The 144,179-nt window shown below is 37.7% G+C and overlaps 3 protein-coding genes across 4 annotated transcripts; 2 read left to right on the forward strand and 1 right to left on the reverse strand.

Annotated features, from left to right (window-relative positions):
• The first annotated feature begins 14,826 nt into the window (after positions 1–14,826).
• CCDC39 (coiled-coil domain 39 molecular ruler complex subunit) lies at positions 14,827–66,245 on the forward strand. The gene is made up of 20 exons (XM_005892525.2): positions 14,827–15,038; positions 23,189–23,308; positions 24,949–25,095; positions 27,041–27,199; positions 28,050–28,142; positions 28,239–28,367; positions 30,879–31,070; positions 34,115–34,218; positions 34,539–34,671; positions 37,431–37,625; positions 38,454–38,618; positions 41,792–41,929; positions 45,573–45,781; positions 49,813–49,936; positions 59,525–59,684; positions 60,129–60,235; positions 61,417–61,557; positions 61,696–61,875; positions 62,015–62,100; positions 66,010–66,245. The coding sequence occupies exons 1-20, from the start codon at positions 14,949–14,951 to the stop codon at positions 66,161–66,163; spliced, it is 2,826 nt and encodes a 941-aa protein (XP_005892587.2). The 5' UTR covers positions 14,827–14,948; the 3' UTR covers positions 66,164–66,245.
• Positions 66,246–68,811: 2,566 nt separating this feature from the next.
• On the reverse strand, positions 68,812–78,540 carry TTC14 (tetratricopeptide repeat domain 14). 2 transcript variants are annotated; one of them, XM_005892524.3, is made up of 12 exons: positions 78,224–78,539; positions 77,638–77,762; positions 77,339–77,538; positions 76,337–76,421; positions 76,109–76,238; positions 75,625–75,780; positions 75,146–75,217; positions 74,616–74,735; positions 74,389–74,511; positions 72,140–72,257; positions 71,132–71,241; positions 68,812–70,332 (listed from the first exon to the last, which is right to left on the reverse strand). In XM_005892524.3, the coding sequence occupies exons 1-12, from the start codon at positions 78,382–78,384 to the stop codon at positions 69,417–69,419; spliced, it is 2,316 nt and encodes a 771-aa protein (XP_005892586.1). In that variant the 5' UTR covers positions 78,385–78,539; the 3' UTR covers positions 68,812–69,416. The 2 variants fall into 2 exon arrangements, 1 of the variants encoding a protein (XP_005892586.1); XR_314828.3 differs by having other exon boundaries at positions 70,195–71,241; positions 71,678–72,257; positions 78,224–78,540.
• LOC138984707 (uncharacterized) lies at positions 78,383–115,250 on the forward strand. Its single transcript, XM_070359853.1, has 6 exons — positions 78,383–78,447; positions 78,503–78,658; positions 78,767–78,844; positions 81,425–81,471; positions 109,401–109,927; positions 114,498–115,250. Exons 1-5 carry the CDS (start codon positions 78,383–78,385, stop codon positions 109,805–109,807), a joined length of 753 nt encoding a protein of 250 aa, XP_070215954.1. The 3' UTR covers positions 109,808–109,927; positions 114,498–115,250.
• The last annotated feature ends 28,929 nt before the right edge of the window (positions 115,251–144,179 follow it).

Here is a 144,179-nt window from a genome sequence, read left to right on the forward strand (position 1 = left end):
AATCCATTTGTTGATTCAGCAAGTATTAATCAAGGGATTACTATATTCAGTAACAATGATAAAAACATTGAAAAAATTGAACAATAATTTTAGTAATATTGTATAATATTTGGCTGAGGTAAGTGCTCCTTTGTAAAAACTTACATCCATTTGCTTCATTAACTGAGCAGCCAGTCATCCAATAGAGCCTTGTAAAATGTATAAGTTTACAAAATGTTACAGATACTGGTTAAGATATTCAATACTAGAAACACATATCATATAGGGAGGGAAATTGTGGAACAGGACAATTAAAAGTCCCCTCTGACCTTCTTCCAATGAGATCGTTATCTCATTATTCAAGTCATTTTCTATTTCATTAAAAAAAGGCATTTCTTCAGGAGGGAGTGAGTACCTAAACCATATAGTAGCAGTGTAAAAGCACTGCATGCTGCTGAGGTGCACGTTGTAGCCAGAGGCAGTCTTAGAATTTTCTTCTAATCCTGAGGTTACATAAATGTTCTGAATCTAGTCATGTGCAGCTATATTAAGAACAAATTGCAAAAATGAAAATCTGACAAAATGAAGATGTTTACCATGTTTCTGGATATGAAGACAATAAAAGTTTAATTTCTTCTTAAATTTTCATCTATATTCAAGGAATTTCAATGAAAATTCCCAGGGTTCTTCAACTTTTTTTGAGCTTGATAACTTAATTGCAAGGAAGTGTTTGAAAACAAGAGTAGTTGTGATGGTGGTGATAGATGATGTGTTTGGCCCTGCCATAGGAAGAAGTTTTCTACTCAAAACAGTTTGGTACTTTTGTACATATAGATAAATAAATCAATAAAATACCAGACATCCAGAAATATGTAAATTGTGTATTTGAGAATTTAGTATACAAAAAAGGACACATTTCAAACCACAGAACATAGACTATTTAACAAACGGTGTTGGGAAAATTCCTACTTGTTTTGGAAAAGAACTATGAATCTACTTTGTCTCATACACAAACATAAATTTTATGTGCATTAAAATTTTAATATCGAATATACGATTTTAAAAGTAATTACATAAGTGTGGAGATTCCTTAAAAAATTGGAAATAGAACTGCCTTATGATCCAGCAATCCCACTGCTGGGCATACACACTGAGGAAACCAGAATTGAAAGAGACACGTGTACCCCAATGTTCATCACAGCACTGTTTATTATAGCCAGGACATGGAAGCAACCTAGATGTCCATCAGCAGATGAATGGATAAGAAAGCTGTGGTACATATACACAATGGAGTATTACTCAGCCATTAAAAAGAATACATTTGAATCAGTTCTAATGAGGTGGATGAAACTGGAGCCTATTATACAGAGTGAAGTAAGCCAGAAAGAAAAACACCAATATAGTATACTAACGCATATATATGGAATTTAGAAAGATGCTAACAATAACCCTGTATACGAGACAGCAAAAGAGACAATGATGTATAGAACAGTCTTTTGGACTCTGTGGGAGAGGGAGAGGGTGGGATGATTTGGGAGAATGGCATTGAAACATGTATAATATCATATATGAAACGAGTCGCCAGTCCAGGTTCGATGCACGATACTGGATGCTTGGGGCTGGTACACTGGGATGACCCAGAGGGATGGTATGGGGAGGGAGGAGGGGGGAGGGTTCAGGATGGGGAGCACATACATACCTGTGGTGGATTCATTTTGATATATGGCAAAACCAATACAATATTGTAAAGTTAAAAAATAAAATAAAATAAATTTAAAAAAAAGTAATTACATAATTATAAAACTATTTGGGAACTTGGGGTTAGCAGATACAAACTATTTTATATAGAATGGATAAACAACAAGGTCTCATTGTATAGCACACGGAACTATATTCAATATTATATGGTAAACCATAATGGAAAAGAATATATAGAATGTAAAAAGGAAATTTTCCAAGTGACCTGAACTCATCAGATTACATTTTAGTAAATAAATAATGCCACCAAAAAAAAAAAAAAATATATATAGAAAAAAAGAATGTATATGTGTGTATAACCGAGTCACTTTGCTGTACAACAGAAATTAACACAACATTGTAAATTAACTATATTTCAATTAAAAACAATTCTTAGGAAGCTGAAAAAAAGTACTAGAAAAATATATAGATAATTTATATATAAATAATTTAATGTATAATCAATAATACATTTTAATGACTAAATACTAAATTTTAATATTAATATAATTTAATATTAAGTATATTAAATTTTAACATGAGTTGGACTATAAAGAAGCTGAGTGCTGAAGAATTGATGCTTTTGAACTGTGGTGTTGGAGAAGACTCTTGAGAGTCCCTTGGACAGCAAGGAGATCCAACCAGTCAATCCTAAAGAAAATAAGTTCTGAATATTCATTGGAAGGACTGATGCTGAAGCTGAAACTCCAATACTTTGGCCACCTGATGGGAAGAACTGACTCCTTGGAAAAGACCCTGACGCTGGGAAAGATTAAAGGCAGGAGGAGAAGGGGATGACAGAGGATAAGATTGTTGGATGGCATCACTGACTCAATGGACAGGAGTTTGAGTAAACTCTGAGAGTTGATGATGGACAAGGAGGCCTGGCATGCTGCAGTCCTTGGGGTTGCAAAGAGCTGGACGCGAATGAGTGACTGAACTGAACTGACTGAAACATTTAATAAATAAAATTACATATTATGTATAATGTATATATATAATATATTAAAATAGATCATCTCTATAGTCCTCTGGGAAAGGATTTCCTTAGTGAGATGCAAAATAAATGTTATCAGGCAAAGGACTGACAGATTTAACTATGTAAAAACTTAAAACTCCTCTTTTCATTTATATATTTATTCTCTTAGAAGATTTTTATTAAGCATGTTCAGGTATTCTTCCAGTTTCTGAATATAGGGTTAACAAAATGCATATGGTTCCTACTGTCTTATATATTATAGTCTAGTGGCAATGATAGAAAACAAATAAGTTAACAAGGAAATAAAAACATAAGTACTCATTGTGGTGAATGTCAGATTTTAATTACTAAATGTGAAGATTTTACTATAAGAGAAAGTAACTGATAAGAGCTATACTCAGTTGAATGGACAAGGAAGACCCCTCTAAGAAGGTTATTTATAACTAAAGACTGTAGAGCTCTGAAGAATACTCTAAAACTAGACATTATGGAAGGAAAATATTCCAGGTGGGAGGATCAGCATCTATGAAGACTCAAAGGCTATGAGACTCCTTGGCGTTTCTGAAGCTCTGAGGAAATAACTTAAAAAAATTAAAGGTGGCTAAAACATGGTGAATAAGGGCACAGAAGCCAAGAGAAGAAGTTGGAAAAAAAAATCAGCTGAGATAAGATTTTGTAGACCAGGTTAAGAAGTTTGGGTTTAATTGCAACTAAACCAGCAACCCACCGAAGAGTTTTAACTTGGGAGAAATCTGAGTTAATTTTTTAGAATGTCCTTAAAATGGTACAACTATTTTGGAAAAGGTATGGCATGTTTTATAAAACTAACCATGCACCTATCCTAAGGTCAGCAATTGTACTCCTTGGTTTTTATCCAAGGAAATAAAAACTTTTGTCCTTGAAAAGGCTTGTACTAAGATAAGTTCAAAGTGTTAGTCTCTCAGTCGTGTCTGACTCTTTGCAATCTCATGGACTGTAGCCTGCCAGGCTCTTCTGTCCGTGGAATTCTCCAGGCAAGAATACTGGAGTAGGTTGCTATTCCCTTCTCCAGGCGATCTTTCCAACCCAGGAATCAAACCTGGATCTCCTGCATTGCAGGTAGTTTCTTTACTCTCTGAGCCACCAGGGAACACATTAACAATTCTGAAAAAAATTTAAATGTACTTTGGAGTTGAACAAATAAGTAAATGTATGACGCATAGTGGGAGCAAGCTTTCTCGCTAATAGAAGGGAAGTTTCAAATAAATTAGAAGGAAGGCAAGAATGGACTTGTGGTACTGGATTGGAGTCAGAGACATCAGTATGTACCAGTGTTTAGCTTATACAGATACATAGACACAAAGACAATTACAGATATGCATGAATTCCTGGGTTAGCAAACATTAATATAATATCTAATTTGGTCTGCTGAGAGGGCCCAGAAGCAATGACAACCCAGCAACAGCAAACAGGCCCAGAGCCTAGATCTCGATTTCTACATACCATTCTCCAATAAAAAGAATCAGAGCTCTTTGGAGAAATGCTAGTTCTTGGGTTGTGGAAGGGAAAACACAAGATAAACCTAGAGTATTTTGCAGGCCAGAAAGGAGATACTCAAAAAACAAAAAGATGAAAGGATATCAAAGAAATAGGGGCCAATGTTCCCTGGAACAAATTGAGTAACAAAATAGCATAGTTTGAATTATAATCCAAAGTGTAAAATGAGTCCATGGTAATATAAATAATTGAATAAGTAAAGGAAGAGATGATCTCACTTACAGAAGGACTTCAAATAATATATGTAGATACTCTCTCTTTGGGATATAGAGTGTAATCTCTCTTCTTGAAGGCAGACTGAGCTCAGTGAATTATTCAGAGTATGGGAGGTGAAATAGTAGCTTTACAGTGAAGAAACCTGGAAAATGCTATTTAAACAAAAGGATGACAGTTAATCAGTAATGCCATGATAAATAACATCATGAGCCCTCTGATATGATGTAATGAAAAGTGTATTTCATCTCTGTGGTTTTCTGCCCCAAGCTCATAGCTCCAGGCTATTCAGGAGAGAGCCAAGAGATAAACCATTAGGAGACATTTCGAGACATTCTATAAAATATGTAACCAGTACTTCTCAATACTGTCTAGCTTATAGAAAGCAGATGAAAACTAAAAACTTGTTACAAACCAGGGGAAACTAAGGAGATATGACAATAAAATTCAGTGTGGCATGCTAGATTATATCTTTGAATCAGAAAAAGAACATTAATGGAAAGACTAGAAAATCTGGAGTTTACATCACTGCAGATGGTGACTGCAGCCATGAAATTAAAAGACGCTTACTCCTTGGAAGGAACGTTATGACCAACCTAGATAGCATATTCAAAAGCAGAGACATTACTTTGCCAACAAAGGCCTGTCTAGTAAAGGCTAAGGTTTTTCCAGTAGCCATGTATGGATGTGAGAGTTTGACTGTGAAGAAAGCTGAGCGCCAAAGAATTGATGCTTTTGAACTGTGGTGTTGGAGAAGACTCTTGAGAGTCCCTTGGACTGCAAGGAGATCCAACCAGTCCATTTTAAAGGAGATCAGTCCTGGGTGTTCTTTGGAAGGAATGATGCTAAAGCTGAAACTCCAGTACTTTGGCCACCTCATGCAAAGAGTTGACTCATTGGAAAAGAATCTGATGCTGGGAGGGATTGGGGGAAGGAGGAAAAGGGGATAACAGAGGATGAGATAGCTGGATGGCATCACTGACTCGATGGACGTGAGTTTGAGTGAACTCCAGGAGATGGTGAAGGACAGGGAGGCCTGGTGTGCTGCGATCATGGGGTTGCAGAGAGTCGGACAACTGAGTGACTGAACTGAACTGAACTGAACTGAATACACTTTTCACTTCTTTTTGGCTTCTTACTTTTGTCAGACATACCATGGTAATATGTGATGATAATGTTAGAGGAAACTGAAACTGTATGAAGGATATATGGGTATATTATCTTTGCAACTTTTCTGTTAATCAAAGTTACTGTGAAGTAAAAAGCTTATTAAATGGATAATCAACAAGGACCTACTGTATAACACAGGGAACTCTGTGCAATATTATGGAAAAACCTAAATGGGAAACGAATTTGAAAAATAATGGATATATGTATATGCATAACTGTATCACTTGTACACCTGAAACCATCACAACATTGCTAATCAACTATCAGTTCAGTTCAGTCGCTCAGTCATGTCCGAATCTTTGCGACCCCATGAACCGCAGCACGCCAGGCCTCCCTGTCCATCACCAACTCCCGGAGTTTACCCAAACTCATGTTCATCGAGTCAGTGATGCCATCCAGCTATCTCATCCTGTGTCTTCCCCTTCTCCTTCTGCCCTCAATCCCTCAGCATCAGGGTCTTTTACAATGAGTCAACTCTTTGCATGAGGTGGCCAAAATACTGGAGTTTCAGCTTCAGCATCAGTCCTTCCAATGAACACCCAGGACTGATCTCCTTTAGGATGGAGTGATTGGATCTCCTTGCAGTCGAAGGGACTCTCAAGAGTCTTCTCCAACACCACAGTTCAAAAGCATCAATTCTTCAGTGCTCAGCTTTCTTCACAGTCCAACTCTCACATCCATACATGACCACAGGAAAAACCATAGCCTTGACTAGACGGACCTTTGTTGGCAAAGTAATGTCTCTGTTTTTCAATATGCTATCTAGGTTGGTCATAACTTTCCTTCCAAGGAGTAAGCGTCTTTTAATTTCATGGCTGCAATCACCATCTGCAGTGATTTTGGAGTCCCAAAAAATAAAGTCTGACACTGTTTCCATTGTTTCCCCATCTATTTCCCATGAAGTGATGGGACCAGATGCCATGATCTTCGTTTTCTGAATGTTGAGCTTTAAGCCAACTTTTTCATTGTCTTCTTTCAAGAGGCTCTTTAGTTCTTCACTTTCTGCCATAAGGGTGATGTCATCTGCATATCTGCGGTTATTGATATTTCTCCCAGCAATCTTGATTCCAACTTGTGCTTATTCCAGACCAGTGTTTCTCATGATGTACTCTGCATATAAGTTAAATAAGCAGGGTGGCAATATACAGCCTTGACATACTCCTTTTCCTATTTGGAACCAGTCTGTTGGTCCATGTCCAATTCTAACTGCTGCTTCCTGACCTGCATACAGGTTTCTCAAGAGGCAGGTCAGGTGGTCTGGTATTCCCATGTCTTTCAGAATTTTCCACAGTTTATTGTGATCCACACAGTCAAAGGCTTTGGCATAGTCAATGAAGCAGAAATAGATGTTTTTCTGGAACTCTCTTGCTTTTTATGATCCAGCGGATGTTGGCAATTGGATCTCTGGTTCCTCTGCGTTTTCTAAAACCAGCTTGAACATCTGGAAGTTCACGGTTCACATATTGCTGAAGCCTGGTTTGGAGAATTTTGAGCATGACTTTTACTAGCGTGTGAGATGAGTGCAATTGTGTGGTAGTTTGCCTATTCTTTGGGATTGCCTTTCTTTGCGATTGGAATGAAAATTGACCTTTTCCAGTCCTGTGGCCACTGCTGAGTTTTCCAAATTTGCTGGCATATTGAGTTCAGCACTTTCACAGCATCATATTTCAACTGGAATTCCATCACCTCCACTAGCTTTGTTCGTAGTGATGCTTTCTAAGGCCCACTTGACTTCACATTCCAGGATGTCTGGCTCTAGGTCAGTGATCACACCATCGTGATTATCTTGGTTGTGAAGATCTTTTTTGTACAGTTCTTCTGTGTATTCTTGCCACCTCTTCTTAATATCTTCTGCTTCTGTTAGGTCTATACCATTTCTGTCCTTTATTGTGCCCATCTTTGCATGAAATGTTCCCTTGATATCTCTAATTTTCTTTCTAATCAACTATATCCAGTATAAAATAAAATAGTTAAAAAAAATAAAAATTGTATTAAAAAAGAAGAATGTTTATAATAGAGCTATTCATAGTTTCCCCAAACTTAAAACAGTCCAGGTGTTCATCATTACGAGAACAGATAAACAGAGTGTGTTATATTTATTATAAGGGAATATTATTCAGCAATAAAAAGAAATGAACCATTGATACTGCAATATGGATGAATATAAAAAACATGAAGCTGAGTGAATAAAAAGGCTAACATCAAAAAGTACAGATTTTTATCCATCTGGGTGCAATCAGGAGAGCGAAAAGTCACACAGTGATTTTATAGAGAAGGCTCAATAAGAGAATTATTAACTGTAACAGAGGATGGAGTAACAAGAGGCTGGCTGTTAAGAAGTAAGTAAAACTGTAAAGAATGTAGAAACAGCAGATATAAGAACAGTTACTCTCATTAAACCTGAGATAGTGAGCCCCGGGAGGAACCTTCTCACCCAGCCCTGCCAGCTAAATGAATGGCAAAGTCATTGTGCTGGTTGAACTTGTTGGAAATCTGTTCTCTTTGGGGCCAGGGAAATCTATTAAAGGGGTGATGTCTCACTGGGAGCACTCTGTTGCCAGTTTCTCAAGTTGGGGTGGGGGTGGATGCTAAGGAGAGCTGCTACTGTGCACAGCAGGAGCTGGGACTTGGAGAAGCTATAAGCACTGCAGGAACCTGATGCTGGAAAAACTGCTTGAGATGCAGGATCTGGCTGCTGAAGAAACTGTGTATGCTTGCAGGAACCTGCCAGGTGAGCACACTGAAACCAGGGAGAAAGAAAAGGCTTTTCCCCTCCTGCAGTGTCTCTCCTGTGCCCTTAATTGATAAAGCTTGATGGTGTGCCAACTGCCAAAAGAGAAAAATTTAAGGGCCAATATCTGTTTTCACAGAGCAGCAAAATGGGTGAATTTGAAGCTGAGAGGCAACAAATTGTCAATATGGTAAATATGGCATGATATAGTCTCAATGTTGTTCTATTTATTTGAAGTTTTAAAAGAGAGGAAACTAATTTATGATAGAGAAAATACTAGAACAGTAAGTTACCTCTGGGAGGTTAGAGGAGGGTAAGAGCAGAGACTGAGTGGATAAGCAAGAAGAAACTTTTTGGAGTAGTGGTGATGTTCCACTTCTTGAGCAGAGTCTAGGTTAACCTGGTATATGCATTTGTAAAACTCAAGATTTGTGTATTTGTATATACATTTACCTATAGAGGGAAGAATGTCAACAAAAGTCGACATATGCATAGTGAAGCATTTAGTAGAGAAGTGTATTGATTACTGCAATTTACTTTGAAATGCACCAATAAATAACATGGATTGATAAATGGGTAGTCAGATATGTGATAACACGAATAGTCAAACATTCATGGTAGGACCTAGGAAACATCTAGATCCGGGGGATAATGGTGCTCACTGTAAAATTATTTCAGATTTTCTGTATGGAAAGTACTTCAGAATTAGATGCTGGAAGTAAAAGATTACCTTAGCTGTTGAGGGAGAATGAATTTCAGGGGAACAAGAGTAGAAGTGGGCAGATTGTTGAGGATGCAATTACAGTGGTGCAGTAAGAGATGATGATAGTCTAAATTGGAATGGTGGCAGTGGAGATGGGGGAGAAGTCATAAAAGCCAAAAGAAGAAGATGTTTTAATAGGGAAGGAATAGCCAAGCTGAATGTAGCCCAGAAAGCAGAAGAAGTTAATGATGAATATAGCCATTGGAATATGAAGGATATTGATGGCAACACGAGCAGTGTCTGAGCAAAATACACTAAAAACAAATTTTTAAAAAACAAAAAAGATTAGGTGAAAAAAATATTCTTCTTAGACATAGACACAAAAATGCACAAAGAAACTACCAATATCATGAAAAACACTGCCATAATTCAATAAGAGAAGACAACCTAATGGGAAAAAATGGGCAAAAGATATGCTATAGAAATTCTTTGCAGAAGAAATGTGATGTTCAGTCACACTCATAATTATTGATTTGTCAATAAACAATGAGATAATACATTTTTCTCCTTAGGTTGTAAAATATTTGATACTTCATAACATCCAGAGTATGCAAGAATACTGTCATACTTACTCTATGGGTATCCAAGACATTTTGAAAGAAATCTAGTGTTATCTATAAAAATAAAATCACTTATACCTGTTTCCCATTAATTTTACTTGTAAGAAAATGTCATGCATACATACATAAGTGTGTAAAGTTATATCTTATTCACCAAATAAAACACTAACTGAAATTGCATTCCAATTTTGGAGATATTAAAATATGAAAATAATTATACTCTATAATTGACGGCCTATTTTAAAAACATTAATTATAGCATTGTTTATAGAGTTAAAATTGATTGATAGTACTGAATTTTAAGCTGCCATTAAAAGACCAAAGATGTAATGTACTGATGTGAAAGCATGGCCACTGTTGTTAAATGAAAAAACGAATTTGCAAAAGAATGTTTTTTGTTTTATTTCTACAAGAAAAAATTTATATATATAGCTTCATTTATATATATATCTATAGCTTCATTTTAAAAAATGCCAGTAGGATAAATGCCAAAATGTGGCAACCTTTTGAGAGTGAGATTGGCATCAGATCAGATCAGATCAGTTGCTCAGTCATGTCCGACTCTTTGCGACCCCATGAATTGCAGCACGCCAGGCCTCCCTGTCCATCACCAACTCCCGGAGTTCACTCAGACTCACGTCCATCGAGTCAGTGATGCCATCCAGCCATCTCATCCTCTGTCATCCCCTTCTCCTCCTGCCCCCAATCCCTCCCAGCATCAGAGTCTTTTCCAATGAGTCAACTCTTCGCATGAGGTGGCCAAAGTACTGGAGTTTCAGCTTTAGCATCATTCCTTCCAAAGAAATCCCAGGGCTGATCTCCTTCAGAATGGACTGGTTGGATCTCCTTGCAGTCCAAGGGACTCTCAAGAGTCTTCTCCAACACCACAGTTCAAAAGCATCAATTCTTCGGCGCTCAGCCTTCTTCACAGTCCAACTCTCACATCCATACATGACCACAGGAAAAACCATAGCCTTGACTAGATGAACCTTTGTTGGCAAAGTAATGTCTTTGCTTTTGAATATGCTATCTAGGTTGGTCATAACTTTCCTTCCAAGGAGTAAGCGTTTTTTAATTTCATGGCTGCAGTCACCATCTGTAGTGATTTTGGAGCCCAGAAAAATAAAGTCTGACACTGTTTCCACTGTTTCCCCATCTATTTCCCATGAAGTAATGGGACTGGATGCCATACTTCATACTTATATGTATTTTTATTTTTAAAACAAAGATCACATTATTTTTGCAAAACCAAATATCTCTTAATATTTTAGCCTGAACAACCTAATTTGAATGAAGTTATCTACTTGGGAATGAAATAGTAAAAAGGTAACATCTACTTTAGCATTTGGGAATTAAATTGATTATTTCATGGTCAGTGACAAGGCTTGTAAAACTTTGGGTTTTGTTTCTAAATCTAGATCCAAATGAATACAGTTATAATCTGGAAACTGTAGAATTTATAAACGTGGGAATTGGATGATAGAAATACTGTGGCGATGAAGGGGAGAAGCAGGGATATTATTTAAAGGTGGAAAGGTAGAATTTGGAGGATGCATGGATATTTTGTCCAAAATTCAACATGGATACAATCATCATCCTGAAATTCAGAAAACAGAAGCCTTGAGTTATGGGAAATGGGACTATTTGCAGGGATTTGGCTGCCAAAGTTCTTATGTCAATGGGCCTAGAGGAGTACCCAGCAAAGACAGCTGGAATCATGCATTTGGCAGCTACAGCTGACACTGAGAAGGGTGGATCAACAGATTGGCACAGGCCAAGGCAGCTGCCTCAGTATTCACATTTTAAAATAATTGTTAAAAAAGACACTGCTATAACAATTTTCAAGTATAAATAATTATGCCATCTTAATATATGCTAGATACTAACATTTTCGTTAGCATGGATGATTAAGCTACTGTGAAATGAAAGATGATCTCTATAAGCTATAAGTTATTTAAGCTGTAAAAGTCCATTATTTCATATAGGTCAAAATTCCCTCTATAAGTTGTTTTCTCGCAACCACCTTGGAAACTTAGGCATTGTAGAAATAGAGATTAAAATACCTTACTAACTCTTGTCTTTGAAGTCACTATTTCTAAGCCCGAATGATTAAATACATGGAAAACCATGTGAGCACAAAGAGAGAAAGCTACAAAAGAGGATTTCAAAAATATAGTGACAAACCAAGGGAAAAAACATTTTCAAGACATTTGAGGAAATAGGAATGTGAAAAGCTATTGATCACGAAGATATTTTGATACTGTTAATTTTGTTAGATACAATAATGATACTGGGTTTATGTTATAAAACATTAATAAGCTAAATGTTGGTGATGTATACTTAAGCAGTTACGGGTGAACTGTTAGATTTGTGTCTTATTTTAAAATGCTTCAGCAAAAGATATAGATGAAACTAATATGGCAAAAAAAAAAAGTGTTAAGGTGACGAGTCAGTTCAGTTCAGTTCAGTCGCTCAGTCGTGTCCGACTCTTTGTGACTCCATGAACCGCAGCACACCAGGCCTTCCTGTCTATCACCAACTCCTGGAGTCCACCCAAACCCATGTCCATTGAGTCGGTGATGCCATCCAACCATCTCATCCTCTGTCGTCCCCTTCTCCTCCTGCCATCAATCTTTCCCAGAATCAGGGTCTTTTCAAAAGAGTCAGCTCTTTGCATCAGGTGGCCAAAGTATTGGAGTTTCAGCTTCAACATCAGACCTACCAATGAACACCCAGGACTGATCTTCTTTAGGATGGATTGGTTGGATCTTCTTGCAGTCCAAGGTACTCTCAAGGGTCTTCTCCAACACAACAGTTCAAAAGCATCAATTCTTTGGCACTCAGCTTTGTTTATAGTCCAACTCTCACATCCATACATGACCACTGGAAAAACCATAGCCTTGACTAGATGGACCTTTGTTGACAAAGTAATGTCTCTGCTTTTTAATATGCTAAGTTGGTCATAACTTTCCTTCCAAGGAGTAAGAGTCTTTTAATTTCATGGCTGCAATCACCATCTGCAGTGATTTTGGAGCCCAGAAAAATAAAATCAGCCACTGTCTCCACTGTTATTTGCCATGAAGTGATGGGACTGGATGCCATCATCTTAGTTTTCTGAATGTTGAGCTTTAAGCCAACTTTTTCATTCTCCTCTTTCACTTTCATCAAGAGGCTCTTTAGTTCCCCTTCACTAGTTCCTTATGGCAGTTCCACTTTCTGCCATAAGGGTGGTATCATCTGCATATCTGAGGTTATTGATATCTCTCCTAGCAATCTTGACTCCGGCTTGTGCTTCTTCCAGCTCAGCGTTTCTCATGATGTACTCTGCATAGAAGTTAAATGAGCAGGGTGACAATATACAGCCTTGATGTATTCCTTTTCCTATTTGGAACCAGTCTGTTGTTCCATGTCCAGTTCTAACTGTTGCTTCCTGACCTGCATATAGGTTTCTCAAGAGGCAGGTCAGGTGGTCTGGTATTCCCATCTCTTTCAGAATTTTCCACAGTTTATTGTGATCCAAACAATCAAAGGCTTTGGCATAGTCAATAAAGCAGAAATAGATGTTTTTCTGGAACTCTCTTGCTTTTTCGATGATCCAGCGGATGTTGGCAATTTGATCTCTGGTTTCTGAGTATATGAGGATATACATTTAAACTTCATAAAAGTTTAACTATGAACAGCTAAAATAAAACTCAGAAAAGGGGAAAAAAGCAACAGATAGTGAACTATTGGATTAGCAAAATTAATTGATCCTCAGGATGCCATGGTAGGGGTTTCCCTGGTGGCTTTCGGTAAAGAATCTGCCTGCAATGCAGGAGACCTGGCTTCAGTCCCTGGGTTGGGAATATCCCCTGGAGAAGGGACCGGCTACCCATTCCAGTATTCTGGCCTAGAGAATGCCGTGGACAGAGGAGCCTGACAGGCTATAGTCCATTGGGTAGCAAAGAGTTGGACACAACTGAGCGACTTTCACTTTCACATGCAGTGGTAGAGAGTATCCCAGCCAAAGAACACCCCTCATTGCAGAAAGCATAGTTTGAGACCTGTATCTTAGTTTAGGTTCTGTCTGGTTCCGTCCAGTTACCCCTTCACTTCAGGGAGCTTCAGTTTATTATCTAGGAACTGAAGGGATTAAATTAGTTTACTGTTTTGTCCTTTCCAGTTCTGAGAAGCTCTACAACACAGGGCATAAACTCAAACACCTATCGGTGCCAAGTAGGTAATCCAAATGAGTTAATTGACGTGTTGGCCATTCTAGATCTCCTTTTTTGAGATTAGGAAACAATACAAGTTTTTGTGCGGAATTAAAGATTTTACACATGTTAACAAATGAAAATGTAAAGAAAATAAAGGTGTAGGAACTCTGCGCTGCAAGTCAGCCACCTCTGCGCAGCTCACGTCTGCGGTTAGCTAAGATTGTAAGCTGGAAGACCAGAAGTTAAAACAGACGAGGATCAAAACATCCAGCAATGTTTCCAGGGAGTTAATTCTGCTTCAAAATCCCTGTCTACTTCAGTCTACCGAGATTTCACCTACGAATGAAACTTAAACGCCACTTTAACATTCTTTTCGTCAGCTTTCATCTGCCGCCTGGCGCAGTGCGGATCCGTGCTTTGCGGCCCCCGGGAGACCGCAGGCGCCGGAGTTTACAGCCCCCGGGACTCGAGCCGCACGTTGAAGGACTGTTATGCCGGCACCTGGCAACCCCACGGAAACTTTGCGGCTACTGCTGCTGCTAAGTCGCTTCAGTCGTGTCCGACTCTGTGCGACCCCATAGACGGCAGCCCAACAGGCTCCCCCTGTTCATGGGATTCCCCAGGCAAAACACTGGAGTGGGTTGCCATTTCCTTCTCCAACGCATGAAAGTGAAAAGTGAAAGTGAAGTCGCTCAGTCGTGTCCAACTCTTAGCGACCCCATGGACTGCGGCCCACCGGGCTCCTCCGTCCATGGGATTTTCCAGGCAAGAGTGCTGAAGTGGGGTGCCATTGCCTTCTCCGAAGGAACCTCTGGAAGAGTAAATTGATTCTCTTCCCTGGGTGCTCAAGAAGAAAAAGTTGCCCTGGATTCAGGGACAGTGTTCTCGACCGGAAGTTTTGCCTCAGGACATGAGCGCTTCCGGTTTGGTAACTAAGGGCGCGAAACGGTTGCTAGAGCTCGGGTAGCAACTTCTCCGGAGCTTTGCGAGTTCCTGGGGTTGCCTCAGGTGCCGCTCACGGGTGAAATGAGAAGGTGGCTCTTTCTTCTGCACTTTTTCTGAGGTCCCCTATCTATTTGTCATCATGAGTAGTGAATTCCTGGCGGAGCTGCGCTGGGAGGATGGGTTCGCTATCCCGGTGGCGAACGAGGAGAACAAGACACTGGAAGAGCAGGTAAGGATCAGGTGAAGAAGGCGAGGTGGGCGGGCGAGGGGAGAGGGGGCCTTTGGGGGAACTTTTCTGGTTGGCAGAAATACCCAAACTCTTTTATTTCTCTCGTTCCTTCCCTAATGCCATCTTTTCTCGGTTTACCTCTTCGGTACCATCTCTTTCTTTGCTCATCTGCTAGCCCTTTTCGGTTCTTGCTAAGCGTTGATATCAATCAATCCATTGAAATGATAATTGGTATACACGACTATAAAGTTTGAATCTTTGCTCCCTCCTCTTCCACTTCTTGCATTCATTTGCAACCTCCTGAGTAGTAGAGGAAAAAAGCACCGGCTTTTTCCTGCCTCAGAATTAAGCGCGGTTTGCAAAGTGACTTCTGAGATTTGCGTAGCAACAGTTATTTGCGGATGTTTGCAAACAAAACACGTATGGTTAACTTTTCTTTTTGAGTTTCTTCCTATGATATTTGAAGTGATTCGAGGAGATGTTTTCAAGAGGGATGTTCTAGTAAGTATGTACAGTGTGCAGTTTACAGCTTTTCAAAGTGAGGATTAAGTTGTCACAGAACGGTATAAAAATATTTTACGTTACAAGGGCGCATTTGGGGGATTCCCTGGTTGCTCAGCGGTAAAGAATTCGCCTGCCAATGGAGGAGAGGCTGTTCCATCCCTGGGTCCAGAAGATCCCATGGAGAAGCAATAGCAACCCACTCCAGTATTCTTGCCTGAGAAATCCTTCCGTGGACAGAGAAGCCTGGTGGGTGTAGTTCATGGGGGTTGCAAAGAGTTGGACAGGACTTGGTGACTAAACAACAACAAAGGAGTATTTTAACCAGCTTGCAACCAAAGCGTGGTAGTTGTTAAAAATAAAAACTGTAACCAAATCAGGAAACTTTTAAAGACCTTGAGCAGTCAGTCTAAAGTTCTATCACATGGCAATGTGTTGTGTGAAAGAGTCCAAGAAGAACCTATGATGCTTACACTGCTTTAGAGAATGGAAGACGAGGTCTTATCTCCTCTGAAAAATGAAAATGAAAATCCTCCGTTCTGCTTCTTGAAAATATATTTTTAAAAATATTCTTACTTATTTACTTATATCTAACTAGATGGTTTCAGATTTTGCTTTTTAAGTGAAGAACTACATTAGGAAATATAAGAGATCTAGCACTGAATACTGAGGAATAATAATGTTAATAAGTATCCAGTCCTGGGTTCAGATCCTGTATATCAGCATTGAGTCAGTTTCTTCTTATGTAAACTGGAGATAAGTAAAATAATCATTTCACAGGTTGTTATACTGCTCTAAGGACATTAATATAGGTTAAGTTCCATTAAAATGTTCTTTTTGGGTATTATTGCCATAATATGTCTTACAGGATTTTAAATATTTATTACTTGAATTAGCTATTTTTAAAAATATTAAAGAACAATTAAAGAATAATGAGGACCACAATCACGTCACCTAATAAACTCTGATATTAAAAAAGCAACTCTTGAAAGTTTAAAATATTCAAACAGAAGAAAAGGGTATAAAATAAAAAATACAAGATATTCTCTCCCCAGAATACTCACTGTTGACCATAGATGTGACTATCATGGCTTAAACAAATATCCTAGACATCATGATCTACAGGTATATAGACAAAAAAGACAGGAGTATTATAAAAATAAGATCCTATGTGCTATTTTTAGCATAGAAATTTAATTTTACTTGTGTTTAAGAGGAGAAAATGAAAGAAATTGTTGACTATCAGTGAGTGTTACTTGGTTATAAGAGATAGTGGTTGCAAAAAAATTTCTGTAACATTAAGAAAAACTAAATTAAAAAAATGAAATGGTTAAATTAAGTGTTTCTAAAAATTTCTTTGCTTCATTTGTAGACAGTATGAGTTGACTCCCTGATCTTTCATTTTGCATCTTTGAAATGAAGAGATTAGCCCTCCTACCCTTTCTGCTACCTTCTTTTCTCCATTAAAAATAGTGGTTTTATTATTTTTATATATCAAGGTTTATTTTATTTGCATTGTATTCAATGCTCTTAATTTACTACAAGTGTTTAGTCTTAATTTTATATTTAATATGATTTAATGGTCTTTGATACAGCTACTTTACTAAGTTTATCTTATTTTGAAGTTTTCACTTTTGATTCATCTTTTGACTGGTTGGATACTGTTCATGTGTGATTGTTTCAAAAAGGGCCCACAGTCTGTGCTTTGCCTGTCTGGTTCCTTGCACTGCCTGCTTTAACTTTATATTCCTTAAATCATAGTATCAGATCATCAGGATACTCTCTCTCTGCCTTACTACTTCCTCCTGGAATCCTGTGTTTCCCAAAGTGGACTGTTTTTCCAAAAGCCTATTTCCCAGCTGTTAACTTGTGAATTCACTTTATTCCTTTACTTGGTTGATGGTCTATTTCCTACATCATATATCTTCATTTGTTCTTGAGTCATTCCCTTATTTTGATGAACTACTTTCTTGTGTCTCCCTAAGAAGTGTCTATGTGAGGTAAACACTCTGAATCTGAAAATATTTTTATTTATCTTCACATTTGATGGTAATATGGCTGGATAGAAAATCCTAGATTAAAAATAAAATTTCCACAGAATTTATCAAGAATTTTGCCCTATTGTCTTTCAAGCAGTGTTGATGGTGAATAATCTTACATTAAAATGATTTTCAGGTATTATTTTTTTAAATTCATTTCCATTTCTTTGTAGGTTACTTTTTCATTTTCTGGAAGCTTTTAGAGTTTTGTTTCATCTTTACATAGCAGTTTTAATTTTGGCAACTATATCATCATATTTTTAATTTTCAGGTTATGTGCTTGTTGCTTTTTTGTGTCACATGGTCTTGTTTCAGGAGTATATTATCAATTACAATCTAAGTGTGTATGTATGTGTGTGTCTTTAGTTCTTGTCTTTTTTGTCCTGAATTATCTGTTTTCTTTGGAATCTTTTTATCCTGATGTCCCATACATTATGTAAGTTTTCAATAAGTAGTTGGTGATCCTTGCATATCCTTTTATATTTAAGAAAGTGGCAGTAAAATGTTGTTTGGGAGCTCTATGGGGAAGGAATTATCAAGTTGTGGAGAATTAATCATTATGCTTTAATTTGAAAAGCAGATTCTTTTGTTTTGGGTTAATTATGCAATGATAAAAGTCATAATTGACAAAGAAAAGTGATAAAGTACCAAACAACACAACAGCCAAATACATAATAGTAAAAGCTATTATAAATGCTAGTAGACCTTGACAAAAATATGCAGTGAGGTACTTCAATATCTGGACTTCCCAGGTGGCGCAGCGGTAAAGAATCTGCCTGCCAGTGCAGGAGACACAAGAAACCCAGATTTGATCCCTGGGTTGGGAAGATCTCCGGAGTAGAAAATAAAAACATGTTCCAGTATTCTTGCTGGAAAAATTCCGTGGACAAAGGAACCTGGTGTGCTACAGTCTGTGTGGTCACAAAGAGTGGGACATGACTGAGTGACTGAGCGTGCGCGCACACACACACACACACACACACACACACACACAATAGACAAAAATAAAGATATACAATATATGAATAACACAACAAAAGTAAAAACAAAGAGAACATACATCCTTTAAGTATAATATGTTCATAAAACATTTACAAAGGTACATTATGTTACTAGACCAGAGCAAAAACCTAAAAATGAATGATTAACCTTAAATACAGTATGCTAAGTGAAATAAGCTGGACACATAAGGACAAATACGTGATATGGTTTGGTAAGATATGATTACCAAAGGTATGATTCCACCTATATGAGGTAACCTAGAGTAGTCAAATTCATAGACATAAATTAGAATGGTGATTTCCAGGGGCTGGAGGTAAAAAGGATGTGGGATTAGTATTTAATGGATACAGAATTTCAGTTTGGAAGGATGAAAAGTTTTTGGAAATGGATGGTAGTGATGGTTGTACAATGTGTGGATATACGTAATGCCATTGTACTTAATATACACTGAAAAATGTTTAAAATGGTAAATTTTATGCTATAAGTATTTACAACAATTAAAAATTAATGATAAAAATTTTATAAGTCACATTTTCTGATCATAAGCCAACAGAATTAATAATAAACAGTTTAAAAGATTACTCTCCATTATTACGGACTAAATGTTTGTGTTCCTCTCTCAGTAATTCATATGCTGAAGCCCTAACTCCCAATGTGATAGTCTTTAGAGGTGGGGTCTTTGGGAGGCAATTAGGTTTGGATGTGGTCTAGATGGGGTGGGGACTGGGATTAGTGTTCTTATAAAAAGAGGAAGGAGATCTGGAAAAGGTTGATCCTCATGCCAGTCACCAGAAGGGTAGTATCAAAGAATCTGCTAACCATCGGACAATTGCACTCATCTCCCATGCTAGTAAGGTCATGCTTAAAATCTTACATGCTGGGCTTCAGCATTATGCAAACCAAGAACTTCCAGATGTCCAAGTTGGGTTTAGAAAAGGAAGAGGAACTAGAAATCAAATTGCCAACATTTGCTGGATTATAGAGAAAGCAAGGGAATTTCAGAAAAACATCTAACTCTATTTCATCGACCATGCTAAAGCCTTTGACTGTATGGATCATGACAAACTGTGGAAAGCTCTTAGAGAGATGGGAATACCAGACCATCTTACCTACCACTTTAGGAACCTGTATGTGGGTCAAGAAGCAACAGTTAGCACCCTGTATGGAACAAGTGATTGGTTCAAGATTGAGAAAGAAGTACGACAGGGCTGTCTGCTGTCACCTGTTTATTTAACCTATACGCTGAGCATATCATGAGAAATGCTGGGCTGGGTGAATTATAAACTGAAATCAAGATAAGCAGGACCTCAACAACCTCAGATATGTGCTGATGGCAGAAAGCAAAGAGGAACTAAAGAGCCTCTTGATGAGGGTGAAGGAGGAGAGTGATAAGCTGGCTTAAGACTAAATATTAAAAAAACTAAGATCATGGCATCCGGCCCCATTACTGCGTGGCAAATAGAGAGGGAAAATGTGGAAGTAGTGATAGATTTCCTCTTGTTGGGCTCCAAAATCACTGCAGACAGTGACTGCAGCCATGAAATCAGAAGACGTTTGTTTTTTGGCAGGAAAGCAATGACAAACCTAGACGGTGTGTTGAAAAACAGACATTACTCTGCCGACAAAGGTCTGTATAGTCTAGGCTATGGTCTTTCCAGTGGTCACATACGGTTGTGAAAACTGAACTATAAAGAAGGCAGAATGCCAAAGAATTGATACCTTCAAACTGTGGTACTGGAGAAAACTCTTATATGTCCCTTGGACTGCAAGGAGATCAAACCAGTCAATCTTAAGGGAGATCAACCCTGAATATTCACTGGAAGGACTGTTGCTGAAGCTGAAGCTCCAGTATTTTGGTCATCTCATGTGAATGGACAACTCATAGGAAAAGTCCCTGTTGCTGGGAAAGATTGAGGGCAGAAGGAGAAGAGGGTATTAGCGTGAAATGCCAGGATGGCATCACTGATACAATGAATATGATTTTGGGCAAACTCCGAGAGATGATGAGGGACAGGGAAGCCTGGTGTGCTGCGGTTCATGGGGTTGCAAATAGATGGACATGACTGGATGACTGAACAATCAGAAGAGTAAGAGAGACCGTGGTCTTTAGAGGTAGGGCCTTTGGGAGTTCTAGATGGGCGGGGAGGGCTCCAATACTTTGGTCACCGGATGCAAAGAGCCAATTCATTGGAAAAGACCCTGATGCCCTGATACTGGGAAAGATTGAGGGCAGGAGAAGGGGACAACAGAGGTTGAGATGGTTGGATGGCATCATCAACTCAATGGATTTGAGTTTGAGCAAACTCTGGGAGATCGTGAAGGACAGGGAAGCCTGACATGCTGCAGTCCATGGGGTTGCAAAGAGTTGGACATAACTGAGCCACTGAACAATGACAACAAGATATAGGGGAGAGGGGATTGCACTGGGATTAGCGCTCTTGTAAGAAGAGAAAGAGAGACCAGGGCTCTTTCTGTCATGTGAGGGCACAGTGAGAAGGCAGTCATTTGCAAGTCAGGAAGAAAAATTTCAGTGAAACCAAATTGACTGGTGCTTTGATTTTGGACCTCCTAGCCTCCATAATCGTGAGAAATAAAATTCCATTGTTTTAGCCACCCAGTCTATGATTTTTTGTTATGGCAGTCTGAGCTGACTAAGATAGACGTCTTAAATGCTTAGGCAAGTTTCTCAGAAATATATTCTGAATTGTTGTTGTTGTTCAGTCACCCAGTCATGTCCAAATCTTTGTCCGCCCTTAGATTGTAGCACGCCAGGCTTCCCTGCCCCTCAGCATCTGGATAGCTTTATTTAAAGAGAAATTGAAAGTGAAAAAAATCACCTTTTAGAAAACAGTAAAAGGAAACTACTTTGTACCCACATCCATGTGTTCTCATTCATGTCCAGCTCTTTGGACCTCATGGACTGTAGCCCACCAGGCTCCTCTGTCCATGGAATGAAAAACAGCAAAAATCTTAGAGAAAACTTGTAGTTTTAAATTCCTTTATATTTAAATCAGTGTCTTAGCTTGGGTTGCTATACTGAAACAACATAGACTCAATAAAAAACAGACATTTATTTCTCAAAATTTTGAGGGCTAGAAGTCAATATCAGGGTGCCATATTAGGTGAATATATTGGGCGAGAGCCCTCTTTCTGGCCTGTAGATGGCTGCCTTCTGGCTGTGTTCTTACATGGCTAAGATAGAGTGAGTTCTGGTCTTTCTTCCTCTTCAGTTCAGTTCTGTATCTCAGTCGTGTCCAACTCTTTGTGACCCCATGAATCACAGCAGCCAGGCCTCCCTGTCCATCACCAACAACCAGAGTTTACTCAAATTCATGTCCATCGAGTCGGTGATGCCATCCAGCCATCTCATCCTCTGTCGTCCCCTTCTCCTCCTGCCCCCAATCCCTCCCAGCATCAGAGTCTTTTCCAATGAGTCAACTCTTCACATGAGGTGGCCAAAGTATTGGAGTTTCAGCTTTAGCATCATTCCTTCCAATGAACACCCAGGGCTGATCTCCTTCAGAATGGACTGGTTGGATCTCCTTGCAGTCCAAGGGACTCTCAAGAGTCTTCTCCAGTACCACAGTTCAAAAGCATCAATTCTTTGGCACTCAGCTTTCTTCACAGTCCAACTCTAACATCCATACATGACCACTGGAAAAATCATAGCCTTGACTAGATGGACCTTTGTTGGCAAAGTAATGTCTCTGCTTTTGAATATGCTATCTAGGTTGGTCATAACTTTCCTTCCAAGGAGTAAGTGTCTTTTAATATCATGGCTGCAATCACCATCTGCAGTGATTTTGGAGCTCCAAAAAATAAAGTCTGACACTGTTTCCACTGTTTCCCCATCTATTTCCCATGAAGTGATGGGACCAGATGCCATGATCTTAGTTTTCTGAATGTTGAGCTTTAAGCCAACTTTTTCACTCTCCTCTTCACTTTCTGCCATAAGGGTGATGTCATCTGCATATCTGAGGTTATTGATATTTCTCCCAGCAATCTTGATTCCAACTTGTGCTTCTTCCAGCCCAGCATTTCTCATGATGTACTCTGCATAGAAGTTAAATAAGCAGGTGACAATATATAGCCTTGACATACTCCTTTTCCTATTTGGAACCAGTCTGTTGTTCCATGTCTAGTTCTAACTGTTGCTTCCTGACCTGCATATAGGTTTCTCAAGAGGCAGGTCAGGTGGTCTGGTATTCCCATGTCTTTCAGAATTTTCCACAGTTTATTGTGATCCACACAGTCAAAGGCTTTGGCATAGTCAATAAAGCAGAAATAGATGTTTTTCTGGAACTCTCTTGCTTTTTCGATGATCCACTGGATGTTGGCAATTTGATCTCTGTTTCCTCTGCCTTTTCTAAAACCAGCTGGAACATCTGGAAGTTCACGGTTCACATATTATGGTGCTAATTTTCCCACAGTTATCTCTAAATCACAACAGTATTTTATAACATTTAAAAGATCAGTAGATTTTAGAAATTCAAATGGATATTGAAAGAAGCAAAGTAAATGAAAATTTTATTTTCTTTTGATTTTATATTTTTAATATGGTAAAAACTTAGTAGGACTTTGGTTGATCATAGCATTTATTATTTACAGTTATCAAAGCTGCAAGATGAAAGGTCAAGCATGCAAGATCAGCTCCGTGACTATGAAGATCGAATTAATGCTATGACTTCTCACTTCAAAAATGTTAAGCAAGAGTTCTTGTTTACCCAGGTACAATACTGATTGAAATTCACATTGAGTGTATCATGTATAGTCATGGAACATTTCACATTGCATTTACATCTGTGATTTGATTTTAGAGATATAATAAGAAAGTTTCACATAACTAAATGATTATGAACAAAAGCTTAAACCTGAAAGTAGGTAGAAAAAAAGATTTTTAGGAACTCTACTGCCACCAAATTCAAGGAACAATTAATTCATCAGGAGATATCATCATTCAGACACTCTGATATAATATTAGGCAGCTGATTATATGAGAAGGGTGCAGTGACAGCAGTGCAGAGAAGTGATGGCCTAAGTAGAAACAGATTAATAAAACATTATAATAGAGTTTCTGTCTACTTTAAAATTCTTCAGCACAACTTCCTGGAGTGATTTTGAGAGGAGGCAAACTGTCAACACACTTCAGTAGTCCTAAGGACACCACAATATTTTAGCATAGTTTAAGGACTGAATTTTACAATAACAATCCTGAGATAATAGAAAAGTTAATTTATGTTCAGGAAGCTCAGGTGACTAGGGACAGTACAATGCATTTTAGAAATATTAGTACAAACAATAAAAATTAAAACTTAGAGTAATTAATTAAGTAAGCATCTGTTTTATGGACAGTCTATTCATGTGAAGACTCTCTTTCCCTGATGATGCCCAGAAAATCCAAAAGTTCTGTAAATCAGCATTGGAGACTTTACTAGCTTCTCGTTCAAACTTTTTTTTTTAAGTACATCTATGTTTCTATGAAGAAATATGTAATTCTTAAAACTGAACAAGTCATGTTTCTAATACCAATTTATAATTAATATAGATAAGTAACTATTTCATGAGTTTTTACAAGTCTTATTAGAAAGCTATAAATTTATTGAACTTTTAAAAACAATCCCAAGATTTTGGAATCCTGATGTGATTTAGTAATTAATAAACAGTTTAGGATAACATCTTTTCCTCAAGTTATTAAACCACTGAGTTGGGGATTTGAGAAGCAGAGATAGTCTTAAGGTGTATTTCATTATAGTCAAACTTCAAGTAGGCTAATAGAGATGAAAGACAATAAACTTCCTTCAACACTAACAGCCTTAATAATGTAAAAACAATACCACTGGTGATAATTTTGAAGTCCTAAAAGATCAGTAGGCAACAAATACAATTTTATTAAGTAAAACAACACAAAGGCATCATTGTATGTTAACATACTCTAAGGCATATTTACAACCATCACTGTTTACATAATTATTTTAAAAGTATTTCTCTTAATTGGATATGTGGTCAGTTCTTATAAGCATACCATTTCCTAAGTATTTTAATATTAATTTCTTATTTTTAAATAAATGAATTATATCTTTTAAAGTCTCAGTATATAAACTTTGGTTTTCAACAGTTTCCCTAGATCAAAATAAAACTGCTGACAACATTTTTTCCTAGCACATTCCATGAACTATCTTTCTCACAACTAGTAAGCAGCACTGCCTACACTGAATCACAAAATCTAATGTGCAAGTTTCAGAGAGTGGAATTAATAATAGGTCATCTAAGCATTTCATGGGAACTTTGTTTTTTTTTTGTCTAGTTTTAGAGTTATTTTATAATTTTAAAATGTAAAAAGTCTTTCTCTTTTGTATGTTATTCTGTAGTCTCTTTGCAAAGCCAGGGATCATGAGATTGAAAGTGAAGAACATTTTAAGATGATTGCTGAAAGAGAACTGGGACGAGTGAAGGATGAAATTCAACGACTGGAAAATGAGATAACTTCAATACGGGAAAAAAAGAATGATAAGGAAGTATGTGTTGAACTGTTACTAAAATTTTGTGCAATTGCTCCTTCTTCCTTCAGCAAATAAACGTTGATTTTTTTTTTTTTTTCTGTGTGGGAAAGACATTTAGTTTCCTGACATTTACTTATGTTGTTTTTTGGACAATGAAAGTCACATGGAGCTGTGATTTAAATCAACAGTGATAGAATATTACATTTATTTTCTCAGTGTTCGCTTACCAAATAGTCATTGAACCTTACAATATGTGAGGTACCCTGCTGTCTGCCTATTACACCATACTAGGCATAATTTATTTATAAGTGTTACATTTTAAAAATCTACATTTAAAAAGTCACTTATAATTTTGAATTTCATTTTTCAGTCAGAATTTTTACCCTTCATATTATCAACCTGTGACTCTAATATTAAAGTACTATAATCTGTTTTTCTCTTTTCCTTAGCTTTTAGTTACTTGGTTGGGAGTGCTTTCCAAATTCAATTCTTCTCTTTACTTATGCATATACTTATGGAAATGTATTTGTATATATGGAAATATATGTATATTCTTATCCGGTCCCATCACTTCATGGGAAATAGATGGGGAAACAGTGGAAACAGTGTCAGACTTTATTTTTCTGGGTTCCAAAATCACTGCAGATGGTGACTGCAGCCATGAAATTAAAAGACGCTTACTCCTTGGAAGGAAAGTTATGACCAACCTAGATAGCATATTCAAAAGCAGAGACATTACTTTGCCAACAAAGGTTCGTCTAGTCAAGGCTATGGTTTTTCCTGTGGTCATGTATGGATGTGAGAGTTGGACTGTGAAGAAGGCTGAGTGCCAAAGAATTGATGCTTTTGAACTGTGGTGTTGGAGAAGACTCTTGAGAGTCCCTTGGACTGCAAGGAGATCCAACCAGTCCATTCTGAAGGAGATCAGCCCTGGGATTTCTTTGGAAGGAATGATGCTAAAGCTGAAACTCCAGTATTTTGGCCACCTCATGCAAAGAGTTGACTCATTGGAAAAGACTCTGATGCTGGGAGGGATTGGGGGCAGGAGGAGAAGGGGACGACAGAGGATGAGATGGCTGGATGGCATCACTGACTTGATGGACATGAGTCTGAGTGAACTGTGGGAGTTGGTGATGGACAGGGAGGCCTGGCGTGTTGCGATTCATGGGGTTGCAAAGAGACACGACTGAGCGACTGATCTGATCTGATACATATATAATAAATATAATATTATACATAAATATATATATACATACAATAAGTATATACACAAATATATACATATATATGGGTATATATATACATATATGTATATATACATCTGGGTCTCCTGCATTGCAGGCATATTCTTTACCATCTGAGCCACCAGGAAATCCTATATATACACATACATACTTATTTTATCATGTTAATTTGTATTTGTTTGTATATTGATCTGTTTTCTTTTATGAATCTAAATTTGTTAAATACATTGAAAAATATTTTATCTCCTTAATTACTATATTCATTTTAATTAAATGTGCTTCCAAAATTTCTATATACTAGATCTTTTAGAGACAGCAATCTGATTGGAAATGGGGCTGAAGAGAACTTGTCTTGGGCTTGAGTTAGCATATGAGGCACATTATTTTTATTATAATTTCATATCTGCTTGGGTAGTTTTGGTAGAGTGACTAATGGGATTGCTCTAGGGGAAATACGCTAATGTCTTTTTAAGTAAACTTTAACTCAACTATTGTTCTCAATTTGATAATCACTTCCCTCTATTTTGGAACTAAAGAATTGAAATACCAGTATGATAGTTATATAATTAAATATGATATATTGTATACATCTGGAGACTGGGGACAGAGACAAGATTTCTTTCTTCCTTTTAAATATGTAATGTTATGTTTTATTTTAGTTTGTATAGTAAATAATGTTTTGTTATTTCTCCCTGTTCCCTCTCTTTGGAAATTAGAATTCCATATTTAAAACTACTCAAAAATTGGATGGTTTGAAATGTCAGATGAACTGGGACCAGCAAGCATTGGAGGCCTGGCTGGAAGAATCAGCTCATAAAGATAGTGATGCTCTCACTCTTCAGAAGTATGCTCAGCAAGATGATAATAAAATTAGGGTGAGATGTTATACATTGTAGTGTTAGATTTTCTCTAAATCTATAGTAAAGCAACCTGTAATTTAAATTGCACTTATAATTTTAAAGCAGTGCTTAAACATTTTGGGTCTAATAAAGCCAATTATCCTCTCTCTAGAAAAATGAATGTACTCCAATACTCACACAATCCTGATGCAAGTTTTATAGCTCCTCTAAAGCCCTTTGACCATTTAAGGATCTTTGGACTCCAGGTTAAGAATCCTGATTGAGAAGGTTTCTCAAATGCATTTCAGAAAATAAAGTTTTGTACTAGAACTATGTGTTAATATTTTAACTTATTTTGTGTAGTAGTTTGAATATTACAGATAATTTTTGCTGATTTGAGACTACAGTGTATATTGATTATTTAATATATTATAATATATTAAATAATATAATTATTATTATAACCACTACTTAAAAATCTACTTGTAATTAAATCTGGTGATATATTAGTATCATGAAACATTCTGTTTTCTAACAGGTTAAAACCGCATGCATTAGTTAAAATAACCTTAAATGAAAATTTATTGTTTAATCTTTTTTTCTAACTCATTTTAAAAAGTATTAAAAGTCTTTTTAGAAACAATTGGGTTTCCATTGAAGTTAGAAGATAAAGAATATATATATATTATTTTGAGTTATTTTAGATGTCAAATGAATATGTGTCATATAATATGTATATGTATCAGTTCAGTTCAGTTCAGTCGCTCAGTTGTGTCCGACTCTTTGCATATATATAATATAATATTAATGTGAGATATGCTGTCTAACAGCTTTTATGTTAGTAAAATGATAATTATGAATATTTTTGTATGTAACTACATTGTAGGCCCTGACCCTGCAATTAGAAAGACTGACTGTGGAATGTAATCAGAGAAGAAAGGTACTTGACAATGAATTTGCAGAGACTCTAAGTGTACAGGTTGGTTTAGTAAAGATTTTTATTTTTTAATTGTCAAAATGATGTTCACAAAAGCACTTAAATTCACAGAAATATTATTTGGTCTTCATTTTACAGTTAGAATTGGATAAAGCTGCCCAAGATTTTCGAAAGATTCATAATGAAAGGCAAAAACTCATTCTACAGTGGGAAAGCACAATAGAACAGATGCAGAAGAGAGATAAAGACATCGATAACTGTGCCGTGGTAAAGTGGTTGTTTGGTTCTTGCAACTTTCAGCTGTATTTATCTCTTTTTGTATTTAACTCATTCATTTCAAATTAAATCACACTATTATTTGAAAGTCACTTTTGTAGCATGATCTAATAGTTTTGGTAAATGTTTTCTAAAGCTGGTTCTATATCTATTTGGAAATGTGATTTTATGAAGGTTATTTACTTATGGTATATAATGCCAAAGACTGGATTCTAATATCTCTGAAATGTGAAACAAGAGAAAATCGACAGACAACTTTATTGCTGCAAAGCCAATGCCTTGACTCATATGTACATGGTTGTCCACGATGCCTTGGATTTAACATGTGTGCTGTTTCTGTGTGAATCAAAAGGTGTAGGGAAATGAGCCTCATGGGTAGCCAAGAAAGAAGGATGGAGAGTCAGGAAAGAAACCCTGACTGCAATAAATTGTCCCTTTTGAAACTGAGTTACCATCCAGAATGGGGTAAAAGCTCTGAAGGGGAGGAACACCATGTTGATTAAACACCTGTCTAGTGTTATCTTTTGCTCCTTTCAGAGGTAATTTAGGAGAACTTTTTGGGGAAGTCATTAAAGAGTGAAATAGTGGTGAGTGAAAATGGGAAGATTAGGGAAGTTGGGGAGGGAGAAGGAATTGATGAGGAAAGAAGGCACATGAGAAATGTGCGAACTTCCATTCTGAGTATACTCCATGGAAAGGCATTTGGCAAGCAATTCAGGTCACTGGAAGTTTGGAATTCTGATATCTGGATGTGGTTTACTTGTTACGTGTAACTTATATGAAAATGTGATTTCTGTATTTTAAATTTCTGTGAGTAATCATTTTATCAACAAAATGGCTTATGCCTCCTTAGAGGGGAGTTGGAAGAACCAATCTTAACTCTGAGTTCCTCTTATTTCTTGCTACTAATGTTGGTTTCTCTTTCTTGCTTTATACTGGTTTCAAACATCAAGTCCTGACTGCTTCCTCTGTGTAGATCACATCTAAGACTAAGATCTAAGACTGCAAATCCATAATCTGAATGCTCATACAACCCTGTAGCTAAAGTTACTCAGCCTGCTGGTTTGGTGGAATCCACAGCCTATAGCTCTCTGGTTACATCCTCAGTGATTCCTTAATCACAGGGTGACATCTTCTGGCTATATGTATTGAAAAAGACTAGGGAGGGTGCTCAGAAGTGGTTCCATAGGTAGTGGGATGCCTCTAAATGTTTAACAACTAGCTCTTGATTTGTGGTGTTTTTGATCTGTGGTATCACCTACATGAAAACTTAACTGTGAATAGATTGCCCTGTTAATGCCTATAATGTAGGAATTAAATGCAGGGAATTCTAGAATAATTATTTGACACATACAAATTTAGGAAGTTTTAACCTATCCTTTGGTTGAATGGACACTGTAGAGATATAGAATGTTACAATTATAGAATATTAATTGTTATATAGATGGGAATACTAGAGTAAACAAATCTATAATGTGTTTTAAAATGCAGTGAATTTTGGATGTATATTGATTTAATATGCTAATAGGTACAATATTACATGTACCATTTCTAAAACTTACCAACTTCAGAAACATAGCCTCCCCTGACCCAGTCTCCTGAGATTAGTCGTTTGGTGAGACTCTGTTTCAGAAAACTTGAAAGAAATATATCTTAGGGTAAATTTTCCTTCTCTCTCCAACTCATCTGACATACTGTCATCAGAATCACCTGACAAACCACATATGATCTTTTTATTCCCCAACTCTAAGATCTTTATTCCATATTGCTTAAAACTTGACTCTCCTTAACGTGGCAATGGAAAAGTTGAATTCTTCACCATTTGGCCCTAACCTCTGCCTTCCACCCTTCATCTCTGTCATCTGTATCCACTCTTTCTTAACATCCCCCCATTCCATCCTTGCCCTCCCACCCTATACTTTAACCATGTGAGAGTATTTATGCATCCCCACTTATCTTTTTAGGCCTGACTCAAATGAAGCCTCTTAGGTAATGCTTTTAATTATTTCTCTTGGGTAGATTTCATCATCTTTTTGCTCCCATGGTATATTGTCCACACCACAGTTATTACTTTGCATATTCTAGTTATTTTGTATCTCCATGACCAGCAGGAAGCCTGAGTGATGAAGATATTCCTATTGAAACAAATAACAAAAATAATATTCTCAAAAAATGAAAAAAAAAAACTGGTCTTGTTACACTGGTCTTGGAAAACTACATTGAAATGTGAAAACTATTCAATACTGTTTTATTTTTTAGATGTCACCTTTTCTTGATGAAAGACTGACATTTTTCTTATCCCTTTAGCAAAGTACAAGATGGATGAAATAAAATATAGGGTTCTTTAAAAATATGAGCTTATAGATACTAGTGGCGTACTAATATTTTATTTCATTCATTTAAATTAGTCTCTCCTTAAATTTTGGTAAAATAAGTACTATAAAAGCGGAATTCCTTTTAGTTTTAATTACACATGTATTTAACATGTATTTCAAATTCTAGGCATTAGCAAGGATAAAGCAGGAAATAAGAGAAAAAGAAAATCTGGTTAAGGAAAAAATCAAGTTTTTGGAAAATGAGATTGGGAATAACACAGAGTATGAAAAAAAAATTTCTGTTGCTGATCGTAAAGTTTTAAAATGTAGAACGGAATATCAACGTCATGAAGCTAATAGAATTCAGCTGAAGGATGAGGTATGTCAATTAAAAGGACTGGTTTGTGTGTTTATAACAACTAACTATACAGATAAGCATAAAGGCTTTCCTTTGTTAAGGACCTGCCTTCTAGTTCTTTTTGTTACATCCCTTCTTGTTGTGAAACTTGAACTTTTAGGATACACTCCAGTACTCTTGCCTGGAAAATCCCATGGATGGAGGAGCCTGGTGGGTTGCAGTCCATGGGGTCTCTAGGAGTCTAGGTCTCAGACACGACTGAGAGACTTCACTTTCACTTTTCACTTTCATACATTGGAGAAGGAAATGGCAACCCACTCCAGCGTTCTTGCCTGGAGAATCCCAGGGACAGGGGAGCCTGGTGGGCTGCTGTCTCTGGGGTCTCACAGAGTCAGACACGACTGAAGCGACTTAGCAGCAGCAGCAGCAGGGCTTCCCTGGTGGCTCAGACGGTAAAGCGTCTGCCTACAATGAGGGAGACCCGGGTTCGATCCCTGGGTCAGAAAGATCCCCTGGAGAAGGAAATGGCAACAACCCACTCCAGTATTCTTGCCTGGAAAATCCCATGGACCAAGGAGCCTGGTAGGCTACAGTCCATGGGGTTGCAAAGAATCGGACACAACTAAGTGACTTCACTTTCACTTTCTATTGAAACCTTGATTGGATACAGGCAACAGGGGGCTGTCTTCACATCATGGGTGGTATAAAGGATTCCCCTGGTGTTGTGCAGTGCTCAACTTGCCTATCACACGTGGTGTTTTGTTCTTGACTCAAGGCAAAAGACTTCTGAAAGGTCTAGGCTGGAAATCATAAGATAAAGGAAAATGGATAAATGTGAAGATGAATTATTGACATTGGTGATATTTTGAAGTGTCTTTCCAGAGACACATGTATATGGTGGTTTTACCACTCAAATTCTAGCAGAAACTACTGTTGAAGTTCAGTGTTTTACCTTGTTAAGGGAAAACATTTCAGTGTAGTAGTGGGACAATGTAGTGGTATAATGTCTTTAAACAGAGAGAGAATAAAATCTTCTGCTTTGGTCTTTTCTTCTTTTGAGCATACATGTCAACTAGATTATTCCATGGGTAGAGTTAGCAATTCCCATAGTTAGCAATAAAGGGATCTTTATGAAATTTGTGCCTTGAGGCCATATTATCTGAAGTTACTGATATTTGGGTGGGAAATTTTTGAAACATTGCAGAGCATTTCATTTTATAAGTTGTTATACTTTATATTTCTGATAAAGAAGGAAAGTTTTTTCTATCTGAAGAGAATAAGTAAGATCTTGCAAAAGCAAAAAAGTGAATTTCTTACATAAATTAAATGTCACTGCTAATACTCATTCTCCAAAATTTTAAAGCTTAAACCAGTTGGAGAAAAAAATGCAGGTATTCATTTATTTATAATTTATTTATTGAGATAGAATTCACATATCAAATACACCCTCTTAAAGCATACAATTCAGTAATTTTTAGTATTTTATAGAATTGTGAAACCATTATCACTATCTAATTTTAGAGTATTTTGGTCTTTCAAAGAGAAATCTCATACCCATTAGCAATGGCTTTCCTTCTGTCCCTGTCCTCCTCCCACCCAGGCCCTGGCAACTCCTGATCTACTTTGTCTCTGTGGATTTACCTATTTTGGACATCATACAACATGATGCATTTTGTGTCAGGGTTTTTTTTACTTACATAATGTTTTCAAGGTTCTTATAAGCTGTAACATGTAAAAGTACTTCATTTTTTCTCAAAATTTTTTTATTGTGGTGAAATACATACACAATTTACCATCTTAACTGTCTTCAGATGGACAGTTTAGTGTTAAATACATCGCTAATGTTGTACAACCATCACTATCAACCATCTTCATAACTCTTTCCTTGTAAAGCAGAAACTCTGTACCCATTGAATAATAATTTCCCATTTCCCTGTCCTCCCAGCCCCTGGAAACCACCATTCTACATTCTGTCTCTATAATTTTAGCTACTCTAAGTACCTCATATAAATGGAGTCATAAAATACTTGTCTTTTCCTGGCTGGCCTATGTCACTTATTTTTCTTAGCATAATGTCCTCAAGGGTCATCCATGTTACAGCATATGTCAAAATTTTGTTTTTTTAAGGCCGAATAGTATTCCATTGTGTGTATATACTATATTTTGCTTATCAATTCCCCTGTCAATGACCTTGGATTGCATTCTTGTTTTGGCTATAATGAATAATGCTGCTGTTAGCATGGGTGTAGAATTATCTCAGAATTGCTGGATCAAACAATAATTACATTTTTAATTTTTGGAAGAATTACCACACAGTGGTAGTACTATTTGATATTTTCACTAACAGTGCACAAGGGTTCCAATTTCTCCACATCCTCATCCACACTTTTCATTTTGAGATTTTTTTGATGGTAGCTGTATTAATGGTTGTGAAATGGTATTTCAATGTAGTTTTGATTTTTTGTTTACCTAATGATTGATGATGTTGAGCATTTTTTCATGTGTTTATTTACCTTTTGTATCTCTTCTCTGCAGAAATATCTATTCAAGGTCTTTGACCATTTTTGAGTCAGGCTTGTTTGTTGTCGTTGTTGAATTTTAGAAGTTCCCTATATATCCTGGATATTAGTCCCTTATCAGATATATAATTTGTAGTTACTTCCCCCTCATTCTTTGTGTTGCTTTTTTGTTCTGTTGATATTACTTTTGCTGTACAAAAATTTTTAGTTTAATGAAGTCAAACTTGTCTATTTTTCTTTGATTGTCTGTGCCTTTGGTGTCATATCCAAGAAATCATTGCCAAATGCAATGTTGTGAAGCTTTTGTTCTATGTGCTTTTAACTCATATATGTAGATCTCTATAATTTGTCAGTATCTTATAAGTCATTTGAAATTTATTATCAGATCAAAAAGAAAAATTGTTAAATATGTTACAGAAACATGGTTATTATGTTTGTCACTGTTATGTAGGTTAGAAACGAATGTGTTCAGAATAAAAATTCTCAGAAATGGAATTATAAGATATAGAGTAAATATATAATTTCTGTCTGTTAACTAATAAATAGCTGGATTCTTTAAAAGCCACTGTGAATAGAAGTTCCAGTGATTTAGAAGCTCTGAGGAAAAATATTTCCAAAGTAAAGATGGACATTAATGAAGAAACAGCAAGGTAAGAAAAAAGATATCTAAGAATGTTTGTAGTTTTTTAATAGTTCTAGAAAAATTATTGAATATTGGTTTTTTGGTTCAATAACTATAAAATTATAGCTACTAAGTTATTACACCTAAACAATTTTTCCTGAGTTTTTCAATACAAAGCCTTAGGAGCAATATTTGTATGACCTACTAAATATATGCTGGTATTAAAAGGTTTATGGCAAAAGAAGCTTCACATTATATGAAGAAATCTTAGGATAAACTGTTTTTTGTTTGTTTGCATTAAATATCTTTTAGACATGTTTTCTGCTTTTTCCTCATAATTCTCTATAGGTTAGGCAAAATTAAAAATCATAATCAGATTGTAAGAAAAAAATTAAAGGAGATAACTGAGAAAACTATGTCTGTAGAGGAGAAAGCTACCAACTTGGAAGACATGCTAAGGGAGGAAGAAAGAGGTGTGAAGGTAAAATTTAGTTTCAGTTTTAAAAAAATTACAGCAAATTTAGTAATAGTGAATACATTAGACTCTTGAGATCAGATGAGGAGGAGGTCATCCTGCTTTTAATAAAGCTGTGATTTCTGAGGTAATCACATTTGTAATTAGATTGTTGAGTTGTTGAACCTCTTTTTATTTTAAGCTCTTAATTCTCCATTTGCTTCACTTCCAGCATTTAACTTTGATGTCATCTCTGAAAGGTAGATCCTGTGAGATTCCATGTCCTCCCAATGCCTACTGTGTCCTTGTCCCTGTTTGCTATCCACATGTATTTTCTTAAATTGCAAATGTATCTTGAAAAATGCCCTTGTTTTACAACTGATTTCTACCTGCCTATCATTTTTTGCTTGTGATCCAATTCCCTCCCAGTGGTCTGCATTCATTACACATATTTCATCAGCATCTGCTGTCTCTTTAACCTCTCCCAGCTCGGTACCATTATTGGTAAATGGGCTTCTAAATGCTAACACCTTACTAACTTCACTGGCACCCCCTTTCTACCGAAATCTGTTCGGCACTCTGGTAGCATTAAAGCCAATTTTTGAGGAACTGGAATAGGCTAGTTTGCCATTTCCTCTTTGAAAACTCCAAATGATTTGTGTGACCTATCACCATAGGCACTGTGTAGGCACTACTTCTTGCTTTTATTCTTTTTTGTCTAATGGGGGAAAAGGAAGGGCAGCTCAAGGTGCTTGTAGAATCTCCCATTTGCAGAGGCCTGTTTCAAGTATGGTTTCATTTATATTCGGATAGAATCCAGCTTCCTTAGTGTGCTGTTGTATGTTTAAAATCCTGAGTAACAACGTCATGCAACAATCTTGATTCGAGTGGTATTTGAGTCCAAATCATACAACATTATTTAAAAAAATGTTATGACTGTTTCCCCTCAGAAAGCATGATTTTCTGTTAATACATGAAATGGGACAGTATTGGAGCTTATTAGAAATCTTAAAGACTGTGAATTTTATATGAAATAAACCTTCTGAAGAAAGAATTAAAAACTAGTGATATTTAAAAAGAAATTAGCTGAATTAATAAATAGTAAGGTTGGCCACATGTTTGAGCAGGGCTGTGTTCTTGGGGTTTTGTTTTTTTGTTTGGGAAAAATCTCAGCCCTATATGTTTTGCTGACTTATTTACCACCAAGCACTGACTTTAAAACTCAGCCAGGCAGTCATTGAGAAGGTCCTGAACCCAGTGAAAATTTTCTATTATATGAAAAGCAATGTATTTTATAAGCTTGTATATCAGATTATTAGGTTTCTTCATTTGTGAAAATTCACATGTGCCAATCACAGACTTCTTTTGTTACATATTGAGGTTCATTGGAGACCAAAGAGAAATATGCTTACCTGTGTATAAGAGGACAGAGGGAAATTATTTCAACATTCTAAAATGAGAGCTTTCAATAGATCTTGGCAGGTGAGATCTATTTGAAGCCTAGAATACATTAATGTGACACTTTGAGGTCAAGACAGACCTGCCTCTTGAGACGGGAGAAGTGAAACTGGGGTACTGGTTTCTGTTTCCTAGTGGGCTGCATAGGTAGGGAAGTCAGCTGCAGGCAAAATGTGAGTAAGGAATAGTGCCAGTAGTGTGTTGGTGCCAGTGCTTACCAGCTCACAAAAGCTGATAGTTAAATTTTCTGGAATTTTATAAGTCAGCTGCTAAATGTAGCTACTATTAAAAATCAAATTATATAGACTCACAATTAAATAAATTATATTAAAAACAAAGTAAAAAGTACTCAGCACATGTCACTTCTAAATTAGTTTTCTACACTTTACTGTTGTCTATGCTTTTAAGGTTGGAGAAGGCAGTGGCACCCCACTCCAGTAGTCTTGCCTGGAAAATCCCATGGACAGAGGAGCCTGGTAGGCTTCAGTCCATGGGGTTGCTAAGAGTCGGACAGGACTGAGTGACTTCATTTTCAATTTTCACTTTCACGCATTGGAGAAGGAAATGGCAACCTACTCCAGTGTTCTTGCCTGGAGAATCCCAGGGACGGGGGAGCCTGTTGGTCTGCCATCTATGGGGTTGCACAGAGTCGGACACGACTGAAGCGACTCAGCAGCAGCAGCATGCTTTTAAGGTTACTTAAAATTACTAACATCTATCATATCTGTATAGTGGTGTTGTTTAATCACCAAGTTGTGTCTGACTCTTATATCTGTATAGTAGATATACTGCATAATGATCTGCAACTGCCTATCTCTTCCCAGCTTTGAATTTAGAGGAATCATGTGAGTAGCTTGAAATTGGCCTTAGTGGGAATATAAATAATTATGGAAATCAGCCTCTTCCTCCTAACCTCCCATCTATTACAAACCTGGTGGTTAAGCATTTATCTGCTCACCACTGAATAGTGCTGAAAAGAAGGTGGGAGAGTTCTTCCCTTAACATTTTCAAGACTTTAGTAAACTTTGGGAACTTATAAGCTGTGTGTCTTCAATGTATTTTATATTCTAAAGAAACCAGTGAAAAATGGTCAAGTTCTAAGGCTAAGGTGACACAGGGTAAATGACATATCAAGGTATATGATACAGGAATAGTGGATGAGAGTAGACTACAAGCAATGTTGGGAATGTGTTGAAATTGTAAGAAGGGCTTTATACTCTCTAGGGCTAAAATAAGGGTTCATTGATGAGCCCCTAAATTATAATATTCATTCAGTAAAACATTTAAAGGTATTATATTACATTAATCATTGTTATTCTTATTATCAGGAAGTAGAAGTTCAGTTGAACATAGTGAAAGATGTGTTATTTAAGAAAGTTCAGGAATTACAGACTGAAACAATGAAAGATAAAGCTCTCGTATCTGAAATTGAAGGAACCCGTTCTTCTCTAAAGCACCTCAACCATCAGTTACATAAACTGGACTTTGAAACCTTGCAGCAGCAAGAAATTATGTACGCTCAGGTAGATGTTACTCTTATGAATGTCTTCATACTGATTTGTCATAATTGTGATGGTCACGATACCGCAGTGTCCTAAGAAAAAGATTTCTATGAGCTCTTGACGTTGGCATAGACAGATGCTACAGACTGCAGGGGGTGTGGGTTCCATCTCTGGGCAGGGAACGAAGATCCTACATGCTGCATGGTGCAGCCAAAAAAACAACAAAAAGAATTCCTAAAACCCCTGCAAAACTGTATGTTATGCATACATCAGCCTCTCCACCCCTGTCCCTGGACCAATAGGTTAAAAGTATTTTTAAAGTTTCCTTTTTGGTTCTCTTTATCGTATTCTGTCCCATGTTAATTGTTTAATGTCCTCCCTCTCTACATCTTAATTTTTGCCTCTTATATATTCTTAATTTCTCAGAATTACAGATGCTGAAGTATAATTTTCAAAATATTGTTTAAAATTTCATCGTATTTGAGCCTTTCATGGCTAACAATCTGTGCCTCTTTTTTGTACTCTGTAGAAAAATACCCTCCAAAATCCATGTCCATGTAAACCTAGTAGATTTACTGATGTTCTATCATGATAGTACAATAAATACCCACCTAACTGCTCTATTATATTCTAAGATTAGTGTGTGTTATTATCATATACTCTGGTTGTTGAAGAATAGTTTACTGTTTCTCCCTTTGGAGTAAGAAGGACTTCATCACTAGAGAATTAAAGTGACTTTAGTAAATGATGACATCAGACCAAACTCATGAAAATATTTACAGTGTGTTTGCATCTAAAAAATGGTTTTAACTGTTTCTCCCTACTAATGTTCTTTAAAACCTGTAACAGGATTTTTACATTCAACAAGTAGAACGCCGAATGTCACGCTTAAAGGGAGATATTAATTCAGAAGAAAAACAAGCCCTTGAAGCAAAAACTGTTGAACTTCAGAAGACATTGGAAGAGAAAAAATCTGCACTTTGTCTTTTGGAAACACAGATCAAGAAGCTTCACGTAACTTAGCTAAAATACTTTTTATGCTTCAAATATCCTAATTATTAGTCATTTTATGTTAACATGTTCCTAAGACTGACTTTGGATAGGATGATTGCCAAGCTACCCACATATGTAATAAATGTATGAACTAATGCCTGTATTTCTGTGCTTACATTCTCATATGAATATGAGAAATTCATGAAATATGAAAATAACGTTACCATTGATTATGCATTTGCTGTATGCTATGTCTATGTCTTTAGTGTTTTATTTCATTTAATCCTTATAAATGTCTTGTGAGGAAGATATTATTACCTGTTTTACAGATTAAGTAACTTGTTCATGATTTCACAGCGAGGATTTGATCTTTGGTCCATGTGACTTAAAAATAATCTTAAATGGTACATGATTTAAAAAATTGATAAGTTCTAGTTTCTATTATGTGTCTCCCATAATAACTTGATTGCTTTTTATCACTGAAGTGGCATCTAAAAGAAGCTGCTCTTTTATGGGTCTTCTTTTGTTATTCAAATATTTATTTAGTTACATATTTCATATGACTCTATTTTGTTAATTAGGTTAAAAATGTTCTTCATCCTTAGGTATTTTAATATGTTTATGGTAATATAAAACCTGTGTTAGGGGAACCTATGTAATATAGAACCTATGCTTATGTTTAACTGGCAAGAGTGAAGGCCTGAAAGCATGGATCTGAATGGGGGGAGAACTCCAATTTTAAATGTTGAACAGCTGGAAAGGCTAGTGATGAATGTCCTCTAGTGGTTAAATGAAAAATTGCCCTGAATTCCTTAAGGGCTACAAAGGTGAAAGGGAGCTATTACTTTTTTAAATTAGGAAAGAAAAAAAAATTCAACATGACAAAATATTGGTTCCGAGTGGTTTATAGCCTGATTCAATTTTTAAAAGACTGTTTCCTTGGTTTAATAATAGGAGCACATGTTTTGGAATCAGAACTGGTTTTGAATGTCAAGGTTATACCTAACTACCTGGGTTGGGAAGATCCCTTGGAGGAAGGCATGGCAGCCCACTCCAGTATTATTGCCTGGAGAATCCCATGGACAGAGGAGCCTGGAAGGCTGCAGTCCTTAGGGTTACATAGAGTTGGACAGAACTGAAGTGACTTAGCACAGCACAGTACTGCTTTTTTAACTTTTCTGAGTCTTAGTTTACTCATTTTTAAATGGAAAAAAATATTTGATATTATTTTAGGACATTTGGGAGAATTAGAAGCAATGTGTATCTTAACAATGCATTTAGTCTGTTCTCAATAAATGGTATTGTTTTAATTACATAGAATATGAGAATATTGGTGCTATAGAATGATAGGAGGATGACTTTCATATTTGGATGTGTTTTTTGATGCTAACTCAATTGTGTCTGTTTTGCTGTGTGAGAGTGGTTCTAGTGTTCCCCATTTTAACTACCGTGGGGCTCTGTCCATGATGCAGTAGGCTAGTACTTATGCCTATCCCAACTCTGGTTTTGACAGAGAGGTAAATAAATTAATAGACATACAAGTGAATTTTTAAAGATATTAAAGCTAGTTAACTTTCTAATGAAGGTTTTATCTTCTCGATAGTAGTGTTAGATTGTAAAGTCATTCTACATTCTCTTTCCCATGCCACTCCATCTCTTATTTTGAATAACAAACAAATTTCCACTAGTTGAAAATTACCTTAAATTAATATTTTAACCCTAAAAGTTAATTTTTTGAAGTCATATATTTATGTGAAAAAAAAATCTTACTGTCTTATTTCAATCTTAGGTTCTGATTGTTCAGAGAAATACAGGCAGTGAGAAAGGTAGGGGAGGGAGGAAGCAAGGGAGAGAGGAAGCGAGAGGGGAAAGGGAGAGAGATCTTGGCACTAGAAACTTTTTGCTTTAGGTCCCCTAAGAGGGACTAAGGAGGACAAAGAGAGCAAACCTCATTCTAGTTCTGGGTGGGAAGTGAAGTGAAGTCGCTCAGTCGTGTCCGACTCTTTGCGACCCCATGGACTGTAGCCTACCAGGCTCCTCTGTCCATGGGATTTTCCAGGCAATGGTACTGGAGTGGATTGCCATTTCCTTCTCCAGGGGATCTTCCCAACCCAGGGACTGAACCCGGGTCTCCCGCATTGTAGACAGATGCTTTACCATCTGACCAGGGAGGGAGGATGCAAACTTGTATAAAGCTGGAAGACTGATGAGTATGTATGACCCGTTCATTCAGTCGATGGAATTAGATCTTATCTAGCATTTTTCTCTTCAGCAATATGTGATTATATACATAATAATCATAACTACATTTCCCTGTGTCAAACATTGTTGCACATATTACAGTAACTTCTTTAACCCTCCACAACAGCCGTGGTAGGTAGGTGTTGTTATCATCTCCATTTTAGAAATGAGGAAACTAAGGAAGAATAGGTTGCCCACTGGCGTTGGATGGCTGATAAGTAATTGCTGCTGCTGCTAAGTCGCTTCAGTCGTGTTTGACTCTGTGCGACCCCATAGACGGCAGCCCACCAGGCTCCCCCGTCCCTGGGATTCTCCAGGTAGGAACACTGGAGTGGGTTGCCATTTCCTTCTCCAATGCACGAAAGTGAAAAGTGAAAGTGAAGTCACTCAGTCGTGTCCGACTCTTAGCGACCCCATGGACTGCAGCCTACCAGGCTCCTCCATCCATGGGATTTTCCAGGCAAGAGTACTGGAGTGGGGTGCCATTGCCTTCTCCAGATAAGTAATTAAGACCGTCTAATTCCAGAGCTTGTAGTTAACCAAAACCCTTTGCTTTCTCAGACTGTTAACATTTTTACCTTCTGGGGCTTGGGTTGAATCAAATGATGAAATCCAGAAGGTGAACCCTGTATTTAAACAAAACTTGAACTCTGCCCTCCCATGTCTTCCCATAAATGGCAATCACTTAATAATTCAGTTTGAATGGTAATCATACATGATATTTCCTAGAATTACTAAAATCAAACTGAACCCAAACATCAACAAATAATAAAAATGAAAGTGTTTATATGTGAATATCCATGTATATCTTATTAGAGATGTCAGAGTATGAAGGGGTGAGATCTAAAAATCTGATTATTATAAATATTTAATGGAGCATATAATTCAATGTGTCATGCATGTAATATTGTTATTTAAAATATGTATTTATGTACCTTTTTTCCTCTTTACAGAATGATCTTTACTTTACCAAGAAGTCAAATAGTAAATATCGTGATGAAAAACAGTCCCTCATGACCAAAATAAATGAACTAACCCTTTTCAATGACAGATCAGAGAAAGAACTTACTAAAGCCAAAGCCTTAAAACAGGTGCAATAAAGTCATGTTTATATATAATATTAAAATCCAATATTTTCATGCTAATTGTAGAAAAAATTTTAAATATACCAAATTATAAAGGAAAAAAAGTTAACTATAATCACTGTACAGATAATAAGCAGTGTTATAGTATATTATCATCTTTCAGTCTTTTAAAGAAAATGGATTTATATATTGTATTCAAAAATTTTAAATATATGATACATGTTTTCTAAACATTAAGTATCTTTAAAGACTTCCTACACCCCATTGCATGAAGTGACTATAATTTATTTGACCATCTATTTTTGGATATATATTTTTTCAGTGTTTGGCTATTATAGATAGTACTCTCATGTACTGTGCACACATTTCATTGTACAGTTGTTCATATAGTTCCTTAGGATGAATTTCTAGCTGTATAATTATGGTTCAAAAGAATGTATATTTCTAGTATCTTGAAACTATTTTCAAACCATTTGCCTTCTAGAAGGTTCAATTAATACTTCCACCAGCAATGTATAAGCATTCTATTTTATTTACCACCACCAGGGCTGGATAATATACTGTATAAAATTACTGTTAGTTTGATGGGCAAACATAGTATTTCATTGTTTTCAGTCTGCATTTTAAAGTTGTGAGTGAAGTGAAGTTGCTCAGTCGTGTCCAACTCTCTGCAACCCCACGGACTATAGCCTATCAGGCTCCTCCATCCATGAAATTTTCCAGGCAAGAGTACTGGAGTGGGTTGCCATTTCCTTCTCCAGGGGATCTTCCCGACCCAGGGATTGAACCCGGGCCTCCCACATTGCAGGCAGACACTTTACCATCTGAGCCACCAGAGAAGCCTGCATTTTAAAGTTAGTGAACATTTTAAAACATTTTAAGCATAAAATTTAAAATATTTATGTTTCATTGGAAATGTTTAAGCATTTTTTCTGCTATGTTATTTTCTATAATTTTTCTTTTGGATTTCTAGTTCATTTTCTTGCATATATTTTCATTAGGTGGTTTATGTTTTTAAAATACTTGGGAAAAGATCTTCGTATATTAACTCATAAGTATTTGTCCCATTGTCTTTAAACTTCTATTCAGTTTTTTTCCATAAAACTTTTTTTAAACATCGTATGTTTAAGTGTTTTTCCCTGTATAATTTTTATGCTTAGAAACTTTTTAGTCACACTAAAAATATTTACTATTTCTAGTGGCTGCATTTGGTTTCATCTCTTACATTAAGTTCTTTCATTCATCTGGAATTTATTTCTGGTACATATGAGATATGGGGTTTAATCTTTGCTCTAAATAACAAGCTTTGTCTTGAAATAGTAAAATCTTATATTCTGGAGTATTTTTTCTGGGCTTTCTCTTCTGAAAATTGATCTATTAAGTGTGATCTTGTGTCAGTACTCTGTTGTTGTTCAGTCACTAAGCCATGTCTGACTCTTTGCAACCCCATGGACTATGGCAAGTCAGTCTTCCTCGTACATCATCAACTTCTGGAGCTTGCTCAAACTCATGTCCATTGGTTGGTGATGCTATCTGACTGTCTCATCCTCTGTCATCCTCTTCTTCTCCTGCCTTCAATCTTTCCCAGCATCAAAGTCTTTTCCAATAAGTTGGCTCTTTGCATCAGGTGGCGAAAGTGTTAGAGCTTCAGCTTCAGCATGAGTCCTACCAATGAATATTCAGGGTTGATTTCCTTTAGAATTGTCTGGTTGGATCTCCTTGCAGTCGAAGGGACTGTCAAGAGTCTTCTCCAACACCACAGTTCGAAAGCATCAACTCTTCAGCTCTCAACTTTCTTTAATGGTCCAACTCTCATATCCATAATGACTACTGGAAAAACCACTTTTAACTATACGGACCTTTGTTGGCAAAGTGGTGTTTCTGCTTTTATAATACACTGTCTACATTTGTCATTGTTGTTGTTTAGTTACTAAGTCATGTCCGATTCTATGACTCTATGGACTATAGCCCACTAGGCTCCTCTGTCCATGGGATTTCCCAGGCATGAACTGGAGCAGGTTGCCATTTTCTTCTCCAGGGGATCTTCTCAACCCAGAGATTGAATTTACATCTTTTGTACTGGCAGGCGGATTCTTTACCACTGAGTCACCAGGTAAGGTTTGTAACAGCTTTCCTTTTAATTTCATGGCTATAGTCACTGTCTGCAGTGATTTTGGAGCCTAAGAAAATCTGATCCGTCACTGCTTCCATTTTTTCCACCTCTATTTGCCATGAGGTGGTGGGACTGGATGCCATGATCTTACTTTTTTGAATGTTGAGTTTCAAGCCAGCTTTTTCACTCTGCTCTTTCACGTCAAGAGGCTCTTCAGTTCCTCTTCACTTTCTGCCATTAGAGTGGTATCAGCTGTATATCTCAGGTTGTTGATATTTCTCCCAGCAATCTTGATTCCAGCTTGTGATTCATCCAGCCCAGCATTTCACATGATGTACTCTGCATATAAGTTAAATAAGCAGGGTGACAATATACAGCCTTGTCATTCTCCTTTTCCAATTTTGAACCAGTCAGTTCCGATGTCTGGTTCTAACTATTGCTTCTTGACCTGCATACCAGGTTTCTCAGAGGCAGGTAAGGTGGTCTGGTACTCCCATCTCTTTAAGAATTTTCCACAGTTTGTTTTGAACCACGCAGTAAGCTTTAGCGTAGTTAATGTATCAGATTTTTTTTTTTTTGGAACTCCTTTGCTTTCTCCATGGTTCAAGACATATTGGCAATTTGATCTCTGGTTCCTCTGCCTCTTTGAAACCCAGCTTGCACATCTTGACGTTCTTGGTTTACATACTATTAATGCTAGCTTGAGGGATTTTGAGCATAACTTTGATAGCATGTGAAATGAGTACAACTGTATGGTAGTTTAAACATTCTTTGGCATTGTCCTTCTTTGGGATTCCAATGAAAACTGACTTTTCCAGTCCTGTGGTCACTTCTAAGTTTTCCAAATTTGCTGGTGTATTGAGTGCAGTACTTTAAAAGTCTTAATCTTTTAGGATTTGAAATAGCTCAGCTGGAATTCAATCACCTCCACTAGCTTTGTTTGTAGTAATGCTTCCTAAGGCCCACTTCACACTTCAGGATGTCCAAGTCTAGGTGAGTGACTACAACCTTGTGGTTATTCAGGTCATTAAGATCTTTTTTTGTACAGTTCTTTGTATTCCTGCCACCTCTTCTTAATCTCTTCTGCTTCTGTACTCTATTCTACTCATGACTCTCTTTCAGTATTCTACTTATGATTGAACTATTTTAAAATAAAAATGTATTTATACTTCATCTTGTAGAATTAGTTTAAAATATAAAAATGCTTATCCATAGGGCATCATATATTTTCTGGATATTGTAACTTTCAATTTTAGGAATAACTTCATTTTTTTTTTATTAATAGTAAAACTTGAATTTACAATTACATTATAATAAAAGTTGGAATAGTTATAAACCCTTCTCTTAAAATAAAAGGAAAAAGCAGAGTTATGACTCAGAGCAATCTAAACTTAACCCTAATTAATATCTTGGAAAATAGTCAAATTAGAAAAAATTCTATTTTCAAGTTTGACTTTTGTAGCAATAACAAAGAAACATATTTTGGATTGGTTATACAAATAATTGTTTCAATATTTGATGATTTTATGTTGATAGGATTTGATGATAGAAGACAATCTTTTAAAACTTGAGGTTAAACGTACTCGAGAACTGCTTCACAGTAAGGCAGAAGAAGTTCTTTCTCTGGAAAAAAGAAAACAACAGTTACACACAGCTATGGAAGAACGGACTGAAGAAATTAAGGTTCACAAAACAATGCTTGCATCACAAATAAGATATGTTGATCAAGAACGGCAAAATATAAGGTAATAATTAGAATTTTAAAATACTGCTAATGAATTTTGAAAACATGAGTAGTGTTAGAAGAACTGACTGCTCCCTCCACCACCTTGGATAATCCATCTTTTTCTTATTTGTTTGAAAAGGCTATTAATATAATGTGTGTGTGTATGCTCAGTCGTGTCTGACTCTTTGCGACCCCATAGACTGTAGCCTGCCAAGCTCCTCTGTCCATGGAATTCTCCAGGCAAGAATACTGGAGTGGGTAGCCATTTCCTTCTCCAAGGGATCTTCTCGACCAAGGGATTGAACCTGGGTCTCCAGCATTGCAGGCAGAATCTTTACTGTTTGAACCACCAGGGAAGATTAATATAATACATAGGCCACATTTTAGTAGCAAATCTATGCTTCTCTCTCTCTCTCTCTTTCCTTAGGCTAACTCCTTGTTCTGCAGATTTATCATTTTACGTTAAGATCACCAATTCCCTTAGAATTGATTTTTATATATAGTTTGTGGTAAGGGTTCAATAACATGTTTTCCCTTATGGATCTGCCTGCTATGCAGGAGATGCAGGAGATGTGGGTTCAGGATCCTGCAGGGGGACCCAAGATCCCCCCTGGGTTGGGAGGATCCCCTAGAAAAGAGCATGGCAACCCACTCCAGTATTCTTTCCAGGAAAATCCCATGGACAGAGAAGCCTATTGGGCTATGGCTATGGGGTCGCACAGAGTCGATCATGACTGAAGCAACTGAGTATGCACGCATGCCCAAGGGTCCAATAACATGCTTTCCCTTATGGATACCCAATAGCTGCATTTATTGAAGCAATTTTCCCCTAGAGATCTCACCTATCTTGTATAAGATTTATTTCTGGATTACATGCTACTTTTTAAGTGTTACTGTCAATGTTATCTCTTTTTAAAGCATTTCATATTTGATTTGTTGCTGATATGTAGAAATGCAGTTGGTTTCATTAAGTATTCATCAACCTTGCTTAAACTTTTATTAATTCTAACAGTTGATCTGTAGATTCTACCTTCCAGGTATTTAATTGATATCATTTGCAAACAACAGTTTGGTGTCTTCCTTTTCAACCTCTATAACTTTTCTTGTTCTTGCTTTATCGTCCTTGCTATTTAACCTCCAGTCCAATGATGAATAGTAGTGGTGATTGCAGGTACCCTTGTCTTGCAGGTGTTTGATCTCAAAGGGAAAGTGTTCATTGTTTTATCATTAAGTATCAAGTTTACTATAGTGTTTTTTGAGATTCTTTTTACAATATTAAGAGAGATCCCATCTATTTGCATTCTTTGCTAAGAGGTTGTTTTAGTTTTTTTAATCAGAAATGAATGTTGACTTTTATTATGTGATTTTTTTTCAGTCATTGATATGATATAGCTTCTTCAATCTGTTAGTATAATTGAAAACTGTATATTGATCGCTTTTACAAAGTTAAACTAACTTACTTTCTTGTAGTAAATGTAACTGTCACATATTATATTTTGTATGTATCTAGATTTTGTTTGCTAATATTTTTATATAATTTTTACATTCTATGCTTATAGTTCCTTTCTCTCCTGTCCTTGTCAAATTATCAGGTTATTAAGGTTACATCTACTTTTATAAAATGATTTTTGTGTTTCTTTTTTTCCTATACTCTAGGTAAGTTTGTAAAAGAGCAGAATTATATCTTGAATTTTCGAACACATCACTGGTAAAGCCTTTGGACATCTGCAGTTTTTTGAGGAAGATTTAGTTCAGTTGAACTGTTGGTTCAGTTTATTGGTTATGGGACAGTGTGGATCTTGTATTTTTTCTTGCATCTGTTTTAGTAAATTTCTTATTTTTCTCTAGAAAAAATTTTCTACAGACTTCTTTCATGAAAGTGGCTCTTATTTCTGCATAATCTTCTGTATCTCCTTTTTTTCCTCCTCTCAATCATATCACATTTGTTTTCCATTTTTTCATTCATAAAGAAACTTATCTTTCTTGTTTCCAGAGCTGTGGTAGGTAGGTTTTTTTTCCTTTTAATATTTTTTGTTTTAGGAAGGAGACATGTTTGTGCTTGGTCCACCATCTTAAGCTGAAAGGCCAACAAGGCTTGTCTTTTACAATCACATAAAGGATGAGTAAATATTTTCTGATGAAACAATATTAATACTTAAAAATAAGCAAAGCTATAACTTCTGATACTTACTTTACCATCAACTTTCTTTAGGAGTAGGAACCTAGTATGTTGAAGATTTCTTTTCACTATGGTTAGAAGGCTTATTTTCATGAAGCTGTAGCAGGCAAATGAGTCTCCATGTTGCTGTACATATATTAGCATTATTACAAAATAAGTTAAAAATGATTTAAAAATATAAATTTACTGGAATAAAAGGAAGAAAGTAACCAGCAATTTTAAGGCTGTAAATCTCAGGAGATAATTCTCCAAAAGTTTCTCATATTTCTGCATACCTTAGGAGGAGAGGCAATAGCTATCCTGTTCTGGACCATATTTTAAAAAATTTTTGATGAAAAACACCTAAAATTTATCTTAACCATTTAAAAATGTATAGTTAGTAGTAGTAGTATTTTCACATTTTTGAGCAACAGATCTCTAGAACTTTTTCATGTAAAACTGAAACTCTATAGCCATTAAATATTAGCTTTGCATTTTCCCCTTCCCCTCGCCCTTGATAGCCACTATTTTTTCTGCCTGTATGAATTTGACTACACTAGATGTCTCACATAAGTGGATCATGTAGTATTGATATTTGTCTTTTTTGACTGGCTTATTGTATTTAGCATAATGTCTGCAAGACTCACCCATGTAGCATGTGATAGATTTTCTCTCTAAGGCTGAATAATACTTCATTGTATGTATGTATCACATATTATCCATTCATTGGCCTATGGACATTTGGCTTGCTTCCACTTCTTGGCTATTGTGAACTATTGTGAATAATATATGAACATCGATGTGCAGACATGTCTTTGAAAACCATTTTCAGTTCTTTAGGATATATACCCAGGAGTAGGATGACTGGATCATACGGCTATTTTATTTTTAACTTTTTGAGGAACTGCCATATTTTTCATAATGGTTGCATCATTTTACTGTCCCACCAAGAGTTCTTAAAGGTTCAGTTTCTCTACACCCTCACCAATACTTTATTATTATTTTTTTTGTCTTTGATAGTAGCCATTCTTGCTGGTGTGAAATGACATCTTATTGTGGTTTTGATTTGCATAGGACTATCTTTTAAAGGATATTTGGATAGTGAATAGCCTTGGGAGCTAGAGATAGTATCTCCCTCCGGATCAAAGGTTAGGTATGTTTGCTTATTTCCCATTATGAAATATTTGGATTAGCTAAGCTTGAGTTCTTCAGTTGTGACATAAACCTACTGTATGTGCAGCATCCATTTGATCCCCTCCTCACTTGCATGTGACTTCAAGAGCAAGGGGAACCAATGCAAATAGGCAGCTCATGCTACTTGGTATGCCAATGAGTGGTAAAGTCCTTTTCTGTGACCCAGATATTTTGTGTTTTCTGCCAGCATCCATGAAAGTGGCAGACTAACTTGCTAGCTTTTAAATAGGGTGAAATCTGGGACCTTTCACAGTTCAGTTCAGTTCAGTTGCTCAATCATGTCCAATTCTTTGCCACCCCATTGACTGCAGCACGACAGGCTTCCCTGTCCATCACCAACTCCCGGGGCCTACTCAAACTCATATACAAGGAGTCAGTGATGCCAGCCAGCCATCTCATCCTCTTTCGTCCCCTTCTGTCACCTTCAATCTTTCCCAGCATCAGGGTCTTCTCCAATGAGTTGGTTCTTCACATCTGGTGGCCAAAGTATTGGAGTTTCAGCTTTAGCATCAGTCCTTCCAATGAATATTCAGGACTGATTTCCTGTTTTCAAACTGAAATGTAAAACTGCAAAGTGAGAACCTATTTAAACTGTTTCAGTAGTAACACAAATACAGATGTCTTCTCTAAGAACAGTATAGTCCTTTAAAAAAGTATATTGTTTGTTTTTCAGTGTTTAATTTTTCTTTTCATGTTAGTGCTGAGTTTCATGAGCGGCTAAGTAAAATTGATAAGCTGAAGAATAGATATGAAATTCTTACTGTTGTTATGCTGCCTCCTGAAGGAGAAGAGGAGAAAACGCAGGCCTACTATGTAATAAAGGTAAGCTTAATGGACTTATGGGCTTCCCTGGTGGCTCTGATGGTGAATTATCCATCTGCAATGCAGGAGACCAGGCTTTGATCCCTGGGTTGGGAAGATCCTCTGGAGAAGAGAATGGCTATCCACTCCAGTATTCTTGCCTAGAGAATTCCACAGATAGAGAAGCCTGGTGGGCTATAGTCCATGGAGTCTCAAAGAGTTGGATATGACTGAGTGACTTACCCTTCCACTTCTAATGGATTTACAGTTGTGGTAAAATGAAGTATCCATTCAGTTCAGTTTAGTTCAGTCACTCAGTCGTGTCTGATGCTGCGACCTCATGAACCGCAGCACACCAGGCCTCCCTGTCCATCACCAACTCCTGGAGTTCACCCAAACTCATGTCCATTGAGTCAGTGATGCCATCCAACCATCTCATCCTCTGTCATCCCCTTCTCCTCCCACCTTCAATCTTTCCCAGCATCAGGGTCTTTTCAAATGAGTCAGCTCATCGCATCAGGTGGCCAAAGTACTGGAGTTTCAGCTTCAACACCAGTTCTTCCAATGAACACCCAAGACCGATCTCCTTTAGGATGGACTGGTTGGATCTCCTTGCAGTCCAAGAGACTCTTAAGAGTCTTCTCAAACACCACAGTTCAAAAACATCAAATCTTCGGCGCTTAGCTTTCTTTACAGTCCAAGTCTCACATCCATACATGACTACTGGGAAAACCATAGCCTTGACTAGACAGACCTTTGTTGACAAAGTAATGTCTCTGCTTTTTAATATGGTGTCTATGTTGGTCATAACTTTCCTTCCGAGGAGTAAGTGTCTTTTAATTTCATGGCTGCAGTCACCATCTGCAGTGATTTTGGAGCCCAGAAAAATAAAGTTGGCCACTGTCTCCACTGTTTCCCCATCTATTTGCCATGAAGTAATGGGACCGGATGCCATGATCTTTGTTTTCTAAATGTTGAGCTTTAAACCAGCTTTTTCAGTCTCTTCTTTCACTTTCATCAAGAGGCTCTTTAGTTCTTCACTTTCTGCCATAAGGGTGGTGTCATCTGCATATCTGAGGTTATTGATATTTCTCCCAGCAATCTTGACTCCAGCCTGTGCTTCTTCCAGCCCAGCGTTTCTCATGATGTACTCTGCATATAAGTTAAATAGGCAGGGTAACAGTATACAGCCTTGACGTGTTCCTTTGCCTATTTGGAACCAGTCTGTTGTTCCTTGTCCAGTTCTAACTGTTGCTTCCTGACCTGCATACAGGTTTCTCAAGAGGCAGGTCAGGTGGTCTGGTATTCCCATCTCTTTCAGAATTTTCCACAGTTTATTGTGATCCAAAGAGTCAAAGGCTTTGGCATAGTCAATAAAGCAGAAATAGATGTTTTTCTGGAACTCTCTTGCTTTTTCCATGATCCATTGGATGTTGGCAATTTGATCTCTGGTTTCTCTGCCTTTTCTAAACCAGCTTGAACATCTGGAAGTTCATGGTTCACATATTGCTGAAGCCTGGCTTGGAGAATTTTGAGCATTACTTTACTAGCATGTGAGATGACTGCAATTATGTGGTAGTTTGAGCATTCTTTGGCATTGCCTTTCTTTGGGATTGGAATGAATCCCAAGCTCTTGTTAACAACCAAATGGTATTTTTTTTTTTTTTTTGCTATGGAATTTCAAATATCATAGCTGTCCAGTAGCTATTGCACATAATTAGGGTCATAGAACATGAGTTGCTAGATGGAGGTACTGAAGGACTATTAGTTTTATACACATGAGGTCAAAGAAAAGCCTACACCATTCAGACACAGGTTTTTTTTTTTTTTTTTGGCTATCATTTGTGTCACATTCAGTTCAGTTCACTTCAGTTTAGCCGCTCAGTCGTGTCTGTCTCTTTGCAACCCCATGGACTGCAGCCTGCCAGGCTTCCCTGTCCATCAATTCCCGGAGTTTACTCAAACTCATGTCCATTGAGTCGGTGATATATGCAACCATCTTATCCTCTGTTGTCCTCTTCTCTTGCCTTCAATCTTTCCCAGCATCAGGGTCTTTTCTAGTGAGTCGGTTCTTCACACCTGTGTCATGTTGTGTTCCATCATTTATTCAAAGTTCATAAACTCTTACTCTAAAACCTACTGTCACTCTCAGTATCACGTGCTTGTGACAACCCATTCACTTTGGGCTCAAAGCTTTACTTCACTGTATCCACTCATATGACCACAACCTAGACTTTGTCTCCTGGAGCTCCACCACCTCTGAATCTTACACTCCTGTTTACCATTGCTGTCCTGGAATGGCAGATATCCAGAGAGGAAGGAGGCTGTTCCTTTGCCTTCATATTAGGAGACAAACAGATCAGATAAATTTACTATTTTTTTTTCCTGATGTTTTGAGAGTTGACTACCATCTTGTGGTTGACTTCTACTTACTCTTCTAAGTTTCCCTCTGTACCCCTTCTTTTAGGCTGCCCTGAACACATATGTCTGCCACTTTGCCTCAGGAAATTCCATCCAACCTATATGAGAAATGAGTCCCAGCTCTCAAATGCTTCTTATCTCATCAGTCTTTAGTACCTCAGGCTTCTGTCCACTATTAACAGTAGTTTCCTCTTCTCAGGTTTTGAAGGTTCCCAAGGGGTGAATTGGAGGCTCTATTCTGTTAATTCTTGGGAAGTAGATAGATGCTGCAATTGCAGTGAAGTTCCTCTCCCAACAAGGGCTCTGATGAAGCACTGGTGTTAGAGTGCTTTTGTCCGAGTCTTAATTCTATCACTGATTAGGTAGGTGACCTTGAATAAGTTACTTAACCATTTGGGGCCTCAGTGTCCTCACTTGCAAAATTAGGATACTGTTACATTTGTTGTAAGAAGTAAATGAGAAAATATATGTAAAGCCCTTAAAGCAGTGCATGGAACAAAATGAGCTCTCAATGAATGTTAGCTGAAATTATTGTTATTGCTGTTATGATGATGATGTTGATGGGAAAGTATCCACTTTTTAGGAAAAAACAGGCAGGTCATATGAGGAGGAGTATTCCTTTGTGCCAATGTAACTAATATATGACATTAATCAAGGCTGTCAGTTGTTCTCAATTTCCTGATGCCACATTCCATCTTCTCCAGGGTTCATAGCTTGCTACACAGTTATTTACATGTTTTGTTTATAGAACATTTAAATGTTTTACTCACTATTCCTCATGTGTGCCAGATGTATAAAACTGAAACTTTCTTGAATAACTAAAGTCAGTCTGGCTTAATATTAAGAAAAATCATCCATGGTCTGAAAATGAGGAAAAGCAATCAGTGGGTGTACAATGATGCCACTTCATGGTGACAGAGAAGGCTTGCCATTTTCTAGCAGGCCCTCCAGGGATTGTCTGATTCTACAGGAATGCACACCTCTGACTGATTTTCTGTTGACTAATCTATTTTACCATTCTCTAGAGGGATAGACTTTATCTTATGGAAAAATGATGGTAATGCATATGATTTTCACTCATAACAATGCAAATGAATTTTTCCCAGTGTAATACAACTCACTTAATGCTTGTAGGAAAGATAGCCCAAGCATTATATTGCATTACCAAAGCCTTTGACTGTGGATCACAATAAACTGTGGAAAATGGGAATACCAGACCACCTGACCTGCCTCTTGAGAAACATGTATGCAGGTCAGGAAGCAACAATTAGAACTGGACATGGAACAACAGACTGGTTCCAAATAGGAAAAGGAGTACGTCAAGGCTGTATATTGTCACTCTGCTTATTTAACTTCTATGCAGAGTACATCATGAGAAACGCTGGGCTGGAAGAAGCACAAGCTGGAATCAAGATTTCTGGGAGAACTATCAATAACCTCAGATATGCAGATGACACCACCCTTATGGCAGAAAGTGAAGAGGAACTCAAAAGCCTCTTGATGAAAGTGAAAGAGGAGAGTGAAAAAGTTGGCTTAAAGCTCAACCTTCAGAAAACTAAGATCATGGCATCTGGTCCCATCACTTCATGGGAAATAGATGGGAAACAGTGGAAACAGTGTCAGATTTTATTTTTTTGGGCTCCAAAATCACTGCAGATGGTGATTGCAGCCATGAAATTAAGACAATTACTCCTTGGAAGGAAATTTATGACCAACCTAGATAGCATATAAGCAGAGACATTACTTTGTCCACAAAGATCCGTCTAGTCAAGGTATGGCTTTTCCAGTGGTCGTGTATGGATGTGAGAGTTGGACTGTGAAGAAAGCTGAGTGCTGAAAATTGATGTTTTTGAACTGTGGTGTTGGAGAAGACTCTTGAGAGTCCCTTGGACTGCAAGGAGATCCAACCAGTCCATTCTAAAGGAGATCAGTCTTGGGTGTTCATTGGAAGGACTGATGTTGAAGCTGAAACTCCAATACTTTGGCCACCTCATGCAAAGAGTTAACTCATTGGAAAAGACTCTGATGCTGGGAGGGATTGGGGACAGGAGGAGAACGGGACGACAGAGGATGATATGGCTGGATGGCATCACTGATAGATGGACATGAGTTTGGGTGAACTCTGGGAGTTGGTGATGGACAGGGAGGCCTGGTGTGCTATGATTCATGGGGTCGCAAAGAGGTGGACATGACTGAGAGACTAAACTGATCTGAATTGAACTGAGAAGATATTAGCCAGTTTTATAAGAAAATTAATTTCAGCATTTCTGACTCTGTATATATGTAAAATCTGTTCTAATTCTCTTTTTGAGCTTGTCTAAATGTCTTACTGGTTCTTTCACTAATGAATTGGATAAAATCTTTGACATGTTTATGTTCATATGAGCATAATATTTAACTTTTTGAAAATATGATTTCAGTAGTTTCACTGCTGGAAAAAACTTAGAAGCTAAACATCATTTCTAGTTTTGAATGTGGTAGACTTAGGATGTAAATTCACTCAATTCAGGCTCCTTTCCCTTCCTTATATCCTTTACATTCCTCCAGAAGGTGGTCTTTCCTGATAGGCGTATATGTGTATGTTTATAGCACTGGGGGAGAGGAGTTTGGTTATAGAGCAAACCACTCTTTTATTTTCTGCATACTCTATTTCAGGGGTAAGCAAACCAAGGACTCTGGGCTAAGTGCTGCCCACTACCATTTTATAAATAAGTGCTGAACCACACAATACATAAACTCATTCATTTATGTATTGTCTCTGGCTGGTTTCATGCTACAATAGCAGTGGTATTAAGTACTAGTGGTTTAGAGACTGACTGCCCCATAAAGCCTAAAATACTTACTCTTCCCCATACTGTTTGCTGACCCCTTGTATTAATTTGTTAGAGCTGCTATAACAAAGTGTCACAATTAGGTAGCTTATACTATAGACATCTTACAGTTGTAGTGGCTGGAAGTCCAAGATGGTGTCAGCAGGACTGGTTCTTTCTAAGGGTTGGGAGGGACAATATGTTATATGCCTCTCTCTTAGTTTTTGGTGGTTTGCTGGCAGTTTTTGGAATTCCTTAGCTTATGGAAGCATCATCATTAGCTCTGCCTTCATCTTCACATGGCATTCTTCTTGTGTCTTTTCAGCCTTTCCTCTTTGTCTGTGTTCAAATTCCCCATTTTTGTAAGGACACTAGTGATAGTGGACTAGGGCCTACCCTAATGAGTTCATCATAACTTGACTACATCTACAAGGACCCTATTTCCATATATGGTCACATTCTGAGGTACTGAGGGTTGAGACTTCTTGTGTTTTTTTTTAGGTTAACAGTTTAACCCACAGTCCTCATTTTTGGTCCTGCAAGTATCCTCTTGTCTATGTTACACACATGGTCATATTCCCTTTTACCCACCTTGTATTGTTCAGTCACTCAGTCATGTCTGACTCTTTGCGACCCCATGGACTATAGCACACCAGACTTCCCTGTCCTTCACCATCTCCTGGAGTCTGCTCAAACTCATGTCCATTGAGTTGGTGATGCTATCCAACCATCTTGTCCCGCCATCCCCTTCTCCTCCTGCTTTCAATCTTTCCTACCTTAGCAGCTTCTATATCTGACTCTTAAAAGAGTCAGAAAAAATATAATCAGCAATCAGTGAAGGTCTGGCATCTTTCAAATCACATTTCCAAGTTCCTTTTTATCTTTATAAGGAAACAGTTCAATTCTGATCAGAATTTAATCAAACAGCCCAATAAAATTATTTAAAATGCTGACAGAAAGGTATAAACATTTCTACCAAATACTGCTGCTACTGCTGCTAAGTCGCTTCAGTCGTGTCTGACTCTGTGCGACCCCATAGACGGCAGCCCACCAGGCTCCCCCATCCCTGGGATTCTCCAGGCAAGAACACTGGAGTGGGTTGCCATTTCCTTCTCCAAATAACTGCTCTTCTAATCCAGGATAAAAGGTAAAACATTATATAATTGGTGATTTACAGGTAAATGGGACCATAAAGGTTTAGAAGTTTAAGGTATATATGGAATTAGATCTGGAATTTGTATAAATGAACAAATCCAATGCCTTTATTTGACAAATTGCACTTGGAGTAGTGAAGTAAATTATTTAATGCTATTCAGCTTACTACGGAGAAGGCAATGGCACCCCACTCCAGTACTCTTGCCTGGAAAATCTCATGGATGTAGGAGCCTTGTAGGCTGCAGCCCATGGGGTCGTGAAGAGTCGGACATGACTGTGCGACTTCACTTTCACTTTTCACTTTCATGCATTGGAGAAGGAAATGGCAACCTACTCCAGTGTTCTTGCCTGGAGAATCCCAGGGACGGGGGAGCCTGGTGGGCTGCCGTCTCTGGGGTCGCACAGAGTCAGACAGGACTGAAGCGACTTAGCAGCAGCAGCAGCAGGAGGAAATCTACAACTAAAATCTAGCTGTTTTGACTCATTCTAGCTTTTCCCCACTACACTATATTTTAAATGAAATGTTTGCTAATTCTAGACTGAACTTGAAAGAATTAGATGTAGTTTATCTCAGAATTTTTTTTTTTGCTAAGCTTTTTATTACATACTATTTGATATAAAGTATGTATCTTGAGGCATAATAAAACAATAAACAGTGAAAATGTTAAGAATTGAAATGTTACCAAAACTTTTCCAGTGATCACATTCTGATTTAAAGATAGATACTTGGGATTGAATAACTTTACCAAAGAAATTATTAGTTGATTTTGACTAAAAATAGGTTTCAGTACTTTTTTTTTTAAACTTTATTAAAGTATCGTTGATTTGTTTAGTGTTAAATTTCTGCTGTACAGCAAGGTGATTCAGTTATACATACATATATTCTTTTTCCAATATTCTTTCCCATTATGGTTTATTCAATAGGATCTTGTTGTTTATCCAGCCTGTATATATTAATTTGCTTCTGCTAATGTCAAACTCCCATCCCTTCCCCACCCCCTCTCCCTTGGTGACCACACGTCTGTTTGCTATGTCAATCAGCTTATTTTTAGAAATACATTTTACCACAAATTTGCTTCAGTAATTGAGCCAATTGTAATATCTTAACACTGTAGGAAAGATAACTAAAATATAGTTAATTTCACAATAGTGAACCTGAGAAGGACTTAAAAAAAACTGTAGATCTTAAGTTATGTAAAATTTGATCAGGTTTGAAGGAGGCAGCAATGTTGACTGTGAGAACTTTTTGCTTGCTTAGAATAAATGAGAACTAGAGGTGTGATTCCTGAACCCTGCTTTTACCATATTAGTCATTAAAAACCAACAGTCTTCTGGACTCCCCTGGTGGGCCAGTGGCTAAATTTGCATCTGCTAATCGCAAACTCCCACTCTTTCCCTCCTCTACCCCACCCTTTGCAACTTCAAGTCTGTTTAATGTGTCTGTGGAACTGTTTGTTTCATAGATAGGCTTGTTTTAGAGTCTGCATGTAAGTGATATCATATGATATTTGTCTTTCTCTTTCTTCATTTAGTATGATAACCTCTAGGTCCACCATGTTGCTGCACATTGCATTATTTTATTCTTTTCTACAGCTGAGTTAATATTGCATTGTATATATGTACCACATCAATCCATTCATCTGTCCATGGACATATAAGTTGTTTCCATGTCTTATGAATAATGTTGTGAACAGAGGGGTCCATGTATCTTTTCTGAGTTATCATTTTATATGCGTATATGCCCAGGAGTAGGATTGTTGGATCATATGGCAACTCTCTTTGTAGTTTTTTCAGGAACCTTCATACAGGTCTTCCACAGTGGCAGCACCAATTTACATCCTCACCAACAGTGTAGGAAGATTCCCTTTTCTTCACACCTCCTCTAGCATGTGCTATTTTTAGGCTTTATAATGATGGCTGTTCTGACTGGTGTAAGGTGGGATCTCACTGCAGTTTTGATTTGAATTTCTGTAATGATTAGTGATGAGGAGCATCTTTTCATGGGGGCATTTTTAAATATATATGCATACTCTCTCTCTCAGTCTTTAATTGGAGAAGTGCTTTGGAACTGTTTTGGCACAACTCTAGAAGGCCTAGCCCAGAAGTCCGCTGACTACTTACTGAGGAATTTTTGGTTTTCAGCAGTTTATAGACTTCACTTGTTCCTGGCCACATTTATCATAATTATCTTTAATTAAAGCTGTTTTAAAATATGATAATACATACATGAAGTGAAGTGTTAGTTGCTCACTTCTGTCTGACTCTTTGCAACCCCATGGACTGTAGCCAACCATGCTCCTTTGTCCATGGGATTTTCCAGGCAAGGATACTGCAGTGGGTTAACATTTTCTTCTCCAGGAATATATACATGAAATTGGGCTTAAAATTTGCTGTTTTAATAGTTTTTAAGTGTACAGTTCAGTAGTATTAACTACATTCATATTGTTGTGCAGTCAACACAACAGCCGTCTCCAGAACTTTATCTTTCAGAACTGAAACTGTACCTGTTAAACTGTTAACTCCCCATTTCTCCCTCCCTGAAATCCCTGGCAACCACCAATCTACTTTGCCTTTGTGAATATGACTGCTCTAGGTACCTCATGTAAGTAGAATCATGCAGTATTTTTTCTTCTTAAAAATATTCAATTCCTGGGGTGGGAAGATCCCCTAGAGAATGAAATGGCAAGCCACTCCAATATTCTTCCTGGAGAATTACATGGACAGAGGAGCCTGGCGGGTTAACAGTCCATGGGGTTGCAGAGTTGGACACAACTGAGCAACTAACACTTTCACTTTCATGGGTTTAGCTTGCTAACCTCTTTTACTCCTAAGATTTAAAATGTCAAAGTGTGCCAAACCTCTTCCAGGCAAGAAACATACATTCCTTTTATTTAATATCTAATTTGAAACCTCTTCTACTTAACCTTTTCTTTTCTCAGTAAAGTTTATATTTTTTGGTCATTTTTGTTCGAGTCTTCATGTTAAGTTTTAGTTAACTCCCATCATGGTTTTGTATCCTAAGTGCTATATTTGGAAGGCCTTCAGGATTTGGTAAATCAAGTGCAAGAAATAAATGCTTGGTGCTGCATGAGCGTCCCAAGGCAAATTGGTATTGTGAGTTAAGTACTTCCTGCCCTGATCACAGACATTCTTCTGCCCCCGCCCCCACCCGCCCGCCATGATAAATACTTTTAACCAATCTATTCTATTCTGTTTTAAACAGGCTGCTCAAGAAAAAGAAGAACTTCAAAGGGAAGGTGACAGTTTGGATGCTAAGATCAACAAAGCTGAAAAAGAAATCTATGCTCTAGGAAACACCCTGCAAGTGCTGAACAGCTGCAACAACAATTACAAACAATCTTTTCAGAAAGTGACTCCATCTAGTATGTAGAAATTATTGAAACTTTTAAATGAATGTACATGCAATGAAAGCTGCATAGTTATTTTAAAAAGAGGATCACTATTCGATAAGGAAAACAAGTGCCTCATGTTTGATTCAGCTGAAAACCTAATCACCACAACCCCCCTTCCCTCCCCCACTTAAAATAAATGCTAAGGTGTTAATTCCATCTGTTACTAGTTGTAGTGATGTGGCATAGTACTCCTCTACAGAGTTCATTTCAAATCTGAAAAACACAGCAGCATACTGGGTGCTCTATGTTGACAAAATAAGAATAGTTATTTCACATCCTATTTTTCAAAAATTAGACATACGGAAGTTGACCTTTCATAATGAAAAATATTAGAAGTTTAAATTATGTGTTATTTTAAATTTGCTTTCTACACAGCATGTTAAAAATTTAAAGCAAAATTCTTTTAAATTCTAGGTGCTGAGTATGAGGTAAAAATTCAACTAGAAGAACAAAAAAGAGCTGTTGATGAAAAATATAGATACAAACAAAGACAAATCAGAGAACTACAGGAAGATATCCAGGTAAATTCTATAGGCTTTAATAATAAGCCTTTAGTAAAAGTTAACTAGCACTATTATAATTATTCTACTCTTGTTAATATACAATTTTTTATAGAGAAGCAGTTAGAGATATCTCACTTAAATGAGAAAAAAGTGCTCAAAGTATTAACTAGTTAAAATCCCAGTGCTAAGCCCTGACAATTACTTGGTAATCAGTGGATAAATTACAGCTAACTACCTATGATATCCCCTAATCTTTATTTCAGTTAAATCCTTTAAAATCACCTTAAAAGACTATTCCTTAAAACAAAAATTTGAAAGATGAGAAAACAATGTGCATGGTAATAAGCAGGCTCTATATAAACATTTTGGAGAAGGCAATGGCACCCCACTCCAGTACTCTTGCCTGGAAAATCCTATGGACGGAGGAGCCTGGTAGGCTGCAGTCCATGGGGTCGCTAAGAGTCGGACACGACTGAACGACTTCACTTTCACTTTTCACTTTCATGCATTGGAGAAGGAAATGGCAACCCACTCCAGTGTTCTTGCCTAGAGAATCCCAGGGACGGGCGAGCCTGGTGGGCTGCCATCTCTGGGGTCACACAGAGTCGGACACGACTGAAGTGACTTAGCAGGAGCAGCAGCATATAAACATTTAAGGGCTTCCCTGATGGCTCAATGGTAAAGAATCCACCTGCCAATGCAGCAGACACAAGAGAGAGGGGTGCAATCCCTGGTTTGGGAAGATCCACTGGAGGAGGAAATGGCAACCCACTCCAGTATTCTTCCCTGAAAAATCCCATGAACAGAAGAGCCTGGCAGGCTACAGTTGAAAGGGTCGCAGAGCTGGACATGACTGAGTGCACTTACAGAGATTTTTTTTTTTTTTTTATTAAAGGAATAGATTATATGAGTTGGGAATCTTTGAAAACTGTGTGCTTTCAATAGTCATTGTTTGAATTGTTTTTCTCCCAAATACCATAATAACCTTCCAGTGGAATTATATATAAAACTTAATCCATAAAACCATTATACTTATTATCTACCAATAGAATGTACATTATATATGCAGAGTTGGCTACAACTGAGCAACCAAGCACATATATACAAAAACAAAGGAATCAGAATTAAATACTTGACAAGTGGCAATTATGTTATTTCTGATCCTAACCAATAAATTTGTTATTATTTATTTTCTGCAGAGCATGGAAAATACTTTAACAGTTATAGAACACTTAACAAATAACGTCAAAGAAAAAGTAACAGAGAAGCAAGCTTATGTACTTCAATTAAACAGAGAAACTGAGGAACAGAAGCCAAAATTAGAAAGAGTAACTAAACAGGTATTGGAAACTTTAAAAAACTGACCTGTCATATTTGTTTTGGAGTTCCAAATGGTAACCTCACATCTTCCTTCATCCATTAAAAAATACTTAGTTCTAGAAAATAGGTTTAAATAACTGACTGCTGTTGACCAACAGTGTGCAAAACTCACCAAGGAAGTCCGTCTTTTGAAAGATACAAAAGATGAAACACTAGAAGAACAAGATATCAAACTTCGTGAAGTGAAACAGCTTCACAAGATCATTGATGAAATGATAGTTGATATCACACAAGAAAATGCTGAGATCGGTGTTATCCTTCAAACATACTTTCAACAGGTAATAAGGTTATCTTCTAGTCAAATATTTCTTAAACATTTCATGAAGAAAAATTTAATTAAAAAACATAAAATGAAATCTATTGAAAAATACTCTGAAATGCAGTGGTACTAATGATTGCTCTTGAATATTTTTCCAGAGTGGTTTAGAACTACCTACAACTAGTACTAAAGGTAGTCGTCACAGTTCTAGATCTCCTTCCCAGACTTCACTGTTATCAGCAAGGTAAGTGGAAGGAGAAAACACCATCTCCTGACTCACTCAGTTACAGCTTCCATCCCAAGCAAATTCGGCCACTTCCATATGCCATCGCTGTTGGACCTGCCAGTGCACTGCTAGTACTCTCCCCCACTTTCCCTACCTTCTGATGTTTGTGTCAGAGGCAGAAACCAGCCAGCAGCACAAGACTCTTCTGGCTTCTCTCTGGTGTTAGCATTTCCAGTTTGACATATAGTGCTTTGTGACTATTAGCTATTTCAGCAGGATAAAGCAGGGTGACATTTTGGATGATACACATAGCATGGTCATCCCTGAGTGTGGGGAGAATTGAGTAAACCATAAAAGGACCACTTAGCTGTACATACATATTGAGTAAGATTTATAAGATTAAAATCCACTGTAAAATCTAAGAAGTTAGAAATTTATGCTGCTTTTGTTTGCTAAAAAGGAAATTATTTTTTCTTCTGCAGTTTAGTTTTATCCAGAATTGTATCAGGTAGACATTTAGTCAATGTTCCTGTGCCTTGCTGACAAAATAATAATTAATAATAAAGATGATCCTCATCTTAAAATTCCCAATCTGCCACATTCAGAACCATATTACTTTTCATTACTCCACAGCAAGATGTCATGAAAGGATTTCCTAAAAGATATTTTTTAAGTAAAACAAAATCATAAACATTTTCTATGTAAACATGGTGACCACCCACTTAAACACCCTCAGTTCAGTTCAGTCGCTGTCGTGTCCAACTCTTTGTGACCGCATGTGTGGGGGGGAGACCCGCACACCAGGTCTCCCTGTCCATCACCAATTCCTGGAGTTCACCCAAACTCAGGTCCATTGAGTCAGTGATGCCATCCAGCCATCTCATCCTCTGTCGTCCCCTTCTCCTCCTGCCCTCAATCTTTCCAGCATCAGGGTCTTTTCAAATCAGTCAGCTCTTGCATCAGGTGCCAAAGTATTGGAGTTTCAGCTTCAACATCAGTCCTTCCAATCAACACCCAGGACTGATTTCCTTTAGGATGGACTGGTTGGATCTTGTTGCAGTCCAAGGGACTCTCAAGAGTCTTCTCCAACACCATAGTTTAAAAACATCAATTCTTCGGCACTCAGCTTTCTTTATAGTCCAACTCTCACATCCATACGTGACTACTGGAAAACCCATAGCCTGGACTAGACAGACCTTTGTTGACAAAGCAACGTCTCTGCTTTTGAATATGCTATCTAGGTTGGTCATAACTTTCCTTCCAAGAAGTAAGTGTCTTTTAATTTCATGGCTGCAGTTACCATCTGTAGTGATTTTGGAGCCCCCCAAAATAAAGTTAGCCACTGTTTCCCATCTATTTGCTGGGAAATGATGGGACCAGATGCCATGATCTTTGTTTTCTGAATGTTGAGCTTTAAGCCAACTTTTTCACTGTCCTCTTTCATTTTCATCAAGAGGCTCTTTAGTTCTTCACTTTCTGCCATAAGGGTGGTGTCATCTGCATATCTGAGGTTATTATTTCTCCCAGCAATCTTGACTCCAGCTTGTGCTTCTTCCAGCTCAGCGTTTCTCATGATGTACTCTGCATATAAGTTAAATAAGCAGAGTGACAATATACAGCCTTGATGTATTCCTTTTCCTATGTGGAACCAGTCTGTTGTTCCATGTCCAGATCTAACTGTTGCTTCCTGACCTGCATATAGGTTTCTCAAGAGGCAGGTCAGGTGGTCTGGTATTCCCATCTCTTTCAGAATTTTCCACAGTTTATTGTGATCCAAAGAGTCAAAGGCTTTGGCATAGTCAATAAAGCAGAAATAGATGTTTTTCTGGAACTCTCTTGCTTTTTCCATGATCCAGCGGATGTTGGCAATTTGATCTCTGGTTCCTCTGCCTTTTCGAAAACCAGCTTGAACACCTGAAAGTTCATGGTTCATGTATTGCTGAAACCTGGCTTGGAGAATTTTGAGCATTACTTTGCTAGTGTGTGATATGAGTGCAATTGTGCAGTAGTTTGAGCATTCTTTGGCATTGCCTTTCTTTGGGATTGGAATGAAAACTCACCTTTTCCAGTCTATGGCCACTGCTGAGTTTTTCAAATTTGTTGACATATTGACTGCAGCACTTTCACAGCATCTTTTTGGATTTGAAATAGCTCAATTGGAATTCCATCACCTCCACTATCTTTGTTTGTAGTGATGCTTCCTAAGGCCCACTTGACTTCACATTCCAGGATGTCTGGTTCTAGGTGAGTGGTCACACCATCGTGATTATCTGGGTCGTGAAGATCTTTTTTTGTACAGTTCTTCTGTGTATTCTTGCTACCTCTTCTTAATATCTTCTGCTTCTGTCAGGTCCATATCATTTCTGTCCTTCATTGAGCCCATCTTTGCATGAAATATTCCCTTGGTATCTCTAATTTCCTTGAAGAGACCTCTAGTCTTTCCCATTCTGTTGTTTTCCTCTATTTCTTTGCATTCATCGCTGAGGAAGGCTTTCTTATCTCTCCTTGCTATTCTTTGGAACTCTGCATTCAGATGCTTATATCTTTCCTTTCCTTTGCTTTTTGCTTCTCTTCTTTTTACAGCTATTTGTAAGCCCTCCTCAGATAGCCATTTTGCTTTTTTGCATTTCTTTTCCTGGGGATGGTCTTGTCTCCTGTACAATGTCATGAACATCCATCTATAGTTCATCTGGCACTGTATCAGATCTAGTCCCTTAAATCTCTTTCTCACTTCCACTGTATAATCATATGGGATTTGATTTAGGTCATACCTGAATGGTTTAGTGATTTCCCCCACTTTCTTCAGTCTGAATTTGGCAGTAAGGAGTTCATGATCTGAGCTGGAGTTCATGATCTGAGCTGCTCCCCGTCTTGTTTTTGCTGCCTGTATAGAGCTTCTCCATCTTTGGCTGCAAAGAATATAATCAATCTGATTTCGGTGTTGGCCATCTGGTGATGTCCATGTGTAGGGTCTTCTCTTGTGTTGTTAGAAAAGGGTGTTTGCTATGACCAGTGCGTTCTCTTGGCAGAACTCTTGGCAGTCTTTGCCCCCTTCATTTTGTACTCCAAGGCCAAATTTGCCTGTTACCCCCAGTGTTTCTTGACTTCCTACTTTTGCATTCCACTCCCCTATAATGAAAAGGACATCTTTTTTGGCTCTTAGTTCTAAAAGATCTTGTAGGTCTTCATAGAACTGTTCAGCTTCTTCAGCGTTACTGGTCAGGGCATAGACTTGGGTTACTGTGATATTGAATGGTTTGCCTTGGAAACGAACAGAAATCATTCTATCGTTTTTGAGATTGCATCCATGCACTGCATTTCGGACTCTTGTTGACTATAATCGGTACTCTATTTCTTCTAAGCGATTCCTGCCCACAGTAGTAGATATAATGGTCATCTGAGTTAAATTCACCCATCCCACCCTAGTATTTTTGTAAAAGCATACTTTCAAAACTTAGCATTCAGAATTGTATGGATAGTTATGTTTTTCAAATGACCCCACCACTTTATCCTGTCAATGGGTCCCTCATTTTCTTCTTTTTGGCTCAAATTATATAATCTATCATTTTAATCACTATTGCCAGCACTCAAATTTTCTTGCCTCTTTTCTTACCTTTTGTTGAATGATTTGGCAAACTTTTAATACCTAATGATTCTAAATTATAGTTGAAACATTTTTTTAAATAGAAATATATTTGCAGAACTATTTTTCTACTGATTTGAAACTTTATGTTTATCATCTCTTTCTTCTTAATTTCCTGATACTATTAATGGTCTTTTAGAATTCATTATTACCACTCTTAACAATGTATCTTTTTTGATCTCTTTAAGTACTTGTGGGATTATGGCATCTTTGCGATTAATGAGAGGGTCTCTACTAAAATACAAATTCTGAATTACACTATTGTAACTCTGGTTTTATTCTAGGTCATCTAAGAGCACAAGCACTTCTGCTTCTCAGACTTCGATCAAAGTATTAGAGCTGAACTTCCCAGCCTCTCCACTAACTGGCAGCACTTCCAGACCAACTAGTGCTAGCAGTGCCTCCAGTACTGGTAAAAGCAGAAAGACCAACAAATAAAATTTTAAATCTCTCTTGAACAAGTTGTAAACACAAAACCCAAAGTCTCCTAAGTTTAAAATAGTATATCACACTGTATACTTCTGGATGCCTTATACTGATATAAAGGCCTACTAAGTGTTAGAAATACAAAATGACCAGAGAAAAGTTTTATTCAGTGAAAAATGTAAAAACTTCATGCTAGCCATGAAACTTCTCACTTCTAATGTAACAGAATCTTTTAGGAAGAAATCGCTAAAGATTTACTGTACTATATAGTTTACAACACTATTAAAATTCTTTTGGCCTAGATGATCCTGAAATTAGGTTTTATTTATTAAAAGAAACATTTCTCAGACTTTGGGAGAAGAAATCTGTTAGTTTCTTCTTTTAGCATTACCTCTCCCCCTCCCTCCACCAAGAAAACAGCTGATAGGAAAGAGAACCACTATATAGCAACAGTGGAGCTTAAATTTCTAGAAGTAGGCCACTCTGATCTTGAAAGAAGTCAAACATAGTGAAGATTCTGCTCTCAAGATACAACCAAGAATATGTTTTCAATATTTCCTTGATTTAATAAGCAGTTGAAAGAAAGCCAGGCGTAATTAGATTTGCAATAGGAATTCTGTAAATTTCCGGTAGACTACCAGATTAAGAATTAGTTATTTGTCAGTTCTTTATCATAACGTGCCCAACACTCTGAACTTTGGAACAGAGGGTGAAGTATGACTATGTTATAAAACTGGTCTTCAAATAAATGTATCAGAATATATATACTTAAATGAGTACTGTCTCCTTCAAATCTTGGGGAAAAGTATTTCTTAACAAAAACTGTCATTGTTTACAACTGTCACTTGCAATTCCTTCTGAAAGGCAGTAATTCTCTGGATCACTGGTGTATTTATTGTCATTTCTTTTAACAGGAAGCAAAAGGCACAGCCAAGTCCAATGAATAAGATGGGTAAAAAGCTGGTTTGTTTTTTTGTAAAACATTATTCCAGTGAGATTTGTGAAATATAAAAACTGATTAATCTTACTATCACTTTGAATGTTCACCAAAATTCTCATTCTTTGCCCTATTTTACTTTGCAAATTACCTGGAAGTTGAAGTGTATTCCAAACAGGCAAGGACTGGTACTGTGACCTTGGGAAAGTTATTTCTCTATGCTTTTTTTCTCATTTATAATATAGAGACAGTAAAAGTTATCTATGTTGTTTATTGAAATCAGGTAATTTATATAAATGCACAGGGCCCAACACACTGGAATTGCATAGTGAAAATGTAAAGTTGCTCAGTCATGTCTGACTCTTTGTGACCCCATGGACTATACAGTCCATGGAATTCTCCAGGCCAAGAATAGCATAGTGGGTAGCCTATCCCTTCTCCAGCAGATCTTTCCTACCCAAGAATTGAACTAGAGTCTCCTGCATTGCAGGTGGATTCTTCACTAACTGAGCTATCAGGGAAGCCCTGGAATTGCACAGTAGCTTCTATTATTGAGCCACCAACCAAAGCCTAGCACAGTATTTATGGAATGGTTAAGTTAGAGTACATCATGAGAAACGCTGGGCCAGAAGCATAAGCTGGAATCAAGATGGCCGCGAGAAATATCAATAACCTCAGATATGCAGATGACACCACCCTTACGGCAGAAAGTGAAGAGGAACTAAAGTCTCTCGATGAAAAGTGAAAGAGGAGAGTGAAAAAGTTGCCTTAAAGCTCAACATTCAGAAAACAAAGATCATGGCATCTGGTCCCATCACTTCATGAGAAATAGATGGGGAAAGAGTGGAAACAGTGTCAGACTTTACTTTGGCCACCTGATGTGAAGAGTTGACTCGTTGGAAAAGACTCTGATGCTGGGAGGGATTGGGGGCAGGAGAAGGGGACGACAGAGGATGAGATGGCTGGATGACATCACTGACTCAATGGACATGAGTTTGAGTTAACTCCGGGAGTTGGTGATGGACCAGGAGGCCTGGCGTGCTGCAATTCATGGGGTCGCCAAGAGTCGGACACGACTGAGCGACTGGACTGAACCAAGTTATATTAAGTTTTGGTATTTTATTGCCGGCAAGAACCGAAACAGAACAAGGACTAAATGTTGTCTTCTGCTGGCATTCTCTGTCACTTAGACGTTTGTAGATGGGGATACTCGCTACCCTTCAACCCAGCCATCCAGTATCATCATGAATTGGAGATTCTAAAGCCTATGAGATTCTAAACAACTATGACTCCTATGTATACCTATCTCTATTCTCATCTATACGGTTTTTAATAATTTGTGAACAATCATTATAATCCAAGTTCATTCCTTCTTCAGCTGTAGTTGCTGAAATTAATTCTGAGTAAGTCCAGGTTCTGTCAGCTGAATCATTTATTCAGACTCTAGGAAGAAAAGCAGAAATGCAAGCCAGCTCTAGGCTATCAAAAAACACACTCAGCTGGACATTTGCAATACTAGGACAGTTTCCTAACTTCCTTTCCCTTAGTGGAAGACCAGATTTATAGTGTGCTTCACTTGCCACTGCTGCTTTTGCCAGAAGGACTATTTCCTACTCTGATCTATTCATGCCTGGAATGCATGGTCTTGTCAATATTTAAAGAAATTTCTTAGGGCTACACTGTTAGCAAGGAAGAAAAAAAAAGAGAGATGAGCAAAATGGGCCCCTATTCAACTTTCATGGCTTTATTCCTAATGTACTTTTAAACATCTGGTACATAAATCATTTTAATTAAATCAGGCTTTAGAGGTCAATTAGACAAGACACGTATCTGTCTACCATTTAAAAATGTTATGGAAGAAAATTCACCTTTAAACAAATGATTATAAAATGGTATTTAACATTCAAATAATCTCTTTAGAAAGTCAAGAGCTTTTAACAGAATGAAATAATTTTTCATAAAAATGACCCAAGTGTTCAATGCACAAATTTAATATTTTCTCAAACAGCAGGATAAGGTGAACCTGAGGAATTCTAACATACCATAGTACAATGAAGAAACAATACTTTGAAAGTTATCTTTAGGTGAAGAAGTTTAAATCATCAGAATAAGAAATAACTGTACATAACATACACACATTAAAAAAAAAAAGCTATGAAACGGGGACCTATAACCGAAACAAATATACTTTGAGAACCGCTATAAAAAGCAATTGATTTCCATAATGTCTACAAACCACGGGAGCAGAGATTTCTGGACTGTATTACTAAAAGATCCAAATATTTTATTAAAAGTCTTTAGTGTAATGTTGAGGATACCCTTGGCATATTAGTTTTTTGGCTTATTTCCTTTTTCTTTCTCAAATGCAGCTATCTGATTAAATATATTGAGTAAATTTTGAGGTAAATTTTTTTTAACTCCACCTTCTGAATGCTCTTTGCTATTGAGCCCCTCTCCCGGAATCTCTGTTTTAATATCCTCCTCGTAATTACCCTCTCTTTCATATTCTCCTTGATTTTTATTTAATTGATATCTTTGCTCATGTCTACTTAGATCACGTGATCCAGAATAAGTGGATTTCTTATATTTTTCTCCTGACTTCCAAGAGTAGTCTGAGCTTGCTGGTGAAGTAGCATGTCTCGTGGAACCTGGCTCCCACTTTCTATAGTGCTCTTTTCTTCCTTCTGTATCTTTTTCAGATCTTCTATAACCATACATTTTTACCTTATCCTCTGAACTCCTATAAAAAGAATCTGAGGAATCTCTTCTACTGGAAAAATGTCTTTCTGATTTATATGGCTTTTCTGTTCTGCTACTACCTGCCTGAGTTTTATAGCTATCATAAAAATCTCTTGGATCTTCAGACCTACCTCCAAAATCATCCGGCATTTCAACAGAAGATGATGAGAAAGAACATTTATCTTTTTCTTTTACCTGTTTCTTTTGATATGGTAACCTATCCTGCTTTTCCAATAGTTTTTCCACTTCTTGTTTTTGGTTAAGAAAAGATGCTGACGTATTAGCTGGAACTGGGAAGCACTCATCTTTCTTATTCTGATCTATCTGATTTGAGGATGCCTTAGCTGAATGCCTTTTAGAACTTCGAGAAGACTCTGAGCGGTTCCTCTTATGTTTCTTATGCCTTTTGTGACCAGAAGATGAAGAGGATGATGAAGAAGAAACTGATTCATCAGCAGAAGAGACACTCGAAGAAGAAGTTGATTTTCTTCTTTTTTTCTTTAGCCTAAAAAAATGTAGTTAACTCATCAGATATGTTGAGTATAAAAACGTTTAATTACCCATAAAGATTTTAGTTCTATTTTATTCTCGTTAAAGATTTCATAAAAGTTTGCAGCTTATATAAGAATTATAGTATTAAGTTTAGTTTTTACTACAATATCCAATTTTACCATTAGTCGTGACTTTTGGGAAAAAATACTTGTGTAGACAATTGTCACTGTAAGCAAATCCATCATTTTTGAAATACACGGTGACATTTCTAAAATTACCTTAAAAATTTAAGAGCATCTGAATACATAAAGGAGAGAACTGGAAGTTTTACATTTGGCTATGTCTAGTTCATGGTTTTACCACCTCAGGACTATTAACATTTTTGGCCAAATAACTCTTTGCTGGGAGGGTAGGGTGGCAGTGGGGAAATTCTATATCATTGTTAAAGTTTAGCAGCATCTCTGACCTCTATCCACTAGATGCCAGTAGCACCTACCAGTTATGAAAACCAAAAATGTCCCATGGGAAACCACACCCAGTTGAGAACTACTGCTCTAATTTTGAAATATTTCTCCCTAAAATACAGATAATTAAAATAACATTTTATTTGTATTCTTTTTTCTTTTTTTTTTCAGAACTCTAGCCATCCTTTGCTCCTTTTTACAGAAAAATTTATGGTACACATACTTGCTAAGAATCATTGATTATGACTTGAAACACTTTAATTTTTTACTTACTTTATCTCCCAAATGGCACTTTGGTTCAACTGAGTACTTGCTTTAAGTTTAAAAATACTGAATATTATAGTTTACCTTTTTTCCTCTTTTAAGAGCTTACGCAACTTTTCTGCACTTGTTTCTATTTTCTTTGTTTTCTGCTTTTCTTCCTTTTCAGCTTGTTTTTCTCTTAATTCCAAAGATTTCTTTTAGAACCCAGATATCGGAAAAAACCACACGTTAAAAATAGCAGAATATATAAAATCCAGTTTTCAAAAGACCAACCCACCCCCCAACCAAAACCAGATGTGGTATACCCAAATCACCATATATCCAGCATTAAAAAAGTATTTTTAACATATAAAAATTAATCACAGGTGTTTGGCATTAATCATTGAACAGCCAGAACAGTATTGAGGACCATATTGCAGTTGGTATTCCATGGAAAAAAAGGGAAGCCATTGCATTGATACCCATGACCCAGAGTGCAAGAAAGAGAAAAAATAAAATACATGAAAAAAATATATATATTAAAAAAACCATTAAAAATTGAAACAGGACACAAATTTTATAAATAAAATTCAAAGGAAGAAATCCCGATATGGTGAGTTGAGAGGGGAATCACCATGTTCAAATACAAACCATTTAAAAAATAGCACAGCCCAGTTGGATGCATGGTTACATAAGAAATCATTTTCCAGTTTGAGGATGGGGATGAGCAGCACCAGATGTCAGACACAGCAGCAATGGTCCAATTCAGAAGAAAATGCATGAGAAAACATCATCATCAGTATTACAGGAAAAGACAGTATAAAATATTTTTCAGAATGGTTTTTATAATTAGCTCAATTACAGTAATAATACTGAATCAGGAAAGCTCACTATAAGGACAATTCTACAAGGACAACTGCATACCAAACAGGCAATGGGAATTTTCTCAACAAAACTATGAAGTAATGTCAAACCCAATTAAGAAAAGCTATATCTAAAAAACTTTTTGTAATGCCATAATTAAGTGATCTAGAATAGATTCCCTAGAAGAAAGTTAAGTTTTGGCATTAATCTTAAAAATGACTACATTTCTAAGAGGAAATAAAGAATCACCTGCATATATACATGAAGCTTCTGCAAAGCATCCTCTGCATCTTTGAAAGTTTCATCCAAAGCCAAAGCTTTCTTATAATAACTTTCAGCATTTAAAAACTTTTCTTCTTCTTCTAACCTAAATTCAAAAGGAAAATTTAGCTTTTTTGGTAAAAATTAGAAGTTCTCAAATACGCATATAGGCAAGAGCTTATGTGAGTTCATGAGGGAAAAACTATGTTTAGCAAATTATTTTCCAAATTGAACAATACTTAAATACTGTGCTTCTGCTATTTTTTTGTTAGTTTTGTTGTAAAAGACAATATAAAACCACATAAAACACATCAGAGAAACTGAACTCAAAGATACAGAGAATAGACTGGTGGTTGCTGGAGGTGGGGTAGGGGGTGGGTAAAATGGGTGAAAATGATTCATTTTATAAACTTCCAGGTATAAAATAAAGTCCCGAGAATGTGATATACAGCATGGTGATTATAGTTAGTACCATACTTGAAAGTTGCAAAAAGAATACATCTTAAAAGTTCTCATCACAAGAAAAAAAAAACATAACTGTGTGATGATCAATGTTAATCAGACACAATGGTCAACTCTTCACAATATATACATAAATTGAATCCTGTGTTGAACATAACCTGAAACTAACATAAAGTTATGTATCAACTGTATCTCAATTAAACAAATAAAAAATAGGAATTCATTACTGATAATTAAAGCCATATTGTAGGTCAAGCAGTGGCATTTTAGTATAATTTGTGAAAACACACCATCAACTGATACCCTCTGAAATTTAGTATGATCTTGAACTTTAGCACAGAACTATGTAGGCTGTCTTCTCCTAGTAGTTTATGAAGAGTTTTCCTTTCTACAGAAAAATTTTCCCAGAAAATTTACTGCTAACATCACAAATACCAAGGCACACATATCACAACCAGCCTGCAGAAAGGATAATAATCATTATTAGATGATGCTCACAAGTCTATGTTGTGAAATATCAGAATTTAAAACAAATGAATAAACCCAGTGGTTTCAATGCAATCACTTCTGTGTCAGATAGGATGAGGGGAGGAAGGAATAAGCCAAAGACGATCAAGATTTCTGGACTGGATGACCGAATAGATGGTGTTGCCATTCACAGAGTTAAAAATCACGAGTATGTGAATAGTAAGACAACCACATCTAAGGAGGCACTAGCTATGTACGTAGGGGCTTCCCTGGTGGCTCAGATGGTAAAGAATCTGCCAGCAATGTGGGAGACCTGGGTCTGATCCCTGGATTGGGAAGATCTCCTGGAGCAGGGCATGGCAACCCACACCAGTGTTCTTGCCTGGAGAATCCCCATGGACAGAGGAGCGTGGCAGGCTACAATCCATGGGGTCGCAAGGAGTCAGACACAACTGAACAACTAAGCACAGTTATGTAAGCTATGTAAGAAAGAAAAAAGCTGCTCCAATCACTTGGGTCCAAGTAGAAGTTCTTATCAGTTAAAAACAAATATTGCAAAATTTCATTTATATGGAGTTCTGAAATGATCATACAAACTGTAATGATCTGGCAAATTCATGAAGCAGAAAAGGGATGATTCTATTTAAGAAAAAATGATAGCAAAAAAGATGCTGGCCCTTAATTATTAAAGCAGGATGTTACCAAATTATTTATATTTAAAGTATACTATATTTCTTCAAAATATTTCATAAGTTAGACTAGTCTGTTAGTCATTATGCCACGTACTATGCCAGTATCTCAGGACAGTATAATATAGGTTACAGGGTTTGTTTAATCCAAAAATCCAGGAACTTAATCTAAGTTCATGGATTTTATTAGACAAAGAGCAGTAAGTTGACTAAAACAGTGAAATCTTATGTACAATGAACTACAGAGTTCTCAATTTGTATTTCTGGCATTATAATTACTAGAATGATGAAATGAGTTAGAAATTTCTATTAAACAAAAACTTTTGGTGTGTGTCCAGCACAAGATTTACCTATTAACTTTCTATGTATTAAAATACATACTCACAACAGTGAACTCAAGACACTAAAATATCTCCAATCATGAAGAAAGTAAGTAATAAGGAAGGATAAAAGGATCAGAGAATGTAAAAAGGACTATATTTAAAAAACATTTTCAATCAAAACTGAAATTAAGAGTATCTGAACTAAGTCAAAGATGCTATTTCTTTAAGTTCAAGATTTTATAGTAGTTGGCTATTAAATATTAGATCTCTACTATTAAACCAATCTGACACTTACTGCCCTCCTCTTTCTACAAGTGTCTGGCAGAGGTATTTTCTTGCATTTCTGTGAGTTGGACAGTTTTCCAGTGCAAGTTCAAAATCTTCTATTGCTTTGTTTAGACTTCCTTTTGTTGCATATCTATAGATATGAGACAAAATTAGAGGAATTTATCTTGTGAGCTATTCATAAATCTTATATACATTTATCTTGTAAGTATTCCTCAAAACCCATGATCCACTTACAATGCTCCACGAGCTACCAAAGCTTCCACATTTTGTTTGTCTATTTCCAGAGCCTTATTGTATTCATTCATAGCATCCACATGGCGTCCAACCTTAAAATAATCAACTCCAATCTTCACACTAAAAATATATTTTAAAGCATACAAAACAAATTATTTCACAGAATATCCAAACAAAATGTTAGCATAAATAAAATTTTAAAGCAAACCAAATATATTAGTTATTAGTCTTCAATATTCTCAGTATAACTAAGAAAGAGTCTTTAGATAATTTTGTAACAAATATTTATGAAATCCAGATATAATATACTAATTCCTTTTTAACAAAATTTAAAAAATATTGGCTAAAATGTAAATCTTTAAAGTTTACAACATAGTAGCATTTTTATCTATAAAAAAGCTAATCTCAAAAAGGTATCATTTAAATTCATTTATAAACAAATTTTGTCTTAAAGATGACATAAGCATGCTTGCCTTAACTTAACCTATTAGGTTAAATAATGCAATTGTTGAATGACAAAATCTTCATACCATTTTAAAGCCCATGATGCAGACTGCTTCTTTCTTAACGCAGAAGCAAAATCCTCCTCAGAGAAATTTTTGCTATTAAAGAAAATAAAAGTCAAACTGTAACTATATCTTACTTTACATGACAGATAAAAACTGAATCTCAAGCAAGAAATTTGTATTCCCATTTATACTGCAGAATTTTTGAACTCTCAGGAATGACTACTATTATTAAAAAGTATTTTCCTTTAGCATATACACGAAATTCTTATAAATTTTCTGCATCTTATAAATTTTTTCTGCATCTACCTGGTCACACGGCACACATCAATCACTGATAAGACTCCACTCCAGAAGAAGAAGGGATAACCTAGTTCATTCAAACTTTGGCATATTGCTGCCACCAAGCGTAGGATAATCAACTATGTTCTTCAGTTATGCAGCTTCTCACATCAGCACCACAGACCTCACCACTTAACAGAACAAATACTGATTTACTATACCTTTGAAGGCCTCTCATTAAAGATGGCGGATTAGATTCATCTATTCCTAGTTTTCCTAAAAGGAATTCAACTACTCCTGGATTAACAAATCCCAAAGAACTCTGCATGATATTCTCATAGGATTCCAAAGAATTGCTATTTAGTTCAACGCTTTTCCTTAAAGAAAAAAAACACACAAAATATAAAGATGATTAAGATGATTAACACAATTAAATAGCGTGTCCCATTTTCATTATGGAAATAACATTATTACATGGGATTTAAATACTCAGACCATTTTTGTACATGAAAGTGTGGCAATTATGATTTGGTTCCTTTTACCAAGTTTGAACCGATTTATGGGTTATAAAAATAAAATTAGCATATTTTGAAATAAGAGAAATTAGAATTCTACTTTCTTGTTAGAAGTTGGGCAAAATCTGCAATTTTTTAGCCAAGAAACTGTTTTGCAATTAACTTGTTGAGACAATGTGGATAAAATTACCTGTAGTACAAAGGAAGTTCTTCAGAACTAATCACACCTAATTTAATACCAGATAGGTGTGGTGGAAGAGATGAGCTATATAGAGACACTGCAAGCTTTTCATGGTATCTGTCAATATCCTTGATTCCAGCTTAAAAAATAAGAAAATTAAGTTGATTAGCAAAGCAATGCAAACTAACATAAACATGACCAGTTACTTTTTTTTACTAATATGAGGAAACTGATCACCTCGAATGATGTCACCAGTTTGGTAATATGATAAAGGATCCCCATGGTTACTGATTGAAGGCACGTCTCTTAGCGGACATAGAGCCTGCAATGAGAAGCACTGTAAAACACTAGACATTCTATTCCTCAGAGAGAAGTGTCTTCTTTTATTCTAGCGGTTCAGTATAAACAGCTAAGACTTGACAGGAATATTAAGAAAACAACTAGCACCCTAGATTCTAAATTTAAATTTCTGTGCCCAAACATAAATAAAAAAAGTTTTCTGGTTCAGGTCAAAGCTAAACTCTCATGAAACTTGCAATTAGTTTTAGAAACTGAATATATTGCAAGTATGCATGATGAAACAAAAAAATATTTTGTGCTTACTAAATATAAAACTAAAATGTGTCCAGAAAGTAGGAGACTTCCAAGAAAACGAAATGTGAATTCTTCTAGGTTTGGGTGTGTTAATCAAGTTTGCGGTATCTTCTGGTTTTCTTCCCTCTCTGTTTTAATAGACAATACCGAACCTTTCAAATTAAAGAGACATAGTGTATTTCAAATTTAGATCTATTCACCTTGGGCAAAGTATCATGATGTACAAATCACTTAATTATTGGAAATATACAGAAAAAACAGGAATTTGTTTCTAAATTATCCATATGCAAGTATCTAATGCTGAATACTAAATAATTAAAGACTTCTCAGCTAGAAGATAACCCAGGCTACTAACTAATCTCACCAGGTCCACTAATATCTGAGCATTTAAAACAGGACCCACTTCTGCCAGCCAAAGGACCAAACCCCCCAAACTAGAAACAGTGGCAGAAACTAATTTTATTACTGCTAATAATTTTTTTAAAAAGTAAAAAAGTACTTAAATTTTCTATTAATACTTATTTAATTCTCAAAACTAGGTCTGCAGAGTACACTTAATTACAGCTGGATGAAAAGATATAATTTTTGCACTGAGATGACATTTTTATCAAAAACAATCAAATAACTAAAAGGTGAGTAACTTACTGTGATTTCTAAGTGGGATATATCTCTCATAATGCCACTGCCTAAACAAATCAACACCATGAAAAACCCAAATTCCCGAATGGAACTAATTCTTCCAATCACTATATCACCACGCTCAATATCTCGAAAAAACAGCTCTCTCCGGTCCATAGTAGGTATATCCATGAATTGCTCTAACGGTGGCATGACTGCATAATAATCTGAAAAAATAAGTAACAAAATTACTAACAACAGCTCTGTGTTCTGCTTCATCAAAGTGCTGTTAAACCAAAACGCAACAATTTTAAGACTAAACACACCATCATTGTCTTCACTAACTTCAGCAGTTGTAGGTGCATCTGATTTCCAGGAAAGTGCAAAAAGCAGATCCGCTTTTTTGGAAATGAATTTTTGTATTTCAATGTTGTCAACTCTCCTCTCTTTTCTTAAAAAGAAAACAAAATTTATGAAAATTGGTTTTTCTGCAAAACCTTTTAGTACGTACAACCTTCTGCTCTCTGCTTTCATCGCCCAATCATGACCATCCTAAGCTCTTGGCCATACATCCTCGGAAAAAACGTTTTAACCAGGGATCCCCTCATACGCCAGTCTGTAGATGGAGGGCGCGGAAACTTAAAAACACAGCCGCGCTGTTTCATATATACAGAAGCCCAAAGGATTTTAGCTAAAGAATCCGCGCCTCTGGTGGCAGTACTAGATTTAAAAGTTCAACCCACATCCCGCATTGCCCACATCAGGGAGAAGGTACCCTCCTCCCTCCCGCCCTCGAAACCGGCGCCGTAGTCCTCATGTGCACACAGCCTCGGCTCAGCAGCCGGACTGCGGTCATGAAGCCCGGAGCTGAGTCCCCTCTCCCGTCTCGCAGCGGCGCCGCCGTCCCATTACCTGCCCGGTAACTGCTGCTGGCCCGGCGGGCCCCGGGCAGGGTCGGCCACCGACCCCAGGAGGCTCCGGAAGTGCGGGTTGTCCTGCTGTTCGCTCCGGAGCAGCGACAGCAAAGACGGGCCGTGGAAATTTAGTGACTGCCGCAAGAGGTCTCGATCCATGGCTAGAGACTGTCGTGACCAAAGGCCAGCAGCCCCCCGGTTCAGCGCCCACTACTTCAGGCCGTAGTCGTGGAGGCTGAGGAAGCGGCCTGGAAGTCGCCGGAAGCACACATCCCAGACACCTCCAGAGTGGCCTCCCGGAAGTGTTCTGGAACCGCCCCCAGCGGCGGTGCTGCGGAGCGCAGTTTTGGTATCGCGAAATTGAGCGAGATTACGGAAGCCGGGAGGATTGGGGCAACATTTTCCGGAGTTTAGGGCCGGTTGTGGCTCTGAGGTAGTGAAGTGTGTAACAAGTGTTCGTTTTAAAATTTCTGTGGTGTTATTACATTGAAATGGCCCAAGCTCTGATCTGTGGTAAATAATAATTCATCCTTGTGTTTAGCGAGGCGCTTCTAAGTGCCAGTGTCAGGAAGAGAACCCTGAACGGTCACAAAGTTTCTTACCTTGGAGTTATCGCTGGGTAAGTATCTATGCCTCAGGCATAACCGCATTAAAACGACTGTGTGGGAGATTTCCTGTTAGGCTTTAGGGCAGAAGAAAGGAAGAATATTAACATTTATTAAACCCTGGAGTTGTGTTTTCTAGCCGTACCCTGTTCACTGTTAGTGATTTTAGAGTTAAAACCAGAATGACTTTAATGCCTAGACATATGCGTATTTTGTTCTGTTCTTTAGTCGCTAAGTCGCGTGGGACTTTTTTTGCGACCCAAGAGACTGTAGCCCTCGGGGCTCCTCTGGCCATGGAATTTTCCAGGCAAGAATACTGGAGTGGGTTGCGATTTCCTTCCTCAGGGATCTTCCCCACACAGGGATCGAACCCTCTCTACTGTGTTGGCAGGCGGATTTTTTTACCCATTAGCTACCTGGGAAGCCCCAAATGTATGTATATATACATTCCTTTTTATTTGTTTTAGTTTAAGTGTTTTCTCAAAAGTTAGTGCCCATAAGGTTTACTGTGTAATTCAGGTGATTTTTCGAAGATAATTATGACAGGCTCTCACCCCTTCCCCCACACTTACTGACTTTGGATCCTAACCGCTGTACTGAGGAAACAAACCCAGAGACTCTCAGTATATTGCTCAATATCACCAGCTGGCAAAATGCTAGAGTTAGAATTTCAGCCTACCACTGAATAGATCTTCACTGGCAGAGTTGCTGGAGAAAGTATTTTTTATCATATAGAAGGCCTGTCTTTAATATTAAAATAATGTGACTTTGTTTTATTAAAATATATCAACGTCTGTACTACTTAAATCGTGTAGTTTAGTATCGTCCTCTTGAACAAAAATAAATAGCAGTAGTTATTCTGTCGCATGTTCCGCTTTGTATATTTGGGAATTTAGTTTGCCCTCTCACCACCTGGATAGAAGATCCAGTCAGAATATAGTGAATGCCTGCACACTATTTTCGGGAAAACCCAGGCAAATAGGTAAACAGTTTATTGAGACTCCAGAAGATGAAACAATGAATGTAACTTTAAAAGATAATAACTTTCAAGCCAGGAGAAGCACATCAGGAAAGTTTAATCAGTGGTACAGACTGACTTGTGTTAAGCTATAACTTCAGACAATGGCTATTTTTAGGAAAGAGGGTGCTGTCACTGAAAAGAAAAACTGATTTCTAAAAAGAAACTATATGGACATTCTGATAAATAAGGTATGTGATTTTAGTTAGAGTTGATCTATTATTGAGGATCTAATTATCTCTGGAGGGACTGAGAAGCTAGTGGCCGAGAAGCAGATGTGGCACCTACTCTGAGAATGTCCGCTTATAAAGCCATTCTTGAGTAACATTGCTTTTGGATCTGGCTACTCTTCTTGGGCTTCCCTGGTGGCTCAGTGATAAAAAATCTGCCTGCCAGTGCAGGACACGTGGGTTCGATCCCTGGTTGGGGAAGATCTCCTGGAGAAGGATGAAACAACTCACTCCAGTATTCTTGCCTGGGAAATTCCATGGACAGAGGAGCCTGGGGTGCTACAGTCCATGGGGTTGCAGAAGAGTTGGATAGACTTAGCAACTAAACAGCAACACTCCTTTTCCTAATTTCAACATCAGAGTTACTACCCCATATTTTGAACATCTAAAACTGCTGTGATATGGCCATGAAAATAGGAAAAAGTAGCTGCTTTTAGAGGATAAGCATTGTTGTCAAGAGTGACATTTATCAAATGCTAATAAATTTCAAGCAGGGGTAATCAAAGCTCAGGCTGGGGTTTTCCATCTTTGGTTAGTGCCTTGAATGGAGTAGTGATAGTAATAGCTAAGTGCAGAGGCAACATTGTTCTTCACTTTCCAAATAACACTCCCACAGCAGGGGTTTGATCCTTTTACAGTTACAAGTGTATTTCAATTCATTTTCTGCTGGGATGGATGCTTTTGGTTTGAAGGGGACCAAGTACTGAATCTTTGAAGTAGGACTGGAGGAAGTGAGGAGAGAAAATGGGGAAACTAGTTTTGCTTCTAGGAGAAAGTAGTCCTACATATGGGGCTTTTCAAGTTGGGCATAGAAAGTTGACCCTTTTTTTCATTTCTTGATTTAATTTGTTTGGTTGTTCGTTTGACCATTGAAAATATTTTCAAAGTAATTTTTCCACACTAAGCAGTATGAGTGATTGCATGAATATATGGGAAGTAAGAGAGGGCAGAGCATTAAAGACAACTAGATCTTTGGTGTCTTCATTCTGGGCGTATTTTTATGTCAAATTCCATTTCTAAATAAATACGTATTTACAGCTTTTAATAAATGCTCTCTAGGCATATCAGCCATATAGTGTTTTAATCTTGTTTGCCACAAATCGTGATAGTTCATCAGTGAAGCTCTATTAAATACACTGCTGTGTATTTGCAACATTGTGCAATACCAAATATCTGACTTGTTAATGAAGGCAGCATTAATGGAGTACTGTAGTTTACAGGAGTACAAAGATAGACAAAAGTATTGCTCCTTTTTCATAAGCAACACTTACCTAGGGTAATATTTCTCTGACAGGCACAAAGTAGCATTACATAAGGGAATCAGCATCATCTTTTCTCCTCACCAGGTCTGAGAAATTCAAAGCACCCACCAACAAGGGGAGAGTGGCTTCTGGTATGTATGCACAAAACATGTGGTTCCGGTTAAGATTTCCCTGAAACACACAGACAAAAGCAAAAAAAGAAAGAAAGAAAGGAGAAGAAAAAACTGTAAAATCAGTTCCATCAAACAACAGTCTGAATTCATTGTCTGAACTTTGTCATTAATATCATTTCTGTCTTCTAAGTAAAGAGCTAAGGGTCTCAAGGCATTTAGGCAAAGAGGCACAGAATATGCAGCATATATTATAATTTTAAAAAAATTGAATAATGTTCTAAAAATTCAAAAATAATGTCTAAAAAAATGTTCAAATGAATACTTCTAACGCATCCACTGAAGTTCATCAGATAAAAACAATACAATGACGAGCATTCTCATGCTATCCTCAGTGAAATGATACTTGAAATTATTTTATTATTGCATTGTAGCTATGACTTACTAACTGGATGATAAGATATAAAGAAGAAAAAATGAGGAAAAGAAGAATCAGAACAGCAAATGTGGAACACCTCAGTGGAATCAGGGAGGGAATTAAAAAGTTAAAATAGGTGGAAAACTTAGAAAGGACCAAATAGGAAGTTGGGGGAAAAAATATATCCGTAAGAGAAAAAACATATAAGAATAATCCATAGCAAAGGAAACAGAAGCAACAGAAGTATAAGGAGAGAAATAAAACCTGAAATTCAAGTAAGAAAGACCCAAGTGAAGAAAGATAAGAATTGAGAAGCAAATACTAAAAAGAAAATAGGCATATTAACAGACTTGTAGGAGAACAAAGAGACAAGGAAGAGTCCATAGTGGCATGAGCCTGGAGGATGCCTTGAGTAAAAAAGAAACAAGTATAATAATAAGGAGAAAATATGGAAGGAGTCATAAAGAAAAGACAGGTGAAGAACGGAAGACAGAAATATGGTTAAGAATAAATAAGAGGCAGAAACAATTGGTTTAGGGGAAAAAAATCCTCCAACTGTCTTATTATGAAAGAACTCATTTGAATGTTCATGCTTTTTTTGTGCTTGTGCCATAGAAGCAAAAGTCTGATTTCTGTAAAAAACTATTTGGAAGTCTGTACTGAGTTCAGATTTGGAATATAAAAGTATAAGCCTTCTAAGGTTTTACTACTTTGGCTTTATACAGCTCAATTGAAAAGGTTCATTCTTTTTGAAACAAAAGGCTTTGTATTACCATTTAAAATTGCCAAATGTCATTAAACAATTTTTGAGACATAATTTGGAGGTGAATGTAGGGGACACTTTGGTTATACTTTTATTTGATACTCTTGTCTATAAGAAATTGGTTTTTTCTTTTGCTAAGATTAATTCAGAACTATGAATTTTAATGAAATATCAATAAGTGAGCAAGTCTCGTATTTTGGTTTTGACAAGACTCTCCAAAGATTAAACAAACCAAAGTACACTGCAGGACATAGTATTCTTAACATTTAAGTAAAAGTTGAATCATTTCAATATGTATGGAAGATATATAATGCATATGTATATATAATGTATTTGTATGTGTACATATACACACAAACAATTTTTCACTTAAAAACATTTAAAAGTTACTTGTTTGTATAATCATTCAAACCTCCATTTTCTGATGGAAATTAAAGTTTCCTTTCATGAAATTGCAAAGAAATAAATACTTGAACCAGGAACAATTGTACAATTCTATTGCCTCTTTATCGGAGAAAGCAATGGCACCCCACTCCAGTACTCTTGCCTGGAAAATCCATGGATGGAGGAGCCTGGTAGGCTGCAGTCCATGGGATCACTAGGAGTCGGACACAACTGAGCGACTTCACTTTCACTTTTTACTTTCATGCATTGGAGAAGGAAATGGCAACCCATTCCAGTATTCTTGCCTGGAGAATCCCAGGGACAGAGGAACCTAATGGGCTGCTGTCTATGGGGTCGCACAGAGTCGGACACGACTGAAGCGACTTAGCAGCAGCAGCAGCAGTAGGCTCTGGATATTTAAATATGAAAAAAACCCATCTGGCTCTTTTCTAGCACACCATTCAACAGAGGAATAAACACAAAAAGAAACAAATATGGCACAATGGTAAGTACTATTGTTGTGAGCACCTGCTACGCATCTGCTTAGTTTCCCCTTTTGTTTCTGGGGGATTAGGTAGTGGGAATTGATAAAGGTAAGAGAGAAGAGGAGGAGGCAAGTATGTGTATTTTAGGATGAGGAACAATATAATTAAAGGAGTAGAGATGTATGAAAGCAAAATACTTTCTGGCAATTGCAAGATTGAAATTGAATTAGGGATATTTTGTTTTTATTTTAATAATGGACATTTTGATTATTTAAGTGTCTTTTCAGGCAAATTATAGATTGGTGGTAAGAGAACCTCTGTCTCTGTGAATGCGCGCACACACACACACTCACAGATTAAATGCCTGATTTATTTAGCAAAGAACCCAAAACCTTAGCTGAAAAAAGGTAGTCACATGAAGTAGGGGAAGAAACAGCATATTACAAAGTAGCTTTTCTTAGATCCCCTAATTTTCCCAAAATAACATATGTGGTTACTGGTAACACTGTATGCCGCGGATAAGGTCTGTCTGGATCTCAGAAAGTTGTATATTACCATTTGGAAAAGATTTACACAGATTAATCTATGACTTTTATAAGAAATATTTGTAGACAGGTTCTTTCTGGTTCTTGAACTGATATAAACAATTTCTGCAAAGCCCATTCCTCATCTGGGGTCAAGGTTGGGATGTGTATATCAGAAAAGAGTGAGTAGACTGAAAAGATCCTAGTGATGTGTTACTCCCTTTAGTTTTTCAGCATCTCTCTCTTTTTTTGTTGTTGTTAAAAAACTTCTTTTTTATTGCATAAGCCAGCTTGAATAAGTTTAGGGTTTGGAACCAGAAGACTTTTGACTAATACACAAAAAAGCCACCAACTACTCTCTGCTCTGGTTTCTACTCTAATTTTGTGCGTGTGTGAAGAAACAGATACAGAGAGGTGAATAATTTGTTCAAAAAATAATTTTAGAATGCACATTATTTTACTGTATATCTGGTACTCTTTCTACCATGCCATATAGTTTGTAGGGTTGACTGAAATTATGCTTCTTATGGACCTAACAAGCAGAAGATATTAAGAGGTGGCAAGAATACACAGAAGAACTGTACAAAAAAGATCTTCACAACCAAGATAATCACGATGGTATGATCACTGACCTAGAGCCAGACATCCTGGAATGTGAAGTCAAGTGGGCCTTAGAAAGCATCACTGCAAACAAAGCTAGTGGAGGTGATGGAATTCCAGTTGAGCTCTTTCAAATCCTGAAAGATGATGCTGTGAAAGTGCTGCACTCAATATGCCAGCAAATTTGGAAAACTCAGCAGTGGCCACGGGACTGGAAAAGGTCAGTTTTCATTCCAATCCCAAAGAAAGGCAATGCCAAAGAATGCTCAAACTACCGCACAATTGCACTCATCTCACATGCTAGTAAAGTAATGCTCAAAATTCTCCAAGCCAGGCTTCAGCAATACGTGAACCGTGAACTTCCAGATGTTCAAGCTGGTTTTAGAAAAGGCAGAGGAACCAGAAATCAAATTGCCAACATCCACTGGATCATGGAAAAAGCAAGAGAGTTCCAGAAAAACATCTATTTCTGCTTTATTGACTATGCCAAAGCCTTTGACTGTGTGGATCACAATAAACTGTGGAAAGTTCTGAAAGAGATGGGAATACCAGACCACCTGACGTGACCTCTCACATGGTCTCTCAGACCACCTCTTGAGAAACCTGTATGCAGGTCAGGAAGCAACAGTTAGAACTGGACATGGAACAACAGACTGGTTCCAAATAGGAAAAGGAGTACATCAAGGCTGTATATTGTCACCCTGCTTATTTAACTTCTATGCAGAGTACATCATGAGAAATGCTGGGCTGGAAGAAACACAAGCTGGAGTCAAGATTGCCAGGAGAAATATCAATAACCTCAGATATGCAGATGACACCACCCTTATGGCAGAAAGTGAAGAGGAACTCAAAAGCCTCTTGATGAAAGTGAAAGAGGAGAGTGAAAAAGTTGGCTTAAAGCTCAACATTTAGAAAACGAAGATCATGGCATCTGGACCCATCACTTCATGGGAAATAGATGGGGAAACAGTGGAAACAGTGTCAGACTTTATTTTGGGGGGCTCCAAAATCACTGCAGATGGTGACTGCAGCCATGAAATTAAAAGACGCTTACTCCTTGGAAGGAAAGTTATGACCAACCTAGATAGCATATTAAAAAGCAGAGACATTACTTTGCCAACAAAGGCCTGTCTAGTCAAGGCTATGGTTTTTCCTGTGTCATTTATGGATGTGAGAGTTGGACTGTGAAGAAAGCTGAGTGCCGAAGAATTGATGCTTTTGAACTGTGGTGTTGGAAAAGACTCTTGAGAGTCCCTTGGACTGCAAGGGGATCCAACCAGTCCATTCTGAAGGAGATCAGCCCTGGGATTTCTTTGGAGGGAATGATGCTAAGGCTGAAACTCCAGTACTTTGGCCACCTCATGTGAAGAGTTGACTCATTGGAAAAGACTCTGATGCTGGGAGGGATTGGGGACACGAGGAGAAGGGGATGACAGAGGATGAGATGGCTGGATGGCATCACTGACTCGATGGACATGAGTCTGAGTGAACTCCGGGAGTTGGTGATGGACAGGGAGGCCTGGCGTGCTGCGATTCATGGGGTCACAAACAGTTGGACATGACTGAGCGACTGAACTGAACTGAACTGAACTGAAGGATGTAATTTATAAGTATATATGTATTGAATTTATTTTATTTAAAGCAGGTCTAGTATCTTAACATCTAAAGATAATCTTGAACATTTTTTCCTGTAACGAGAACACTTGGTTTCAGTCAAAAGCACGTGGTACAAGAGGTTTAGATTATGACTTGTTACCATATGGGCTTCCCTGGTGGCTCAGACGGTAAAGAATACGCCTGCAATGCAGGAGACCTGGATTCTATCCCTGGGTCAGGAAGATCCCCAGGAGAAGGGAATGGCAACCCACTCCAGTATTTTTGCCTGGAAGATTCCATGGACAGGGGAGTCTGGTGGGCTACAGTCTATGGGATCACAAAGAGTCAGACATAACTGATTGACTAACGCTTTACCATATAGGGTAGCTTTGTTCTATTCAGAGTTCTATTCAAAGTCCTTCTAAATACTCAAGAAAAAGTGAAGAATATTAAATGGAAAGTATGGATAGACCAGCCAAAATCCATCCTCATTATTAAAGAAATAATTCAAACTACACGCTGTTTATTTATTTATTTTTAGTTGGAGGATAATTGCTTTACAATATTGTGTTTGTTTCTGCTATACATCAACATAAATAAGCCATAGATATACATATGTCCACTCCCTCTTGAACCTCCCTCCCACCTTCCACCCCATCTCCCCCTGTAGGTTGTCACAGAGCCTGGTTTGAGTTCCCTGAATTATACAGCAAATCCCCATTGGCTATCTGTTTTACATATGGTAGTGTATATATTTCCATGCTACTCTCTTCATTTGTGCTACCCTCTCCTTCCTCCCCCCTCCCATGTCCATAAGTCTTTTCTCTATGCATCTCCATTGCATGCTAAGTCACTGCAGTTGTGTCCAACTGCCCTAGCAATAGTTTCATCAGTATCATCTTTCTAGATTTCATATATATATGAATTAATATACAATATTTGTTTTTCTGACTTACTTCACCCTGTATAATAATTGGCTCTAGGTTCGTCCACCTCATAGAACTGACTCGAATTCTTTCCTTTTTATGGCTGAGTAATATTCCATTGTATATATGTATCATAACTTCCTTATCCATTCATCTGTCAATGGATAAGTAGGTTGCTTCCATGTCCTAGTTACTGTAAATAGTGCTACAGTGAACTTTGGGGTACATGTGTCTTTTTCAATTTTGGTTTGCTCAGGGTATATACCTAGTAGTTGGATTCCTGGGTCGTTTGGTAGTTTTATTGCTAGTTTTTAAAGGAATCTCCATACTGTCTTACATAGTGGCTGTATCAATTTAGATTCCGTTAGGTAGTTAGAATAGGAAAAAGGAGTCTAGAATGGCGGTGGCTAAAAGACAAGGAAGGGAAAAGCCCATGAAAATAGAACAAAGGAAGGTCTGAGGACTGGAATGAGTACCTCAGGTAAAACAAACAGCATTCCTGGCTAGCCCAGTTTACATAGGGCAGGTCCAGGGGGAGGAGAAAAAACATTTAAAAAGAGGAGCTAAAATTGGGCCGGGGGTGGGGTGCCTCTCTTCTCTTGACGTCTTTTGGGTTGGCATGCCCTCATGCCTCGAGGATGTGTTTTCCTTTACTTTCTAAATAAAACTAAGAAGGCTATGGTAGATATATGTAATGGAATATTACTCAACTATTAAAAAGAATGCATTTAATCAGTTCTAATAAGATGGATGAAACTGGCACCTATTATACAGAGTGAAGTAAGTCAGAAAGAAAAACACCAATACAGGATATTAACGCATATATATGGTAATGATGACCCTATATGAGAGGCAGCAAAAGAGACACAGATGTATAAAACTGTCTTTTGGACTCTGTGGGAGAAGGCGAGGGTGGGATGATTTGAGAGAATAGCATTGAAACATGTATATTACCATATGTGAAATAGATTGCCAGTCCAGGTTCAATGCATGAGACAGGGTGCTCAGGGCTGGTGCACTGGGATGACCCCAAGGGATGGGATGGGGAGGGAGGTGGGAGGGGGGTTCAGGATGCGGGACACATGTACACCCATGGCTGATTCATGTCAATGTATGGCAAAAACCACTACAATATTTTAAAGTAATTAGCCTCCGATTAAAATAAATAAAAAAAAAAAAAAAAAACAACTGAGCTATAACATGGAGCTGTAACACTGGTCCATTCGAGGGTTGTAACACCATTCTGTCTGAGGGCTGTAACACTGGTCTGTCCATTGCTTCAAATTTTTGTTGTGACGAGACAGAACTGCGGAAACTGCAAACTCCCCTGACGCTACCAACGGTGCAGGAGGACTCCCTTTTCTCCACACCCTCTCCAGTATTTGTTTTTTGTGGATTTTTTGATGATTGCCATTCTAACCAGTGTGAGGTAATACGTCATCATATTTTGATTTGCATTTCTCTAATAATGAGTAATCAGTTCAGTTCAGTCACTCAGTAATGCCTGACTCTTTGTGACCCCATGAACTGCAGCACTCCAGGCCTCCCTGTCCATCACCAACTCCCAGAGTCCACCCAAACCCATGTCCATTGTGTCGGTGATGCTATCCAACCATCTCATCCTCTGTTGTCCCCTTCTCCTCCTGCCCTCAATCTTTCCCAGCATCAGGGTCTTTTCAAATGAGTCAGCTCTCCACATCAGGTGGCCAAAGTATTAGAGTTTCAGCTTCAACATCAGTCCTTTCAATGAACACCCAGGACTAATCTCCTTTAGGATGGACTGGTGATGTTGAGCATCTTTTCATGTATTTATTAGCCATCTGTATGTCTTCTTTGGAGAAGTGCCTATTCAGTCTTATGGCCACTTTTTGATTGGGTTGTTTGTTTTTCTGGTATTGAGCTCCATAAGCTACTGATGGCTATAATCCCTTGTGATAAGGGTTCATACGTCTTCATTCATTCAGAATTCTTTGTTTCTACCACTTTCTTTTTTCTTTTTCTTTTTTTTCCTATCAAAGGTAATACATCTAAGAAAAACATTGCCACTTGAGGGTGCTATAAGATCATCATGAGTATCAAATTCTCTATCCTTTACCAGAAAACCAACTGCCAATTAAATGAAAATTCAGGAATGGAAAACTGTGAACTGTCATATAAAGTCATTTTAAGATAGTTGTGTCTCTAACACCTTCTCTGTTTTACTTACTGTTCAACCAGCTTGAACATCTGGAAGTTCATGGTTCATGTATTGCTGAAGCCTGGCTTGGAGAATTTTGAGCATTACTTTACTAGCATGTGAGATGAGTGCAATGTGCAGTAGTTTGAACATTCTCTTGTTCAGGACTTTGTACTCAATAGCTAGCTCAGTGCCTGGTGCATATAAGGTGCTAAAGAAATATGTTTGAGTGAGTGAATAACAATGAACAAATATTCACATGCAGATATCACACCTACTCAGAGTAAGGGATAGGATGTAGCATGTAATATATGTCACATATATGGTTCAGCTAGGCTTACTTAACCATGAAGAGGACCTGGAAATAATTTCACATTCTGGGCCGTGATACCACCTCTTGCCTTGCAAGGTAGTCATGGGAAACAAAACATGTCATCTGAGAATTATAGCAACAAAGAAAAGGTGGTATTTCAAAAAAGTGATTCACACTATTGATTCAATGTGGAATAAAAGTGCTTTCTGGACAGGTGAGAGGAGCATGGTAACCGGATACTCCAGAAGCAGATGGGTTGATTTATTTTTAAAAAACTTACAAGGAGTTTTTTTTTCCCCTTTAGCTCGATTATGAGTTAAATGATGTGATAACTAAAAAAGCAAATGTAATTTTTTCTCTTCCTCCTGGTTTACATTTGGTTGTTGTTCTTTATCTTGTATTAATCTTTGTTGATTTCATTTTATCTGTGATTAAGAGTTGTCCTCTCTACCCAGAGGGATGGTATGGGGAGGGAGGAGGGAGGAGGGTTCAGGATGGGGAACACATGTATATCTGTGGGGGATTCATTTCAATATTTGGCAAAACCAATACAATATTGTAAAGTTTAAAAAAAAAAAAAAAAGAGTTGTCCTCTCTGAGGTGTGACTAGGAATAATCTCTTTGCAGTATTCTGTGTGTAATCTCTCTCTCTCTCTCTCTCTATATATATATATATATATAAAATTTATAAATAAATATATATATATTTATAAAGAGATTTATTTTAAGGAATTGCTTCATGTGATTATAGAGTCTGACAAGTCCAAAATCTGCAGGGTGGGGAGGCAGAAAGAGCTGATGCTACAGTTCAAGTCTGAAGGCCATCAGGCTGGAGATCCAGGAAGTGCTGATGTTGCAGTTCAAGTATAAATGCAGAATTCTCTCTTGCTTGAGGGAAGTCAGTCTATTGTGCTATACTGCCTTTCAACTGATTGGATGAGACCTACCCACATAATGGAGTGCATTTTGCTTCACTTAGAATCTACCAACTTAAATATTAATTTTATCTCAAAGCACCCTCACAGAAACATCCAGAATGTTTGGCTACATATCCAGGCACCATGTCCCAGCCAAAGTGACACATAAAATTAACTATCACATTTGTGTTGTATTTCAATGCCACATTTTAAGACAATGATGCTTATTTGGGGCTGTGCAACCAACCCCATGACAGCAAAGCAGCTAAAGACAATGTCATGTGAAGAACAACTGAAGGGACAGGGCTGTTTAGAAATTCTGCATCATTTGACCTATTGGATTCCACAATTGTTTATACCCAATATCTTTCTGAGTTGAATCATCATGTCTTATATCAGAGTTATAGTATGAGTTGTAGACATTTCACTGTTCTTTGGCTTGAAATTGCTTTAATTTCAGTTAAGTGCCTTTATCAACAAAATTTCTATGCTTGTAGTTTTTTATTTTGCTATTTCCAAGATCTAGAACTTAAGATTTCTTATTCAGTCTTTTGATTTCTGCAAAATAATTTCCATGTTGAGCCTTGAGTAAAACATTTTCTTCCTTTTGCATAAAAATGTTTCTGCCTTTTGATTCCCTGCCTGGGAATCATTGACCCCAGGTGATTCCCTTTGCAGCAATGAAACATCTCTTCTTATTGTAACAGCCTTAACTGTAAACTGTCTCATGCTCATTTCTGTGGGCACATTTCAACCCCATCCCCAGAAATAACAAACAAAACCAAGAACCATCATGTTAGGAAAGGTCTTTGATTTTTGGGTTTTTTTGTTGTTTTTCTGTGACACTTAGACCTTTCATTAGCTGTTGGTCCAGAATTTATTGTATTCGTTTTTTGTATTGAATGAATTTGTTATATTCATTATTGGCATCATGGTGAGTAGTATGGGTGTAAGAGTTGTAATTTATTCATTCATTCACCTAGTGTTTACTGACTATCCACTTGTGCCAAGCAACTCAAGGTGCTGGGAATTCAATGATGAACAAGTCATAGAAACATCATATTTGAAAAAGATAGCATGAATGGTTATTGCCAATATTTTGGTTTCATCCTGATGAATCTTCCTTAATTCTAAACCTATGGATCTGGATACAAAAGTGAATTATTTCCATAGGTTTTATCAGTTATACAGAATAAAAGGACTAGCACTCTTGTTAAAATTTAAAGATTTAGAGATGAACAAAACTCACAATAGTATAGTATCATTTCACAGTAACATGTCATTACATTGATTATCTCTGTATAATTAAAATATTTCCAAGTCTTTGTCATTGGCTCTTATTAAATTAAGGATAATTCATTTCCTGTACTATATAGCAAAAGAGTATCTGTAGAATCCTTGGAATTAGTGGAATAAGAACTGAATTATTGGAATTGAAATTTTTATACCACTTACTAGGAAATTTGTTTTATGGAATATTCTGAATTGACATAATCCCCTTTCCCAGCATTCATGGAAATAGAGAATGTTGAATTGTGAGCAAGTGTTCTTATGACAGATTCTATTTAAAATGATTAAACACAAATGCATTTTGTATAAGAAATACTAAGTGAATTAATAGCATATAAATGCTGAAATTTTGTGGGCAATCTCATTATTTACAAGCCAACTTTTTTCCCCCCAAACATTGATGCCTTATCTCTTCTTTTTTATTTTTATTTTTTAATTAGTTAATTAATTAATTTAACTTTACAATGTTATATTGGTTTTGCCATACATTGCCTTGAATCTGCCATGAGTGTACATGTGTTCCCCATCCTGAACCCCCCTCCCACCTTCCTCCCCATCCCATCCCTCTGGGTCATTCCAGTGCACCAGTCCCGAGCACCCTGTATCATGCATCAAACCTGGACTGGCGATTTGTTTCACGTATGATATTTTACATGTTTTAATGCCATTCTCCCATATCATCCTGCCCTCGCCCTCTCCCACAGAGTCCAAAATACTGTTCAATACATCTGTGTCTCTTTTGCTGTCTCGCATACAGGGTTATCATTACTTTCTAAATTCCATATATATGCATTAGTATACCGTATTGGTGTTTTTCTTTCTGGCTTACTTCACTCTGTATAATAGGCTCCAGTTTCATCCACCTCATTAGAACTGATTCAAATGTATTCTTTTTAATGGCTGAGTAATATTCCATTGTGTATATGTACCACAGCTTTCTTATCCATTCATTTGCTGATGGACATCTAGGTTGCTTCCATGTCCTGGCTATTATAAACAGTGTTGCAAAGAACATTGGGATATATGTCTTTTTGGCATGCTTGTCCTATTTAGGTCATACACTCTCCCAATTTTCCAAAAACGTCTTCTCTAAGGATAGTCTGAACTTATCACATTTTCAGTTTTTGAGGGAACCATGAAAATCCTCTTAGATAGTCCTTATTTAAATCCCTATCTGCCCTCTTCTAATGGGTTATGTTTTATTATCCCAAGGCCATGCAGTGAACAAACACCAGTTCCCTATCCTGTCATTTACTACAAACTCATTAAATTCTGAAACTTTTCAATTTTATTAGAAAAGAGGAGAACTTAATCCCTCCTTTGTTCTCTAGGAAATTGCTTTTCCTTTGTTGTCCAGGAAGTCATTTTTAATTCCCATATTCTTCTCTTCCAAAAGCTTCTCTTTTGTTCTGTTTTATGAATAAATCTACTAGCTGATCTCTCTACATGGTGTATCTGAATTATAGTTATTACAGTAGTAATAAAATTTTACTATACAATCTATTTTATATACCCACTGAAATTTAGGGTGGGTTTTGATAGTATCATTTATGAATTATTAATTTTTTTTCCTAGCATAAATGATTAAATGGTGATCCTTTTCTCGGTTGGCACATACATAGAAGGATATCCATTATTTTAGGGGTTGTCAGTAATATTTGTATAAATGAGACAATCAAAAGCCTTGGCTCACCCTTCCACAATAAATAAAACTGGGCAATGTATATGAAACAGCTGTTTTCAGAGATTGTACAACAGGCAGTGCAAAACTACAGTGTCTGAGAGAAGGAAATCAAGCTAGATTAGTCCTACAATTCCCAGTGTTCTGGCTGGAGGCACTTCACAGACAGTTGTGAAGAGAGGTGGGACCCAGACAAAACATGGCAGCCTTTCTAAACTGAGGAGACAAGAGAGTCAGAGAAGCTTAGGAAACTAATTTATGGGGCAGAGGGCCAAAAGCAAGGTAGGTAGATAGGGAAAGATCTCCAGAAATTTGTATGGATGTCCCTTTGAGCATTTTGACTGAACACTAAGCTGTACATATATGAGGTGAGACTCCAAAAGAACTCCACAAGTTGTACACATATGAGGTGAGACTCCACAAGACAAATGACTACCAGCAAAGGAGCGACTATAAGAAAGCTATAAACTGAAAAACCGTCAGAGTTTCACAAGGTTTGTAGATGTTTGAGTTCTGACCAATTGGGAGGAAAGGCCTGTTCATGCTCAGGGAATTCAATGGAGATCCCCAAATGGATATGCCATTCATTTTACTTCTAAGAAGAAGGGCTAAAACTATCTCTAGAGTAAAATCTGTTCTAGATTAACCTTAATAAAGTTAAAATAGAAGCTTCAAAATGATCATGTTATACTTCAGGTGTAGGCATACCTCAGCGATATTGTGGGTTCCATTCTAGACCCCTGCACTAAAATGAATATCACAATAAATTGAGTCACATGCATTTTGGGGTTTTCCAGTGCATGTGAAAGTTATGTTTATACTATACTGAAGTCGGAGACGGCAATGGCACCCCACTCCAGTACTCTTGCCTGGAAAATCCCATGGACGGAGGAGCCTTGAAGGCTGCAGTCCATGGGTGGTTAGGAGTTGGACATGACTGAGTGACTTCACTTTCACTTTTCACTTTCATGCATTGGAGAAGGAAATGGCAACCCACTCCAGTGTTCTTGCCTGGAGAATCCCAGGGACGGGGGAGCCTGGTGGGCTGCCGTCTATGGGGTCGCACAGAGTCAGATACGACTGAAGCGATTTAGCAGCAGAAGTCTGTTATAAAGAATGCAATCTAAAAAACCCTTAAAAATTACATACATTAATTAAAAATATTCCTGAAAAAATGTTTACCATCATCTGACAATGCAAATGGTAACAAACCACAGTATCTATGAAGCACAATAAAGTGAGATGCTGTAAAACAAGGTATGCCTATAAATTAATTACTTACCAGAACAAAACTCAGCTCCCTTTAATGAAACACAAAAGTCATTCAAAAATAAAATTCTTCATACTAAACATTCATTAAAAAATTGCTAAACACGTGGAGAATCATGAAACTGTGACCCATAGCCAGGTGAAAAAAAAAAATCCATCAATAGAAATAGATGAAGAAATGAAGAGATGATGAAATTAATAGACAAGGACTTTAAAACAAGTTATTATAAATATATATAAAGATTTAGAATGGTAATGGAGATAGAGAAAAGATAACTTTGTTATTTTCTATGTAAATGAAACGAATTCCCTTGGAATAAATTCTGGGGCACGTATAGGGAGAGGAGAGAATGGTCATGAATCCTCCCCCTCTTACTCTGATGGGTTTGCTCTCTATGAATCACTGTTTCTCTCTGGGACTTTGGTAGACTTACTGAGGTTTACCACACTATGACAACAAGAGAACATTACGGAACGGAGCGTTCTCTAGAGATGGTATGTCACAACAAGTGCCTGCTGCAAACATGGAACCTTTGTGGTCCAAGAGATGTATGAACAAACAGTGAACATTTCTCTGTGTTCACAAGAAAGGGCCCAGAATGTAAGTGAGAAAGAAAGACTCAAGCAGACTTGGCAGGAGGTTTACCAATCTCTCAACCTGGGTAAGAAGAACCCTAGGGAGATACATCTCAATGGATTATCAACAACACAGTGGTGAAACATGATCTCCAAGGATACCATTTTCCAAAAATGAGACTGATTAAAATGCAAAATGGATAGCCCTTGTACCCAGATATCATTGTGGCATATTTAAGTCCCCCAGCTCAACAGGGAGGAGGAAGAGGAAAAAGGGAAAGCAATCTTAAATAGGAATGAGTCTTCATTTTGATACATCTTAGTTTGTTTATTGTTAAACAGGCTAAAAGAAAATGATTTCCTGCTCTCCAGTTGCTTTTCTAATCATATAGCTTTAGATTTGTTACTGGATAATTTTAGAGATGTGATCTTTCTGTAGAGGAATAAACATGAAGCCAGCCTATAAACAGCAGCAGCCTATAAACCTATGAGAAGCTATGTGCTTTGTGTAGGCAAGCAATTTCAAAACAATATGTAGGTACATTATTAAGAGGAAAGGTTAAAAAAAGCACAGTATACAGCTAAAAATAGATGATTTTCTGTATCATTTTTGAGATGTGATGATTAAGTACTTGCATTCTTTACTTTGTCTTATCAGCAAATACACAGCTGCAGTAAAAAAAAAAAAAACAAAAAACTCCATTTACCCTATAAATGTGATCTGAGAGAACTAAATTCTGTGTCTACCTGGTTTGAGCTTTTCTTCGTTTAACAGGTTGATTTAAGGGGAGTATACATCCAGGTTCAGCCTTAATAGTTACTTGCCACTCACATGGTTTAATTTACTGTGTACTGCAAGTTCATATAGTGTCCCTGGCTAATTTATATGGGACACAGAATTTCCTTTCTTCAAGATTTGATTTTAAAATGTTACCTAGTTTTTAGGTCACTTGAACTTGTTTGGTTCTCAGTTTCTAAAATAATTCAGGCCTTTCTGGCTTTAAGTTTCTGTGACAGTGTGCTTTATGTTTGAAAGTAAAGATGTTTCCTTTTCAGAGAAAAATATCTCAATGTGTAATTTTATTATTATTAGCCCCAAATTGACTCATTAATTCATCTTTCTATGCCAATAGTTTGGAAAGAAGTGACACTAACTAAAAAAGAAATGGCTCCTTTTTTTTTTTATCAAGAATTGGTGTCCTAAAGAGAATGCTTATGTGTGCACACTGCTTGTAGATATAGAAAGCTAATATAAATGTTTAATACCACAACAAATCAAATTATTGCCAAGATGGAAAGTTTTATATACATACTTATATATAGCAATATCTACATATATATACATAAATATATACATATTAATAAGTGTGCCATGGGTTTATTGGCATCAAATGTAGAAATAAAAGAAAAGTGAAAGTTTTTACCATATTTTTCTAATGCTCCATGGTCAGCCTAAACTGGTGGATTCATATATTCCTGAATGTCATGATAATTAGAGCTGAGACGTGATTTAGATTACCAAATAGGCCTCTGTGGTCATTCGTTGTCTTTCAGATGCCTATCTTTTTACTAGTTTTGGTAACACTACTCACCTTTTCCCCACCCTCTGTCCTTGGGCTTTGTGTGGCTTACACTATTGAGTCTAAGAATAGGCATGTGATTCAGTATAGGCCATCATGTTTCATTCCTGTTTAAATTGATTGGTTTAGGAATGGGCAGGTGACTTGACTTAGGCAGCTGAGAGTTAAGCCCAGGAACTCTCTTTAAACTTGTTGAAAGGTCCTTGTGTGTGTGTGTGTGTGTGTGTGTGTGTGTGTTTACTTTATTATTCTTTTACTTTCTTTAAAAAGAATTTTTGAAATTCAAAATTTCAACCTGAAACTGCTATCAAATATCTTGCCACTTTGAATATAGTCTACACAGAAGGGAGCACAGCTAAGAGATGGAAAGATACTGAATCCCATGACATCCTTTGAAATGCTGAGTGAAGATGGGCCTGACGATAGTTTTATAGTTTCCAGATACTTAGGTGAATGTATACCCTTGTTTGCTTAGATAAGCTTGAGTTAGATTTTATGTTATCTGCAAAAGAGTACTATAGTAGATATTTTCCATTTGCCCTCCAACCTTACTCCCTACTCTTCTCCCTTCTGTCTATGCCCCAGAGGGCTAACCTATCTGGACTGCATCAGAGAGTTCTATTACCCTCTGGCTTCTGGTTATGTTCAGCCAATGGAAATCTCTGGAAGCTTAAGTCAGGGCAGTTATTCCCTATTATTCTTAGGGGTTCTCATTCAATAATATGTTGATTGGTCTTTCTTGCAGAGGATGTAGATCCTGTCGTGTCCTTCTCTCTCCAGGTTTGAGTAGCCATTTTCTCCCTTCATACCATCAGATGTAGAGGAATAGTACCACCCTACAACTGCTGCTGCTGCTAAGTCGCTTCAGTCGTGTCCAACTCTGTGCGACCCCATAGACGGCAGCTCACCACGCTCCACCATCCGACCCTGGATTAAAGCACTGTGCTTAATTGATTTCCTGTAACCCTTCCCATACTTTTGTAGTCTATTAAATTATCCTCAGTTATCCAATTCCAGGCTAATTCAGAGTTATCTCTTTGTGTCAGAACCTGAGTGGTTCTTACTCTGTTTATTTGGGCTTCCCAGGTGGCTCAGATGGTAAAGAATCTGCCTGCAATGTGGGAGACCTGGCTTCGATGTCTGGGTCAGGAAGGTCCCCTGGAGAAGGAAATTGTAACCCAATCCAGTATTCTTGCCTGGAGAATTCCATGGACAGAGGATCACAAAGAGTCAGACACGACTGAGTAATACTTTCACTTTCAATATAAAGGGAAAAAAAACATAAACCACATGAATATGTGGTAGTTTAAAGACAATCAGTCTTTCCATTTGAATAATTTATTGCTTGGTATTGAATGCTCAATTGAGTATCAAGACAAGGCTTCAGACTTTTTGCAATGCATAGAATTTTAGAAAGTCTTTGGTGAAGGGAACTGAGGCCTGTTGGCATCTATATGAGCTGGGGCCTATTTAAGATTTTTTGGATTCTTTTCTAGTCTGTCACTTCTAGAAACTACCTTTTAGTGCAGCCATGATGGGAGTCTTCTTTGTTATCCATAGTAGCTCTAAGTAAGAGTCACAATGCTCTCACAAACTTACATTTTCACTTCTTCAGGTGGTAAAAAGAAGGCTACTTGAATTTCTTTGAATAAAAATAAATAAAGAAATAATCTAGAAATGCACACCAAATTAAATGGCAGCAATCTATATGCACATAAATATTCATTTACATTTAGTGAATTTACACTCTGATAATTTGCTTAAAATTTTTTTGTACCATCTATGTAAAAAGGGTTTCCTAAGAAAATTAACAATGTTAATAAAATTTGCATGTTTATGTTAAAAACTGCTTAAGAAAGCAAACTTTTCATGGGTCTTTATATACTTCAGAAAAACACAGTTGTAAATATGCTAATTTCCAATTATTCACTGAAGCAGTTTGTTAACTAGGTATCATGTATTTATTGTGTTTATTTTTAGTAGTAAGTTTACTTTAATACATCTTTCAAACTTTTTACCACATTAGCCTTTACTTCAGTTAGTCTGAATGGTGAGCACTGATGAGCATTTTTCCTGATATAATATTAAAAAATTGACCTTACTGAATGTATATAATGGATTAACAGCTGGTGGCTCAGCCTGCAATGTGGGGAGACTTGAATTCAATCCCTTGGTTGGGAAGATCCCCTGGAAAGGAAATGGCAACCCCTCCAGTATTCTTGCCTGGAAAATCTCAGGCAGAGGGGAGCCTTGTGGGCTATAGTCTGTGGGATTGCAAAGAGTTGGACACGACTGAGTGACTAATACTTGCACACTTCTTTCAGATATTCAATATTAGCCTGAGGGTGTGAAGTATATTCAGTAGTCAAGATTAAGCAAAATATTATTTACACGTTAAGTTGAAAATACTTTATTAAATCAATCAAGGTATTTTTCCACGTCATTAGATTTTCCTGACTTCATTTATAGCACAATTTTTACATGCAACAGCAGTTCAAATTAATAATAAATATATGGCTGCTATAATTTTTGGAACTTTTTATTGTGATAACGAACCAAAATATTTGAAATTGTCCCTGGTTTAAGGAAAAAAAATCTAAGCCATAAGATTGCTATGTGTACAGTGTTTTATGCGTGACACATTTCCTCTTAATCTCTTTTGAGAAAGGAAAATCAAAATAGAGTCAGTATTGCTAAGAGAGCTTTCTAAAATGGAGACTGAGAAGCTACTGAGGAAATGTGACTTAATGTACCTCTCAGTCCAGATGGAATCTGACCTTTTGAACACTTCTCGTCCTTCTCAAGATACTTATCCGTCATGTATCCTAATATAAACTTGTGACAGCCTATCTACTTACTGAATCCTTAGCCTAAAACAACTCGTGATTCCTTAAGGACAAATATCCCCTGACTTGCATCAATTCAGTTCAGTTCAGTCGCTTAGTCGTGTCCACTCTTTGCGACCCCCATGGACTGCAGCACGCCAGGCTTCCCTGTCCATCATCAACTCCCAGAGCTTACTCAAACTCATGTGCAAGGAGTCAGTGATGCCTTCCAACCATCTCATCCTCTGTTGTCCCCTTTTCTTCCCGCCTTCAATCTTTCCCAGCATCAAGGTATTTTTCAATGAGTCAGTTCTTCGCATCAGGTGTATTGGAGTTTCTGCTTCAGCATCCATCCTTCCAATGAATAATCAGGACTGATTTCCTTTAGGATAGACTGGTTGGATCTCCTTGAAGTTGGATCTCCTTGCAGAAGATGTCTTCTCCAACACCACAGTTCAAAAGCATCAATTTTTCAGCGCCCAGCTTTCTTTATAGTCCAACTCTCACATCCATACATGACTACTGGAAAAACCAAAGCTTTGACTAGATGGACCTTTGTTGGCAAAGTAATGTCTCTGCTTTTTAATATGCTGTCTAGTTTGGTCATAGCTTTTCTTTCAAGGAGCAAGTGTCTTTTAATTTCATGGCTGCAGTCACCATCTGCAGTGATTTTGGAGCCCAAGAAAATAAAGTCTCTCACTGTTTCCATTGTTTCCCCATCTATTTGCATCAGAGTCTATCACAATTCTCTCACAATTTAACATGCTTGTGGTTTTTGTTTTTTTAAACTTCTCTTTCTCTTCTTCAGAACAGTCTTTTGGTTTCACCTGAATCTGTGTGTCTCAAATTACAATTCTTAAAAAAAATTTTTTTTTATTAATTTATTTTTGGCTGTGCTGGGTCTTTGTTGCTGTTGCTTTGCATGGGCTTTCTCTACTTGTGACAAGCAGAGGCTGTTTTTCATAGCAGTGCACAGGTTTATTGTGGTGGCTTCTCATTGCAGAGCACAGACTCTATGGTGGTCAGGCTTTAGTAGTTGTGGCACACAGGTTCAGTAGTTGCAGCTCATGGGCTCTAGAGCTCAGACTCAGTAGTTAGGGCACATGGGCTTTAGTTGCTCCATAGCATGTAGAATCTTCCTAGACCAGGGATTGAGCCATGTCCCCTGCATTGGCAGAATTCTTTTCCACTGCACAACAAGGGAAGTCTCCAAATTGCAATTCCTAAGACCCCCAAATAAAGCTCTTTGTTTTTGCAGCATCAATACTGATTATTGTTTGACATTTTCAAAACTGTATTAAAAGTATGTACCAGTCTTCTCAGAAATCTAATAGATTTAATAAAATATGTTTTATAATAATAGTTAATAATATACAAGAGTTAAGCAGCATGAATTAGTGCTTCACTATGCTAGGCACCCTTGTTGATTAAAGGGTACCATAAAATATGTTTCTTGCTTTTAAGGAGAATAAAATTTAAGAGAAGTGAGTTATCAAAAGTATAAAAATTATACTTTTTATATAGGTAGTATAAAAAGTCTTGACATTTCAAAGAATAGATATGTGGAGGACTATTAGATGAAGAAAGACAGTATTTACAGAATGCTGGCTATGGCTGCAATCTGGGCTTTAGTCCTGGCTATAGCATATGCTAGTTATATGACCCTGACTAATTATCCTGAGACAAGGTTCTTAAGATTGAAATGGTTACTTACCTGACTATGCCATAAAATCACTGGAAAGATGTGTCTTATGCCCTCATCTTTTCCCTACTAACCTCTTTTTTTTTCCTTTAGTTTCCTTTGATATATTATCTAGAACTCCATCTTTACCTGTGTTTTCAATTCTGTGAGTGTGCTCGGTCACTCAGTTGTGTACGACTTTTTGCAACCCCATGGACTGTAGCCGCCAGGCTCCTCTGTCCATGGGATTCTCCACACAAGAATACTGGAGTGGGTTGCCTTTTCTTCCTCCAGGGGATCTTCTCAGGCCAGGGGTTGAACCCACATCTCCTGCATCTTCTGCATTGCAGGTGGATTCTTTACTATTAATGTCTTCCAAAGAAACAGTCTGAATGTACCAAAGGTACCTTAAGCCCATATACTCAGAAAGTATATTGATAATAAGATCTATTACAGTGTGTTTAAGGACTTCCCCGGTGGCTCAGATGGCCACAATGAGGGAGACCTGGGTTCGATCCCTGGGTCGGGAAGATCCCCTGGAGAAGGAAATGGCAATCCACTCCAGTACTATTGCCTGGAAAATCCCATGGACAGAGGAGCTTGGTGGGCTACAATCCATGGGGTTGCAAAGAGTTGGACACAACTGAGCGACTTCACTTTCCTTTCTTTTCCTAGATTGTGTTTAAGATGATGGCAGAATTTGGCCCATTGTAATTTTCACACCTATGACTTCAGTTATCAGTACATTAAAGTTGAAAAAGTAAATAAAATTGTGATCATATTTTCATTTTCAAAATAGCACTCCAGCATCAGATTATAGGGAAAAAATAGAGGAAAAAGAATGGACTATCCAGGCAAAAGATTATGAAGCTCTGAGCTCAGGCAATGAATGGTACTGGGCATGGATCATAATTAAAGAGGTATTTAGGAGGAGGATAGGCAGGTTTTTGGATGTTTGCTAGAGTTTCCTTGTGAAACCATTTTGGCCTTGAGCTTTCTGTGGGCTACTGTTGTGAAAAAATATATTTATTTCTTTTATGAAAATTAGTTTGTTGGACATTTTATATACACTAGGGTTAATATTCTGAAGGTATATATTTCATCTAGGTTTTACAATTTATTAGCAGAGTTGTACCATGCAATGTCTTATGATTTTTTTTAAAGTTCCTGTTTAATGGTTACTTTTGTAGATTTGTGTTCCTTTTTTGCTTGATTAATTAGCTAGCTGATTCTTATTTTGCTAATATTTTCCAAAACTGAACATTTTAATTTATTCTTTTTTATATTTATAACTCATTTGCCATTATTTTTAATATTGCCCTTTTTCATTTTCTGTTTATTTTTAATTACTCCCAAGTGAAATTTTATATACTGGTGAAGAATTGACATCTCTGTATTAAATAAGTCCTATTTAAGAACAAGAAATGTCTGTCAATTCAAGTGGATATTTATTTATTGCCATCCTTTCATTGTATTCTGTATAACCATTGATTATACAGATTTTTTTATTATACTATGATTTTTTTCTCTGATCTTCACTTTGATTGTATCTCACTGGTACTGATAAATACTACTTCAATTCCATTATTTTTATATATAAATAATTCTGAAATTTCAGTTCCCCTTTGCCTTGAGTTGTTTAATCATTACTTAACTTTATATGGAAAGGTCTATTTATGTTTTAATTTTGTTATTGATTTCTGTGTTTTTAATTTGAGAGAATTATTTTTGTATCATTTCTACTTTGTTATGCTCATTGAGATTTTCTTTGAACCATAAGATATTGACTGTCTTCATGAATGTTTATGGGATCTTGAAGATATATTTGGCATGCAAAGTTTGATATATATTCATATAATTTACTTTATTGCCTATGTTGTCTAGGATTTCTATATCTTTATTTTTTGTCAAGTGTCTTGGATTGAGAGTAGAATATTAAAATTGTACATTACTGTGTGTTTCTGGCTATTTTCCCTTACATTCTTGTGTTGCTCAGTTGTGTCTGACTCTGCGACCCCATGGACTGTAGCCTGCCAGGCTCCTCTGTCCATGGACTTCTCCAGGCAAGAATACTGGAGTGGGTAGCCATTCCCTTCTCCAGGGGATCTTCCAGATCCAAGGATTGAATCCTGGTCTCCTGCATTGCAGGCAGATTCTTTACTGTCTGAGCCACCAGGGAAGCCCCTATATTTCTTGTAGTTTTTGCTTTATGAGGTAATAGCACATAAGTATTCAAAACTAGTATATATTCATATTCTTATGCTAATGCATGTCATTTATTTTAATGCTTAAGGTACTGAATTCTAGTTTGTCAGGGATTAAGATCACTACTTCCTTCCTTTTGTTTGCTTTTATTTTGGTATACCTTTGTCCATCTCTTTATATTTAAACTTTCTGAATAATTTTGTTTTAGGGATTTCTCTTATATATGGTAGAGAGGGGGGTTGTACTTGTAATACATGAGTTTGAACTAGTTAATATTATTGATAATTTTTGGTGTTTGTCATTCACATTTATTATGTTTCCTTTGTCCTTTTTTATATTGCTTTAGAAAGGTTTATAATTTTATTCCAGTGTATTTTATTTTATACTAATTCTAATAATTTTCTTTATATAATGCCCTTCAGTGCCAGTTTTTCTTACTTAGGCCTTTGTTTAGATTATGACATTGTTTGATTCTCACCTATTGCCTGTGTTGGTACGTAGACATTTTGTAATTTAGTCTTAATTGTTGACATACATTTTTTTCTAATTTCTCCCATTGTTTGGTTAACTATGACTTCATATTTCTCTGTTCCTTGTTCACTTCTAGATTGAGTTTTAACATTTTTGTGTCTATAATTTATTGTCTACTTACATTTTATTTATATGGAAGCATTGTTAGTTTTCTCTGTTCTGTGGTTGCCATCTTCCTTCATTTTTTTCTTTCTGTCTTCTCTTTGTATTTGTTGCAGCTGAAAACTTGATTTCTCTTCAGTTGTGGATGAGAAAATTTGAAGTACAGAAAAGTTTAATGATGAGTTTACGGTTACACTACTAATTGTGAAAGAATGGAGATAATGACTCAGGTCTTTTGACATCTAACATGTGACATTCCTGAGCTACACTAAATTCAAAAGTACAGTTTTACAATGAATAACAGAAGCAAGGCTAGTGAGAGACAAAATATACAAATGGATAATGGCCAGACCATATATATGAATAGAACTCTGGACCAGAATTTGCAGCAACTTGCCCAGGAAACTGACTCATTGCTTATAGTAAGCAGCTGAGGAATCCAGCTTGCTATAAATCTGACTGGTAGGAAGTCAAGGGTCTACCTCTAGAAACAATTAAAAAAAAAAAAAAAAACCAAATAATAACTCTATTACAATTTGCTCCAAATGCCTCAGTTCAGTTCAGTTCAGTCGCTCAGTCGTGTCCAACTCTTTGCGATCCCATGAATCACAGCACGCCAGGCCTCCCTGTCCATCACCAACTCCCGGAGTTCACTCAGACTCATGTCCATTGAGTCAGTGATGCCATCCAGCCATCTCATCCTCTGTCGTCTCCTTTTCCTCCTGTCCCCAATCCCTCAAAGCATCAGATTCTTTTCCAATGAGTCAACTCTTCATATGAGGTGGCCAAAGTACTGGAGTTTCAGCTTCAGTATCATTCCCTCCAAAGAAATCCCATTCTGATCTCCTTCAGAATGGACTGGTTGGATCCCCTTGCAGTCCAAGGGACTCTCAAGAGTCGTCTCCAACACCACAGTTCAAGGGCATCAATTCTTGGGCACTCAGTCTTCTTCACAGTCCAACTCTTACATCCATACATGACCACAGGAAAAACCATAGCCTTGACTAGACAGACCTTTGTTGGCAAAGTAATGTCTCTGCTTTTGAATATGCTATCTAGGTTGGTCATAACTTTCCTTCCAAGGAGTAAGCATCTTTTAATTTCATGGCTGCAGTCACCATCTGCAGTGATTTTGGAGCCCAGAAAAATAAAGTCTGACACTGTTTCCACTGCTTCCCAATCTATTTCCCATGAAGTGATGGGACCAGATGCCATGATCTTCGTTTTCTGACTGTTGAGCTTTAAGCCAACTTTTTCACTCTCCACTTTCACTTTCATCAAGAGGCTTTTGAGTTCCTCTTCACTTTCTGCCATAAGGGTGGTGTCATCTGCATATCTGAGGTTATTGATATTTCTCCTGGCAATCTTGATTCCAGTTTGTGCTTCTTCCAGTCCAGCATTTCTCATGATGTACTCTGCATATAAGTTAAATAAGCAGAGTGACAATATACAGCCTTGACGTACTCCTTTTCCTATTTGGAACCAGTCTGTTGTTCCATATCCAGTTCTAACTGTTGCTTCCTGATCTGCATACAGATTTCTCAAGAGGCAGGTCAGGTGGTCTGGTATTCCTCTTTCAGAATTTCCAAATGCCTAGAACTTAATTAATAATTAACAGCTTCCCTAATTTTTGTCCCAGATTCCTATTTAGGACCAACCAGAAAAAGCCAAATATGTACCTTGGAGAAGGCAATGGCAACCCACTCCAGTACTCTTGCCTGGAAAATCCCATGGATGGAGGGGCCTGGTGGGCTGCAGTCCATGGGGTTGCTAGGAGTCGAACACGACTGAGTGACTTAACTTTCACTTTTCACTTTCATGCACTGGAGAAGGAAATGGCAACCCACTCCAGTGTTCTTGCCTGGAGAGTCCCAGGGATGGGGGAGCCTGGTGGGCTGCCGTCTTTGGGGTCACACAGAGTCGGACACGACTGAAGCGACTTAGCAGCAGCAGCAGCAACTAATTGCATAGGATGTCCCATTTCTAGTTAGCCAGTCTGCAACTTCTCCACACTAACAGCCTCCATTCAAGGAATACCTGAAACCTTTCCTTTTTTCCACTACAAAGTTTTCCCCACTCCTTTGCCTGCTTTGAGTTTCTGCCAAAATGCAAGTGATAGTGGCTAACTCCTCTTTATAGCAAGTTCTGCATAAATAGCCTTTGCTAGTTTTAATTTGGTTGATCTTTATTTCCATACTACTGTTCCTCATTGGAGAAGGAAATGGCAACCCACTCCAGTATTCTTGCCTGGAGAGTCCCAGGGACGGAGGAACCTGCTGGGCTGCCATCTATGGGGTCGCACAGAGTCAGACACGACTGAGTGACTTAGCAGCAACACTGCTCCTCATAATCAAATATTTCCTTCAACATGACTCAAATATAACTCTTCCAATAGGACTACCTTCCCCTGACCCTTTCACAGTGGCCTCATCCTCATTTCTTATTTTCCTCCTAGTGTATTAGACATGACAGAGATATGCTCCTTACTCCCCAATGTCATTTCGAGGACCTTTAACTGCCACTCTCATCCCACGTTTTATCTGAGGTTCAGATAATCCATTTAGGTTATCTTATTTCCACTTGCACTTTGGTTACTGGCTTCCATAACCTATTCCTGTCTTTACTGTGTAGCCTGGGGCATATTTACATTCTCTGACCCTGAGTTGTCCAGTAAGGAAGCCAGTATTCATGTATGGCTATTAAGCACTTGAAATATAGCAACTAAATTGAGATGTGTTGCAAGTGTAAAATACACAATAAATTTAAAAGATGGCAAAAGATAAGAAGAATGTTAAATTCTCAATAATTTTTATACCATGTATTGACATTTTTAAATTTACTTTTGAAATTGGGATAAATAATATATTCTTAAAATAATTTCATTTATTTCTTTTTACTTTTTAAAAATGTGGCTACTAGAAAATTTTAAATTATATATGTGCATATTATCTTTCTATGGTCATTGGTCCTTTTTCTTGTGTATCACAAAACTGAGATCCCCACTTTCTTGCTTTTCTTCCTTCTTTGATCTCTATAACTCTGAGTCACTAAAATTCTTTTCCAGTCCTTGTTTACTATTCTTTTGTCCCTTTCACTGGCTTCTCTTCTTCTTCATACTTTAAAGTTCCATCCATGTGCTTTGCTTGTGTTTCTTTATTCCTTCTCTTGAGATGTTTCATCCATTTAATGTCATAATCACTGCATAAATGAAAATGATAAATCACCCTCTCTGGGTCTGCCCCTCTCTTTAGCTGTATTATTGTATCAGCAGTTTTCTGCTTACATTTCTATTTGAATACCCAGTCATCAGTTTTAAGATTCTGTCTCAAGTGAAATGCAATACTTTTCTCTCAAAAACAATTCTTATTTTTTCTATTTCTGCTGGTGGTGTCATGATTTTCTTTATCACCCAGCTTGAAACCTCTGATTCAAGTTGTACTCTTCCACCTCTCCCTAGCCTCTCCTAGCCATTCAGCCAGGAAGACCAGAAAGCTCTTTTTCCCTCAGGGATTTTCTTGTATCCATTCATTCCATCTGGTGCTACAGATGAATGTACTCCCATACTTCTCAGGCAGCTGCTTCTTTCTGAACCCAGAGTATGGCATGGATATGAAACATCCAGGGCTGGGGTGGGGAGTGATAATGACCATTTCCTAGATAATTGCTCCAAAGAGATTTATTCACAGTACTTAAAAAAGTGCTGCTGCTGCTGCTAAGTCACTTCAGTCGTGTCCGACTCTGTTGGACCCCGTAGACGGCAGCCCACCAGACTCCCCCATCCCTGGGATTCTCCAGGCAAGAACACTGGAGTGGGTTGCCATTTCCTTCTCCAATGCAGGAAAGTGAAAAGTGAAAGTGAAGTCGCTCAGTCGTGTCCGACTCTTCGCGACCCCATGGACTGCAGCCTACCAGGCTCCTCCATCCATGGGATTTTCCAGGCAAGAGTACTGGAGTAGGGTGCCATTGCCTTCTCCGAAAGTGCTAACAGATATCATTTTATAGTTTATCTATGAAACTAGATTTTTTTTGAAAAAGGAACTGTTCTTGTTAGTTAATCAGAATTAGCGTTCTTTATTTGGACGTAGAGTTAAATATAGACATACAGGCAGAAAAGACAGGATGAAAGCATAGTATATACATTAGAGAAGTGGAAGAGGAGAGAACCGTATCACTCAAGCCACATTGACTATGAAACATATTAGAATCATAGTGTTATGAAATCCTTTTTATAGGATATATATTGGGACTGTGGAAAAGACTTTGTAAATACCATGCCTTTTGCATTACTAACAATATTTTAAACTAATTTTTTGTTGCTTTCAATTTTTAGCCTTTCCTCTTCTCCTTTTTATTTTTTGACAGAAGTATAGTTCCTAGAGAGACAAAAATCATTTTATGTATTCTTTTAATTCTTTTGACACTTTCTACATATATAGCATTTTTTTTTTTTTTTTTTTTTTGGTCCATAGGAAGACACTCTACATTCTCAAAGACATAAGACAAAAGTCTTCAGGGAAGAAAAGCATAAATATCTTGGGTGGCCCTGGTTAGAAGTTACTTAGAAATTCAAATTAAATATACGCACTGTATAATAATGCAAAGTTATATCTGAGTTTGGACTGACTGATCAAAGATGGAAATGCCAAGGGACTGTGCCCAAATAGACTGCCAGATATTTTTTCAGCAAAATGGGTTTATTTGGGATCAACAAAGAATTGCAATTTTGGATCTACAACCATGGGGAACCACAGTGCAAATCCCTGCACAACAAAGAGATAACCTTCTCAAAGAGGGGATCATTGAAGTTGGGAGGGCTGTAGAAAACAGTGAGTCCATCAGAGGAACTGGAAGTTCAAAGTATAGTGGCTTTTAATTGAGCTGTGACAGAACTCATTTGCTGACCTCTTGCCAGGCAAGATGAGAGTCATCTTTCTCTTGGGCTCTATTGTCATGGCATGTGAGAGCTCCCCTTTCTGGCATCCTGACTCTTAGTTGTGGTTTCTGTTTTATTTATTTTTACACACATGACACACTAGGCTTTTCTTTTAAGTTCTATAAAACACTTGACAAAAACAAACTGTTCCCTTCCTTGTAACTCCCTATGAAAGTGTTTGCTTCGCGGCTGCGACCGGTGCACGAAGCGTGGCGGTGGCTGCGAAGGGCGCACGAAGTGCAGCAGAGAGGAGCTACCCCATGTCCGAGGTCAGGAGCAGAAGCTGGGAGGACCCCCTGCCCAAAGGGCGGCAGCCAAGAGGAGTTACCCCACGTCCGAGGTCAGGGGCAGCGGCCGAGAGTGCCAGGCTACGGCGGTGCAGGAACGGCCGAGAAGAGCTACTCAAGTCTGGGGTCAGGAGCAGCGGCCGGGAGGAGCTACCCCGCGTCTGAGGTCAGGGGCGGCGTGGCGGTGGCCTGGAGGAGCTACCCCATGCCCCTATGCACGAGACCAGGGGCGGTGGCCAGGAGGACCAACCCCACGTCCAAGGAGCGGTGGCTACACGGGCACAAGAGGGCCTAGAGAAGCTATCCTACGTTGAAGGTCAGGAAGGGAGGCGGTGAGGAGATACCCCTCGTCCAAGGTAAGGAGCAGCGGCTGCACTTTGCTGGAGCAACCGTGAAGAGATACCCCACGCCCAAGGTAAGAGAAACCCAAGTAAGATGGTAGGTGTTGCAAGAGGGCATCAGAGGGCAGACACACTGAAACCATACTCACAGAAAACTAGTTAATCTGATCACACTAGGACCACAGTCTTGTCTAACTCAGTGAAACTAAGCCATGCCCATGAGGCAACCCAAGACGGGTGGATCATGGTGGAGAGATCTGACAGAATGTGGTCCACTGGAGAAGGGAATGGCAAACCACTTCAGTCTTCTTGCCTTGAGAACCCCATGAACAGTATGAAAAGGCAAAATGATAGGATACTGAAAGAGGAACTCCCCAGGTCAGTAGGTGCCCAATATGCTTCTGGAGATCAGTAGAGAAATAACTCCAGAAAGAATGAAGGGATGGAGCCAAAGCAAAAACAATACCCAGCTGTGGATGTGACTGGTGATAGAAGCAAGCTCCAATGCTGTAAAGAGCAATATTGCATAGGAACCTGGAATGTCAGGTCCATGAATCAAGGCAAATTGGAAGTGGTCAGACAAGAGATGGCAAGAGTGAATGTCGACATTCTAGGAATCAGTGAACTAAAATGGACTGGAATGAGTGAATTTAACTCCGATGACCATTATATCTACTACTGCAGGCAGGAATCCCTCAGAAGAAATGGAGTAGCTATCACGGTCAACAAAAGAGTCCAAAATGCAGTACTTGGATGCAATCTCAAAAACGACAGAATGATCTCTGTTCATTTCCAAGGCAAACCATTCAATATCACAGTAATCCAAGTCTATGTCCCAACCAGTAACACTGAAGAAGCTGAAGTTGAATGGTTCTATGAAGACCTACAAGACCTTTTAGAACTAACACCCAAAAAAGATGTCCTATTCATTTTAGGGGACTGGAATGCAAAAGTAGGAAGTCAAGAAACACCTGGAGTAACAGGCAAATTTGGCCTTGGAATACAGAATGAAGCACAGCAAATACTAATAGAGTTTTGCCAGGAAAACGCACTGGTCATAACAAACACCCTCTTCCAACAACACAAGAGAAGACTCTATACATGGACATCACCAGATGGTCAACACCGAAATCAGATTGATTATATTCTTTGCAGTCAAAGATGGAGAAGCTCTATACAGTCAGCAAAAACAAGACCAGGAGGTGACTGTGGCTCAGATCATGAACTCCTTATTGCCAAATTCAGACTGAAATAGAAGAAAGTAGGGAAAACCACTATACCATTCAGGTATGACCTAAATCAAATCCCTTATGATTATACAGTGGAAGTGAGAAATAGATTTAAGGGCCTAGATCTGATAGATAGAGTGCCTGATGAACTATGGAATGAGGTTCGTGACATTGTACAGGAGACAGGGATCAAGACCATCCCCATGGAAAAGAAATGCAAAAAAGCAAAATGGTTGTCTGGGGAGGCCTTACAAACAGCTGTGAAAAGAAGAGAAGTGAAAAGCAAAGGAGAAAAGGAAAGATATAAGCATCTGAATGCAGAGTTCCAAAGAATAGCAAGAAGAGATAAGAAAGCCTTCTTCAGCGATCAATGCAAAGAAATAGAGGAAAACAACAGAATGGGAAAGACTAGAGATCTCTTCAAGAAAATTAGAGATACCCAGGGAACATTTCATGCAAAGATGGGCTCAATAAAGGACAGAAATGGTATGGACCTAAGAGAAGCAGAAGATATTAAGAAGAGGTGGCAAGAATACACAGAAGAATTGTACAAAAAAGATATTCACAACCAAGATAATCACAATGGTTTGATCACTCACCTAGAGCCAGACATCCTGAAATGTGAAGTCAAGTGGGCCTTAGAAAGCATCACTACGAACAAAGCTAGTGGAGGTGATGGAATTCCAGTTGAGCTATTTCAAATCCTGAAAGATGATGCTGTGAAAGCGATGCACTCAATATGCCAGCAAATTTGGAAAACTAAGCAGTGGCCACAGGACTGGAAAAACGTCAGCTTTCATTCTAATCCCAAAGAAACGTAATGCCAAAGAATGCTCAAAGTACCGCACAATTGCACTCATCTCACATGCTAGTAAAGTAATGCTCAAAATTCTCCAAGCCAGGCTTCAGCAATACGTGAACCGTGAACTTCCTGATGTTCAAGCTGGTTTTAGAAAAGACAGAGCAACCAGAGATCAAATTGCCAACATCCGCTGGATCATGGAAAAAGCAAGAGAGTTCCAGGAAAACATCTATTTCTGCTTTATTGACTATGCCAAAGCCTTTGACTGTGTGGATCACAATATACTGTGGAAAGTTCTGAAAGAGATGGGAATACCAGACCACCTGACCTGCCTCTTGAGAAATCTGTATGCAGGTCAGGAAGCAACAGTTAGAACTGAACAAGGAACAACGGACTGGTTCCAAATAGGAAAAGGAGTACATCAAGGCTGTATATTGTCACTCTGCTTATTTAACTTATATGCAGAGTACATCATGAGAAACGCTGGGCTGGAAGAAACACAAGCTGGAGTCAAGGTTGCCGGGACAAATATCAATAACCTCAGATATGCAGATGAAACCACCCTTATAGCAGAAAGTGAAGAGGAACTCAAAAGCCTCTTGATGAAAGTGAAAGTGGAGAGTGAAAAAGTTGGCTTAAAGCTCAACAGTCAGAAAACAAAGATCATGGCATCTGGTCCCATCACTTCATGGGAAATAGATGGGGAAACAGTGGAAACAGTGTCAGACTTTATTTTTGGGGGCTCCAAAATCACTGCAGATGGTGACTGCGGCCATGAAATTAAAAGACACTTACTCCTTGGAAGGAAAGTTATGACCAACCTAGACAGCATATTCAAAAGCAGAGACATTACTTTGCCAACAAAGGTCTGTCTAGTCAAGGCTATGGTTTTTCCTGTGGTCATGTATGGATGTGAGAGTTGGACTGTGAAGAAGGCTGAGCACTGAAGAATTGATGTTTTTGAACTGTGGTGTTGGAGAAGACTCTTGAGAGTCCCTTGGACTGCAAGGAGATCCAACCAGTCCATTCTGAAGGAGATCAGCCCTGGGATTTCTTTGGAGGGAATGATGCTGAAGCTGAAACTCCAGTACTTTCGCCACCTCATGCGAAGAGCTGACTTATTAGAAAAGACTGATGCTGGGAGAGATTGGGGGCAGGAGGAGAAGGGGATGACAGAGGATGAGATGGCTGGATGGCATCACTGACTCAATGGACATGAGTCTGAGTGAACTCCGGGAGTTTGTGATGGACAGGGAAGCCTGGCGTGCTGTGATTCATGGGGTTGCAAAGAGTCGGACATGACTGAGCGACTGAACGGAACTGAACTGAACTGTGACATCATTCCAATGTTGTCTATCATAGTTGAAGAATCAGTGAGTATAGATAAAGATATCGTAATTTTGATTTCAGTATACAGAGCCTCATATTTCTACCCTCTGATCAGATTCACACCTGCTTGTCTAAGGAGATATACTCCTTATATTGGTATTATTTACTTTTGTTTTAGTTTAATGGTTTTCAGACTTCAGTGTACATTAATTTAACTTAGAGGAGCTAATTGAAAATGCAGGTTAGAAGTCACCAGTCCCAAAGATGCTGATTCAGTACATCTACAATAAGAATTTTAATAGGTTCTCAGTTGTAATGCAAGGAGCTGTAAGATCATACTGTCAGCAACACTGGCTTAATTGATTTAAGAAAATGTGTTCCCTTTCCTAAGTTACCTGTGCATATTAATTCCTATTTTCTATTGTAGAATACAATTTTTATGTCCCTATACATTGAATTTCAGGTATGGGAAATATCTAGGGGCAGAATAAATAAAATCTACCTGGTATGTGAAGGATAAGTGATTTAAAGAAAAGTTTTTAAATGGTTTTAAAATATGTATTTCCCTTAGGTATCTTTTTTTTTTTTTTTTTAACACCTTAAAAAGAAAACAGTCAGGTAGTCTTATTTGTATAACTCATTATTGAAACCACTAGACTGGGGTTAACCCAGTGAAGAAATGGGCAGAATCCCATTTTTAGTTCCTTTCATTGTTTGTTACTTTCAAGGAAGAGAGAAATAGTATTCCAAAAGGCTTCCCTGGTGGCTCAGATGGCAAAGAATCCTCCTGCAATGCAGGAGACTTGGGCTGGGAAGATCACCTGGAGGAGGGTGGGGCAACCCACTTCAGTATTCTTGCCTGGAGAATCCCCATGGACAGAGGAGCCTGGTGGGCTACAGTCCATGGGGTCACAAAGGGTCAGACACAAGTGAGCGATTAAGCACAAGCACAATATACGCATAATATAAAATTTACCATTTTAACCATTTTTAAGTGTACAGTTCTGTGGCATTAGGTACATTCATACTATTGTGCAGTTACCTTCACCTTCCATATTGGAAACTTTTTCATATTTCCCAACCAAAACTATGTACCCATTAATATTAATACTAACACCCCATTCGTGCTCCCCCTACCCCTTGGCAACCACCATTCTACTTTCTTTTTCTATGAATTTGACTACTCTAGGTACCACATATAAGTGGAATAATACAATATTTGTCCTTTTGTGAATGGCTTATTTTTGCTTGGTATAGTATCTTGAAGATTCATCTATGTTGTAGTTCCAGGAGCCAGCACAGGAGATCCCATCCATGACAAGGTCATGTGGAGGACACCTGACAAGCATGGCGGATCAGGACTTGAGGGACTCCCCTGGACCTGCTCGAGCATCTACCCCGAAACCAAAATCTGTCTGTCTACTGTTTACTATATTATGCCTTTCACCAACTCTTCTGACATTAACAGGGGCTATCTCCGACCACCTTTCTCTGAAGAAAATCAACTTAGGGCTCTAGTTAATAAGTCTCCCGGTCATGAAAGGAGTATTTCAATTCAAACGCCTGTTGGCATTCTAGCTTGCTTGGCAGGTTTATCCATACTCTTGCAACTAACACACACAATTGTTCACAACTTCCCAGCCGTGAAAGGCACGGGAAGCCTAAGCATCCTAAAAGTCCTAATGGGCATAGAGCCCTTTGAGGGGTGAAAAATTATTAGAATAGTACTGGTGAAGGGTTTCATTGTTGAGCCAATGCTTGCTGCCAAGTTTCCTTATCCCTTACCCATTGTGTGCCTGGGAGTGCATTAGTTGATATAGTTGGAATGTAGAAAAAACAAGTAATAGCCTTGGCATTAGCAACATAAGACCTTTGAGTTAATAAGTTCTTTCTTTGTTGTAACCCACTACACTTTTGTTCCATAAGAATGTAACTTTATTTAGTACTTTCTGCATGACTCTGCATCTTTCACTTCTGGGAATGTGTAACTCAGGGTATAAAAGCTCCTTTTGAAAATAAAGCTGCAGACCCTGCTTCACCTAAGCTTGTTCTTCCCGTGTCATCTTTCACTGATGCCGTTCATCCTGAGGGTATCCCTGGACTCTGCTGAGCCTGGACCCTGGCATTGTAGCATGTACCAGAATTTCTTTTCTTTTTAAGGCTGAATAATATTTCACTGGGTTTTCGTTATGGCTCAGCTGGTAAAGAATCTACCTACAATGTGGGAGACCTGAGTTCGATTCCTGGGTTGGGAAGATCCCCTGGAGAAGGGAAAGGCTAACTACTCCAGTGTCCTGGCCTGGAGAATTCCATGGACTGTAGTCCATGGGATTGCAAAGAGTCGGAAATGACTTAGTGACTTTCATTTCTTCCAATATTTCACTATATGTATATGCCACATTTTGTTTAACCATTCATTTGTTGATGGATATTTGGATTGCATCCACATTTTGGCTCTTTTAAATAATGCTGCTATGAACATTGTTATACAAATATGTTTTTGAAGGAAAAAGCGCCTTTATAACCTAGAAAAAGAACTTCTGAGTTTATTCTTATGCTTTTTAAATACATAAACTTTCTCTGTCCTCAGACACCTACTCATAGAGTGGATATAATACTACCACTTACTTGCAGAACACAAAAATTCAGGAGTGGAAAATCTGCTGCAATGTTCTTTATCTTCTGTTCTGACACAAATAACATGCTTGCTCAACAGACAGTGAAGTCTTCAAGTGAATTACCACTTTGGAACTGGAGTACAGGTTTGCCAACTAGTGACCTGGAACCTATCCACATGCAGTAGCACCACAGCATACATAATACAGAGGTATGAGAGAAAAATAAAAATAAATCAGAGTACCTAATTAAACCTGAAGCAAGCTTGTTTCTAGCTCAGCCTTTTCAGCCTCTATGAAAAAGAAATGAATAAAGACTTAAAGCTGAAGCAGAACCAAAAAGGTTGAGTATAAAGTGGATGTGCTTTCAAAAAGAGAGGTAAATATAGTCAGAAGGAAGATAAAACCAGAGCTCCGGCTGGATCATTAGGTTAAGCAGAGGCCTAGGAAATGAGGGAATGTTGCATTGGGGTATCTCCTCTGGACAGTCTTTCCAAAGCCCCCAATCTGTGTTAGTGCTGTCACAACACCCTACCAGTAGTTCCTCATAACATCCTCTCCTAGTTTGAAAGGAGATAAAGCACTCTTCGAGCTCTCCTGGAGTTTATACTCTGATAATGGAGAAGAGGAACAGTTCAATAGCAGTAAAGCAACCAAGAAACAGGAAATATAATGAGCAGCAGAGACAATGATGCTTTAGTTAAAAAGGAAATCGATACAGGCTGAAGCTTTTGGAAGCTTACTCAGGCAGAATTTGGAAGGGGAATGACTTCCGCTGCAATTGGAAGAACAGGAGAATCTGAAGAGATGGAAAGGGGGCCTCTTGTTAACTTGTGTGAGTTAGACCAAAACATTTTTTTTTTTTTCCCCAGTACTAGAGTGTTTTTTCTCCAGTACTAGAGTGTTTTTTCTCAAAAAAAGAAGAAAGAAAGTAAAAAAGGACAGTTTAAATCTAAGCAGCAGCTCTCTCTTTAGGAGCACTTCCACATTTATTTTAAAAAGTTTTCTTTCCTTACGTTTTTTTTTTTTTTTCCTGACATAACTAACATCACAGCTTGCCAAGATTACCTCTTTTCAAGGACTTGTAGTGTCAGAAACTATTTAGCCACCATTTTCAACTTTGCAAGCTGGGTCAATCTGTGTAAAACTTGCAAGTTAAGTTCTGAGTACATATCAGAGTTTCAGGTTGGGATTGGCAGAACTGGGTCTTTAGATTCCTGATAACTTTGTGCTGCCATAAGAGTTAAGGACTTAAAGGATTTCAGGATACAGTGAACTCATTGGTAGTTTTGCAGTTTTCCTCTTATCTTTGAATCAGCAATTCTAATGAGCAGCTTGCCAGAGTACACAATAAATACTCACTAAAGAGCAATTAGAACAAATAACCGTTGAGCATTCAATGAATAGGAAATTTACACATTTCCCTAAAGTAATTAGCATTCTTTTTCCTTGCTTTGTTTAAATTACCTAAATTACCTTTAATGCTGCCCTTAGTAAAACTGTTTAAAATAAGAGTCGTAAGAATTGGATCTTTCTTAAATAGACCAAAACTGTATCTGAAGCTATTGAGTACAGATACAGTGGTCCTATTTATTTTCCAAGGAAGTCTTATCTCTCACATTAGGCCTGGATTTTAAGACCTTGATGTTGGCACTATCATGGAAATCCCTGGAGTTCTGTTTTTACCTGTGTATTTATAAAAACAAAGTACACAGAGGGCTAATGACTTGGAAGCATCATTGTGAGTTGGGAGAACTCCTTCCTTTTCGCATCTTGTCTTGGAAACAAGCTAGTAAAAGTTGTATTACCCCAAGTGGAACTGAGGTGAGGCTTAGCAGAACTGTTCTGAAAGTCTAGCCTTGAGCTAAAGAAGCAAGAATATCAAGAAATTAAATATTCCTGAACCAAAGAGTGTCAACTAAAAGAGATATGGCCCTATTATCCACAGAGTACATTTCTTGCAAATACAAAGGTTTTCAAAACTTTTGACCCTTTTCCTTTGGAATAAAACTTGTAACATAATAATAGTTCTTGTTAACCTTCCCTCCTCTATCCTTCACCCTGTGCCCTCAGGAGTGAATTTCGCAACCCACTCCAGTACTCTTGCCTGGAAAATCCCATGAACTGAGGAGCCTGATAGGCTACAGTCCATGGGGTCACAAAGAGTTGGACATGGCTGAGTGACTTCACTTTCACTTTCACATTTTAACAATAGAAGTGTGAATGATTCATGTTAGAGCTGTCAACTACAAATTGGCACTTACCAAGAGCATTGCCAATGACTGAACAACAAAGGCATTTGCCATCTGCCTCTATTAGATTGAACCCCATGCTGCTATAGCTATTGACCTTCAACAATCCCTGAGGGAGTTCACGATGGAGTGAGGCACTCTGTGCTCCAGGGAATCTGGTGGGACAGGTCTTTAGATAGTTGGATGTTTTTAGGAACAGATTTTATGATCTCAATCCTTGCATCTCTTCATATCTAAAGTGAAAGTGAAAGTTAAGTCACTCAGTCCTGTCGACTCTTTGAGTCCCCTTGGACTGTAGCCCACCAAGCTCCTCCGTCCATGGGATTCTCCAGGCAAGAATACAGGAGTGGGTTGCCATTTCCTTCTCCAGGGGATCTTCCCAACCCAGGGATCGAACCTGGGTCTCCCGCATTGCAGGCAGATGCTTTAACCTCTGAGCCACCACGGAAGCCCCTCCTATCTAGAGAAGCACTGAATCCCTTCACAGTGACATCAGATCCTCATGACTAACAGAAACCTTTTGTAAAATGAGTGCTTCATGGCATTGAACTCCCCGTTCACCAAAACCTTATATATTGACTTTCTCCCAGTGCACATTTGGAGCAGTCTCTCAGAGCTATCTGAGATGCTGCCCCTGCCGCCAGGCTGCAGTCCTTATTTTGCCCCAAATAAAACTTAACTCACAACTCTCAAGTTGTACATCTTTTTTTTAGTCGACAGAGCCACATTTCATTCTTAAGACCTGTCAGTTTAAAATTATAGACCCCAAATATTGTTAGCATGAACATAACATTATTACAAGCAGTAAACAGCCATTAACAAAGTGAATTGATTATGTTGAAACTAAGTGAAAAGTTCTTTATAATTAAAAAACAAGAGTTAAAACAATTAATGACCGTAAACAATTCATTTTGTTCATTCAGTCCACAAATATATACAAATATATACCAAATACTTACAATTTCCTAGATACAGTTTCGGCTTCTTATATTGTGGTGAAGAAAACAGACATGACCATGGATCTTATAGAGCTAATCAGTTCAGTTCATTTCAGCCGCTCAATTGTGTCCGACTCTTTGCAACCCCATGAATCGCAACACGCCAGGCCTCCCTGTCCATCACCAACTCCCACAGTTCACTCAGACTCACGTCCATCAAGTCAGTGATGCCATTCAGCCATCTCATCCTCTGTCATCCCCTTTTCCTCCTGCCCCCAATCCCTCCCAGCATCAGAGTCTTTTCCAATGAGTCAACTCTTCGCATGAGGTGGCCAAAGTACTGGAGTTTCAGCTTTAGCATCATTGCTTCCAAAGAAATCCCAGGGCTGATCTCCTTCAGAATGGACTGGTTGGATCTCCTTGCAGTCCAAGGGACTCTCAAGAGTCTTCTCCAACACCACAGTTCAAAAGCATCAGTTCTTCGGTGCTCAGCCTTCTTCACAGTCCAACTCTCACATCCATACGGTGCTCAGCCTTCTTCACAGTCCAACTCTCACATCCATACATGACCACAGGCAAAACCATAGCCTTGAGTAGACGAACCTTTGTTGGCAAAGTAATGTCTCTACTTTTGAATATGCTATCCAGGTTGGTCATAACTTTCCTTCCAAGGAGTAAGTGTCTTTTAATTTTATGGCTGCAGTCACCATCTGCAGTGATTTTGGAGCCCAGAAAAATAAAGCCTGACACTTTCCACTGTTTCCCCATCTATTTCCCATGAAGTGATAGGACTGGATGCCATGATTTTCGTTTTCTAACTGTTGAGCTTTAAGCCAACTTTTTCACTCTCCACTTTCACTTTCATCAAGAGGCTTTTGAGTTCCTCTTCACTTTCTGCCATAAGGGTGGTGTCATCTGCATATCTGAGGTTATTGATATTTCTCCTGGCAATCTTAATTCCAGCTTGTGTTTCTTCCAGTCCAGCGTTTCTCATGATGTACTCTGCATATAAATTAAATAAGCAGGGTGACAATATACAACCTTGACATACTCCTTTTCCTATTTGGAACCAGTCTGTTGTTCCATGTCCAGTTGCTTCCTGACCTGCATATAGGTTTCTCAAGAGGCTGGTCAGGTGGTCTGGTATTCCCATCTCTTTCAGAATTTTCCACAGTTTATTGTGATCCACACAGTCAAAGGCTTTGGCATAGTCAATAAAGCAGAAATAGATGTTTTTCTGGAACTCTCTTGCTTTTTCCATTTCTCGGGGAAGTTCTCTCTTTTTTTTTTCTCTCTCTCTCTGGCTATCCCACAGTTTGGGTTGCTATCTCACATTAGCTCCCTCAGATTGTCCTCAGGGCATTCAGGCCTGGTCCTTACGCTAAACAATACAGCCCATGCCTCCCTTTTCAGCTCCCACTTGCTGGTGGCCCTTGTCTGGGCTACTTCTCTGCTGGGAGTTGTGGTTAGGCACGTAATCTGTGGGTTTTATTTATTTATTTATTTTCCTCCGGGTTATGTTGCCCTCTGAGAGTCCAAAACTCCCCACAGACCCACTAGTGAGAGGGTTTCCTGGTGTTTGGAAACTTCTCCTCTTTCACAACTCCCTCCCCGGGATGGGTCTCCACCCCTAACTCTTTGGTCTCTCTTTTTATATTTTATATTTTGTCCTACCTCCTTTCGAAGACAATGGCTACCTTTCTGGGTGCCTAGTGTCCTCCATCATCGTTCAGAAGTTGTTTTTTGGAATTTTTTCAGAGTTCAAATGATCTTTTGATGAATTTGTGGGGGAGGAAGTGGTCTCCCTGTCCTATTCCTCTGGCATCTTAGGACTGCCCTCTCCAGAATTGATGCTTTTGACTTGTGGTGTTGGAGAAGACTCTTGAGAGTCTCTTGGACTACAAGAAGATCCAACCGATTAATCCTAAAGGAAATTAGTCCTGACTATTCATTGGAAGGACTGATGCTGAAGCTGAAACTCCAATACTTGACCACCTGATGTGAAGAACTGACTCATTGGAAAAGACCCTGATGCTGGGAAAGATTGAGGATGGGAGAAGGGGATGGCAGAGGATGAAATAGTTGGATGGCATCACTGATATGATGGACATGAGTTTGAGTAAGCTCTGGGAGTTGGTGATGGACAGGGAAGCCTGGCGTGCTGCAGTCCATGGAGTCACAAAGAGTTGGACATGACTGAGCAACTGAACTGAACTGAAAGAGGAACTAAGATCCTACATGGCACATGGCCAAAAGAAAAAGTTAATCTCACTATAAAACACCCTCCAAGTTCCTACATTAAGTTGATTAAAGACCTAAATGTCTTTAAAACTATAAAGACTATAAAACTCCTAGAGGAAAACAAAGGCAGACACTCTGACATAAATCACAGCAACATCTTTTTCAATCCATTTCCCACAATAATGGAAATAAAAAAATAAACAAATGAGACCTACTTAAACTCAAAAGCTTTTGCACAGCAAAGGAAACAGTGAACAACATAAAAAGGCAACCCACAGATTGTGAGAAAATATCTGCAAATGCTATGACAGGTAAGGTATTAGTTTCCAAAATTCACAAACAACTTATGATGCTTAACAGCATCAAAACAGCCCACTCAAAAAAGGGGTAGAAGACCTGAATAGACATTTCTCCAAAGAGGACATACAGATGAACAATGAAAAGATGTTCAACATTGCTAGTTATTAGAGAAATGCAAATCAAAACTACAATGAGATATCACTTCACACTGGTCAGAATGACTATCATCAAAAAATCCACAAACAGCAAGTGCTAGAGAGGGTATATAGAGAAGGAAACTTTCCTGCACTGTTGGTGGGAATGTAGATTGGTTATAGCTACTATAGAGAAGAGTATGGAGGTTCCTTAAAAAACTAAAAATAGAGCTACCATATGACCCTGCAATCCCATGCCCACACATATATCCAGAGGAAAACATGATCCAAAAGGGCACATGCACCCCAGTGTTTATTGCAGCAGTTTACAATAGCCAAGACATGGAAACAACCTGAATGTCCATGGATAGAGGAAGGGATTAAGAAGATGTGGTACATATATACACAATGGAATATTACTCAGCCATTAAAAAGAACAAAATAATGCCATTTGCAGCAACATGGATGGACCAACAGAGTGTCAATAGTGAGTGAAGTAAGTCATACAGATAAGGAGAAATATCAAATGACATCCCTTATATGTGGAATTTAAAAAGAACTTATTTTCAAAATAGAAAGACACTCATAGACTTAGAAAACAAACTTATGTGGGAAGGGATAGTTAAGGAGTTTGGGAAGGTCATGTACACACTGCTATATTCAAAATTCAAAATTGATAAGCAACAAAGACATATTGTATAGCACATGGAAGTCCACTCAATGTTATGTGCCAGCCTGGATGGAGGGAGGTTTGGGAAAGAATGGATACATGTATATGTATGGATGAGTCCCTTCACTATTCCCTGAAAATGCCACAACATTGTTAATGAACTATATCCCAACACAAAATAAAAAGTTTAAAGTTTCAAAAAAGAATTAACCTTCATACTAGCTATGCCAAACTTTGATTTGATTTGGATAATTAGCTAGCATTTGTTAAGTGCCTACTGTTTGTCAGACACTTTATTCCTATTTGAATCATACAGAACCAACAAGTTATGAATACTGTATTACTTTAGTGATAAAAAACTTGAGCTCTGTACAGTTAAAAACAGTGTTGAAGATTATACAGCCCAGGATTATGAGCTCAGGCTTGTTTGATTCCAAAGTCTATGTTCTTTCTATTGTGCCATAGTACCTGAGAGATCAATTTCAGCTTCTGAGTTCTTGGTTAAATGATGCCTTACAGGATTAGTAAGTATAATTTACTGATATGCAAAGCCACAATCTATTCAACTTTGTCAGCTATATGTATTTTTCTGTACTTAGGGTGGAATATGGCATATTTCAGGAAGCAATAGGCATCTGCTATAGCCAGAAAATTGCACCCATATAAACATCAGTTGCCTAAATGTTTTCTTTCATATATCCTGATATTTCTCAGAAGTACACCATCTGCTCATCAACTAGATATCAGAACATGTCTGCAGCAGTTTTTCCTGTTATCACTCTTACAGTGCATTACTTTGGTTCTTATGCATACTTAATCCAATCCAGTAGAGAACCACGCAATATTTGTTGACTCATTCACCCCAAAGGAAGGGGCTATATGTGAAATGAATTAAACACAGGGAAACTGAATGTATGGAGATTAGAGTTCAGTCTTTGGTAATTTACAAACCTGACTTAAAACTCTGGTCTACTGCTTACTAGCTCTTGATTTTTGGAATTTATTACTCTAAGCCTTTGTTGCCTCATCTACAAAATGAAGACAGTGAAAATTATGCTTATCTCATGGGGTTTTCAGAAAATTAAATAAGGACATATGTATTTGTAATATAGTGATTATCACATAGTAGGAACTCAATAAATGTTACATATTTTTATCATTATAGTAAGTCCCTTATATATAAAAGACTCCATTCCAAGAGGGCATTCATAAGTCCAATTTGTTTGTAAGTCTAACAATTTAGCCTAGGTGCCCAACTAACACAATCAGGTATATAGTACTGTACTGTAACAGGTTTATAATATCAATACTTTACACCCAGATAATACATAAAAAACAAACCAAAAAATAAAGTATACAAAAGCATAACCACTTGCAGAAGCTGCACACGTGACAATGTATGTCAGACACATGAACTAACTTACATGATTGGTCATGAGAATGCATGTTTAAGTCTTTGAAAGGTTGCAATTAAGTTTTGTATGTAGGGGTTTACTGTATCTTTTCCTTTTTTTACTTGTACAACTTTATACTTTATTGTGAGTAAACAATAATTGGCCTTGTATGGTATGTAACATTTTAAAACCAAACTAACCTTTCCATTTGTTCACTAAAAGTATTTAATATGCATCAAGTATTTTTCTAATTCCTAGGAAGAAAATGGTGAGCCAAAAGGCAAGGTTTAAATCTAAGTCTTAGATTCCTCAGGGCTTTGGGTCTAAAGTGAGAAAGAGATTTTGATACCTATACTGTTGTGTTGTTGTTGTTGTTGTTGTTCAGTCGCTAAGTTGTGTCTGACTCTTTGTGACTCCATGGACTGCAGCACACCAGGCTTCCCTATCCTTCTCCATCTCCCAGAGTTTGCTCAAATTCATGTCCTTTCAGTTGGTGATGTCATCCAAACATCTCATTCTCTGTTGCCCCCTTCTTCTCCTGCCTTCAATCTTTCCCAGCATCAGGGTTTTTTCCAATGAGTTGGCTCTTCACATTAGGTGGCCAAAGTATTGGAGCTTCAGCATCAGTCCTTTCAATGAATATTCAGGATTGATTTCCTTTAGGACTGACTGATTTGAGGTTCTAACCATTACTTCTTGACTACATACAATTTTCTCACAAGATAGGTAAGATGATCTGGTATTCACATCTCTTTAAGAGTTTTTCAGTTTGTTATGATCCACACAGTCAAAGGCTTTGGCATAGTCAATGAAACAGAAGTAGATGTTTTTCTGAAATACCCTTACCTTCTCTATGATCCTGTGAATTTGTTGGCAGTTTGATCTCTGGTTCTTCTGCCTTTTCTATACCCAGCATGTACATATGAAAGTCCTTGATTCAAGTACTGCTGAAGCCTAACTTGACGGATTTTGAGCATAACCATACTAGCATGGGAAGTGGGTGTAATTGTCTGGTAGTCTGAATATTCTTTAGCAATGCTCTTTTTGGGAACTGGGATTAATATTGACCTTTTCCAGTCCTGTGGCCACTGCTGGGTTTTCCAAATTTGCTGACATTTTGAGTGTAGCACTTTAATAGCATCAGCTTTTAGGATTTTAAATAGCTCTGCTGCAATCCCATCACCTCCACTAGCTTTATTGGCAGAAGTGCTTCCTACTGCCCACTTGACTTCACACTCCAGGATGTCTGGCTCTAGGTGAGTGACCACACCATTGTGGTTATCCAGGTCATTAAGATCTTTCTTGTATAGTTCTTCTATGTATTCTTGCCATCTCTTCTTGATCTCTTCTGCTTCTATTAGGTCTTTACCATTTCTCTCCTTTATTATGCCCATCTTTGCATGGTATGTTCCTTTGATTTCCCTAGTTTTCCTGAAGAGATTTCTAGTCTTTCCCCTTCTGTTATTTCCTGTATTTCTTTGGATTGTTCATTGAAGAAGGTTTTCCTGTCATTTCTATCTCAAAGTATGGACAGAGGAGTATTTTAAATGAGTAGCTTGGAACCCATCTATCTCCTGCCTCAAAATGTTCATTCTTCCCCAATTCCTTTTTTCAATTATCCAAAGCTTATGACAGTCTTAAAGATAATGTTCAGTTGATATGCACTGTATGGCTCTTTTCTTACTGATGAGTAAAGATCCTATACCCAAGCTCTTGAGTGGGCCTACTCTCACCCTGCTGGCTTGGCTCTAGAGTCTCCCCCACCGGAATCCACCAGACTTCCCCAAAATCAGCAAGTGAATGGTTGATGCCTGCCCCAAAAGGCCCTCAAAGACACTACTTCCTCACTCTGGCAAGCTGGGTCTATGCTACTAGGTCAGTGCTAGTACTGTATTGGTCATAAAATATTCTTAATATGCCTGGTTAAGATATCAGCAGTTCAGCCTCCATTTTGTCTACTGGGAAAAATATGAAGGAGTACAATGACCTAAATCAGCCTCAAGAGTTATGTTCACTCACTTTATTTCAATTTGCTTATGTTTTTAGTTTATTATCCGCAATCTTTGAAGCTAACACTTGGGAAGCTAACTTGTCCTTTGAATGAATTACTAAGTTAGTATTTCATGCTAATTCCTTGGTTCATTGTGATTACATTTTACTTTGGGGCTGCTTATTTTAATGACAGAGTCACAGAACTGTAATCTATGCTCCAAATAGAGTTCAAAATATGTAGATCTAATCAGTAGAAGGTTAGCAGAGGACACAACTTCAAATCTGTTTCTAGATAACTAAATGCACAGCCCTAATTAGCACAGAAAAAAACACTGTTTCTCTTAATACTATTTTGGAAATTGAGAGCTAACTTGTTTCAACTCCTATGACTGAGCTGAGAAATCAGTCAATTGAGAAATTTTTAGTTTTATTATTGTCTGTACATGTGAAGGTCAAATCATAGATACTGCAGTGGGATATTTAGTGGAAAGAAAATGGATTATATCCATTTTATGGTCTTTTAAGTCACTAGATAGTCATTACTCCCATAGATATGTAAGGGAGAAATTAATTCTTTTAGAACATGTGAGTAGAATTGGCTGAAGCACTTACCTGAACTATCACTAGAAACAAGGGTTTCTTTTTTAATTTTTATGGATGAGCTGTATTTGACCTATTTGATTTCCCATGATGAGGAAATCAGGTTCTGGGAAGCAACAGATTTTCCTTTCCATACACTATGTATGTTTGCCATTAGCTTATCACAGATTTTAAAATTAAATGGTATCACTAATTATTCCAAAGCTTCTGTAAAAATTGGCAATCAATCTCAGCCAGCAACTTATCACTTGTAATGATGAATAGGTAATACCTAGACAATAAAAACCTTCTGAGCAGGCATTCTTTGTCACTTGAAAGAAAAAAGAATTCTCAGGGTAGTCTAGAAAGTTTCCATAGCTTGTGAAAAAGAAAGGAAGCAGGGGGCAGCTTTCATTTCTGCATCTTCACATGGCATGGGATTTTAATGTAGTAATTATGTTAGTGTTTAATGCTAATGAGTTAACTCTCTTCCAGTAAGTACATAGCTGTTATACTTTGGTTGGAAAAAAGTACATAACATCACAAGAGAAGTTCAAAGACTTCAGGAAGTTTATTCAGATTGCAAAATATATTCCATCAAAAAGAAGTGGATAACAAGTCCATGAAGGCCAGATCATACAGAGTCAGACCTTAGTAAAGAGATTGTATTTTATTCTAAATACAATGGGAAGCCGTAGGAGGGTTTTGGGTAGAGGAATGATGTAGTCTATGTTTTAAAAATAGCTATTCTGCATGCTATGTGGAGACTAGACTGTAGAAGTGTAAGTGTAAAAGTGTAAAATCAAGCAAGTGATTTAGGAGGTAATTGCAACACTACAGATGAAGGTGAAGAGGAAGGTGTACCAAGTGGTAGCAGTATGGCAGTGAGGAATGGTTGGATTCTAGATTTGTTTTGATGGTAGATCTAGGAGGACTTGCTGATGGATTTTGGAATGAGAGAAAGGCAAAAATCAAGAGTCATCATTTGATTTTTAATCTGAGCAAATGGATGAATATTGGTGTTTTACTACTATAAACTGTCTAAGAAAACTGCTGCAGGAAGCATGGTATAATTAAAGTTATTATTTTATCTTAAATAAAGATAAAATTTAAGATAATTTTATCTTAAAAGACCATCCAAAATCTTGTCATCTCTATCATCATCAGCCACCCAAACCTGCAAGCTCATCCATTATCAGGGGGCAGTATAATAGTCTTTTAAGTGCATGATAACTGGAACTAGATAGTTCAAACCCTGAGTTTACAACCCATTCTATGTATGACACTGGCATATTACTTCACTTCTGTGCCTCAGTTTCCTCATTTGGAAAATGGGGATAAAGATAATGGAGCTTATCTTATTGAGTTTCTATGACAATTATTCTGTGAATTCATAGATGTTCATAGCCCTTAGAAAAATGCTTGACATATGGTTATTATTCTCTAACTTAGCTATTGTTACCACACAGACTTTTATGTATATAAACCATGCTTGTATCCTAGACTCTGTTTTTACCAAAATTGGAGTACATCTACACAGAGCTCTGGAGGCTTTATTTAAATCCAGGAATCTTTTAGCTTATTTAGTTCCAACTCCTTCCTCTCCCATCACCCACTTCTCTGTCTGTCTCCCCCCTTTTCCTCCTCTTTCTTCCTCTTATGAGGAATCTGGACCACAGAGGTTAAGTGAGTTTACTGAGGTTACAGAATTAATTAATGGCTGCTTTTTGAGTCATATACTGTCAGAGATGTATAACCTATTGGGCATTGCATTTTTTTGTTTTGTTCTTAGCAATGAAAGGCAAGATGCAATCTTGTGCAAGATAGAACAATAAGTAAAGAAAGCTGAATGCGTTCACATTATAATAAAACCAGCACTGTTTAGGGAAAAAAACAAACACTGAACTAAGCATGTTCATGACATGCTATTCTAGTCTTAATGTGACCTCTAAGTAGTTGTACTAGGTCAAGGAAGTAACTCAATTTCCCTTCAACTTACTGCTTTGTATGTGCAGTGAAAAGAGGCCAGATTGTCTTTGAGTCTAAGCTGATTGCCCCATGGACAGAGGAGCCTGGTGGGCTGCAATCTATGGGGTCGAGGAGAGTCAGACACGACTGAGTGATTTCACTTTCACTTTTCAGTTTCATGCGTTGGAGAAGGAAATGGCAACCCACTCCAGTGTTCTTGCCTGGAGAATCCCAGGGACGGGGGAGCCTGGTGGGCTGCTGTCTATGGGGTCGCACAGAGTCGGACACGACTGAAGCGACTTAGCAGCAGCAGCAGCAGCAGCAGCAGCAGCAGACCACTAATGTAAGATCTAAGTGATCTTATAACCATTTTTGATTCTGTTTGTTGAGTCTTGGTCAAAGGACTCATCCGTAGAACCATTTGAAAAATATTGGTCATAGATAGTTTAGAAGTTGAGGAAAAAAGTAAAAAGAGAATCAAATAAATGGATTTTCTCTGAGCAAAAAGCAGTCATCAGTTTCACAGAATTCAAGGACTGGTATAAGGAGTGAACACAGGGTGATTTTAAGAGCTCTTCTTGGAAAATTTTGTGATTATCAGACTCAATATTAGTCCAATCTTTCTGTGTCCTGCCTTGACCTTGTGTGCCGTTTGTAATTACTGACTTTAGAGTCTGATTTTCTTCTCCCATACTCAGCTTACAGACTTTACTTGCCTGCACACTTCATGAAGTATAATATTGTCACAGACTGCCTCTAGGCAGCTTTACCTGCTCCCAAGGAGAGCCCAAAGTGTTTACTTCTGGAAGCTTCCATCTAATTTACCTATCTAACTTCCTGGGATACTTGGTGCATCTTGATGATTATATTTTCTTTCTTTGCTCAGAGTCAGTTTTATCTCCTAGTGTAGATCTACTTTGTTGTTGTTTAGTCACTAAGTTGTATCCAACTCTTTGCGACCAGAGGGACTGTAGCCTGCCAGGCTCCTCTGTCCATGGGATTTTTCCAGGCAAGAATACTGAAATGAGTAGCCATTTCCTTCTCCAGGGGATCTTCCCTACTGAGGGCTCAAACCCGTGTTTCCTGTGTTGCAGGTGGATTCTTTACCACTGAGCTGGCAGGGAAGCCTGTAGACACAGTAGGTGGGACCAATTAGTCTATTCCTGCTGGAACTCCTAAGTCCGTTCTGATGGTAGGGTCTCAGAGTTTTTCATCTTCCCCACAGTTCCTACATCTGCAGGGTTTGACTACTCACATGTTCTTCCCAGAATCACATGCAGAAGTCTGCTTGTTCATCATGAGCTCTTGGTGGAAGCCTCATTCTAAAGCAATTATTTTCAGAAATGAGCTTAAAGCCACTAGAGTTATACTAAGGAACATCTGGTACCATCTCTTGAAATCCTAGCCATCCGTTCAGTTCCATTCACTCTCATGGAGGGAGTTTGTTGCTACGGCTTGTTTAAAAAGTCAGATGGTAGGTTTGGCATACTGTCTGGATACCAGCCAGAGCCTCTGACCCACAGGCTACTGTTATTTTTTAATGGATCCTGCTAAAGGATTTGAAAAGATACAGAGCTCATTTATTTGAATAACAAACAGTATTATTTTAGCACCAGCAATGTGTAAGGAATATATGCATGGAGTCAGGGATAAAAATGACAGAAAAGGCACTTGTGTCTCCTGATAAAGATCTGAGGTATTTAGAGGACTAGGAAGTAGGAATAGACTCTTTTAACATGTCTTCCTTAGAGCATGTATGCAAATTGAATCATAGAAGGTTCCTAAATATGCCTTATTTTGTCACAATAGATACGTAAACTATCATTGGTTACATTTTCTTTGAACAAACATCCCTTTAGCATAGATTGCATAAGTAGGTACTTAGTAAGAGATTATTATATAAATAAATAATCAAATATTTTTATGAAAGGATCATGCTCTAGTCCACTACCATGGAAGTCAAAATAGAGGGAGAACTGTAGTTGCAACTCCTCTCTATTGTTTAGCAAACACACAGGAAAGAACCCAGTCTTGGATATTCCACAGGCATTTTTCATTTGAGGGGTAACTCCACTAACAGAAGAACCAGCAGGAAAATTTTACACTGGCTGACATGATAATAGTTTCTCAGTTACCCCTGTAAAATTCACTGTGATGTTGGCCATTGGAAAGTGCTACAGATGAGAATGGGAAATACTGCTGTCAACAGAAAAAGTGCTTTGATATTTATGCTTTGACTCCAAATGAAATTTTGAAACCCCAAATGAAGTATTAATGATTCACATTTAATGCAATATTGATTTGTACATTGTTAGGTACTCTAAATATTTATATCCATTCAGTTTTCAAATGCTTTTAAGTGGTTCATATGGTGCAGTAGAAAGAAAACAGTCAGTTATACGTTCAAATCCCAGCATAGCCACTTATGTACTTGTTATGTAACCTCTTCAGCTTCCTATTTTTCTTCTGTAAAATTGGGATAATAATAGTACCTATTCATAATAATTTTGAAATAATGTATATAAAATAGCTAGTATAATTCTTGGCACATAATAGGTACTCAATGAATGTCGATTATTTATATTAAAACAATACCTTATGTAAAATAGATTCTTGTAAACAGTTGAGTGAATGGACAAATGAATGACTTTGCTATCACAGAACTTTAGGAAAATTTTACCATTTATTATAATTTTATTTAGCTCTTTTTTCATAGATCTGAATCATTTTTTCTGTGAATATGTATCCTCTTTCTTAGCCTTAGTCCTTTGGTGCCATGCAGAGAAGTCATGGAATATAGTTTCTGAGGCCAGGCTTCACTGCCCACTTGTCAAGAAAGAATCCTTCCTTTATCTGGGAACAAAGTGGACATAAAGCTTCTGTATACAAGATTTGGGATGTTTCCTAATCTAAAAGAGAAAATAAAAACATTAAACATGGGAGTAACAAGAATATGAGATGTTCCTCATACTTCTTCATATCGTGCCCTGTATCATGAAGATTTTGTCATGCTTGTTATTTTGAAATATTTGTGTTGGAAGGAAGAAAGTGGGACACACATTTCATTGTCTCAAATGAAACCAGATACATTTCACTTGGATATTGTCACTAATAATCATGTTTAGTATGAAATAGGGGAGCGATAACTATGGACATTCATCTCTAAGGAAGCAATAACTGTGGACAAAACTTTCTTTGCCTTCATCTTTTATGATTAGATGGGGGTGGGGGTTCTTCATTCTTGGGGAATTTAAAACAATTAAAGGAAAAGACAAAAATGGGTTGTCTTTTTGTGGGTAATATTTGATTACTTCTTAGTATTGTAGTGAATAGGAAATAAAAAAGACTGTACTGGAAAGCTGTTCTGAGTGATACCTATTTCTGGGAGTTCTGGATCTTTTCTGTATTGCTTTATACAAAAACCTGATTAATTAACTTCTGTTCTATTAGGAAGAAGGTCTCTGTGATCAGTGGCCAAGTGGTTCCCCAAAATAGTGTCTCACTTACTATGATTTAATTTTATATTCCTTCTAACTTTCTTTCTTATATATATTTGCTTGTTGTTGTTGTTATTGTTTACTTGATAAGTCATGTCTGACTCTTTGCCACCCCATAGACTATAGCCTGTCAGGCTGCTCTGTCCATGGGATTTCCCAGGCATGAATACTGGAGTGGGTTGCCATTTTCTTCTCCAGGGAATCTTCCCAACCCAGGGATGCAACCCATGTCTCCTGCTTTGGCAGTTGGATTCTTTACTGCTGAAGTCACTAGGTAAGCCCATATATATGTTCAATAGTTGCTTTTTTCAATATATTATTTTTAATATTAAAAAAGCCTTTACATTTAATTTCTAATTTAACTGAATGTCATCAGCAAAAATCAGTAGAGCATCAAGGAGAGTTAGTTGCCTGTTAAGAAATTTCTCTTATGGTTCATTCATACTGGTTTAGGTTAGGCTCTCCTTGAAAGAGAAGAAACTTTATGATGTATTAGGTTGTATGATAAGAAAATGCTTATAGATAGTTGTTTTTGACTGATAAGAATGGCGTTTTCACTTGATTCAACCTAATTCATCTGAGGTAGATTACTGCTTCAGGATAGAACCATTTCAAAAGTTTCATAGATATTGAAATAAAAGACAGCTTTCACAAGTTGTAATGGCCACCATAATTGCCATGGCACTCTCTGAATTGAGTGAGTGGTCCACACTGTAGGTGGATCTACATAAGAAGTCAAATGGTAAGCCAGTCCGTATCAAACCTACACTCTATATTCACTCTATATCCAAAGAATGTATATATCTCTTTTGAAGAAAAAAATTTTTATAAGTCTATTATAATATGTACAACCATAAAACTAAGTATAAACCCTTTAGATATTCAAGACTTAGGTAACAATAAAACAAAAATTGCAAATCAAATACAAACAAAAATGCAAAACCAATGTGATTTAAATGACCATGTTGATTTCATATGACAGTCTTTTTTTCTTCCATCTGAGTTACAGATGGCATTATTAATACTGATTTCAATAATGGAGAGTCTTTCAAGTCTTCATGGGTAACTATCCATAGGCATGTGATGACTCAGTTTTCTCCACAATCATCTCTACTGTGAAACCTCTATTCCTACAGTGTACACTGATGCCATTTGGCCATCCTTGACCTGGATGTGTCTTTAAAGCATTACAACCACCTCTGCTGTTTTTGACAGGGATCAAGCATTTCAATATTAAAAATATCCTTCAGTATTAAAAAGTATTCTGGTGACAGAACTACCCCAAATATTAATAGAATGCTCCTTTATTTTTATTCTATTCTATTTGAGCCCCTTATAGGGGCTCAAAGGGTAGCTCTTTGGGGATCCAGATTTAGGTAGGGATCTTCTGTTAGATTCCATACCTTGTTAGGATCCCTATGCCTTATCTGCAACATTTTGGTTGTCTCAGTATCATTTCATTTCAGTTGCTCAGTTCTGTTCGACTCTTTGCGACCACGTGAACTGCAGCACGCCAGGCCTCCCTGTCCATCACCAACTCCCAGAGTCCACCCAAACCCATGCCCATTGAGTCGGTAATGCCATCCAACCATCTTATCCTCTGTCTTCCCCTTCTTCTCCTGCCCTCAATCTTTCCCAGCATCAGGGTCTCTCAAGTGAGTCAGCTCTTCGCATCAGGTGGCCAAAGTATTGGAGTGTCAGCTTCAACATCAGTCCTTCCAATGAACACCCAGGACTGATCTCCTTTAGGATGGACTGGTTGGATCTCCTTGCAGTCCAAGGGACTCTCAAGAGTCTTCTCCAACACCACAGTTCAAAAGCATCAATTCTTCGGTGCTCAGCCCTCTTTTTAGTCCAACTCTCACATCCATACGTGACCACTGGAGAAACCATAGCCTTGACTAGACAAACCTTTGTTGACAAAGTAATGTCTCTGCCTTTTAATATGCTGTCTAGGTTGGTCATAACTTTCCTTCCAAGGAGTAAGTGTCTTTTAATTTCATGGCTGCAATCATCATCTGCAGTGATTTTGGAGCCCCCAAAAATAAAGTCTGTCACTGTTTCCACTGTTTCCCATCTATTTCCCATGAAGTGATGGGACCAGATGCCATAATCTTAGTTTTCTGAATGCTGAGCTTTAAGCCAACTTCTTCACTCTCCTCTTTCATTTTCATCAAGAGGCTTTTTAGTTCTTCTTCACTTTCTGCTATAAGGGTGGTGTCATCTGCATATCTGAGGTTATTGATATTTCTCCCAGCAATCTTGATTCCAGCTTGTGCTTCTTACAGCCCAGTGTTTCTAATGATGTACTCTGCATATACGTTAAATAAGCAGGGTGACCATATACAGCCTTGACATACTCCTTTTCGTATTTGGAACCAGTCTGTTGTTCCATGTCCAGTTGCTTCCTGTTGCTTCCTGACCTGCATACAGTTTTCTCAAGAGGCAGGTCAGAGGGTCTGGTATTCCCATCTCTTTCAGAATTTTCCACAGTTTATTGTGATCCACACAGTCAAAGGCTTTGGCATAGTCAATAAAGCAGAAATAGATATTTTTCTGGAACTTTCTTGCTTTTTCGATGATTCATCGGATGTTGGCAATTTGATCTCTGGTACCTCTGCCTTTTCTAAAACCAGCTTGAACATCTGGAAGTTCATGGTTCAAGTACTGCTGAAGTCTGGCTTGGAGAATTTTTATCATTACTTTACTAGCATGTGAGATGAGTGCAATTGTGTGGTAGTTTGAGCATTCTTTGGCATTACATTTCTTTGGGATTGGAATGAAAACTGACCTTTGTCAATCCCGTGGCCACTGCTGAGTTTTCCAAATTTGCTGGCATATGGAGTGCAGCACTTTCATAGCATCATCTTTCAGGATTTGGAATAGCTCAACTGGAATTCCATCACCTCCACTAGTTTTGTTCGTAGTGATGCTTTCTAAGGCCCACTTGACTTCACATTTCAGGATGTCTGGCTCTAGGTCAGTGATCACACCATCGTGATTATGTGGGTCATGAAGATCTTTTTTGTACAGTTCTTCTGTGTATTCTTGCCATCTCTTCTTAATATCTTCTGGTTCTGTTAGGTCCCTACAATTTCTATCCTTTATTGAGCCCATCTTTGCATAAAATATTCCCTGGGTATCTCTAATTTTCTTGAAGAGATCTCTAGTCTTTCCCATTCTATTGTTTCCTCTATTTCTTTGCATTGATTGCTGAGGAAGGCTTTCTTATCTCTCCTTGCTATTCTTTGGAACTCTGCATTCAAATAGGTATATCTTTCATTTTCTCCTTTCCTTTTCGCTTCTCTTCTTTTCACAGCTATTTGTAAGGCCTCCCCAGACAGCCATTTTGCTTTTTTGCATTTCTTTTTCTTGGGGATGGTCTTGAATCCTGTCTTCTGTACAATGTCATGAATCTCCGTCCATAGTTCATCAGGCACTCTGTCTATCAGATCTAGTTCCTTAAATCTATTTCTCACTTCCACTGTATAGTCATAAATGATTTGATTTAGGTCATACCTGAATGGTCTAGTGGTTTTCCCCACTTTCTTCAATTTCAGCCTGAATTTGGCAGTAAGGAGTTCATGATCTGAACCACAGTCAGCTCCCAGTCTTGTTTTTGCTGACTGTATAGAGCTTCTTCATCTTTGGCTGCAAAGAATAATCAATCTGATTTCAGTGTTGACCATCTGGTTATATCAATGTGTAGAGTCTTTTCCTGTGTTGTTGGAAGAGGGTGTTTGCTATGACCAGTGTATTCTCTTGGCAGAACTCTATTAGCCTTTGCCCTGCTTCATTCTATACTTCAAGGCCAAATTTGCCTGTTACTCCAGGTGTTTCTTGACTTCTTACTTTTGAATTCCAGTCCCCTATGGTGAAAAGGACATCTTTTTTGGGTGTTAGTTCTAGAAGATCTTGTAGGTCTTCATAGAATGTTCATCTTCAGCTTCTTCAGGGTTACTGGTCAGGGCATAGACTTGGATTACTGTGATATTGAATGGTTTGTCTTGGAAATGAACAGAGATCATTCTGTTGCTTTTGAGATTGAATCCAGTATAGAGGACTGTTTATAGTGTCTAGTAAGTAAAATGGCTATAAAAATTTTTAGTTGCTGTTATTTTAATAATAAATAAAATCTCTCTGAACATAAGTTCCCATCAGTAATTTAAATCTTGCCTTAGTTGAGAGTATATCCCTCTGCTTTTCCTTTGTGTAGTCATTTTTCCTGTAAAATATTAGATTAGAAAAAAAATTAAATTTCCATCTAATCATTCTATCTCATAATTTCTCACAAAGGATGATGAACTTTAGTATTTATGAATGTTAAAAAGATAAATAATGACTCAGGAATTAAGTAACTGTACAGATCTTTTAATATCAATTTAGCAATCAACATTGCCAGCATATCACTTTATTATTTGAGAAGCATAAACAGCACCAAACAAATGTTTTTTTTTTTTTAAAAGACACCTAAATTGTATCAAAGATCCCCTTGTAAGTAGGTTTTTTGTTAAAGAAAAAATATCAATTAATTGATTTTTTGATCCAAAATCAATTAAAGTCATTCTTTTGATTTATAGTTAGTGAATAGATAGAGGACTCGGTCTAAATATCATGTTTCTTATGATATAAAGCAAGAAAAAGATTAATACTTTTAAGAGGTGATGTTTGGCTCTCTGAGAGGTCTCCAGAATTAGCTTACTTTACATTAACTATTTAATAAATTACTGATTAATTACTGATGAAATTAACACATTCCAAGGTGATTTTAGAAAGGAGCATCCTAGGATATAACTGATATAAAATTAGTCACTTTGAAATTTGTATTATATTATTATGCTCTAGCAGTAGAATTTTAGTGACTGAAGTATAGGGGACAGAGAACAATAAGAGAAAATGAAGTTTTGTTTTGTTTTTTAACTCATTTGTTAGTGTATTCAATAGACATTAATTGAATCTTTAGCTCTTGAACTCTCTTCCAGGGATGCAAACAACTCAGTGGCCTTGCATACATTATTTCTTCCTCTAAGAATGTATTTCTACCACTTCTCCATCTGGAAAACTACTTATTCTTCCAGATTCAGCTCAAAAGAAATTCCTTGAACACAGATAATTAGTTGGTCATGCCTCTGTGCTTCAATTTGGTATGCAATAAGTAGTTCCTATTTTATTCCTTGAATGACTTTATGTTTTTATATTATCCACCCTCATCCTTTGGGCGCTTGTGTTTTAAATCCCTTGATTATTTTCTGTACTCTGTTTAGAAAAAAAGAAGTTAATAAGAGTAAAGAAAAAAAGTTTAAATGTCCTTTTAAAAAAGCTAAAAATGATTAAGTATTATGCATCATTAAGGGCTTCCAATGTGGCTCAGTGGTAAAGAATCTGCCTGCAATGCAGGAACGCAGGTTTTGATCCCACGGTTTAAAAGGTCCCATGGAGAAGGCAAATCATTCCAGTATTGTTGCCTGGAAAATCACACAGGAGAGGAGCCTGGCAGGCTACAGTCCATGGAGTTGCACAGAGTCAGACACGACTTAGTGACTAAACAGCAACAACAGTCATTGAGTCAATTTTTAATTGTCAATCAGTACAGATACTAACGTAACTGTCATTGTGGTGAAAATAACTTATGAAAAAAAATAAACTTATCCTTGTCCTTCAGCTACATATCACATTATTATATGTGTCATTCTTTCCCCTAGATTTGCAGGATAGCTCAAATTGTGTCAAGAAAGTCCAAGGAATTAAACAAATGTGATAAAAACTGTGATGGCATACCATTAGAATGGTTAAAATTAAACAAAAAACAATAACAAAAATACAAAAAAACCCAACCATACCAAATGTTGGCAAGTTTATAAAGAACAAAACTCACATGCTGATGGTTCAACTACTTTGGGAAATTGACACAAGGTTTTCAAGTTAAACATACACCTACCATATGACCCATCCATTCCATTCTTAGCTATTTACACACAAGAAATGAGGACATATGCTCACAGAAAAATTTGTATATGAAAGTTTATAGCAGCTTTATCTGTAATAGTCCCAGTCTAAAGAAAATCTAAACATTCATCAATGAGTAAATGAATAAATCTGCGATTTATCCACATGATTTGCCTTGGAAATGAACAGATCATTCTGTCGTTTTTGAGATTGTGCCCAAAAACTGCATTTCAGACTCTTTTGTTGACTATGAGGGCTACTCCATTTCTTCAAAGGGATTCTTGCTCACAGTAGTAGATATAATGTTCATCTGAGTTAAATTCACCCATTCCAGTCCATTTTAGTTCACTGATTCCTAAAATGTTGATGTTCGCTCTTGCCATCTCCTGTTTGACCATTTCCAATTTACCTTGATTCATGGACCTAACATTCCAAGTTCCTATGCAATATTGTTCTTTACAGAATTGGACTTTACTTCCATCACCAGTCACATCCACAACTGGGTGTTGTTTTTGCTTTGGCTCCATCTCTTCATTCTTTCTGGAGTTATTTTTCCACTCTTCTCCAGTAGCATATTGGGCACCTACCAATCTGGGACTTCATCTTTTGGTGTCCTATCTTTTTGCCTTTTCATATTGTTCATGGAGTTCTCAAGGCAAGAATACTGAAGTGGTTTGCCATTCCCTTCTCCAGTGGAGCACATTTTGTCAGAGCTCTCTACCATGACCCGTCCATCTTGGGTGGCCCTACACAGCATGGCTCAGTTTCACTGCGTTAGACAAGGCTGTGTCCATGTGGTCAGTTTGATTAATTTTCTGTGATTGTGGTTTTCATTCTGTCTGCCCTCTGATAGATAATGATAAGAGGCTTATGGAAGCTTCCTGATGAGAGAGACTGATTGTAGGGGTATGGTATGGATCTAACAAAAGCAGAAGATATTAAGAAGAGGTGGTAAGAATACACAGAAGAACTGTACAAAAAGATTTTCAAGACCCAGATAACCACAGTATAGTTACTCACCCAGAGCCAGACATCATGGAATGCAAAGTCAGGTGGACCTTAGGAAGCATTACTATGAACAAAGCTAGTGGAGGTGATGGAGTTCCAGTTGAGTTATTTCAAATCCTAAAAGAAGATGCTGTAAAAGTGATGCAGTCTATAGGCCAGCAAATTTGGAAAACTTGAATGAATGGAGTCACAGGAATGAAAAGGGTCAGTTTTCATTTCAATCCCAAAGAAAGGCAATGCCAAAGAATGTTCAAACTACTGCACAATTGCACTCATCTCACATACTAGCAAAGTAATGCTCAAAATTCTCTAAGCCAGGCTTCAAAAGTACATGAACCATGAACTTCCACATGTTCAAGATGGATTTAGAAAAGTCAGAGGAACCAGAGACCAAGTTGCCAACATCCCTTGGATCACAGTAAAAGCAAGAGAATTCCAGAAAAGCATCTACTTCTACTTTATTGACTATGCCAAAGCCTTTATGTGGATCACAATAAACTGTGGAAAGTTCTTAAAGAGATGGGAATACCAGACCACCTGACCTGCCTCTTGAGAAATCTGTATGCAGGTCAAGAAGCAACAGTTAGAAGTGAATATGGAACAACAGACTGATTCCAAATAGGGAAAGGTGTACATCAAGACTGTATATTGTCACCCTGCTTATTTAACTTATATGCAGAGTACATCATGCGAAATGCCAGGCAGGATGAAGCACAAGCTGGAATCAAGATTGCCAGGAGAAATAACAATAACCTCAGATATGCAGATGACACCACCCTTATGGCAGAAAGTGAAAAAGAACTAAAGAGCCTCTTGATGAAAATGAAAGAGGAGAGTGAAAAAGTTGTCTTAAAGCTCAATATTCAGAAAAAAAAGATCATGGCATCTGGTCCCATCACTTCACGGCAAATAGTTGGGGAAACAATTTAAACAGTGACAGACTTTATTTTTGGGGGGGCTCCAAAATCTCTTGCCTGGAAAATCCCATGGACAGGGGATCCTGGTGGGCTGCAGTTCTTGGCGTCGCTGAGGGTCGGACACAACTGAGCGACTTCACTTTCACTTTTCACTTTCCACTTTCATGCGTTGGAGAAGGAAACGGCAATCCACTCCAGTGTTCTTGCCTGGAGAATCCCAGGGACGGGGGAGCCTTGTGGGCTGCCGTCTATGGCGTCACATAGAGTCGGACACGACTGAAGCGACTTAGCAGCAAAATCACTGCAGATGGTGACTGCAGCCATGAAATTAAAAGATGCTTGCTCCTTGTAAGAAAAACTGTGACCAACCTAGACAGCATGTTGAAAAACAAAGACATTACTTTGCCAACAAAGGTCAGTCTAGTCAAAACTATGGTTTCTCCAGTAGTCATGTATGGATGTGAGAGTTGGACTATAAAGAAAGCTGAGTGCCGAAGAATTGATGCTTTTGAACTGTGGTGTTGGAGAAGACTCTTGAGAGCCCTTTGGACTGCAAGGACATTCAATCAGTCCATCCTAAAGGAAATCAGTCTTGAATATTCATTGGAAGGACTGATATTGAAGCTGAAACTCCAATTCTTTGGCCACCTGATGCAAAGAACTGACTCACTGGAAAAGACCCTGATGCTGGAAAAGAGTGAAGATGGGAGGAGAAGGGAATGACAGAGGATGAGATGGTTGGATGGCATCACCAACTCGATGGACATGAGTTTGAGCAAGCTCTGGGAATTGGGAAGCCTGGTGTGCTGCAGTCCATGGGGTCACAAAGAATCGGGCATAACTGCGTGACTGAACTGAGCTGATTGCTATTCACATAATGCGATATGCTTTTTTGTTTGTTTGTTTGTTTAGTTGCAAAGTTGTTTCCAACTCTTTTTTGACCCCACCAATTATAGCCTCCAGGCTCCTCTGTCCATAGGATTTATGAGGAAAGAATACTGCAGTAGGCTGCCATATCCTTCTCCAGGGGATCTTCTTCACTCAGGGATGGAACTTGCATCTCCTGCTTGGCAGGTGGATTCTTTACCGCTGAGCCACCAAGGAAGCCACACAATGCAATATACTCATCAACTGCTACTGCTAAGTCAGTCAGTATCCGACGTCAGTCGTGTCCGACTCTCTGCGACCCCAGAGACGGCAGCCCACCAGGCTCCCCCGTCCCTGGGATTCTCCAGGCAAGAACACTGGAGTGGGTTGCCATTTCTTTCTCCAATGCGTGAAAGTGAAAACTGAAAGTGAAGTTGCTCAGTCGTGTCCGACTCCTAGCGACCCCATGGACTGCAGCCTACCAGGCTCCTCTGTCCATGGGATTTTCCAAGCAAGAATACTGGAGTGGGGTGCCATTGCCTTCTCCGATACTCACCAAAGAAAGGAATAAACACTGATACATGCAATAATGTGGGATAATCTTAAAATTATGCAGAGTGAGAGAATCCATGGCCAAAACAGCACCATATACTATGTGATTTCATTTATGTGGAATTCTAGAAGATGAAAATTAATCAATAGTGACTAAAAACAAATTGATGCTCACATGAGCAAAAGGGTAGAGGAAGGAAAGAAATACAGAGGAAACTTCGTGGAATTATGGACAGTATCATCCTGATTGTGATGATGATTTTATGGGTGTATACATATGTCAAAACTGATCCCATTGTATATTTTATGTGGTTTATTGTACTTCAGCTATACTCCAGTTAAGCTATACTTCCAGTTAAATGGAAAAAATAATTAGGAAATAGCAGTATGGTGTAATAGAATTGAATACTACAGTCTTAGCTCTGGCTCTGTTAAACTTCTGAAAAAATATTTACCTCCTTAGGATTGGCTTTTCTCATTTATAACAAGAAAGGATGGGATTTACAGTGATCTACAACTGTAGCTTTATAAGAGAAGACCAGAATTAAACATACTGTCTTATTTTATGATAGCAAAATGACTAGTCATTCTGTTTATTGATTAGACTTGATTTTAAAAACCTAAACCTCTCGCATTACTTGAAATATTAAATATTTAGAAATATTAAAGAAATTCATCAAACTATACCTCCCTCCCTAATTGCTCTCTTGTATGAGATCTAATATTTATGCTGACCTTCAAGACTATCTATTATCTCAATTTAATTCAGATGGATGTCAAATTTTATTTATGATGTCCTTTCAGTTCAGTTCAGTCACTCAGTCATATCCAACTCTTTGTGACCCAATGAACCGCAGCATGCCAGGCCTCCCTGTCCATCACCAATTCCCAGTTTACCCAAACTCATGTCCATTGAGTCGGTTGTGCCATCTAACCATCTCATACTCTGTCGTCCCCTTCTCCTCCTGCCTTCAATCTTTCCCAGCATCAGGGTCTTTTCAAATGAGTCAGCTCTTCACATCAGGTGGCCAAAATACTGTAGTTTCAACTTTAACATCAGTCCTTCCAATGAACATCCAGGACTGATTTCCCTTAGGATGGACTGGTTGGATCTCCTTGCAGTCCAAGGGACTCTTGAGAGTCTTCTCCAACACCACAGTTCAAAAGCATCAATTCTTCAGCGCTCAGCCCTCTTTATAGTCCAACTCTCACATCCATACATGACCACTAGAAAAACCATAGCCTTGACTAGATGAACCTTTGTTGACAAAGTAATGTCTCTGCTTTTTAATATGCTGTCTAGGTTGGTCATAACTTTCCTTCCAAGGAGTAAGCGTCTTTTAATTTCATGGCTGCAATCACCATCTGCAGTGATTTTGGAGCCCCCAAAAATAAAGTCAGCCACTGTTCCCACTGTTTCCCCAGCTATTTGCCATGAAGTGATGGGACCAGATCCATGATCTTAGTTTTCTGAATGTTGAGCTTTAAGCCAGCTTTTTCACTCTCTTTCACTTTCATCAAAAGGCTCTTTAGTTCTTTACTTTCTGTCATAAGGGTGGTGTCATGTGCATATCTGAGGTTAGAAATTCTATATAAAAGGCATTTGAGGACTTAATTCTGACTGTTTAGAGCTATCAAACTATTTTTTAAGGGAGGCATGGCTAGAATCACCCAGATTTAAAAATATATACTATTGAGTATGTAAGATACTCACTAAACCTGTTTTTTTTTTTTTAATGTATTAGTAGTTTGATTTATTTGGGCATAGTGACAGGTAGTAATTTATCATAGTCTCTTCTTTTCTCCTTTTGTAGCAAAAATATTCATCAGATATTATCCGGTGACCTAAATCTGCCAAATGAGCATCTTGCATTTGGTTTTGGGTAAAGCATCTATGAATTAAGATCCCTCATGGAGTTCCCTGGTGGCTCAGATGGTAAAGCATTTGTCTACAATGTGGGAGACCTGGGTTCAATCCCTGGGTTGGGAAGATTCCCTGGAGAAGGAAATGGCAACCCACTCCAGTACTCTTGCCTAGAAAATCCCATGGATGGAGGAGCCTGGTGCAGGCTACTGTCCATGGGGTCGCAAAGAGTCGGACACGACTGAGTGACTTCACTTACTTAAAGTATCTATGAAACTTTAAATCTTCATTCATGAGGGGTTTTTTTGTTATTATTTAACATGTATAGCTGTTTGACTGAATCATAGATTCTGAGAACTGAAAGAAACCTTACAGATGACTTAACTATAAGCTTCATTTTAGGATGAGGATGCTAAGATTTAAGTATATATACTACTTGCATAGGAACACACATGAAGTTTGGAAGACCTGAGATTTGAACTAAGACTTTTACTCCTGGTGGGTCACCCTCTCTTGTGACCTAAAACAGTTGAAACACAGTTGGATGCTCAATAAATATTAATATCTGCTAACTGAATGAATGTATCATTGAGGCAAAATGCGTTTACCCCACAGGCTATCCTTGTAAGATAATGAATGTAAGGGAAAGAGAACAAAACTAAGAATAGGAGGTTTCAATTTGAGGTCAAACCTGATGACTTTTAGTATTATTTTTACCCAAGTTCTTATTTCTAAAATGAAGTATCAATAGTTGGCCTATATAATCCAAAATTCTTTCTTTTTCAAAATGTATACTATTGAAACTTACAGATTAATGATTAGATTTTTACTTAGTGTGTTAACTGCAAATAGTTTTAATTGTCTGTGTAAACTTTGAAATCTGTGTTTATTTGGCTCACCTACACCATCATATTTTTGCCAAAAACATTGAGATTTATCTCAGACTTTATGAAAAGCACACTCAATAGTTGATAAATGTTTGTATTTAAGATGCTGATCAGAATCATTTTAATATAAGTTTATATTTCTAATATTTCAAAAACATGCTGCTGGTTAGTTTTAAAATGTGGGCCTACAAAGATCAGCACTCTGAGTATGTGGAGGTATGGAATGCTTTCTTCTCAGACTTCCCCTTATTTCTAACTCCATCCTCTGATTTGCCTGAGATCCAAGGTCAGACTCTTACTGACATTTGTGACGCTTATAAAGGATGGAAAGTGGCTCCATAGGAG

The sequence above is a fragment of the Bos mutus genome, chromosome 1 (assembly GCF_027580195.1).
Source record: "Bos mutus isolate GX-2022 chromosome 1, NWIPB_WYAK_1.1, whole genome shotgun sequence".
Lineage (NCBI taxonomy): Eukaryota > Metazoa > Chordata > Mammalia > Artiodactyla > Bovidae > Bos > Bos mutus.

Bases quoted from the DNA above. Each gene is read 5' to 3' on its own strand.
- CCDC39 (XM_005892525.2), top strand. From the start codon at position 14,949: ATGAGTAGTGAATTCCTGGCGGAGCTGCGCTGGGAGGATGGGTTCGCT. The intron at 38,619-41,791 runs GTAACTTAGCTA...TCCTCTTTACAG, and splicing joins CACAGATCAAGAAGCTTCAC to AATGATCTTTACTTTACCAA. The intron at 61,558-61,695 runs GTATTGGAAACT...GTTGACCAACAG, and splicing joins TAGAAAGAGTAACTAAACAG to TGTGCAAAACTCACCAAGGA.
- LOC138984707 (XM_070359853.1), top strand. From the start codon at position 78,383: ATGGCTAGAGACTGTCGTGACCAAAGGCCAGCAGCCCCCCGGTTCAGC. The intron at 78,448-78,502 runs GTAGTCGTGGAG...CACACATCCCAG, and splicing joins AGCGCCCACTACTTCAGGCC to ACACCTCCAGAGTGGCCTCC. The intron at 78,845-81,424 runs GTAAGTATCTAT...TCTCCTCACCAG, and splicing joins TACCTTGGAGTTATCGCTGG to GTCTGAGAAATTCAAAGCAC.
- TTC14 (XM_005892524.3), bottom strand. From the start codon at position 78,384: ATGGATCGAGACCTCTTGCGGCAGTCACTAAATTTCCACGGCCCGTCT. The intron at 74,736-75,145 runs GTATGAAGATTT...ATATATTTTTAG, and splicing joins GCATCATGGGCTTTAAAATG to TGTGAAGATTGGAGTTGATT. The intron at 72,258-74,388 runs GTAAGTGTCAGA...TTTTGAATTTAG, and splicing joins CTTGTAGAAAGAGGAGGGCA to GTTAGAAGAAGAAGAAAAGT.